This window comes from Schistocerca piceifrons, unplaced genomic scaffold, assembly GCF_021461385.2.
Source record: "Schistocerca piceifrons isolate TAMUIC-IGC-003096 unplaced genomic scaffold, iqSchPice1.1 HiC_scaffold_1806, whole genome shotgun sequence".
In the NCBI taxonomy this organism is placed as follows: domain Eukaryota; kingdom Metazoa; phylum Arthropoda; class Insecta; order Orthoptera; family Acrididae; genus Schistocerca; species Schistocerca piceifrons.
The window spans coordinates 66,766-210,944 of record NW_025727686.1 but is presented as its reverse complement, the minus strand read 5'-3'; the positions used below and the strand labels follow the sequence as shown (position 1 = coordinate 210,944).

The following is a 144,179-nucleotide window of genomic DNA, read 5'->3' as shown; positions in this document are numbered from 1 at the left end:
TTCAAATCAAAGAAAGAGAGAGTGACAGTCCTCTTTTACTTAAGTCGGCATTGTGCCTTTTGAATTTAATTCTGATGCAATTTCTGTGTTTCATCGTCAATAAGAAGGTGCAAGGTATACAGTAAACCTGAAGTGAAGCATCGGAATCCAAAACTGGACTCATTAGAGAGGTTCAAATCATGGAGAGTTAGAGTGTCAGTCCTCTTATACTTAAGTCGGCATTGTGCCATTTGAATTTAATTCCGATGCAATTTCTGTGTTTCATCGTCAATAAGAAGGTGCAAGGTATACAGTAAACCTGAAGTGAAGCATCGGAATCCAAAACTGGACTCACTAGAGAGGTTCAAATCATGGAGAGTTAGAGTGTCAGTCCTCTTATACTTAAGTCGGCATTGTGCCTTTTGAATTTAATTCAAATGCAATTTCTGTGTTTCATCGTCAATAAGACGGTGCAAGGTATACAGTAAACCTGAAGTGAAGAATCGGAATCTAAAACTGGACTCACAGGTGAAGTTCGAATCATAGAAAGTTAAAGTGTCAGTCCTCTTGTACTTAAGTCGGCATTGTGCGTTTTGAATTTAATTCCGATGCAATATCTGTGTTTCATCGTCAATAAGACGGTGCAGGGTATACAGTAAACCTGAAGTGAAGCATCGGAATCTAAAACTGGAATCACAGGAGAGGTTCAGATCATAGAAAGTGAGAGTGTCAGTCCTCTTTTACTTATGTCGGCATTGTGGCTTTTTCATTAAATTCGGATGCAATTTCTGTATTTCATCGTCAATAAGAAGGTCCAAGGGATACAGTAATCCTGAAGTGATGAATCGGATTCTAAAACTGGACTCACAGGAGAGGTTCAAATCATAGAATGTTAGAGTGACAATCCCCTTGTACTTAAGTCGGCATGGTGCCTTTTGAATTTAATTCAAATGCAATTTCTGTGTTTCATCGTCAATAAGACGGTGCAAGGTATACAGTAAACCTGAAGTGAAGCATCGGAATCTAAAACTGGAATCACAGGAGAGGTTCAGGTCATAGAAAGTGAGAGTGTCAGTCCTCTTGTACTTAAGTTGGCATTGTGCCTCTTGTATTAAATTCCGTTGCAATTTCTGTGTTTCATCGTCAATAAGACGGTGCAAGGTATACAGTAAACCTGAAGTGAAGCATCGGAATCTAAAACTGGACTCACAGGAGAGGTTCAAATCATAGAAAGTTAAAGTGTCAGTCCTCTTGTACTTAAGTTGGCATTGTGCTTTTGAATTTAATTCCGATGCAATTTCTGTGTTTCATCGTCAATAAGAAGGTCCAAGGGATACAGTAAACCTGAAGTGAAGCATCTGAAACTAAAAGTGGACTCACAGCAGACTTTCAAATCTTAGAAAGTGAGAGTGTCAGTCCTCTTGTACTTAAGTTGGCATTGTGCCTTTTGTATTACATTCCGATGCAATTTCTGTGTTTCATCGTCAAGAAGAAGGTGCAAGGTATACAGTAAACCTGAAGTGAAGCATCGGAATCTAAAACTGGACTCACAGGAGAGGTTCAAATCATAGAAATGGAGAGTGTCAGTCCTCTTGTACTTAAGTCGGTATTGTGCCTTTGGTATTAAATGCGGATGCAAGTTCTGTATTTCATCGTCAATAAGAAGGTCCAAGGGATACAGTAAACTTGAAGTGAAGAATCGGAATCTAAAACTGGACTCACAGGAGAGGTTCAAAACATAGAAAGTTAGAGTATCAGTCCTCTTGTACTTAAGTTGGCATTGTGCTTTTGAATTTAATGCCGATGCAATTTCTGTGTTTAGTCGTCAATAAGACGGTGCAAGGTATACAGTAAACCTGAAGTGAAGCATCGGAATCTAAAACTGGAATCACAGGTGGGGTTCAGATCATAGAAAGTGAGAGTGTCAGTCTTCTTGTACTTAAGTTGGCATTGTGCCTTTTGAATTAAATTCTGATGCAATTTCTGTGTTTCATCGTCAATAAGAAGGAGCAAGGTGTACAGTAAACCTGAAGTGAAGCATCGGAATATAAAACTGGACTCACAGGAGAGGTTCAAATCATAGAAAGAGAGAATGACAGTCCTCTTTTACTTAAGTTGGCATTGTGCATTTTGTATTAAATTCCGATGAAATTTCTGTGTCTCATCGTCAATAAGAAGGTCTAAGGGGTACAGTATACCTGAAGTGAAGCATCGGAATCTAAAAATGGACTCACAGGAGAGGTTCAAATCATAGAAAGGGAGAATGTCAGTCCTCTTGTACGTAAGTAGGTATTTTGCCTTTTGTATTAAATTCGAATGCAATTTCTGTATTTCATCGTCTATAAGAAGGTCCAAGGGATACAGTAAACCTGACGTGAAGCATCGGAATCTAAAACTGGACTCACAGCAGACTTTCAAATCTTAGAAAGTTAGAGTGTCAGTCCTCTTGTACTTAAGTCGGTATTGTGCCTTTTAAATTTAATTCCGATGCAATTCCTGTGTTTCATCGTCAAGAAGAAGGTGCAAGGTATACAGTAAACCTGAAGTGAAGCATCGGAATCCAAAACTGGACTCACAGGAGAGGTTCAAATCATGGAGAGTTAGAATGTCAGTCCTCTTATACTTAAGTCGGCATTGTTCCATTTGACTTTAACTCCTATGCAATTTCTGTGTATGATCGTCAATAAGAAGGTGCAAGGTATACAGTAAACCTGATGTGAAGCATCGGAATCTAAAACTGGACTGATAGGAGAGGTTAAAATCATTGAAAGTTAGAGAGTCAGTCTTCTTGTACTTAAGTCGGCATTGTGCCTTTTGTATTAAATGCGGATGCAACTTCTGTATTTCATCGTCAATAAGAAGGTCGAAGGGATACAGTAAACCTGAAGTGAAGAATCGGAATCTAAAACTGGACTCACAGGAGAGGTTCGAATCATAGAAAGTTAGAGTGTCAGTCCTCTTGTACTTAAGTCGGCATTGTGCCTTTTGAATTTAATTTCGATGCAATTTCTGTGTTTCATCGTCAATAAGACGGTGCAGGGTATACAGTAAACCTAAAGTGAAGCATCGGAATCTAAAACTGGAATCACAGAAGAGGTTCAGATCATAGAAAGTGAGAGTGTCAGTCCTCTTTTACTTATGTCGGCATTGTGGCTTTTGTATTAAATTCGGATGCAATTTCTGTCTTTCATCGTCAGTAAGAAGGTCCAAGGGATACAGTAATCCTGAAGTGATGAATCGGATTCTAAAACTGGACTCACAGGAGAGGTTCAAATCATAGAATGTTAGAGTGACAATCCTCTTGTACTTAAGTCGGCATGGTGCCTTTTGAATTTATTTCAAATGCAATTTCTGTGTTTCATCGTCAATAAGACGGTGCAAGGTATACAGTAAACCTGAAGTGAAGCATCGGAATCTAAAACTGGAATCACAGGAGAGGATCAGGTCATAGAAAGTGAGAGTGTCAGTCCTCTTGTACTTAAGTTGGCATTGTGCCTTTTGTATTAAATTCCGATGCAAATTCTGTGTTTCATCGTCAATAAGAAGGTGCAAGGTATACAGTAAACCTGAAGTGAAGCATCGGAATCTAAAACTGGACTCACAGGAGAGGTTCAAATCAAAGAAAGAGAGAGTGACAGTCCTCTTTTACTTAAGTCGGCATTGTGCCTTTTGAATTTAATTCTGATGCAATTTCTGTGTTTCATCGTCGATAAGAAGGTGCAAGGTATACAGTAAACCTGAAGTGAAGCATCGGATTCCAAAACTGGACTCACCAGAGAGGTTCAAATCATGGAGAGTTAGAGTGTCCGTCCTCTTATACTTAAGTCGGCATTGTGCCATTTGAATTTAATTCCGATGCAATTTCTATGTTTCATCGTCAATAACAAGGTGCAAGGTATACAGTAAACCTGAAGTGAAGCATCGGAATCTAAAACTGGACTCATAGGAATGGTTAAAATTATTGAAAGTTAGAGTGTCAGTCATCTTGTACTTAAGTCGGCATTGTGCCTTTTGTCTTAAATGCGGATGCAATTTCTGTATTTCATCGTCAATAAGAAGGTCCAAGGTAAACAGTAAACCTGAAGTGAAGAATCGGAATCTAATACTGGACTCACAGGAGAGGTTCAAATCATAGAAAGTTAGAGTGTCAGTCCTCTTGTACTTAAGTGGGCATTGTGCTTTTGAATTTAATTCCGATGCAATTTCTGTGTTTCATCGTCAATAAGCCGGGGCAAGGTATACAGTAAACCTGAAGTGAAGCATCGGAATCTAAAACTGGAATCACAGGAGAGGTTCAGATCATAGAAAGTGAGAGTGTCAGTCCTCTTGTACTTAAGTTGGCATTGTGCCTCTTGTATTAAATTCCGATGCAATTTCTGTGTTTCATCGTCAATAAGAAGGTGCAAGGTATACAGTAAACCTGAAGTGAAGCATCGGAATCTAAAACTGGACTTACAGGAGAGGTTCAAATCATAGAAAGAGAGAGTGACAGTCCTCTTTTACTGAAGTCGGCATTGTGCTTTTTGTATTAAATTCCGATGAAATTTCTGTGTTTCATCGTCAATAAGAAGGTCCAAGAGATACAGTAAACCTGAAGTGAAGCATCGGAATCTAAAACTGGACTCACAGGAGAGGTTCAAATCATAGAAATGGAAAGTGTCAGTCCACTTGTACTTAAGCCGGTATTGTGCCTTTGGTATTAAATGCGGATTCAATTTCTGTATTTCATCGTCAATAAGAAGGTCCAAGGGATACAGTAAACCTGAAGTGATGAATCGGAATCTAAAACTGGACTCACAGGAGAGGTTCAAATCATAGAAAGTTAGAGTATCAGTCCTCTTGTACTTAAGTTGGCATTGTGCTTTTGAATTTAATGCCGATGCAATTTCTGTGTTATGTCGTCAATAATACGGTGCAAGGTATACAGTAAACCTGAAGTGAAGCATCGGAATCTAAAACTGGAATCACAGGAGAGGTTCAGATCATAGAAAGTGAGAGTGTCAGTCTTCTTGTACTTAAGTTGGCATTGTGCCTTTTGAATTAAATTCCGATGCAATTTCTGTGTTTCATCGTCAATAAGAAGGAGCAAGGTATACAGTAAACCTGAAGTGAAGCATCGGTATATAAAACTGGACTCACAGGAGAGGTTCAAATCGTAGAAAGAGAGAGTGACAGTCCTCTTTTACTTAAGTCGGCAATGTGCCTTTTGTATTAAATTCCGATGAAGTTTCTGTGTCTCATCGTCAATAAGAAGGTCTAAGGGATACAGTATACCTGAAGTGAAGCATCGGAATCTAAAACTGGACTCATAGGAGTGGTTAAAATCATTGAAAGTTAGAGTGTCAGTCATCTTGTACTTAAGTCAGCATTGTGCCTTTTGTATTAAATGCGGATGCAACTTCTGTATTTCATCGTCAATAAGAAGGTCCAAGGGATACAGTAAACCTGAAGTGAAGAATCGGAATCTTAAACTGGGCTCACAGGTGAGGTTAGAATCATAGAAATTTAGAGTGACAATCCTCTTGTACTTAAGTCGGCATGGTGCCTTTTGAATTTAATTCAAATGCAATTTCTGTGTTTCATCGTCAATAAGACGGTGCAAGGTATACAGTAAACCTGAAGTGAAGCATCGGAATCTAAAACTGGAATCACAGGAGAGGATCAGGTCATAGAAAGTGAGAGTGTCAGTCCTCTTGTACTTAAGTTGGCATTGTGTCTTTTGTATTAAATTCCGATGCAATTTCTGTGTTTCATCGTCAATAAGAAGGTGCAAGGTATACAGTAAACCTGAAGTATAGCATCGGAATCTAAAAGTGGACTCACAGGAGAGGTTCAAATCAAAGAAAGAGAGAGTGACAGTCCTCTTTTACTTAAGTCGGCATTGTGCCTTTTGAATTTAATTCTGATGCAATTTCTGTGTTTCATCGTCAATAAGAAGGTGCAAGATATACAGTAAACCTGAAGTGAAGCATCGGAATCCAAAACTGGACTCACCAGAGAGGTTCAAATCATGGAGAGTTAAAGTGTCCGTCCTCTTATACTTAAGTCGGCATTGTGCCATTTGAATTTAATTCCGATGCAATTTCTGTGTTTCATCGTCAATAAGAAGGTGCAAGGTATACAGTAAACCTGAAGTGAAGCATCGGAATCTAAAACTGGACTCATAGGAGTGGTTAAAAACATTGAAAGTTAGAGTGTCAGTCATCTTGTACTTAAGTCAGCATTGTGCCTTTTGTATTAAATGCGGATGCAATTTCTGTATTTCATCGTCAATAAGAAGGTCCAAGGGATACAGTAATCCTGAAGTGAAGAATCGGAATCTAAAACTGGACTCACAGGAGAGGTTCAAATCATAGAAAGTTAGAGTGTCAGTCCTCTTGTACTGAAGAGGGCATTGTGCTTTTGAATTTAATTCCGATGCAATTTCTGTGTTTCATCGTCAATAAGCCGGGGCAAGGTATACAGTAAACCTGAAGTGAAGCATCGGAATCTAAAACTGGAATCACAGGAGAGGTTCAGATCATAGAAAGTGAGAGTGTCAGTCCTCTTGTACTTAAGTTGGCATTGTGCCTCTTGTATTAAATTCCGATGCAATTTCTGTGTTTCATCGTCAATAAGAAGGTGCAAGGTATACAGTAAACCTGAAGTGAAGCATCGGAATCTAAAACTGGACTCACAGGAGGGGTTCAAATCATAGAAAGAGAGAGTGACAGTCCTCATTTACTTAAGTCGGCGTTGTGCCTTTTGTATTAAATTCCGATGAAATTTCTGTGTTTCATCGTCAATAAGAAGGTCCAAGAGATACAGTAAACCTGAAGTGAAGCATCGGAATCTAAAACTGGACTCACAGGAGAGGTTCAAATCATAGAAATGGAGAGTGTCAGTCCTCTTGTACTTAAGTTGGTATTGTGCCTTTGGTATTAAATGCGGATGCAATTTCTGTATTTCATCGTCAATAAGAAGGTCCAAGGGATACAGTAAACCTGAAGTGAAGAATCGGAATCTTAAACTGGACTCACAGGAGAGGTTCAAATCATAGAAAGTTAGAGTATCAGTCCTCCTGTACTTAAGTTGGCATGGTGCTTTTGAATTTAAAGCCGATGCAATTTCTGTGTTTAGTCGTCAATAAGACGGTGCAAGGTATACAGTAAACCTGAAGTGAAGCATCGGAATCTAAAACTGGAATCAAAGGAGAGGTTCAGATCATAGAAAGTGAGAGTTTCAGTCTTCTTGTACTGAAGTTGGCATTGTGCCTTTTCAATTAAATTCCGATGCAATTTCTGTGTTTCATCGTCAATAAGAAGGAGCAAGGTATACAGTAAACCTGAAGTGAAGCATCGGAATATAAGACTGGACTCACAGGAGAGGTTCAAATCATAGAAAGAGAGAGTGACAGTCCTCTTTTACTTAAGTCGGCATTGTGCCTTTTGTATTAAATTCCGATGAAATTTCTGTGTCTCATCGGCAATAAGAAGGTCTAAGGGATACAGTATACCTGAAGTGAAGCATCGGAATCTAAAAATGGACTCACAGGAGAGGTTCAAATCATAGAAAGGGAGAGTGTCAGTCCTCTTGTACGTAAGTCGGTATTTTGCCTTTTGTATTAACTTCGAATGCAATTTCTGTATTTCATCGTCTATAAGAAGGTCCAAGGGATACAGTAAACCTGACGTGAAGCATCGGAATCTAAAACTGGACTTACAGCAGACTTTCAAATGTTAAAAGTTAGAGTGTCAGTCCTCTTGTACTTAAGTCGGTATTGTGCCTTTAAAATTTAATTCCGATGCAATTCCTGTGTTTCATCGTCAAGAAGAAGGTGCAAGGTATAGAGTAATCCTGAAGTGAAGCATCGGAATCCAAAACTGGACTCACAGGAGAGGTTCGAATCATAGAAAGTTAGAGTGTCAGTCCTCTTGTACTTAAGTCGGCATTGTGCCTTTTGAATTTAATTCCGATGCAATTTCTGTGTTTCATCGTCAATAAGAAGGTCCAAGGGATACAGTAAACCTGAAGTGAAGAATCGGAATCTAAAACTGGACTCACAGGAGAGGTTCGAATCATAGAAAGTTAGAGTGTCAGTCCTCTTGTACTTAAGTCGGCATTGTGCCTTTTGAATTTAATTCCGATGCAATTTCTGTGTTTCATCGTCAATAAGACGGTGCAGGGTATACAGTAAACCTGAAGTGAAGCATCGGAATCTAAAACTGGAATCACAGGAGAGGTTCAGATCATAGAAAGTGAGAGTGTCAGCCCTCTTTTACTTATGTCGGCATTGTGGCTTTTGTATTAAATTCGGATGCAATTTCTGTATTTCATCGTCAATAAGAAGGTCCAAGGGATACAGTAATCCTGAAGTGAAGAATCGGATTCTAAAACTGGACTCACAGGAGAGGTTCAAATCATAGAAAGTTAGAGTGACAGTCCTCTTGTACTTAAGTCGGCATTGTGCCTTTTGAATTTAATTCAAATGCAATTTCTGTGTTTCATCGTCAATAAGACGGTGCAAGGTATACAGTAAACCTGAAGTGAAGCACCGGAATCTAAAACTGGAATCACAGGAGAGGTTCAGGTCATAGAAAGTGAGAGTGTCAGTCCTCTTGTACTTAAGTTGGTATTGTGCCTTTTGTATTAAATACCGATGCAATTTCTGTGTTTCATCGTCAATAAGAAGGTGCTTCGTATACAGTAAACCTGAAGTGAAGCATCGGAATCTAAAACTGGACTCACTGGAGAGGTTCAAATCAAAGAAAGAGAGAGTGACAGTCCTCTTATACTTAAGTCGGCATTGTGCCTTTTGAATTTAATTCTGATGCAATTTCTGTGTTTCATCGTCAATAAGAAGGTGCAAGGTATACCCTAAACCTGAAGTGAAGCTTCGGAATCCAAAACTGGACTCACCAGAGAGGTTCAAATCATGGAGAGTTAGAGTGTCAGTCCTCTTATACTTAAGTCGGCATTGTGCCATTTGAATTTAATTGCGATGCAATTTCTGTGTTTCATCGTCAATAAGAAGGTGCAAGGTATACAGTAAACCTGAAGTGAAGCATCGGAATCTAAAACTGGACTCATAGGAGTGGTTAAAATCATTGAAAGTTAGAGTGTCAGTCATCTTGTACTTAAGTCAGCATTGTGCCTTTTGTATTAAATGCGGATGCAAATTCTGTATTTCATCGTCAATAAGAAGGTCCAAGGGATACAGTAAACCTGAAGTGAAGAATCGGAATCTAAAACTGGACTCACAGGAGAGGTTCAAATCATAGAAAGTTAGAGTGTCAGTCCTCTTGTACTTAAGTGGGCATTGTGCTTTTGAATTTAATTCCGATGCAATTTCTGTGTTTCATCGTCAATAAGACGGTGCAAGGTATACAGTAAACCTGAAGTGAAGCATCGGAATCTAAAACTGGAATCACAGGAGAGGTTCAGATCATAGAAAGTGAGAGTCAGTCCTCTTGTACTTAAGTTGGCATTGTGCCTCTTGTATTAATTTCCGATGCAATTTCTGTGTTTCATCGTCAATAAGAAGGTGCAAGGTATACAGTAAACCTGAAGTGAAGCATCGGAATCTAAAACGGGACTCACAGGAGGGGTTCAAATCATAGAAAGAGAGAGTGACAGTCTTCATTTACTTAAGTCGGCATTGTGCCTTTTGTATTAAATTCCGATGAAATTTCTGTGTTTCATCGTCAATAAGAAGGTCCAAGGGATTCAGTAAACCTGAAGTGAAGCATCGGAATCTAAAACTGGACTCACAGGAGAGGTTCAAATCATAGAAAGGGAGAGTGTCAGTCCTCTTGTACTTAAGTCGGTATTGTGCCTTTGGTATTAAATTCGGATGCAACATCTGTACTTCATCATCAATAAGAAGGTCCAAGAGATACAGTAAACCTGAAGTGAAGCATCGGAATCTAAATCTGGACTCACAGGAGAGGTTCAAATCATAGAAAGTTAGAGTGTCAGTCCTCATGTACTTAAGTCGGCATTGAGCTTTTGTATTAAATTCCGATGCAATTTCTGTGTCTTTTCGTCAATAAGAAGGTCCAAGGGATACAGTAAACCTGAAGTGAAGAATCGGAATCTAAAACTGGACTCACAGGAGAGGTTCAAATCATAGAAAGTTAGAGTGTCAGTCCTCTTGTACTTAAGTGGGCATTGTGCTTTTGAATTTAATTCCGATGCAATTTCTGTGTTTCATCGTCAATAAGCCGGGGCAAGGTATACAGTAAACCTGAAGTGAAGCATCGGAATCTAAAACTGGAATCACAGGAGAGGTTCAGATCATAGAAAGTGAGAGTGTCAGTCCTCTTGTACTTAAGTTGGCATTGTGCCTCTTGTATTAAATTCCGATGCAATTTCTGTGTTTCATCGTCAATAAGAAGGTGCAAGGTATACAGTAAACCTGAAGTGAAGCATCGGAATCTAAAACTGGACTCACAGGAGGGGTTCAAATCATAGAAAGAGAGAGTGACAGTCCTCATTTACTTAAGTCGGCGTTGTGCCTTTTGTATTAAATTCCGATGAAATTTCTGTGTTTCATCGTCAATAAGAAGGTCCAAGAGATACAGTAAACCTGAAGTGAAGCATCGGAATCTAAAACTGGACTCACAGGAGAGGTTCAAATCATAGAAATGGAGAGTGTCAGTCCTCTTGTACTTAAGTTGGTATTGTGCCTTTGGTATTAAATGCGGATGCAATTTCTGTATTTCATCGTCAATAAGAAGGTCCAAGGGATACAGTAAACCTGAAGTGAAGAATCGGAATCTTAAACTGGACTCACAGGAGAGGTTCAAATCATAGAAAGTTAGAGTATCAGTCCTCCTGTACTTAAGTTGGCATGGTGCTTTTGAATTTAAAGCCGATGCAATTTCTGTGTTTAGTCGTCAATAAGACGGTGCAAGGTATACAGTAAACCTGAAGTGAAGCATCGGAATCTAAAACTGGAATCAAAGGAGAGGTTCAGATCATAGAAAGTGAGAGTTTCAGTCTTCTTGTACTGAAGTTGGCATTGTGCCTTTTCAATTAAATTCCGATGCAATTTCTGTGTTTCATCGTCAATAAGAAGGAGCAAGGTATACAGTAAACCTGAAGTGAAGCATCGGAATATAAGACTGGACTCACAGGAGAGGTTCAAATCATAGAAAGAGAGAGTGACAGTCCTCTTTTACTTAAGTCGGCATTGTGCCTTTTGTATTAAATTCCGATGAAATTTCTGTGTCTCATCGGCAATAAGAAGGTCTAAGGGATACAGTATACCTGAAGTGAAGCATCGGAATCTAAAAATGGACTCACAGGAGAGGTTCAAATCATAGAAAGGGAGAGTGTCAGTCCTCTTGTACGTAAGTCGGTATTTTGCCTTTTGTATTAACTTCGAATGCAATTTCTGTATTTCATCGTCTATAAGAAGGTCCAAGGGATACAGTAAACCTGACGTGAAGCATCGGAATCTAAAACTGGACTTACAGCAGACTTTCAAATGTTAAAAGTTAGAGTGTCAGTCCTCTTGTACTTAAGTCGGTATTGTGCCTTTAAAATTTAATTCCGATGCAATTCCTGTGTTTCATCGTCAAGAAGAAGGTGCAAGGTATAGAGTAATCCTGAAGTGAAGCATCGGAATCCAAAACTGGACTCACAGGAGAGGTTCGAATCATAGAAAGTTAGAGTGTCAGTCCTCTTGTACTTAAGTCGGCATTGTGCCTTTTGAATTTAATTCCGATGCAATTTCTGTGTTTCATCGTCAATAAGAAGGTCCAAGGGATACAGTAAACCTGAAGTGAAGAATCGGAATCTAAAACTGGACTCACAGGAGAGGTTCGAATCATAGAAAGTTAGAGTGTCAGTCCTCTTGTACTTAAGTCGGCATTGTGCCTTTTGAATTTAATTCCGATGCAATTTCTGTGTTTCATCGTCAATAAGACGGTGCAGGGTATACAGTAAACCTGAAGTGAAGCATCGGAATCTAAAACTGGAATCACAGGAGAGGTTCAGATCATAGAAAGTGAGAGTGTCAGCCCTCTTTTACTTATGTCGGCATTGTGGCTTTTGTATTAAATTCGGATGCAATTTCTGTATTTCATCGTCAATAAGAAGGTCCAAGGGATACAGTAATCCTGAAGTGAAGAATCGGATTCTAAAACTGGACTCACAGGAGAGGTTCAAATCATAGAAAGTTAGAGTGACAGTCCTCTTGTACTTAAGTCGGCATTGTGCCTTTTGAATTTAATTCAAATGCAATTTCTGTGTTTCATCGTCAATAAGACGGTGCAAGGTATACAGTAAACCTGAAGTGAAGCACCGGAATCTAAAACTGGAATCACAGGAGAGGTTCAGGTCATAGAAAGTGAGAGTGTCAGTCCTCTTGTACTTAAGTTGGTATTGTGCCTTTTGTATTAAATACCGATGCAATTTCTGTGTTTCATCGTCAATAAGAAGGTGCTTCGTATACAGTAAACCTGAAGTGAAGCATCGGAATCTAAAACTGGACTCACTGGAGAGGTTCAAATCAAAGAAAGAGAGAGTGACAGTCCTCTTATACTTAAGTCGGCATTGTGCCTTTTGAATTTAATTCTGATGCAATTTCTGTGTTTCATCGTCAATAAGAAGGTGCAAGGTATACCCTAAACCTGAAGTGAAGCTTCGGAATCCAAAACTGGACTCACCAGAGAGGTTCAAATCATGGAGAGTTAGAGTGTCAGTCCTCTTATACTTAAGTCGGCATTGTGCCATTTGAATTTAATTGCGATGCAATTTCTGTGTTTCATCGTCAATAAGAAGGTGCAAGGTATACAGTAAACCTGAAGTGAAGCATCGGAATCTAAAACTGGACTCATAGGAGTGGTTAAAATCATTGAAAGTTAGAGTGTCAGTCATCTTGTACTTAAGTCAGCATTGTGCCTTTTGTATTAAATGCGGATGCAAATTCTGTATTTCATCGTCAATAAGAAGGTCCAAGGGATACAGTAAACCTGAAGTGAAGAATCGGAATCTAAAACTGGACTCACAGGAGAGGTTCAAATCATAGAAAGTTAGAGTGTCAGTCCTCTTGTACTTAAGTGGGCATTGTGCTTTTGAATTTAATTCCGATGCAATTTCTGTGTTTCATCGTCAATAAGACGGTGCAAGGTATACAGTAAACCTGAAGTGAAGCATCGGAATCTAAAACTGGAATCACAGGAGAGGTTCAGATCATAGAAAGTGAGAGTCAGTCCTCTTGTACTTAAGTTGGCATTGTGCCTCTTGTATTAATTTCCGATGCAATTTCTGTGTTTCATCGTCAATAAGAAGGTGCAAGGTATACAGTAAACCTGAAGTGAAGCATCGGAATCTAAAACGGGACTCACAGGAGGGGTTCAAATCATAGAAAGAGAGAGTGACAGTCTTCATTTACTTAAGTCGGCATTGTGCCTTTTGTATTAAATTCCGATGAAATTTCTGTGTTTCATCGTCAATAAGAAGGTCCAAGGGATTCAGTAAACCTGAAGTGAAGCATCGGAATCTAAAACTGGACTCACAGGAGAGGTTCAAATCATAGAAAGGGAGAGTGTCAGTCCTCTTGTACTTAAGTCGGTATTGTGCCTTTGGTATTAAATTCGGATGCAACATCTGTACTTCATCATCAATAAGAAGGTCCAAGAGATACAGTAAACCTGAAGTGAAGCATCGGAATCTAAATCTGGACTCACAGGAGAGGTTCAAATCATAGAAAGTTAGAGTGTCAGTCCTCATGTACTTAAGTCGGCATTGAGCTTTTGTATTAAATTCCGATGCAATTTCTGTGTCTTTTCGTCAATAAGAAGGTGCAAGGTATACAGTAAACCTGAAGTGAAGCATCGGAATCCAAAACTGGACTCACAGGAGAGGTTCAAATCATGTAGAGTTAGAATGTCAGTCCTCTTATACTTAAGTCGGCATTGTTCCTTTTGAATTTAACTCCTATGAAATTTCTGTGTATCATCGTCAATAAGAAGGTGCAGGGTATACAGTAAACCTGAAGTGAAGCATCGGAATCTAAAACTGGAATCACAGGAGAGGTTCAGATCATAGAAAGTGAGAGTGTCAGTCCTCTTTTACTTATGTCAGCATTGTGGCTTTTGTATTAAATTCGGATGCAATTTCTGTATTTCATCGTAAATAAGAAGGTCCAAGGGATACAGTAATCCTGAAGTGAAGAATCGGATTCTAAAACTGGACTCACAGGAGAGGTTCAAATCATAGAATGTTAGAGTGACAATCCTCTTGTACTTAAGTCGGCATTGTGCCTTTTGAATTTAATTCAAATGCAATTTCTGTGTTTCATCGTCAATAAGACGTTGCAAGGTATACAGTAAACCTGAAGTGAAGCATCGGAATCTAAAACTGGAATCACAGGAGAGGTTCAGGTCATAGAAAGTGAGAGTGTCAGTCCTCTTGTACTTAAGTTGGCATTGTGCCTTTTGTATTACATTCCGATGCAATTTCTGTGTTTCATCGTCAATAAGAAGGTGCAAGGTATACAGTAAACCTGAAGTGAAGCATCGGAATCTAAAACTGGACTCACAGGAGAGGTTCAAATCAAAGAGAGAGAGGGTGACAGTCCTCTTTTACTTAAGTCGGCATTGTGCCTTTTGAATTTAATTCTGATGCAATTTCTGTGTTTCATCGTCAATAAGAAGGTGCAAGGTATACAGTAAACCTGAAGTGAAGCATCGGAATCCAAACTAAACTCACCAGAGACGTTCAAATCATGGAGTGTTAGAGTGTCAGTCCTCTTATACTTAAGTCGGCATTGTGCCATTTGAATTTAATTCCGATGCAATTTCTGTGTTTCATCGTCAATAAGAAGGTGCAAGGTATACAGTAAACCTGAAGTGAAGCATCGGAATCTAAAATTGGACTCATAGGAGTGGTTAAAATCATTGAAAGTTAGAGTGTCAGTCATCTTGTACTTAAGTCAGCATTGTGCCTTTTGTATTAAATGCGGATGCAATTCCTGTATTTCATCGTCAATAAGAAGGTCCAAGGGATACAGTAAACCTGAAGTGAAGAATCGGAATCTAAAACTGGACTCACAGGTGAGGTTCGAATCATAGAAAGTTAGAGTGTCAGTTCTCTTGTACTTAAGTCGGCATTGTGCGTTTTGAATTTAATTCCGATGCAATTTCTGTGTTTCATCGTCAATAAGACGGTGCAGGGTATACAGTAAACTTGAAGTGAAGCATCGGAATCTAAAACTGGAATCACAGGAGAGGTTCAGATCATAGAAAGTGAGAGCGTCAGTCCTATTTTACTTATGTCGGCATTGTGGCTTTTGTATTTAATTCGGATGCAATTTCTGTATTTAATCGTCAATAAGAAGGTCCATGGGATACAGTAAACCTGAAGTGAAGAATCGGAATCTAAAACTGGACTCACAGGTGAGGTTCGAATCATAGAAAGTTAGAGTGTCAGTTCTCTTGTACTTAAGTCGGCATTGTGCGTTTTGAATTTAATTCCGATGCAATTTCTGTGTTTCATCGTCAATAAGACGGTGCAGGGTATACAGTAAACTTGAAGTGAAGCATCGGAATCTAAAACTGGACTCACAGGAGGGGTTCAAATCATAGAAAGAGTGAGTGACAGTCCTCATTTACTTAAGTCGGCATTGTGCCTTTTGTATTAAATTCCGATGAAATTTCTGTGTTTCATCGTCAATAAGAAGGTCCAAGGGATTCAGTAAACCTGAAGTGAAGCATCGGAATCTAAAACTGGACTCACAGGAGAGGTTCAAATCATAGAAAGGGAGAGTGTCAGTCCTCTTGTACTTAAGTTGGTATTGTGCCTTTGTTATTAAATTCGGATGCAATTTCTGTACTTCATCATAAATAAGAAGGTCCAAGAGATACAGTAAACCTGAAGTGAAGCATCGGAATCTAAAACTGGACTCACAGGAGAGGTTCAAATCATAGAAAGTTAGAGTGTCAGTCCTCATGTACGTAAGTCGGCATTCTGCCTTTTGAATTTATTTCCGATGCAATGTCTGTGTTTCATCGTCATTAAGAAGGTGCAAGGTATACAGTAAACCTGAAGTGAAACATCGGAATCCAAAACTGTACTCACAGGAGAGGTTCAAATCATGGAGAGTTAGAATGTCAGTCCTCTTACACTTAAGTCGGCATTGTTCCTTTTGAATTTAACTCCTATGCAATATCTGTGTATCATCGTCAATAAGAAGGTGCAAGGTATACAGTAAACCTGATGTGAAGCATCAGAATCTAAAACTGGACTCATAGGAGAGGTTAAAATCATTGAAAGTTAGAGAGTCAGTCCTCTTGTACTTAAGTCGGCATTGTGCCTTTTGTATTAAATGCGGATGCAATTTCTGTATTTCATCGTCAATAAGAAGGTCCAAGTGATACAGTAAACCTGAAGTGAGGAATCGGAATCTAAAACTGGACTCACAGGTGAGGTTCGAATCATAGAAAGTTAGAGTGTCAGTCCTCTTGCACTGAAGTCGGCATTAAGCCTTTTGAATTTAATTCCGATGCAATTTCTGTGTTTCATCGTCAATAAGACGGTGCAGGGTATACAGTAAACCTAAAGTGAAGCATCGGAATCTAAAACTGGAATCACAGGAGAGGTTCAGATCATAGAAAGTGAGAGTGTCAGTCCTCTTTCACTTATGTCAGCATTGTGGCTTTTGTATTAAATTCGGATGCAATTTCTGTATTTCATCGTAAATAAGAAGGTCCAAGGGATACAGTTATCCAGAAGTGAAGAATCGGATTCCAAAACTGGACTCACATGAGAGGTTCAAATCATAAAATGTTAGAGTGACAATCCTCTTGTACTTAAGTCGGCATTTTGCCTTTTGAATTTAATTCAAATGCAATTTCTGTGTTTCATCGTCAATAAGACGGTGCAAGGTATACAGTAAACCTGAAGTGAAGCAGCGGAATCTAAAACTGGAATCACAGGAGAGGTTCAGGTCATAGAAAGTGAGAAAGTCAGTCCTCTTGTACTTAAGTTGGCATTGTGCCTTTTGTATTAAATTCCGATGCAATTTCTGTGTTTCATCGTCAATAAGAAGGTGCAAGGTATACAGTAAACCTGAAGAGAAGCATCGGAATCTAAAACTGGACTCACAGGAGAGGTTCAAATCAAAGAAAGAGAGAGTGACAGTCCTCTTTTACTTAAGTCGGCATTGTGCCTTTTGAATTTAATTCTGATGCAATTTCTGTGTTTCATCGTCAATAAGAAGGTGTAAGGTATACAGTAAACCTGAAGTGAAGCATCGGAATCCAAAACTGGACTCACCAGAGAGGTTCAAATCATGGAGAGTTAGAGTGGCAGTCCTCTTATACTTAAGTCGGCATTGTGCCATTCGCATTTAATTCCGATGCAATTTCTGTGTTTCATCGTCAATAAGAAGGTGCAAGGTATACAGTAAAACTGAAGTGAAGCATCGGAATATAAAACTGGACTCACAGGAGACTTACAAATCATAGAAAGTGAGAGTGTCAGTCCTCTTGTACTTAAGTCGGCATTGTGCTTTTTGTCTAAATGCGGATGCAAATTCTGTATTTCATCGTCAATAAGAAGGTCCAAGGGATACAGTAAACCTGAAGTGAAGCATCGGAATCTAAAACTGGACTCACTGGAGAGGTTCAAATCATAGAATGTTAGACTGACAATCCTCTTGTTCTTAAGTCGACATTGTGCCTTTTGAATTTAATTCAAATGCAATTTCTGTGTTTCATCGTCAATAAGACGGTGCAAGGTATACAGTAAACCTGAAGTGAAGCATCGGAATCTAAAACTGGAATCACAGGAGAGGTTCAGGTCATAGAAAGTGAGAGTGTCAGTCCTCTTGTACTTAAGTTGGCATTGTGCCTTTTGTATTAAATTCCGATGCAATTTCTGTGCTTCATCGTCAATAAGAAGGTGCAAGGTATACAGTAAACCTGAAGTGAAGCATCGGAATCTAAAACTGGACTCACAGGAGAGGTTCAAATCAAAGAAAGAGAGAGTGACAGTCCTCTTTTACTTAAGTCGGCATTGTGCCTTTTGAATTTAATTCTGATGCAATTTCTGTGTTTCATCGTCAATAAGAAGGTGTAAGGTATACAGTAAACCTGAAGTGAAGCATCGGAATCCAAAACTGGACTCACCAGAGAGGTTCAAATCATGGAGAGTTAGAGTGTCAGTCCTCTTATACTTAAGTCGGCATTGTGCCATTCGCATTTAATTCCGATGCAATTTCTGTGTTTCATCGTCAATAAGACGGTGCAAGGTATACAGTAAAACTGACGTGAAGCATCGGAATCTAAAACTGGACTCATAGGAGAGGTTAAAATCATTGAAAGTTAGAGTGTCAGCCATCTTGTACTTAAGTCAGCATTGTGCCTTTTGTATTAAATGCAGATGCAATTTCTGTATTTCATCGTCAATAAGAAGGTCCAAGGGATACAGTAAACCTGAAGTGAAGAATCGGAATCTAAAACTGGACTCACAGGTGAAGTTCAAATCATAGAAAGTTAGAGTGTCAGTCCTCTTGTACTTAAGTGGGCATTGTGCCTTATGAATTTAATTCCGATGCAATTTCTGTGTTTCATCGTCAATAAGACGGTGCAAGGTATACAGTAAACCCGAAGTGAAGCATCGGAATCTAAAACTGGAATCACAGGAGAGGTTCAGACCATAGAAAGTGAGAGTGTCAGTCCTCTTGTACTTAAGTTGGCATTGTGCCTTTTGTATTAAATTTCGATGCAATTTCTGTGTTTCATCGTCAATAAGAAGGTGCAAGGTATACAGTAAACCTGAACTGAAGCATCGGAATCTAAAACTGGACTCACAGGAGGGGTTCAAATCATAGAAAGAGATAGTGACAGTCCTCTTTTACTTAAGTCGGCATTGTGCCTTATGTATTAAATTTCGATGAAATTTCTGTGTTTCATCGTCAATAAGAAGGTCCAAGGGATTCAGTAAACCTGAAGTGAATCATCGGAATCTAAAACTGGACTCACAGGAGGGGTTCAAATCATAGAAAGGGAGAGTGTCTGTCCTCTTGTACCTAAGTCGGTATTTTGCCTTTTGTATCAAATTCGAATGCAATTTCTGTATTTCATCGTCTATAAGAAGGTCCAAGAGATACAGCAAACCTGAAGTGAAGCATCGGAATCTAAAACTGGACTCACAGGAGACTTACAAATCATAGAAAGTGAGAGTGTCAGTCCTCTTGTACATAAGTTGGCATTGTGCCTTTTGTATTACATTCCGATGCAATTTCTGTGTTTCATCGTCAATAAGAAGGTGCAAGGTATACAGTAAACCTGAAGTGAAGCATCGGAATCCAAAACTGGACTCACAGGAGAGGTTCAAATCATGGAGAGTTAGAATGTCAGTCCTCTTATACTTACGTCGGCATTGTGCCTTTTGAATTTAATTCCGATGCAATTTCTGTGTATCATCGTCAATAAGAAGGTGCAAGGTATACAGTAAACCTGATGTGAAGCATCGGAATCTAAAACTGGACTCATAGGAGAGGTTAAAATAATTGAAAGTTAGAGTGTCAGTCCTCTTGTACTTAAGTCGGCATTGTGCTTTTTGTATTAAATGCGGATGCAATTTCTGTATCTCATCGTCAATAAGAAGGTCCAAGGGATACAGTAAACCTGAAGTGAAGCATCGGAATCTAAAACTGGACTCACTGGAGAGGTTCAAATCATAGAAAGTTAGAGTGTCAGTCTTCATGTTCTTAAGTCGGCATTGTGCCCTTTGAATTTAATTCCGATGCAATTTCTGTGTTTCATCGTTAATAAGAAGGTGCAAGGTATACTGTAAACCTGAAGTGAAGCATCGGAATCAAAAACTGGACTCACAGGAGAGGTTCAAATCATGGAGAGTTAGAATGTCATTCCTCTTATACTTAGGTCGTCATTGTGCCTTTTGAATTTAATTCCGATGCAATTTCTGTGTATCATCGTCAATAAGAAGGTGCAAGGTATACAGTAAACCTGATGTTAAGCATCGGAATCTAAAACTGGACTCATAGGAGAGGTTAAAATCATTGAAAGTTAGAGAGTCAGTCCTCTTGTACTTAAGTCGGCATTGTGCCTTTTGTATTAAATGCGGATGCAATTTCTGTATTTCATCGTCAATATGAAGGTCCAAGTGATACAGTAAACCTGAAGTGAAGAATCGGAATCTAAAACTGGACTCACAGAAGAGGTTCGAATCATAGAAAGTTAGAGTGTCAGTCCTCTTGTACTTAAGTCGGCATTGTGCCTTTTGAATTTAATTCCGATGCAATTTCTGTGTTTCATCGTCAATAAGACGGTGCAGGGTATACAGTAAACCTAAAGTGAAGCATCGGAATCTAAAACTGGAATCACAGGAGAGGTTCAGATCATAGAAAGTGAGAGTGTCAGTCCTCTTGTTCTTAAGTTGGCATTGTGCCTTTTGTATTAAATTCCGATGAAATTTCTGTGTTTCATCGTCAATAAGAAGGTGCAAGGGATTCAGTAAACCTGAAGTGAAGCATCGGAATCTAAAACTTGACTCACAGGAGGGGTTCAAATCATAGATAGTTAGAGTGTCTGTCCTCTTGTACTTAAGTCGGCATTGTGCCTTTTGAAATTAATACCGATGCTATTTCAGTGTATCATCGTCAATACGAAGGTGCAAGGTATACAGTAATCCAGAAGTGAAGCATCGGAAACTGAAACTGGAGACACAGGAGAGGATCAAATGATAGAAAGAGAGAGTGTCAGTCCTCTTTTACTAATGTCGGAATTGTGGCTTTTGTATTAAATTCGGATGCAATTTCTGTATTTCATCGTCAATAAGAAGGTCCAAGGGATACAGTAAACCTGAAGTGAAGAATCGGATTCTAAAAGTGGACTCACAGGAGAAGTTCAAATCATAGAAAGTCAGAGTGTCAGTCCTCTTATACTTAAGTCGGCATTGTGCCTTTTGAATTTAATTCCGATGCAATTTCTGTGTTTCATCGTCAATAAGAAGGTGCAAGGTATACAGTAAACCTGAAGTGAAGAATCGGAATCTAAAACCGGACTCACAGGAGAGGTTCAAATCATAGAAAGTTAGAGTGTCAGTCCTCTTGTACTTAAGTGCGCAGTATGCCTTTTGAATTTAATTCCGATGTAATTTCTGTGTTTCATCGTCAATAAGTCGGTGCAAGGTATACAGTAAACCTCAAGTGAAACATCGGAATCTAAAACTGGAATCACAGGAGAGGTTCAGATCATAGAAAGTGAGAGTGTCAGTCATCTTGTACTTAAGTTGGCATTGTGCCTTTTGTATTAAATTCCGATGAAATTTCTGTGTTTCATCGTCAATAAGAAGGTGCAAGGGATTCAGTAAACCTGAAGTGAAGCATCGGAATATAAAACTTGACTCACAGGAGGGGTTCAAATCATAGATAGTTAGAGTGTCTGTCCTCTTGTACTTAAGTCGGCATTGTGCCTTTTGAAATTAATACCGATGCTATTTCAGTGTTTCATCGTCAATACGAAGGTGCAAGGTATACAGTAATCCAGAAGTGAAGCATCGGAAACTGAAACTGGACACACAGGAGAGGATCAAATGATAGAAAGAGAGAGTCCTCTTTTACTAATGTCGGAATTGTGGCTTTTGTATTAAATTCGGATGCAATTTCTGTATTTCATCGTCAATAAGAAGGTCCAAGGGATACAGTAAACCTGAAGTGAAGAATCGGATTCTAAAAGTGGACTCACAGGAGAAGTTCAAATCATAGAAAGTATGAGTGTCAGTCCTCTTATACTTAAGTCGGCATTGTGCCTTTTGAATTTAATTCCGATGCAATTTCTGTGTTTCATCGTCAATAAGAAGGTGCAAGGTATACAGTAAACCTGAAGTGAAAAATCGGAATCTAAAACCGGACTCACAGGAGAGGTTCAAATCATAGAAAGTTAGAGTGTCAGTCCTCTTGTACTTAAGTGCGCAGTATGCCTTTTGAATTTAATTCCGATGTAATTTCTGTGTTTCATCGTCAATAAGTCGGTGCAAGGTATACAGTAAACCTCAAGTGAAACATCGGAATCTGAAACTGGAATCACAGGAGAGGTTCAGATCATAGAAAGTGAGAGTGTCAGTCATCTTGTACTTAAGTTCGCATTGTGCCTTTTGTATTAAATTCCGATGCAATTTCTGTGTTTCATCGTCAATAAGAAGGTGCAAGGTATACAGTAAACCGGAAGTGAAGCATCGGAATCTAAAACTGGACTCACAGGAGAGGTTCAAATCATAGAAAGAGAGAGTGACAGTCCTCTTATACTTAAGTCGGCATTGTGAATTTTGAATTTAATTCCGATGCAATATCTGTGTTTCATCGTCAATAAGAAGGTGCAAGGTATACAGTAAACCTGAAGTGAAGCTTCGGAACCTAAAACTGGACTCATAGGAGAGGTTAAAATCATTGAAAGTTAGAGTGTCAGTCATCTTGTACTTAAGTTGGCATTGTGCCTTTTGTATTAAATGCGGATGCAATTTCTGTATTTCATCGTCAATAAGAAGGTCCAAGGGATACAGTAAACCTGAAGTGAAGAACCGGAATCTAAAACTGGACTCACAGGAGAGGTTCAAATCATAGAAAGTTAGAGTGTCAGTCCTCTTGTAGTTAAGTTGGCATTGTGCCTTTTGTATTAAATCCCGATGAAATTTCTGTGTTTCATCGTCAATAAGAAGGTGCAAGGTATACAGTAAACCTGAAGTGAAGCATCGGAATCTAAAACTTGACTCCCAGGAGAGGTTCAAATCATAGAAAGAGAGAGTGACAGTCCTCTTTTACTTAAGTCGGCATTGTGCCTTTTGTATTAAATTCCGATGAAATTTCTGTGTTTCATCGTCAATAAGAAGGTCCATGGGATTCAGTAAACCTGAAGTGAAGCATCGGAATCAAAAACTGGACTCACAGGAGAGGTTCAAATCATAGAAAGGGAGAGTGTCAGTCCTCTTGTACTTAAGTCGGTATTTTGCCTTTTGTATTAAATTCGAATGCAATTTCTGTATTTCATCGTCAATAAGAAGGTCCAAGGGATACAGTAAACCTGAAGTGAAGCATCGGAATCTAAAAATGGACTCACAGGAGACTTTCAAATCATAGAAAGTGAGAGTGTCAGTCCTCTTGTACTTAAGTTGGCATTGTGCCTTTTGTATTATATTCCGATGCAATTTCTGTGTTTCATTGTCAACAAGAAGGTGAAAGGTATACAGTGAACCTGAAGTGAAGCATCGGAATCCAAAACTGGTCTCACAGGAGATGTTCAAATCATGGAGAGTTAGAATGTCAGTCCTCTTATACTTTGGTCGGCATTGTACCTTTTGAATTTAATTCCGATGCAATTTCTGTGTATCATCGTCAATAAGAAGGTGCAAGGAATACAGTAAACCTGATGTGAAGCATCGGAATCTAAAACTGGATTCATAGGAGAGGTTAAAATCATTGAAAGTTAGAGTGTCAGTCCTCTTGTACTTAAGTCAGCATTGTGCCTTTTGTATTAAATGCGGATGCAATTTCTGTATTTCATCGTCAATAAGAAGGTCCAAGGGATACAGTAAACCTGAAGTGAAGCATCGGAATCTAGAACTGGACTCACAGGAGAGGTTCAAATCATAGAAAGTTAGAGTGTCAGTCCTCATGTTCTTAAGTCGGCATTGTGCACTTTGAATTTAATTCCGATGCAATTTCTGTGTTACATCGTCAATAAGAAGGTGCAAGGTATACAGTAAACCTGAAGTGAAGCATCGGAATCCAAAACTGGACTCACAGGAGAGTTTCAAATCTTGGAGAGTTAGAATGTCAGTCCTCTTATACTTAGGTCGGCATTTTCCCTTTTGAATTTAATTCCGATGCAATTTCTGTGTATCATCGTAAATAAGAAGGTGCAAGGTATACAGTAAACCTGATGTGAAGCATCGGAATCTAAAATTGGACTCATAGGAGAGGTTAAAATCATTGAAAGTTAATGTGTCAGTCCTCTTGTACTTAAGTCGGCATTGTGCCTTTTGTATTAAATGCGGATGCAATTTCTGTATTTTATCGTCAATAAGAAGGTCCAAGGGACACAGTAAACCTGAAGTGAAGAGTCGGTATCTAAAACTGGACTCACAGGAGAGGTTCGAATCATAGAAAGTTAGAGTGTCAGTCCTCTTGTACTTAAGTGCGCATTGTGCTTTTTGAATTTAATTCCGATGTAATTTGTGTGTTTCATCGTCAATAAGACGGTGCAAGGTATACAGTAAACCTGAAGTGAAGCATCGGAATCTAAAACTGGAATCACAGGAGAGGTTCATATCATAGAAAGGGAGAGTGTCAGTCCTCTTCTACTTAAGTCGGTATTTTGCCTTTTGTATTAAATTCGAATGCAATTTCTGTATTTCATCGTCTATATGAAGGTCGAAGGGATACAGTAAACCTGAAGTGAAGCATCGGAATCTAAAACTGGACTCACAGGAGAGGTTCAAATCATAGAAAGTGAGAGTGTCAGTCCTCTTGTACATAAGTTGGCATTGTGCCTTTTGTATTACATTCCGATGCAATTTCTGTGTTTCATCGTCAATAAGAAGGTGCAAGGTATACAGTAAACCTGAAGTGAAGCATCGGAATCCAAAACTGGACTCACAGGAGAGGTTCAAATCATGGAGAGTTAGAATGTCAGTCCTCTTATACTTACGTCGGCATTGTGCCTTTTGAATTTAATTCCGATGCAATTTCTGTGTATCATCGTCAATAAGAAGGTGCAAGGTATACAGTAAACCTGATGTGAAGCATCGGAATCTAAAACTGGACTCATAGGAGAGGTTAAAATAATTGAAAGTTAGAGTGTCAGTCCTCTTGTACTTAAGTCGGCATTGTGCTTTTTGTATTAAATGCGGATGCAATTTCTGTATCTCATCGTCAATAAGAAGGTCCAAGGGATACAGTAAACCTGAAGTGAAGCATCGGAATCTAAAACTGGACTCACTGGAGAGGTTCAAATCATAGAAAGTTAGAGTGTCAGTCTTCATGTTCTTAAGTCGGCATTGTGCCCTTTGAATTTAATTCCGATGCAATTTCTGTGTTTCATCGTCAATAAGAAGGTGCAAGGTATACTGTAAACCTGAAGTGAAGCATCGGAATCAAAAACTGGACTCACAGGAGAGGTTCAAATCATGGAGAGTTAGAATGTCAGTCCTCTTATACTTAGGTCGTCATTGTGCCTTTTGAATTTAATTCCGATGCAATTTCTGTGTATCATCGTCAATAAGAAGGTGCAAGGTATACAGTAAACCTGATGTGAAGCATCGGAATCTAAAACTGGACTCATAGGAGAGGTTAAAATCATTGAAAGTTAGAGAGTCAGTCCTCTTGTACTTAAGTCGGCATTGTGCCTTTTGTATTAAATGCGGATGCAATATCTGTATTTCATCGTCAATATGAAGGTCCAAGTGATACAGTAAACCTGAAGTGAAGAATCGGAATCTAAAACTGGACTCACAGAAGAGGTTCGAATCATAGAAAGTTAGAGTGTCAGTCCTCTTGTACTTAAGTCGGCATTGTACCTTTTGAATTTAATTCCGATGCAATTTCTGTGTTTCATCGTCAATAAGACGGTGCAGGGTATACAGTAAACCTAAAGTGAAGCATCGGAATCTAAAACTGGAATCACAGGAGAGGTTCAGATCATAGAAAGTGAGAGTGTCAGTCCTCTTGTACTTAAGTTGGCATTGTGCCTTTTGTATAAAATTCCGATGAAATTTCTGTGTTTCATCGTCAATAAGAAGGTGCAAGGGATTCAGTAAACCTGAAGTGAAGCATCGGAATCCAAAACTTGACTCACAGGAGGGGTTCAAATCATAGATAGTTAGAGTGTCTGTCCTCTTGTACTTAAGTCGGCATTGTGCCTTTTGAAATTAATACCGATGCTATTTCAGTGTTTCATCGTCAATACGAAGGTGCAAGGTATACAGTAATCCAGAAGTGAAGCATCGGAAACTGTAACTGGACACACAGGAGAGGATCAAATGATAGAAAGAGAGAGTGTCAGTCCTCTTTTACTAATGTCGGAATTGTGGCTTTTGTATTAAATTCGGATGCAATTTCTGTATTTCATCGTCAATAAGAAGGTCCAAGGGATACAGTAAACCTGAAGTGAAGAATCGGATTCTAAAAGTGGACTCACAGGAGAAGTTCAAACCATAGAAAGTCAGAGTGTCAGTCCTCTTATACTTAAGTCGGCATTGTGCCTTTTGAATTTAATTCCGATGCAATTTCTGTGTTTCATCGTCAATAAGAAGGTGCAAGGTATACAGTAAACCTGAAGTGAAGCATCGGAATCTAAAACTGGACTCATAGGAGAGGTTAAAATCGTTGAAAGTTAGAGTGTCAATCATCTTGTACTTAAGTCAGCATTGTGCCTTTTGTATTAAATGCGGATGCAATTTCTGCATTTCATCGTCAATAAGAAGGTCCAAGGGATACAGTAAACCTGAAGTGAAGAATCGGAATCTAAAACCGGACTCACAGGAGAGGTTCAAATCATAGAAAGTTAGAGTGTCAGTCCTCTTGTACTTAAGTGCGCAGTATGCCTTTTGAATTTAATTCCGATGTAATTTCTGTGTTTCATCGTCAATAAGTCGGTGCAAGGTATACAGTAAACCTCAAGTGAAACATCGGAATCTAAAACTGGAATCACAGGAGAGGTTCAGATCATAGAAAGTGAGAGTGTCAGTCATCTTGTACTTAAGTTCGCATTGTGCCTTTTGTATTAAATTCCGATGCAATTTCTGTGTTTCATCGTCAATAAGAAGGTGCAAGGTATACAGTAAACCTGAAGTGAAGAATCGGAATCTAAAACTGGACTCACAGGAGAGGTTCAAATCATAGAAAGAGAGAGTGACAGTCCTCTTATACTTAAGTCGGCATTGTGAATTTTGAATTTAATTCCGATGCAATATCTGTGTTTCATCGTCAATAAGAAGGTGCAAGGTATACAGTAAACCTGAAGTGAAGCATCGGAACCTAAAACTGGACTCATAGGAGAGGTTAAAATCATTGAAAGTTAGAGTGTCAGTCATCTTGTACTTAAGTTGGCATTGTGCCTTTTGTATTAAATGCGGATGCAATTTCTGTATTTCATCGTCAATAAGAAGGTCCAAGGGATACAGTAAACCTGAAGTGAAGAATCGGAATCTAAAACTGGACTCACAGGAGAGGTTCAAATCATAGAAAGTTAGAGTGTCAGTCCTCTTGTAGTTAAGTTGGCATTGTGCCTTTTGTATTAAATCCCGATGAAATTTCTGTGTTTCATCGTCAATAAGAAGGTGCAAGGTATACAGTAAACCTGAAGTGAAGCATCGGAATCTAAAACTTGACTCCCAGGAGAGGTTCAAATCATAGAAAGAGAGAGTGACAGTCCTCTTTTACTTAAGTCGGCATTGTGCCTTTTGTATTAAATTCCGATGAAATTTCTGTGTTTCATCGTCAATAAGAAGGTCCATGGGATTCAGTAAACCTGAAGTGAAGCATCGGAATCTAAAACTGGACTCACAGGAGAGGTTCAAATCATAGAAAGGGAGAGTGTCAGTCCTCTTGTACTTAAGTCGGTATTTTGCCTTTTGTATTAAATTCGAATGCAATTTCTGTATTTCATCGTCTATAAGAAGGTCCAAGGGATACAGTAAACCTGAAGTGAAGCATCGGAATCTAAAAATGGACTCACAGGAGACTTTCAAATCATAGAAAGTGAGAGTGTCAGTCCTCTTGTACTTAAGTTAGCATTGTGCCTTTTGTATTATATTCCGATGCAATTTCTGTGTTTCATTGTCAACAAGAAGGTGAAAGGTATACAGTGAACCTGAAGTGAAGCATCGGAATCCAAAACTGGTCTCACAGGAGATGTTCAAATCATGGAGAGTTAGAATGTCAGTCCTCTTATACTTTGGTCGGCATTGTGCCTTTTGAATTTAATTCCGATGCAATTTCTGTGTATCATCGTCAATAAGAAGGTGCAAGGAATACAGTAAACCTGATGTGAAGCATCGGAATCTAAAACTGGACTCATAGGAGAGGTTAAAATCATTGAAAGTTAGAGTGTCAGTCCTCTTGTACTTAAGTCAGCATTGTGCCTTTTGTATTAAATGCGGATGCAATTTCTGTATTTCATCGTCAATAAGAAGTTCCAAGGGATACAGTAAACCTGAAGTGAAGCATCGGAATCTAGAACTGGACTCACAGGAGAGGTTCAAATCATAGAAAGTTAGAGTGTCAGTCCTCATGTTCTTAAGTCGGCATTGTGCCCTTTGAATTTAATTCCGATGCAATTTCTGTGTTACATCGTCAATAAGAAGGTGCAAGGTATACAGTAAACCTGAAGTGAAGCATCGTAATCCAAAACTGGACTCACAGGAGAGTTTCAAATCTTGGAGAGTTAGAATGTCAGTCCTCTTATACTTAGGTCGGCATTTTCCCTTTTGAATTTAATTCCGATGCAATTTCTGTGTATCATCGTAAATAAGAAGGTACAAGGTATACAGTAAACCTGATGTGAAGCATCGGAATCTAAAATTGGACTCATAGGAGAGGTTAAAATCATTGAAAGTTAATGTGTCAGTCCTCTTGTACTTAAGTCGGCATTGTGCCTTTTGTATTAAATGCGGATGCAATTTCTGTATTTTATCGTCAATAAGAAGGTCCAAGGGACACAGTAAACCTGAAGTGAAGAGTCGGTATCTAAAACTGGACTCACAGGAGAGGTTCGAATCATAGAAAGTTAGAGTGTCAGTCCTCTTGTACTTAAGTGCGCATTGTGCTTTTTGAATTTAATTCCGATGTAATTTGTGTGTTTCATCGTCAATAAGACGGTGCAAGGTATACAGTAAACCTGAAGTGAAGCATCGGAATCTAAAACTGGAATCACAGGAGAGGTTCAGATCATAGAAAGTGAGAGTGTCAGTCCTCTTGTACTTAAGTTGGCATTGTGCCTTTTGTATTAAATTCCGATGAAATTTCTGTGTTTCATCGTCAATAAGAAGGTGCAAGGTATACAGTAAACCTGAAGTGAAGCATCGGAATCTAAAACTGGACTCACAGGAGAGGTTCAAATCATAGAAAGAGAGAGTGACAGTCCTCTTTTACTTAAGTCAGCATTGTGCCTTTTGTATTAAATTCCAATGAAATTTCTGTGTTTCATCGCCAATAAGAAGGTCCAAGGGATTCAGTAAACCTGAAGTGAAGCATCGGATTCTAAAACTGGACTCACAGGAGAGGTTCATATCATAGAAAGGGAGAGTGTCAGTCCTCTTCTACTTAAGTCGGTATTTTGCCTTTTGTATTAAATTCGAATGCAATTTCTGTATTTCATCGTCTATATGAAGGTCGAAGGGATACAGTAAACCTGAAGTGAAGCATCGGAATCTAAAACTGGACTCACTGGAGACTCTCAAATCATAGAAAGTGAGGGTGTCAGTCCTCTTGTACTTAAGTTGGCATTGTGCCTTTTGTATTAAATTCCGATGCAATTTCTGTATTTCATCGTCAATAAGAAGGTGCAAGGTATACAGTAAAAATGAATTGAAGCATCGGAATCTAAAACTGGACTCACAGGAGAGGTTCAAACCATAGAAAGGGAGAGTGACAGTCCTCTTTTACCTAAGTCGGCATTGTGCCTTTTATATTAAATTCCGATGACTTTTCAGTGTTTCATCGTCAATAAGAAGATCCAAGGGATACAGCAAACCTGAAGTGAAGCATCGGAATCTAAAACTGGACTCACAGGAGAGGTTCAAATCATAGAAAGCGAGAGTGTCAGTCCTCTTTTACTTAAGTCGGTATATTGCCTTTTGTATTAAATTCCGATGCAATTTCTGTATTTCATCGTCAATAAGAAGGTGCAAGGGATACAGTGAATCTGAGGTGAAGCATCGGAATCTAAAACTGGACTCACAGGAGAGGTTGAAGTCATAGAAAGGGAGAGTGTCTGTCCTCTTGTACTTAAGTCAGTATTGTGCCTTTTGTATTAAATTCGTATGCAATATCTGTATTTCACCATCAATAAGAAGGTCCAAGGGATACAGTAAACCTGAAGTGAAGCATCGGAATCTAAAACTGGACTCACAGGAGAGATTCAAATCATAGAAAGTTAGAGTGTCAGTCCTCTTGTACTTAAGTCGGCACTGTGCCTTTTGAATTTAATTCCGATGCAATTTCTGTGTTTCATCGTCAATAAGAAGGTGCAAGGTATACAGTAAACCTGAAGTGAAGCATCGGAATCCAAAACTGGACTCAACAGAGAGGTTCAAATCATGGAGAGTTAGGGTGTCAGTCCTCTTATACTTAAGTCGGCATTGTGCCTTTTGAATTTAATTCCGATGCAATTTCTGTGTTTCATCGTCAATAAGAAGGTGCAAGGTATACAGTAAACCTGAAGTGAAGCATCGGAATCCAAAACTGGACTCAACAGAGAGGTTCAAATCATGGAGAGTTAGAGTGTCAGTCCTCTTGTAGTTAAGTTGGCATTTTGCCTTTTGTATTAAATTCCGATGAAAAATCTGTGTTTCATCGTCAATAAGAAGGTGCAAGGTATACAGTAAACCTGAAGTGAAGCATCGGAATCTAAAACTTGACTCACAGGAGAAGTTCAAATCACTGAAAGAGAGAGTAACAGTCTTCTTTTACTTAAGTCGGCATTGTGCCTTTTGTATTAAATTCCGATGAAATTTCTGTGTTTCATCGTCAATAAGAAGGTCCAAGGGATTCAGTAAACCTGAAGTGAAGCATCGGAATCTAAAACTGGACTCACAGGAGAGGTTCAAATCATAGAAAGGGAGAGTGTCAGTCCGCTTGTACTTAAGTCGGTATTTTGCCTTTTGTATTAAATTCCAATGCAATTTCTGTATTTCATCGTCTATAAGAAGGTCCAAGGGATACAGTAAACCTGAAGTGAAGCATCGGAATCTAAAACTGGACTCACAATAGAGGTTCAAATCATAGAAAGTTAGAGTGTCAGTCCTCATGTTCTTAAGTCTCATTGTGCCCTTTGAATTTAATTCCGATGCAATTTCTGTGTTTCATCGTCAATAAGAAGGTGCAAGGTATACAGTAAACCTGAAGTGAAGCATCGGAATCCAAAACTGGACTCACAGGAAAGTTTCAAATCATGGAGAGTTAGAATGTCAGTCCTCTTATACTTAGGTCGGCATTGTGCCTTTTGAATTTAATTCCGATGCAATTTCTGTGTATCATCGTAAATAAGAAGGTGCAAGGTATACAGTAAACCTGATGTGAAGCATCGGAATCTAAAATTGGACTCATAGGAGAGGTTAAAATCATTGAAAGTTAGAGTGTCAGTCCTCTTGTACTTATGTCGGCATTGTGCCTTTTGTATTAAATGCGGATGCGATTTCTGTATTTCATCGTCAATAAAAAGGTCCAAGGGACACAGTAAACCTGAAGTGGAGAATCGGAATCTAAAACTGGACTCACAGGAGAGGTTCGAATCATAGAAAATTAGAGTGTCAGTCCTCTTGTACTTAAGTCGGCATTGTGCTTTTGAATTTAATTCCGATGCAATTTCTGTGTTTCATCGTCAATAAGACGGTGCAAGGTATACAGTAAACCGGAAGTGAAGCATCGGAATCTAAAACTGGAATCACAGGAGAGGCTCAGATCATAGAAAGTGAGGGTGTCAGCCCTCTTGTACTTAAGTTGGCATTGTGCCTTTTGTATTAAATTCCGATGCAATTTCTGTATTTCATCGTCAACAAGAAGGTGCAAGGTCTACAGTAAACCTGAAGTGAAGCATCGGAATCTAAAACTGGACTCACAGGAGAGGTTCAAACCATAGAAAGAGAGAGCGACAGTCCTCTTTTACCTAAGTCGGCATTGTGCCTTTTGTATTAAATTCCGATGACATTTCTGTGTTTCATCGTCAACAAGAAGATCCAAGGGATACAGTAAACCTGAAGTGAAGCATCGGAATCTAAAACTGGACTCACAGGAGAGGTTCAAATCGTAGAAAGCGAGAGTGTCAGTCCTCTTTTACGTAAGTCGGTATATTGCCTTTTGTATTAAATTCCGATGCAATTTCTGTATTTCATCGTCAATAAGAAGGTCCAAGTGATACAGTAAACCTGAAGTGAAGCATCGGAATCTAAGACTGGTATCACAGGGGAGGTTCAAATCATAGAAAGTAAGAGTGTCAGTCCTCTTGTACTTAAGTCGGCATTGTGCCTTTTGAACTTAATTCCGATGCAATTTCTGTGTTTCGTCGTCAATAAGAAGGTGCAAGGTACACAGTAAACCTGAAGTGAAGCATCGGAATCTAAAACTGGACTCACAGGAGAGGTTCTAATCATAGAAAGAGAGAGTGACAGTCCTCTATTACTTAAGTCGGCATTGTGCTTTTTGTATTAAATTCCGATGAAATTTCTCTGTTTCATCGTCAATAAGAAGGTCCAAGGGATACAGTAAACCTGAAGTGAAGCATCGGAATCTAAAACTGGACTCTGTGATATTCGCTATTTTTGGCTTAATTAAAACAGCAAATTCAGCCAGAAGGCAAATACTTGTTTATAAAGAATGATTAATATATAATAAGGCGTCGCATGGCGACGGTGGAATTTTCTAGATAATGTAATTTGTCGTCTTTGGGCGGCAATAAAAACAGAAAAATACGGATAGATATACGATCCTTCACTATTTTGTTCGAGGGAGAACAAATGAAGCCTGGAGCGCTAAGAAGACTTTTACTGTTTTTCTGAAGTAAGACGGACGCAGATTTGTGGCAGTCTGATCTAATTTTTACTAAATGTATAAAAACGTGTATGTCTGAGTTGAGTGAAGTGTAAAGAGCTGTTATAACTTACCGTGACGTCGCACGAGCGACTCAAAGAAGACAATGGCTACATAAAAGAGCGCTAAATGGACATGATACGGACATAAAAATCTACCGTCATTGTTGTATTAAGCTTAAGGTACGATATATGTTTTAGTTATAATAAATATTTGTTCTGGGAATACTGAATCATTTAGCAGTGCTCATTTCTATTATCTCCTCAGTATTATTTTCATTTTAATTATGCATTTTGCTAATATTACAGACACCAAGATCAGCAGTCCAATGTGCGTGTTACATTGATAAAAGGAAAACTGTTTTATCGTCTTCTTGCATCAGCTTTAATATCGAATTTCCCTTTTGTGTGATGTTACAGTTGTTTTTGCGACCTTAAGAACTTTCTGGTCCCTTAGGAAATTTTGTTTTGTCATAACAATAACTTCACAACCGGGTATGATCGTATCTACGATCATGAAGTAATTAGAAAGACGATAACGCAATTTCTTAATCAATAGCACGCTAGTTGACACTGCCTCAAGCCACGCGAAACTGCAAGTAAAAACTAATCACATCTCAATATGCAATATTTTATGACAATGGTCAATCCATGATTTTTACGCCAATTGTGATTGATAAAACAGTAAGCTAAATCTTAATTTCCAACTTTCCATTGAATAGCAACATCACTTCTATTTTGTAACATCACACTTGGCGCCCGAACAGGGACTTGACCAAAAATTAGTTCAAATTCTTGGAATATTTTCTATGTGCTTGTGTTAATAAATGTTCTGTCGTTTCATGTACACATCGTCTCTCTGTGAGAATAACGGTCGATAACGCAGTTTAATTACCGAGAGAAAAGAAAAGAAAAGAGACGTGAATTTGCTGAGACAACATAGCGGTATTCAAGCCATCAAAAAGTAAGTCAGAATTTTGCATACGCAGTGTAGTGCTTCAGTAGCAACGTTGCTTTTCCAAGTCGATCCACATCCTTTCTATCTCCTTCCCGCTATAGAAAATCTGCTTTATTTTATCTTTCAAAGTAAAATTATTCGTAGTTTGATAATAGAAATTATTTCTCCCCATTGTTAGTAGAGCTGTATTGCATTTTCAATATGGTGGATAGTGTGTGCAATTTGCAGTGAAGAGCATCTTCATTCATTTGTCTGAAACGTTTAGGTTCCATCTTGTCTTCTCGCAAGATAGAATTTCATTTGTTGCTCACGCGAGAGTGGTGCTCTTAGCGGACTCACCACGTCACTGACAAACGACGAAAGCCTTACGTAGCACGTGATTTACTAACGAAAATGGCAGATAGTAAACAGAGACAGGTGACAACAAGAGACGGGAGTGAAGACGTTAATAGTATTCCATACCCTTTACGATCGCGAACGGTAGGTTCCCGTGTGGAAACTGAACTAACCATGTCTGTAACAGGGGAAAGTGACCCTAAAGTCCAAATTCTTCCCGCTGCAGCTACAAATGACCTCGGTGCGTTAATGGAAATGCTGAAACAACAGTTTGACGCAGTAAATGAGACTATAAAAACACAAAATGAGACTGTTAACGCCCGATTAGATGCTGTAAGCGAATCAGTAAAAACACAAAATGAGACTGTTAACGCCCGATTAGATGCTGTAAGCGAATCAGTAAAAACACAAAATGAGACTATAAAAACACAAAATGAGACTGTTAACGCCCGATTAGATGCTGTAAGCGAATCATTAAAAACACAGCTAGGCACAATCAAAACAGATCTGCATAAAGAAATTACGGCTGAATTAAATACCCATTTGGGTGAGGTGCAAACTAAGATCAGTGATCAAATTCAGAAAATGCAGAAACAGGTGAAAAGTGAAATAGCTGAAGTATCTGGAACATTAAACACAAAAATTCAGGCAGCTACCAAAGAAATAAACTCAGTTAGAAATGCAGTATCTGACATTGAAGGTGTAGTGGAGGATCTGTCGAGGCAGATAGACTCAATCAATATTGAAGAACAGGTTAAGAGCACCGTGAAAGCACACACGGAGGCATTGTCGGAACACTACAGTGAATGGATAAAGGGTAAAGATATTTTTATCGAAAAGAAGGTCTGGGAGGAGCTTAGGGAGACTGTCAAGGATGTAACTTATGAAATCTTAGCTGCTCCTGGTAAGTCTGGAGACACAGTGGTTTCTGAATTGGGACAGATTCGGAGGACACTTACACGGGATCTTCCCGAGTGGAAGCAGCAAGTAGTGGACGAAGTCAGAATGCTGAGAAACTGTGTAGAAAATCCGCACACGCATACGCAAACTATAGGGAACAACTCTTTAGACGGTGATGAATGTCAGTCAACTCCTTATTGTTCACCGCCTGATTACATGCAAAACAACAGTCCTGTTGAGTCCCGAGTAGGGAAAATAAATGATCCGCCCACAATCGTGAGTTTAATGCAAGAGGAATGTGTGATTAAGCATCGCACTTTTCCTGTTTTTCATCCGCAGAAGCGAGAAATACACCCCATCGTGTTCCTAAAGAATTTTTCCGGCATATTTCCCAGGAGCTGGACAGACAGACAGCGTATTCAGTTCGTCACTGGCTTTATTTCTGGTGATGCAGCATTATGGGGAACGGAAATGGTAGACACGTGTAGGAATTATGAAGAGTTTGAGAAAATGTTCTTGGCAAAATTTTGGAGTAATGGGGTACAGCAAAGATTAAGGAAGGAGGTGTACGGTGCGGAAATTTTCAATGAGAAGCATGGAAGTCTCCGGCCATACTTCGAGAAGTATCTAGCAAAAATTAAATTCTGGGATTCTCCGATTTCTTCCAAGGACGTAATTATGATTCTCAAAAGCAAACTCCCTGTGTCTATTAGAGAGAAATTAGTAAATGTGTCCGAAGAAGACACGGATGTATTCCTTTCTGTGCTGGATTCCTTAGATTTAATTAGCGAGGATGTGGGCTCCAAGGTTGGCAGCGCCAAATTCTTCCCTGGCTGCCAGCAGAATGCATCGCACGCGGACAACAATGCGCCCAAGGAGAGAGCGAGCTACTGCGACCGCTGTTACCAACCTGCCAGCGGTTATCAAAACGCAAACGGCAATAACTTTAAACGGAAGCAGAAAACCAATTACAGTAATCAGCAGAGATACCACCCAATTTACAACCACCAGGTACAACATCAGTACGGAAACCCACCGTTTAATTCTGCGCCTGAGCAGTATGGAAATTCTCCACAAACTAGTGGTAATTTTTCAAATGGACCAGTGTACAATCAAAGTTATAGGTCGAAAAATAGCAAGTGGCATGGGCAAGGCGGAGGCCACCCAGCACATCAGAACAACTTTTCACAGAATAGAGGACCGCGGAACAATTTTCAAACGGTACCAAATGCTAACTTTCCTTCACAAGGAAATGATTCTGCCGGCAACCAAAAGATCGGGCGACAGCAGCCGTCTCAAGTATTTTATTCACAAGTGAATGCACCCAGTGGATTTTACCCCTCTACACCGGCATTTGTACCACATAACCAGCACCAATATAAAACGGAACAAACACTTACGGCCATGAATGACAAACAGGTTAAACATCCTGCGGAAAATTAGAGGCAGCGCCTTTCAGCCTCCTAGAGGTCGCTGCGGATTTTGAGTGGGGGTACTAACGAATACTCTGATTCTGAGTATGTTAATGCGATACGGTACGACCATGAGACCGACTTACGAGATGACCTTGCACCTGACCTAGAAGCTCAAGACGTTAATGACATTTATGATGAACAGGTCCAGGCTTCGATTAAGATTTCTATTGCCAACATTCCTGTCACAGCCAATGTTGATACAGGAGCAAACATCAATGTGATGTCATCATGTCTTTTCAGACAGGTGTCTTCTGTTTCAAAAGTTTTATCATTACCGATTCAGGGCTGCTCCATATCGGGAGCGATTGGTCCATTGAAACAAAGAGTTAGTTTACAGACACAGCCTCAACTGCTGATAGAATCTGTTTCGGTTTCCAGCCTCTTGCGTACTGGAAATTTCCTTGTGTGAACTGTTAATAATAAGTATTGTGTTGAACAGCACACTGACTACATGGTAACGGCTATTACATGTAAACTTTAAGTATTAAATGCTATGTATGAAAAAATTGTTTATAGTGATGGACATTGAACCGATATTTCTTCAACAAGCTGAAGCAGGAAACTGGGGTTGCACCAAGAATTTCAATTTAATTTTAAGTTAGTATTAAAAAAAAAAAAAAAAAAAATGCTTGCGAGGCGATTGCCCGGAGCTATATAAATATGTAAAGGTGAGAAATGGAGAAGGATGCGTAAATAAGCACTTCTCTCAAGGTACAAGAATATTTATAGATTTATTTTTAGTAATGTAAGTACTTGAAGTTCTGTAGTAAAAGCCCAAATTACCTGCTTAAAAAAAAAAAAAAAGGGGGTACATGTTCAAACAGTCCAGACAGTGGACAGGAGTAGAAGAAATAGCTTAAAGTTTAGTTAAAGCGTGCTGTTAAATGGAAAAAACAAGTGGTAACCCACACGTGTTCACGCAAGGAGACAATAAGCTGTAGTAAACTAAGTAAGGTGAAATACAGTACAAATGGAGGCAAACCATGAAGCATCAATAATGTAGCGTAAGTACTCAACGAGGCCATTAATTGCTATGAAAGTAAACTATTTCCCTGTGATCTGAGCCCAATGTAAAGAGTATATGAGGAATGTTAGCTGACGAATTGATTTCAGTAGAATCAAGTTACTAAATAACCACACAGCAAGCCCCCTGTATCATAAATAAGTCCAAGTAAAGATCTTCAGAAGATTTGTAGTGTAATCTAGCGACCATTCAATACCCTAATTGAAGGCTAATCTAAAGAACATGCAATGCAGTGATATTTAAACTTAATACTGACTATAACCAGAGTAAGACGTAGAAGTAGCAAAGCATGCTGTAATGAAAGAAGTTGAAATTTATATATGTGCCTATGTTTATTATGATAATTTTATTTACATGCAGATTTTATTGCAAAAATGTCTCCTGAGACACTCCTCTTATGAAATCCATTTTCCTTGTGCCCGTTCCTTTTGATCCTGGTTCATTAACCCAGACCAAGGGTCGACTTGTAAAAGGCACGTGTGCTTCGAAGCAAAGCAGTGCTTATGAGAAATGAGACACGTAGCGTGATGAACTTCGCTAGCTTTGGTAATGTTTGTTATGGACCGGTTGCGTAAACCCAGTGAACTGTCGGTAATTCCATTCATGCGAAAAAAAGTAGACATGCGTTACCCTATTTTTTTTTAACAGAGAACGATTGCTGAGTACATGAAGCGAAGAGGGAGAACTATTGTTATCCAGTCTGCCCTCAAATATAAAAAAAATTTGGCAAGCACAAAGGAAAGCACAAAAAGAAAAAAAAAGATTCAGCGTTAAATGTGTACTCGTTAAGTAGTAGATATGCTGCGTGGCAGTAGAAAATGATCTTGGGTGCACTAAAGAATAAATGCAACGAGTGTTGCGAAACCTGTAGTTTTCATAATGAGGAGATGAGCACTTAAAAGAAAGTTTGAAAGAATATTTTTAGGTTCACTAGTGAAAGTAAACCTTGAGATATAAAGAGTCCATTCATAAAGCAGTTGTTCACTGGACTTAACAAAAGGAGTGACCATTAATTGTAAATATTAGCTCGTAAGTGATCTTTTGTAAATAGTAGAATATAAGTCTTTCTGTACCAAGGGAGGAAACCTGCAAAATTAATTGTTTTGTAAATGAACTCCATCGGCGAAGGAACTAAGCACGAATGCTGTGTGAAGATGCACACTAAAGTGCGACGTGCATAATAAAAATAACTGTTCACTGTATACTAGTGGTAGTGTTGTACTGCAAGTGTAAAAAGAAGTCAAGGCTACGACAACAGGTGCAACGCAAAGTTCAGTGTTGTTCTAAGTGCAGCGACAGCTAAAACATTCGTCGTCACTTACCTGTGAGCCTCATGGGAGGCAGTTGACAGAGAAGTATGGAGGCAGCTTCAGTGTCTGGCTCCTCCGATGGAAAACGCGCGCGAGGTGTTTGTATCGATGCACTCGTGTGATACGAAGTTCATAAAAAAAAAAAAAAATGGAGCACTCGACGACCACCATCTCTGTTACAGCCTGAGCGCGAACGGATACTGAGTGTTGGAGCTCACGCAACACTGTGCAGCCGCTGTGAGTGGCTGACGTGTGGGTGACGAAACAATCCAAACTTTAAACTGCTAACCGCCATGACTTCAATCGTACATACTGGAGGAAAGACATTTGTACACTTGTGTGACTACATCTTCATATGTAAATTAAGCGATTTTCTTGAGTTGAAGTTAAGATGAGTGAGAAGTAGATTGTTAGATTACTCAGACCTTAAAGCCATTAATACCGGCACTCCTGAACACTGCTAAAATGAATTATAATCCAGTCTCTTGATGGACAAAGAAAATGATTGTGCACTATAGGAAGACCCTAAACTCCAGACCAATCCCGATCCTTAACAAATGTATCCAATAGGTTATAAGTTATACTAATAATTTTCCACTTCTGTTTCATATTGTAAATAAAAACCCGGGAAGCCGCATGAATTCCTGGCACCACAGCGGAAAGGACAGATGTACTGCATGATGAACGCCGTAGACAGCTAACACAGAAAGTGAAAGCATCACGAAGTGTAGTGCTACGTTATTAAACTGTAATTGAACCACAATGAGTCAACAGATGCTCGAACATTGACCACTCTAGTTTAGTGCAAATAAGCACTTACTGTACTCATGTATTAGTTGTTAAGCTCAAGAGAAAGTAATTTCTGAATTCTATCCCCTGAAGAGCGAAATGAACGTTCACTTATTGTTATAAGCAAATATGGACCAAACTTAAAAATGCACATAAATGTTAGTCTTGGTATTATGGAATGAAGTGACTGATGAACAAAGAATGAAAAACTTTATTTTGAAAAATGATAAATATCTGATATATGTTTATAAATGTGATTTCAATTTATGTACTTTGTACGCCAGTAACGTTATGTAAATGTCACACCAAAAATCACGAATATCTCATGAGGACATGAGGATCGAGGTAATCCTTCGGCATTCCCTCTCTCCTCATGGGAGGCAATGTGATATTCGCTATTTTTGGCTTAATTAAAACAGCAAATTCAGCCAGAAGGCAAATACTTGTTTATAAAGAATGATTAATATATAATAAGGCGTCGCATGGCGACGGTGGAATTTTCTAGATAATGTAATTTGTCGTCTTTGGGCGGCAATAAAAACAGAAAAATACGGATAGATATACGATCCTTCACTATTTTGTTCGAGGGAGAACAAATGAAGCCTGGAGCGCTAAGAAGACTTTTACTGTTTTTCTGAAGTAAAACGGACGCAGATTTGTGGCAGTCTGATCTAATTTTTACTAAATGTATAAAAACGTGTATGTCTGAGTTGAGTGAAGTGTAAAGAACTGTTATAACTTACCGTGACGACGCACGAGCGACTCAAAGAAGACAATGGCTATATAAAAGAGCGCTAAATGGACATGATACGGACATAAAAATCTACCGTCATTGTTGTATTAAGCTTAAGGTACGATATATGTTTTAATTATAATAAATATTTGTTCTGGGAATACTGAATCATTTAGCAGTGCTCATTTCTATTATCTCCTCAGTATTATTTTCATTTTAATTATGCATTTTGCTAATATTACAGACACCAAGATCAGCAGTCCAATGTGCGTGTTACATTGATAAAAAGAAAACTGTTTTATCGTCTTCTTGCATCAGCTTTAATATCGAATTTCCCTTTTGTGTGATGTTACAGTTGTTTTTGCGCCCTTAAGAACTTTCTGGTCCCTTAGGAAATTTTGTTTTGTCATAACAATAACTTCACAACCGGGTATGATCGTATCTACGATCATGAAGTAATTAGAAAGACGATAACGCAATTTCTTAATCAATAGCACGCTAGTTGAGACTGCCTCAAGCCACGCGAAACTGCAAGTAAAAACTAATCACATCTCAATATGCAATATTTTATGACAATGGTCAATCCATGATTCTTACGCCAATTGTGATTGATAAAACAGTAAGCTAAATCTTAATTTCCAACTTTCCATGGAATAGCAACATCACTTCTATTTTGTAACATCACAACTCACAGGAGAGGTTAAAAACATAGAAAGGGAGAGTGTCAGTCCTCTTGTACTTAAGTCGGCATTGTGCCTTTTGTATTAAATTCCGATGCAATTTCTGTATTTCATCGTCAATAAGAAGGTGCAAGGTATACAGTAAACCTGAAGTGAAGCATCGGAATATAAAACTGGACCCACAGGAGAGGTTCAAATCATAGAAAGAGAGAGTGACAGTCCTCTTTTACTTAAGTCGGCATTGTGCCTTTTGTATTAAATGCGGATGCAATTTCTGTATTTCATCGTCAATAAGAAGGTCCAAGGGATACACTAAACCTGAAGTGAAGAATCGGAATCTAAAACTGGACTCACAGGAGAGGTTCGAATCATAGAAAGTTAGAGTGTCAGTCCTCTTGTACTTAAGTCGGCATTGTGCCTTTTGAATTTAATTCCGATGCAATTTCTGTGTTTCATCGTCAATAAGAAGGTGCAAGGTATACAGTAAACCTGAAGTGAAGCATCGGAATCTAGAACTGGAATCACAGGAGAGGTTCAGATCATAGAAAGTGAGAGTGTCAGTCCTCTTTTACTTATGTCGGCGTTGTGGCTTTTGTATTAAATTCGGATGCAATTTCTGTATTTCATCGTCAATAAGAAGGTCCAAGGGATACAGTAATCCTGAAGTGAAGAATCGGATTCTAAAACTGGACTCACACGAGAGGTTCAAATCATAGAAAGTTAGTGTGTCAGTCCTCTTTTACTTAAGTCGTCATTGTGCCTTTTGAATTTAATTCAAATGCAATTTCTGTGTTTCATCGTCAATAACACGGTGCAAGGTATACAGTAAACCTAAAGTGAAGCATCGGAATCTAAAACTGGAATCACAGGAGAGGTTCAGGTCATAGAAAGTGAGAGTGTCAGTCCTCTTGTACTTAAGTTGGCATTGTGCCTTTTGTATTAAATTCCGATGCAATTTCTGTGTTTCGTCGTCAATAAGAAGGTGCAAGCTATACAGTAAACCTGAAGTGCAGCATCGGAATCTAAAACTGGACTCACAGGAGAGGTTCAAATCAAAGAAAGAGAGAGTGACAGTCCTCTTTTACTTAAGTCGGCATTGTGCCTTTTGTATTAAATTCCGATGAAATTTCTGTGTTTCTTCGTCAATAAAAAGGTCAAGGGATACAGTAAACCTGAAGTGAAGCATCAGAATCTAAAACTGGACTCACAGGAGAGGTTCAAGTCATAGAAAGGGAGAGTGTCTGTCCTCTTGTACTTAAGTCGGTATTGTGCCTTTTGTATTAAATTCGGATGCAATATCTGTATTTCACCATCAATAAGAAGGTCCAAGGGATACAGTTTACCTGAAGTGAAGCATCGGAATCTAAAACTGGACACACGGGAGAGGTTCAAATCATAGAAAGTTAGAGTGTCAGTCCTCTTGTACTTATGTCAGCATTGTGCCTTTTGTATTAAATGCGGATGCAATTTCTGTATTTCATCGTCAATAAGAAGGTCCAAAGGATACAGTAAACCTGAAGTGAAGAATCGGAATCTAAAACTGGACTCACAGGAGAGGTCCAAATCATAGAAAGTTAGAGTGTCAGTCCTCTTGTACTTAAGTGGGCATTGTGCCTTTTGAATTTAATTCCGATGCAATTTCTGTGTTTCATCGTCAATAAGACGGTGCAAGGTATACAGTAAACCTGAAGTGAAGCATCGGAATCTAAAACTGTACTCACAGGAGAGGTTCAAATCGTAGAAAGAGAGAGTGACAGTCCTCATTTACTTAAGTCGGCATTGTGCCTTTTGTATTAAATTCCAATGAAATTTCTGTGTTTCAAGGTCAATAAGATGGTCCAAGGGATTCAGTAAACCTGAAGTGAAGCATCGGAATCTAAAAGTGGACTCACAGGAGAGGTTCAAGTCATAGAAAGGGAGAGTGTCAGCCCTCTTGTACTTAAGTCGGTATTTTGCCTTTTGTATTAAATTCGAATGCAATTTCTGTATTTCATCGTCTATAAGAAGGTCCAAGGGATACAGTAAACCTGAAGTGAAGCATCGGAATCTAAGACTGGACTCACAGGAGACTTTCAAATCATAGGAAGTGAGAGTGTCAGTCCTCTTGTACTTAAGTTGGCATTGTGTCTTTTGTATTACATTCCGATGCAATTTCTGTGTTTCATCGTCAATAAGAAGGTGCAAGGTATACAGTAAACCTGAAGTGAAGCATCGGAATCCAAAACTGGACTCACAGGAGAGGTTCAAATCATGGAGAGTTAGAATGTCAGTCCTCTTATACTTAGGTCGGCATTGTGCTTTTTGAATTTAATTCCGATGCAATTTCTGTGTATCATCGTCAATAAGAAGGTGCAAGGTATACAGTAAACCTGATGTGAAGCATCGGAATCTAAAACTGGACTCATAGGAGAGGTTAAAATCATTGAAAGTTAGAGTGTCAGTCCTCTTGTACTTAAGTCGGCATTGTGCCTTTTGTATTAAATGCGGATGCAATTTCTGTATTTCATCGTCAATAAGAAGGTCCAAGGGATACAGTAAACCTGAAGTGAAGCATCGGAATCTAAAACTGGACTCACAGGAGAGGTTCAGATCATAGAAAGTGAGAGTGTCAGTCCTCATGTTCTTAACTCGGCATTGTGCCCTTTGAATTTAATTCCGATGCAATTTCTGTGTTTCATCGTCAATAAGAAGGTGCAAGGTATACAGTAAACCTGAAGTGAAGCATCGGAATCCAAAACTAGACTCACAGGAGAGGTTCAAATCATGGAGAGTTAGAATGTCATTCCTCTTATACTTAGGTCGGCATTGTGCCTTTTGAATTTAATTCCGATGCAATTTCTGTGTATCATCGTAAAGAAGAAGGTGCAAGGTATACAGTAAACCTGATGTGAAGCATCGGAATCTAAAATTGGACTCATAGGAGAGGTTAAAATCATTGAAAGTTAGAGTGTCAGTCCTCTTGTACTTAAGTCGGCATTGTGCCTTTTGTATTAAATGCGGATGCAATTTCTGTATTTCATCGTCAATAAGAAGGTCCAAGGGACACAGTAAATCTGAAGTGAAGAATCGGAATCTAAAACTGGACTCACAGGAGAGGTTCGAATCATAGAACGTTATTGTGTCATTCCTCTTGTACTTAAGTCGGCATTGTGCTTTTGAATTTAATTCCGATGCAATTTCTGTGTTTCATCGTCAATAAGACGGTGCAAGGTATACAGTAAACCTGAAGTGAAGCATCGGAATCTAAAACTGGAATCACACGAGAGGTTCAGATCATAGAAAGTGAGAGTGTCAATCCTCTTGTACTTAAGTCAGCATTGTGCCTTTTGTATTAAATGCGGATGCAATTTCTGTATTTCATCGTTAATAAGAAAGTGCAAGGTATACAGTAAACCTGAAGTGAAGCATCGGAATCTAAAACTGGACTCACAGGAAAGGTTCAAACCATAGAAAGTGAGAGTGACAGTCCTCTTTTACCTAAGTCGGCATTGTGCCTTTTGTATTAAATTCCGATGAAATTTCAGTGTTTCATCGTCAATAAGAAGATCCAAGGGATACAGTAAACCTGAAGTGAAGCATCGTTATCTAAAACTGGACTCACAGGAGAGGTTCAAATCATAGATAGCGAGAGTGTGAATCCTTTTTACTTAAGTCGGTATATTGCCATTTGTATTAAATTCCGACGCAATTTCTGTATTTCTTCGTCAATAAGAAGGTCCAAGGGATATAGTAAACCTGAAGTGAAGAATCGGAATCTAAAACTGGACTCACAGGAGAGGTTCGAATCATAGAAAGTTAGAGTGTCAGTCCTCTTGTACTTAAGTCGGCATTGTGCCTTCTGAATTTAATTCCGATGCAATTTCTGTGTTTCATCGTCAATAAGACGGTGCAAGGTATACAGTAAACCTGAAGTGAAGCATCGGAATCTAAAACTGGAATCACAGGAGAGGTTCAGATCATAGAAAGTGAGAGTGTCAGTGCTCTTTTACTTATGTCGGCATTGTGGCTTTTGTATTAAATTCGGATGCAATTTCTGTATTTCATCGTCAATAAGAAGGTCCAAATGATACAGTAATCCTGAAGTGAAGAATCGGATACTAAAACTGGACTCACAGGAGAGGTTCAAATCATAGAAAGTTAGAGTGTCAGTCCTCTTGTACTTAAGTCGGCATTGTGCCTTTTGAATTTAATTCAAATGCAATTTCTGTGTTTCTTCGTCAATAAGACGGTTCAAGTTATACTGTAAACCTCAAGTGAAGCATCGGAATCTAAAACTGGAATCACAGGAGAGGTTCAGGTCATAGAAAGTGAGAGTGTCGGTCCTCTTGTACTTAAGTTGGCATTGTGCCTTTTGTATGAAATTCCGATGAAATTTCTGTGTTTCATCGTCAATAAGAAGGTGCAAGGTACACAGTAAACCTGAAGTGAAGCATCCGAATCTAAAACTGGACTCATAGGAGACTTTCAAAACATAGAAAGTGAGAGTGTCAGTCCTCTTGTACTTAAGTTGGCATTGTGCCTTTTGTATTACATGCCGATGCAATTTCTGTGCTTCATCGTCAATAAGAAGGTGCAAGGTATACAGTAAACCTGAAGTGAAGCATCGGAATCCAAAACTGGACTCACAGGAGAGGTTCAAATCATGGAGAGTTAGAGTGTCAGTCCTCTTATACTTAGGTCGGCATTGTGCCTTTTGAATTTAATTCCGATGCAATTTCTGTGTATCATCGTAAATAAGAAAATGCAAGGTATACAGTAAACCTGATGTGAAGCATCGGAATCTAAAATTGGACTCATAGGAGAGGTTAAAATCATTCAAAGTTAGAGTGTCAGTCCTCTTGTACTTAAGTCGGCATTGTGCCTTTTGTATTAAATGCGGATGCAATTTCTGTGTTTCATCGTCAATAAGACGGTGCAAGGTATACAGTAAACCTGAAGTGAAGCATCGGAATCTAAAACTGGAATCACAGGAGAGGTTCAGTCATAGAAAGTGAGAGTGTCAGTCCTCTTATACTTAAGTTGGCATTGTGCCTTTTGTATTAAATTCCGATGCAATATCTGTGTTTCATTGTCAATAAGAAGGTGCAAGGTATACAGTAAACCTGAAGTGAAGCATCGGAATCTAAAACTGGACTCACAGGATAGGTTCATATCAAAGAAAGAGAGAGTGACAGTCCTCTTTTACTTAAGTCGGCATTGTGCCTTTTGTATTAAATTTCGATGAAATTTCTGTGTTTCATCGTCAATAAGAAGGTCCAAGGGATACAGTAATCCTGAAGTGAAGCATCGGAATCTAAAACTGGACTCACAGGAGAGCTTCAAGTCATAAAAAGGGAGAGTGTCCGTCCTCTTATACTTAAGTCGGTATTGTGCCTATTGTATTAAATTCGTATGCAATTTCTGTATTTCACCCATCAATAAGAAGGTCCAAGGGATACAGTAAATTTGAAGTGAAGCATCGGAATCTAAAACTGGACTCACAGGAGAGGTTCAAATCATAGAAAGTTAGAGTGTCAGTCCTCTTGTACTTAAGTCGGCATTGTGCCTTTTGAATTTAATTCCGATGCAATTTCTGTGTTTCATCGTCAATAAGAAGGTGCAACGTATACAGTAAACCTGAAGTGAAGCATCGGAATCCAAAACAGGACTCACCAGGGAGGTTCAAATCATGGAGAGTTAGAGTGTCAGTCCTCTTATACTAAAGTCGGCATTGTGCCTTTTGAATTTAATTCCGATGCAATCTCTGTATTTCATCGTCAATAAGAAGGTGCAAGGTATACAGTAAACCTGAAGTGAAGCATCGGAATCTAAAACTGGACTCATAGGAGAGGTTAAAATCATTGAAAGTTAGAGTGTCAGTCATCTTGTACTTAAGTCAGAATTGTGCCTTTTGTATTAAATGCGGATGCAATTTCTGCAATTCATCGTCAATAAGAAGGTCCAAGGGATACAGTAAACCTGAAGTGAAGAATCGGAATCTAAAACTGGACTCACAGGAGAGGTTCAAATCATAGAAAGTTAGAGTGTCAGTCCTCTTGTACTTAAGTGGGCATTGTGCCTTTTGAATTTAATTCCGATGCAATTTCTGTGTTTCATCGTCAATAAGACGGTGCTAGGTGTACAGTAAACCTGAAGTGAAGCATCGGAATCTAAAACTGGAATCACAGGAGAGGTTCAGATCATAGAAAGTGAGAGTGTCAGTCCTCTTGTACTTAAGTTGGCTTTGTGCCTTTTGTATTAAATTCCGATGCAATTTCTGTGTTTCATCGTCAATAAGAAGGTGCAAGGTATACAGTAAACCTGAAGTGAAGCATCGGAATCTAAAACTGGACTCACAGGAGAGGTTCAAATCATAGAAAGAGAGAGTGACAGTCCTCTTTTACTTAAGTCGGCACATTGCCTTTTGTATTAAATTCGAATGCAATATCTGTATTTCATCGTCTATAAGATGGTCCAAGGGATACAGTAAACCTGAAGTGAAGCATCAGAATCTAAAACTGGACTCACAGGAGACTTTGAAATCATAGAAAGTGAGAGTGTCAGTCCTCTTGTACTTAAGTTGGCATTGTGCCTTTTGTATTACATTCCGATGCAATTTCTGTGCTTCATCGTCAATAAGAAGGTGCAAGGTATACAGTAAACCTGAAGTGAAGCATCGGAATCCAAAACTGGACTCACAGGAGAGGTACATATCATGGAGAGTTAGAATGTCAGTCCTCTTATACTTACGTCGGCATTGTGCCTTTTGAATTTAATTCCGATGCAATTTCTGTGTATCATCGTCAATAAGAAGGTGCAAGGTATACAGTAAACCTGTTGTGAAGCATCGGAATCTAAAACTGGACTCATAGGAGAGGTTAAAATCATTGAAAGTTAGAGTGTCAGTCCTCTTGTACTTAAGTCGGCATTGTGCCTTTTGTATTAAATGCGGATGCAATTTCTGTATTTCATCGTCAATAAGAAGGTTCAAGGGACACAGTAAACCTGAAGTGAAGAATCGGAATCTAAAACTGGACTCACAGGAGAGGTTGAAATCATAGAAAGTTAGTGTGTCATTCCTCTTGTACTTAAGTCGGCATTGTGATTTTGAATTTAATTCCGATGCAATTTCTGTGTTTCATCGTCAATAAGAAGGTGCAAGGTATACAGTAAACCTGAAGTGAAGCATCGGAATCTAAAACTGGAATCACAGGAGAGGTTCAAACCATAGAAAGTGAGAGTGACAGTCCTCTTTTACCTAAGTCGGCATTGTGCCTTTTGTATTGAATTCCGATGAAATTTCAGAGTTTCATCGTCAATAAGAAGATCCAAGGGATACAGTAAACCTGAAGTGAAGCATCGGAATCTAAAACTGGACTCACAGGAGAGGTTCAAATCATAGATAGCGTGAGTGTGAATCCTCTTTTACTTAAGTCAGTATATTGCCTTTTGTATTAAATTCCGATGCAATTTCTGTAATTCGTCGTTAATAAGAAGGTGCAAGGTATACAGTAAACCTGAAGTGAAGCATCAGAATCTAAAACTGGACTCACAGGAGAGATTCAAATCATAGAAAGTTAGAGTGTCAGTCCTCTTGTACTTAAGTCGGCATTGTGCCTTTTGAATTTAATTCAAATGCAATTTCTGTGTTTCTTCGTCAATAAGACGGTTCAAGTTATACAGTAAACCTCAAGTGAAGCATCGGAATCTAAAACTGGAATCACAGGAGAGGTTCAGGTCATAGAAAGTGAGAGTGTCGGTCCTCTTGTACTTAAGTTGGCATTGTGCCTTTTGTATTAAATTCCGATGAAATTTCTGTGTCTCATCGTCAATAAGAAGGTGCAAGGTACACAGTAAACCTGAAGTGAAGCATCCGAATCTAAAGCTGGACTCATAGGAGACTTTCAAATCATAGAAAGTGAGAGTGTCAGTTCTCTTGTACTTAAGTTGGCATTGTGCCTTTTGTATTACATGCCGATGCAATTTCTGTGCTTCATCGTCAATAAGAAGGTGCAAGGTATACAGTAAACCTGAAGTGAAGCATCGGAATCCAAAACTGGACTCACAGGAGAGGTTCAAATCATGGAGAGTTAGAGTGTCAGTCCTCTTATACTTAGGTCGGCATTGTGCCTTTTGAATTTAATTCCGATGCAATTTCTGTGTATCATCGTAAATAAGAAAATGCAAGGTATACAGTAAACCTGATGTGAAGCATCGGAATCTAAAATTGGACTCATAGGAGAGGTTAAAATCATTCAAAGTTAGAGTGTCAGTCCTCTTGCACTTAAGTCGACATTGTGCCTTTTGTATTAAATGCGGATGCAATTTCTGTGTTTCATCGTCAATAAGACGGTGCAAGGTATACAGTATACCTGAAGTGAAGCATCGGAATCAAAAACTGGAATCGCAGGAGAGGTTCAGTCATAGAAAGTGAGAGTGTCAGTCCTCTTGTACTTAAGTTGGCATTGTGCCTTTTGTATTAAATTCCGATGCAATATCTGTGTTTCATTGTCAATAAGAAGGTGCAAGGTATACAGTAAACCTGAAGTGAAGCATCGGAATCTAAAACTGGACTCACAGGATAGGTTCATATCAAAGAAAGAGAGTGTGACAGTCCTCTTTTACTTAAGTCGGCATTGTGCCTTTTGTATTAAATTTCGATGAAATTTCTGTGTTTCATCGTCAATAAGAAGGTCCAAGGGATACAGTAATCCTGAAGTGAAGCATCGAAATCTAAATCTGGACTCACAGGAGAGCTTCAAGTCATAAAAAGGGAGAGTGTCTGTCCTCTTATACTTAAGTCGGTATTGTGCCTTTTGTATTAAATTCGTATGCAATTTCTGTATTTCACCCATCAATAAGAAGGTCCAAGGGATACAGTAAATTTGAAGTGAAGCATCGGAATCTAAAACTGGACTCACAGGAGAGGTTCAAATCATAGAAAGTTAGAGTGTCAGTCCTCTTGTACTTAAGTCGGCATTGTGCCTTTTGAATTTAATTCCGATGCAATTTCTGTGTTTCATCGTCAATAAGAAGGTGCAACGTATACAGTAAACCTGAAGTGAAGCATCGGAATCCAAAACAGGACTCACCAGGGAGGTTCAAATCATGGAGAGTTAGAGTGTCAGTCCTCTTATACTAAAGTCGGCATTGTGCCTTTTGAATTTAATTCCGATGCAATTTCTGTGTTTCATCGTCAATAAGAAGGTGCAAGGTATACAGTAAACCTGAAGTGAAGCATCGGAATCTAAAACTGGACTCATAGGAGAGGTTAAAATCATTGAAAGTTAGAGTGTCAGTCATCTTGTACTTAAGTCAGCATTGTGCCTTTTGTATTAAATGCGGATGCAATTTCTGCAATTCATCGTCAATAAGAAGGTCCAAGGGATACAGTAAACCTGAAGTGAAGAATCGGAATCTAAAACTGGACTCACAGGAGTGGTTCAAATCATAGAAAGTTAGAGTGTCAGTCCTCTTGTACTTAAGTGGGCATTGTGCCTTTTGAATTTAATTCCGATGCAATTTCTGTGTTTCATCGTCAATAAGACGGTGCTAGGTGTACAGTAAACCTGAAGTGAAGCATCGGAATCTAAAACTGGAATCACAGGAGAGGTTCAGATCATTGAAAGTGAGAGTGTCAGTCCTCTTGTACTTAAGTTGGCTTTGTGCCTTTTGTATTAAATTCCGATGCAATTTCTGTGTTTCATCGTCAATAAGAAGGTGCAAGGTATACAGTAAACCTGAAGTGAAGCATCGGAAACTAAAACTGGACTCACAGGAGAGGTTCAAATCATAGAAAGAGAGAGTGACAGTCCTCTTTTACTTAAGTCGGCACTGTGCCTTTTGTATTAAATTCGAATGCAATTTCTGTATCTCATCGTCTATAAGATGGTCCAAGGGATACAGTAAACCTGAAGTGAAGCATCAGAATCTAAAACTGGACTCACAGGAGACTTTGAAATCATAGAAAGTGAGAGTGTCAGTCCTCTTGTACTTAAGTTGGCATTGTGCCATTTGTATTACATTCCGATGCAATTTCTGTGCTTCATCGTCAATAAGGAGGTGCAAGGTATACAGTAAACCTGAAGTGAAGCATCGGAATCCAAAACTGGACTCACAGGAGAGGTTCATATCATGGAGAGTTAGAATGTCAGTCCTCTTATACTTACGTCGGCATTCTGCCTTTTGAATTTAATTCCGATGCAATTTCTGTGTATCATCGTCAATAAGAAGGTGCAAGGTATACAGTAAACCTGTTGTGAAGCATCGGAATCTAAAACTGGACTCATAGGAGAGGTTAAAATCATTGAAAGTTAGAGTGTCAGTCCTCTTGTACTTAAGTCGGCATTGTGCCTTTTGTATTAAATGCGGATGCAATTTCTGTATTTCATCGTCAATAAGAAGATTCAAGGGACACAGTAAACCTGAAGTGAAGAATCGGAATCTAAAAGTGGACTCACAGAAAAGGTTCAAATCATAGAAAGTTAGTGTGTCATTCCTCTTGTACTTAAGTCGGCATTGTGATTTTGAATTTAATTCCGATGCAATTTCTGTGTTTCATCGTCAATAAGACGGTGCAAGGTATACAGTAAACCTGAAGTGAAGCATCGGAATCTAAAACTGGAATCACAGGGGAGGTTCAGATCATAGAAAGTGAGAGTGTCAGTCCTCTTGTACTTAAGTTGGCATTGTGCCTTTTGTATTAAATTCCGATGCAATTTCTGTATTTCATCGTTAATAAGAAGGTGCAAGGTATACAGTAAACCTGAAGTGAAGCATCGGAATCTAAAACTGGACTCACAGGAGAGGTTCAAACCATAGAAAATGAGAGTGACAGTCCTCTTTTACCTAAGTCGGCATTGTGCCTTTTGTATTGAATTCCGATGAAATTTCAGAGTTTCATCGTCAATAAGAAGATCCAAGGTATACAGTAAACCTGAAGTGAAGCATCGGAATCTACAACTGGACTCACAGGAGAGGTTCAAATCATAGATAGCGAGAGTGTGAATCCTCTTTTAGTTAAGTCGGTATATTGCCTTTTGTATTAAATTCCGATGCAATTTCTGTAATTCATCGTCAATAAGAAGGTCCAAGGGATACAGTAAACCTGAAGTGAAGCATCGGAATCTAAGACTGGACTCACAGGGGAGGTTCAAATCATAGAAAGTTAGCTTGTCAGTCCTCTTGTACTTAAGACGGCATTGTGCCATTTGAATTTTATTCCGATGCAATTACTGTGTTTCGTCGTCAATAAGAAGGTGAAAGGTATACAGTAAACCTGAAGTGAAGCATCGGAATCTAAAACTGGAATCACAGGAGAGGTTCAGGTCATAGAAAGTGAGAGTGTCTGTCCTCTTGTACTTAAGTTGGCATTGTGCCTTTTGTATTAAATTGCGATGCAATTTCTGTGTTTCATTGTCAATAGGAAGGTGCAAGGTATACAGTAAACCTGAAGTGAAGCATCGGAATCTAAAACTGGACTCACAGGAGAGGTTCAAATCAAAGAAAGAGAGAGTGACAGACCTCTTTTACTTAAGTCGGCATTGTGCCTTTTGTATTAAATTCCGATGAAATTTCTGCGTTTCATCGTCAATAAGAAGGTCCAAGGGATACAGTAAACCTGAAGTGAAGCATCGGAATCTAAAACTGGACTCACAGGAGAGCTTCAAGTCATAAAAAGGGAGAGTGTCTGTCCACTTATAATTAAGTCGGTATTGTGCCTTTTGTATTAAATTCGGATGCAATTTCTGTATTTCACCCATCAATAAGAAGGTCCAAGGGATACAGTAAATTTGAAGTGAAGCATCGGAATCTAAAACTGGACTCACAGGAGAGGTTCAGATCATGGAAAGTGAGAGTGTCAGTCCTATTTTACTTATGTCGGCATTGTGGCTTTTGTATTAAATTCGGATTCAATATCTGTATTTCATCGTCAATAAGAAGGTCCTAATGATACAGTAATCCTGAAGTGAAGAATCGGATTCTAAAACTGGACACTCAGGAGAGGTTCAAATCATAGAAAGTTAGAGTGTCAGTCCTCTTGTACTTAAGTCAGCATTGTGCCTTTTGAATTTAATTCAAATGCAATTTCTGTGTTTCATCGTCAATAAGACGGTGCAAGGTATACAGTAAACCTCAAGTGAAGCATCGGAATCTAAAACTGGAATCACAGGAGAGGTTCAGGTCATAGAAAGCGAGAGTGTCAGTCCTCTTGTACTTAAGTTGGCATTGTGCCTTTTGTATTAAATTCCGATGCAATTTCTGTGTTTCATTGTCAATAAGAAGGTGCAAGGTATACTGTAAACCTGAAGTGAAGCATTGGAATCTAAAACTGGACTCACAGGAGAGGTTCAAATCAAAGAAAGAGAGAGTGACAGTCCTCTTTTACTTAAGTCGGCATTGTGCCTCTTGTATTAAATTCCGATGAAATTTCTGTGTTTCATCGTCAATAAGAAGGTGCAAGGTATACAGTAAACCTGAAGTGAAGCATCGGAATCTAAAACTGGACTCATAGGAGAGGTTAAAATCATTGAAGGTTGGAGTGTCAGTCATCTTGTACTTAAGTCAGCATTGTGCCTTTTGTATTAAATGCGGATGCAATTTCTGTATTTCATCGTCAATAAGAAGGTCCAAGGGATACAGTAAACCTGAAGTGAAGAATCGGAATCTAAAACTGGACTCACAGGAGAGGTTCAGATCATAGAAAGTAAGAGTGTCAGTCCTCTTGTACTTAAGTGGGCATTGTGCCTTTTGAATTTAATTCCGATGCAATTTCTGTGTTTCATCGTCAATAAGACGGTGCAAGGTAAACAGTAAACCTGAAGTGAAGCATCGGAATCTAAAACTGGAATCACAGGAGAGGTTCAGATCATAGAAAGGGAAAGTGACAGTCCTCTTTTACTTAAGTCGGCATTGTGCCTTTTGTATTAAATTCGAATGCAATTTCTGTATTTCATCGTCTATAAGATGGTCCAAGGGATACAGTAAACCTGAAGTGAAGCATCAGAATCTAAAACTGGACTCACAGGAGACTTTGAAATCATAGAAAGTGAGAGTGTCAGTCCTCTTGTACTTAAGTTGGCATTGTGCCTTTTGTATTACATTCCGATGCAATTTCTGTGCTTCATCGTCAATAAGGAGGTGCAAGGTATACAGTAAACCTGAAGTGAAGCATCGGAATCCAAAACTGGACTCACAGGAGAGGTTCATATCATGGAGAGTTAGAATGTCAGTCCTCTTATACTTACGTCGGCATTCTGCCTTTTGAATTTAATTCCGATGCAATTTCTGTGTATCATCGTCAATAAGAAGGTGCAAGGTATACAGTAAACCTGTTGTGAAGCATCGGAATCTAAAACTGGACTCATAGGAGAGGTTAAAATCATTGAAAGTTAGAGTGTCAGTCCTCTTGTACTTAAGTCGGCATTGTGGCTTTTGTATTAAATTCGGATGCAATTTCTGTATTTCATAGTCAATAAGAAGGTCCAAATGATACAGTAATCCTGAAGTGAAGAATCGGATTCTAAAACTGGACTCACAGGAGAGGTTCAAATCATAGAAAGTTAGAGTGTCAGTCCTCTTGTACTTAAGTCGGCATTGTGCCTTTTGAATTTAATTCAAATGCAATTTCTGTGTTTCTTCGTCAATAAGACGGTTCAAGTTATACAGTAAACCTCAAGTGAAGCATCGGAATCTAAAACTGGAATCACAGGAGAGGTTCAGGTCATAGAAAGTGAGAGTGTCAGTCCTCTTATACGTAAGTTGGCATTGTGCCTTTTGTATTAAATTCCGATGCAATATCTGTGTTTCATTGTCAATAAGAAGGTGCAAGGTATACAGTAAACCTGAAGTGAAGCATCGGAATCTAAAACTGGTCTCACAGGATAGGTTCATATCAAAGAAAGAGAGAGTGACAGTCCTCTTTTACTTAAGTCGGCATTGTGCCTTTTGTATTAAATTTCGATGAAATTTCTGTGTTTCATCGTCAATAAGAAGGTCCAAGGGATACAGTAATCCTGAAGTGAAGCATCGGAATCTAAAACTGGACTCACAGGAGAGCTTCAAGTCATAAAAAGGGAGAGTGTCCGTCCTCTTATACTTAAGTCGGTATTGTGCCTTTTGTATTAAATTCGTATGCAATTTCTGTATTTCACCCATCAATAAGAAGGTCCAAGGGATACAGTAAATTTGAAGTGAAGCATCGGAATCTAAAACTGGACTCACAGGAGAGGTTCAAATCATAGAAAGTTAGAGTGTCGGTCCTCTTGTACTTAAGTTGGCATTGTGCCTTTTGTATGAAATTCCGATGAAATTTCTGTGTTTCATCGTCAATAAGAAGGTGCAAGGTACACAGTAAACCTGAAGTGAAGCATCCGAATCTAAAACTGGACTCATAGGAGACTTTCAAAACATAGAAAGTGAGAGTGTCAGTCCTCTTGTACTTAAGTTGGCATTGTGCCTTTTGTATTACATGCCGATGCAATTTCTGTGCTTCATCGTCAATAAGAAGGTGCAAGGTATACAGTAAACCTGTTGTGAAGCATCGGAATCTAAAACTGGACTCATAGGAGAGGTTAAAATCATTGAAAGTTAGAGTGTCGGTCCTCTTGTACTTAAGTTGGCATTGTGCCTTTTGTATGAAATTCCGATGAAATTTCTGTGTTTCATCGTCAATAAGAAGGTGCAAGGTACACAGTAAACCTGAAGTGAAGCATCCGAATCTAAAACTGGACTCATAGGAGACTTTCAAAACATAGAAAGTGAGAGTGTCAGTCCTCTTGTACTTAAGTTGGCATTGGTCCTTTTGTATTACATGCCGATGCAATTTCTGTGCTTCATCGTCAATAAGAAGGTGCAAGGTATACAGTAAACCTGAAGTGAAGCATCGGAATCCAAAACTGGACTCACAGGAGAGGTTCAAATCATGGAGAGTTAGAGTGTCAGTCCTCTTATACTTAGGTCGGCATTGTGCCTTTTGAATTTAATTCCGATGCAATTTCTGTGTATCATCGTAAATAAGAAAATGCAAGGTATACAGTAAACCTGATGTGAAGCATCGGAATCTAAAATTGGACTCATAGGAGAGGTTAAAATCATTCAAAGTTAGAGTGTCAGTCCTCTTGTACTTAAGTCGGCATTGTGCCTTTTGTATTAAATGCGGATGCAATTTCTGTGTTTCATCGTCAATAAGACGGTGCAAGGTATACAGTAAACCTGAAGTGAAGCATCGGAATCTAAAACTGGAATCACAGGAGAGGTTCAGTCATAGAAAGTGAGAGTGTCAGTCCTCTTATACTTAAGTTGGCATTGTGCCTTTTGTATTAAATTCCGATGCAATATCTGTGTTTCATTGTCAATAAGAAGGTGCAAGGTATACAGTAAACCTGAAGTGAAGCATCGGAATCTAAAACTGGTCTCACAGGATAGGTTCATATCAAAGAAAGAGAGAGTGACAGTCCTCTTTTACTTAAGTCGGCATTGTGCCTTTTGTATTAAATTTCGATGAAATTTCTGTGTTTCATCGTCAATGAGAAGGTCCAAGGGATACAGTAATCCTGAAGTGAAGCATCGGAATCTAAAACTGGACTCACAGGAGAGCTTCAAGTCATAAAAAGGGAGAGTGTCCGTCCTCTTATACTTAAGTCGGTATTGTGCCTTTTGTATTAAATTCGTATGCAATTTCTGTATTTCACCCATCAATAAGAAGGTCCAAGGGATACAGTAAATTTGAAGTGAAGCATCGGAATCTAAAACTGGACTCACAGGAGAGGTTCAAATCATAGAAAGTTAGAGTGTCAGTCCTCTTGTACTTAAGTCGGCATTGTGCCTTTTGAATTTAATTCCGATGCAATTTCTGTGTTTCATCGTCAATAAGAAGGTGCAACGTATACAGTAAACCTGAAGTGAAGCATCGGAATCCAAAACAGGACTCACCAGGGAGGTTCAAATCATGGAGAGTTAGAGTGTCAGTCCTCTTATACTAAAGTCGGCATTGTGCCTTTTGAATTTAATTCCGATGCAATTTCTGTATTTCATCGTCAATAAGAAGGTGCAAGGTATACAGTAAACCTGAAGTGAAGCATCGGAATCTAAAACTGGACTCATAGGAGAGGTTAAAATCATTGAAAGTTAGAGTGTCAGTCATCTTGTACTTAAGTCAGCATTGTGCCTCTTGTATTAAATGCGGATGCAATTTCTGCAATTCATCGTCAATAAGAAGGTCCAAGGGATACAGTAAACCTGAAGTGAAGAATCGGAATCTAAAACTGGACTCACAGGAGAGGTTCAAATCATAGAAAGTTAGAGTGTCAGTCCTCTTGTACTTAAGTGGGCATTGTGCCTTTTGAATTTAATTCCGATGCAATTTCTGTGTTTCATCGTCAATAAGACGGTGCTAGGTGTACAGTAAACCTGAAGTGAAGCATCGGAATCTAAAACTGGAATCACAGGAGAGGTTCAGATCATAGAAAGTGAGAGTGTCAGTCCTCTTGTACTTAAGTTGGCTTTGTGCCTTTTGTATTAAATTCCGATGCAATTTCTGTGTTTCATCGTCAATAAGAAGGTGCAAGGTATACAGTAAACCTGAAGTGAAGCATCGGAATCTAAAACTGGACTCACAGGAGAGGTTCAAATCATAGAAAGAGAGAGTGACAGTCCTCTTTTACTTAAGTCGGCACATTGCCTTTTGTATTAAATTCGAATGCAATTTCTGTATTTCATCGTCTATAAGATGGTCCAAGGGATACAGTAAACCTGAAGTGAAGCATCAGAATCTAAAACTGGACTCACAGGAGACTTTGAAATCATAGAAAGTGAGAGTGTCAGTCCTCTTGTACTTAAGTTGGCATTGTGCCTTTTGTATTACATTCCGATGCAATTTCTGTGCTTCATCGTCAATAAGAAGGTGCAAGGTATACAGTAAACCTGAAGTGAAGCATCGGAATCCAAAACTGGACTCACAGGAGAGGTTCATATCATGGAGAGTTAGAATGTCAGTCCTCTTATACTTACGTCGGCATTGTGCCTTTTGAATTTAATTCCGATGCAATTTCTGTGTATCATCGTCAATAAGAAGGTGCAAGGTATACAGTAAACCTGTTGTGAAGCATCGGAATCTAAAACTGGACTCATAGGAGAGGTTAAAATCATTGAAAGTTAGAGTGTCAGTCCTCTTGTACTTAAGTCGGCATTGTGCCTTTTGTATTAAATGCGGATGCAATTTCTGTATTTCATCGTCAATAAGAAGGTTCAAGGGACACAGTAAACCTGAAGTGAAGCATCGGAATCTAAAACTGGAATCACAGGAGAGGTTCAGGTCATAGAAAGTGAGAGTGTCAGTCCTCTTGTACTTAAGTTGGCATTGTGTCTTTTGTATTAAATTCCGATTCAATTTCTGTGTTTCATTGTCAATAAGAAGGTGCAAGGTATACAGTAAACCTGAAGTGAAGCATCGGAATCTAAAACTGGACTCATAGGAGAGGTTCAAATCAAAGAAAGAGAGAGTGACAGTCCTCTTTTACTTAAGTCGGCATTGTGCCTTTTGTATTAAATTCGGATGAAATTTCTGTGTTCCATCGTCAATGAGAAGGTCCAAGGGATACAGTAAACCTGAAGTGAAGCATCGGAATCTAAAACTGGACTCACAGGAGAGGTTCAAATCATAGATAGCGTGAGTGTGAATCCTCTTTTACTTAAGTCAGTATATTGCCTTTTGTATTAAATTCCGATGCAATTTCTGTAATTCATCGTTAATAAGAAGGTGCAAGGTATACAGTAAACCTGAAGTGAAGCATCGGAATCTAAAACTGGACTCACAGGAGAGATTCAAATCATAGAAAGTGAGAGTGACAGTCCTCTTTTACCTAAGTCGGCATTGTGCCTTTTGTATTGAATTCCGATGAAATTTCAGAGTTTCATCGTCAATAAGAAGATCCAAGGGATACAGTAAACCTGAAGTGAAGCATCGGAATCTAAAACTGGACTCACAGGAGAGGTTCAAATCATAGATAGCGTGAGTGTGAATCCTCTTTTACTTAAGTCAGTATATTGCCTTTTGTATTAAATTCCGATGCAATTTCTGTAATTCATCGTCAATAAGAAGGTGCAAGGTACACAGTAAACCTGAAGTGAAGCATCCGAATCTAAAACTGGACTCATAGGAGACTTTCAAATCATAGAAAGTGAGAGTGTCAGTCCTCTTGTACTTAAGTTGGCATTGTGCCTTTTGTATTACATGCCGATGCAATTTCTGTGCTTCATCGTCAATAAGAAGGTGCAAGGTATACAGTAAACCTGAAGTGAAGCATCGGAATCCAAAACTGGACTCACAGGAGAGGTTCAAATCATGGAGAGTTAGAGTGTCAGTCCTCTTATACTTAGGTCGGCATTGTGCCTTTTGAATTTAATTCCGATGCAATTTCTGTGTATCATCGTAAATAAGAAAATGCAAGGTATACAGTAAACCTGATGTGAAGCATCGGAATCTAAAATTGGACTCATAGGAGAGGTTAAAATCATTCAAAGTTAGAGTGTCAGTCCTCTTGCACTTAAGTCGACATTGTGCCTTTTGTATTAAATGCGGATGCAATTTCTGTGTTTCATCGTCAATAAGACGGTGCAAGGTATACAGTATACCTGAAGTGAAGCATCGGAATCAAAAACTGGAATCGCAGGAGAGGTTCAGTCATAGAAAGTGAGAGTGTCAGTCCTCTTGTACTTAAGTTGGCATTGTGCCTTTTGTATTAAATTCCGATGCAATATCTGTGTTTCATTGTCAATAAGAAGGTGCAAGGTATACAGTAAACCTGAAGTGAAGCATCGGAATCTAAAACTGGACTCACAAGATAGGTTCATATCAAAGAAAGAGAGAGTGACAGTCCTCTTTTACTTAAGTCGGCATTGTGCCTTTTGTATTAAAATCCGATGAAATTTCTGCGTTTCATCGTCAATAAGAAGGTCCAAGGGATACAGTAAACCTGAAGTGAAGCATCGGAATCTAAAACTGGACTCACAGGAGAGCTTCAAGTCATAAAAAGGGAGAGTGTCTGTCCTCTTATACTTAAGTCGGTATTGTGCCTTTTGTATTAAATTCGGATGCAATTTCTGTATTTCACCCATCAATAAGAAGGTCCAAGGGATACAGTAAATTTGAAGTGAAGCATCGGAATCTAAAACTGGACTCACAGGAGAGGTTCAGATCATGGAAAGTGAGAGTGTCAGTCCTATTTTACTTATGTCGGCATTGTGGCTTTTGTATTAAATTCGGATTCAATATCTGTATTTCATCGTCAATAAGAAGGTCCTAATGATACAGTAATCCTGAAGTGAAGAATCGGATTCTAAAACTGGACACTCAGGAGAGGTTCAAATCATAGAAAGTTAGAGTGTCAGTCCTCTTGTACTTAAGTCAGCATTGTGCCTTTTGAATTTAATTCAAATGCAATTTCTGTGTTTCATCGTCAATAAGACGGTGCAAGGTATACAGTAAACCTCAAGTGAAGCATCGGAATCTAAAACTGGAATCACAGGAGAGGTTCAGGTCATAGAAAGCGAGAGTGTCAGTCCTCTTGTACTTAAGTTGGCATTGTGCCTTTTGTATTAAATTCCGATGCAATTTCTGTGTTTCATTGTCAATAAGAAGGTGCAAGGTATACTGTAAACCTGAAGTGAAGCATTGGAATCTAAAACTGGACTCACAGGAGAGGTTCAAATCAAAGAAAGAGAGAGTGACAGTCCTCTTTTACTTAAGTCGGCATTGTGCCTCTTGTATTAAATTCCGATGAAATTTCTGTGTTTCATCGTCAATAAGAAGGTGCAAGGTATACAGTAAACCTGAAGTGAAGCATCGGAATCTAAAACTGGACTCATAGGAGAGGTTAAAATCATTGAAGGTTGGAGTGTCAGTCATCTTGTACTTAAGTCAGCATTGTGCCTTTTGTATTAAATGCGGATGCAATTTCTGTATTTCATCGTCAATAAGAAGGTCCAAGGGATACAGTAAACCTGAAGTGAAGAATCGGAATCTAAAACTGGACTCACAGGAGAGGTTCAAATCATAGAAAGTAAGAGTGTCAGTCCGCTTGTACTTAAGTGGGCATTGGGCCTTTTGAATTTAATTCCGATGCAATTTCTGTGTTTCATCGTCAATAAGACGGTGCAAGGTAAACAGTAAACCTGAAGTGAAGCATCGGAATCTAAAACTGGAATCACAGGAGAGGTTCAGATCATAGAAAGGGAAAGTGACAGTCCTCTTTTACTTAAGTCGGCATTGTGCCTTTTGTATTAAATTCGAATGCAATTTCTGTATTTCATCGTCTATAAGATGGTCCAAGGGATACAGTAAACCTGAAGTGAAGCATCAGAATCTAAAACTGGACTCACAGGAGACTTTGAAATCATAGAAAGTGAGAGTGTCAGTCCTCTTGTACTTAAGTTGGCATTGTGCCTTTTGTATTACATTCCGATGCAATTTCTGTGCTTCATCGTCAATAAGGAGGTGCAAGGTATACAGTAAACCTGAAGTGAAGCATCGGAATCCAAAACTGGACTCACAGGAGAGGTTCATATCATGGAGAGTTAGAATGTCAGTCCTCTTATACTTACGTCGGCATTCTGCCTTTTGAATTTAATTCCGATGCAATTTCTGTGTATCATCGTCAATAAGAAGGTGCAAGGTATACAGTAAACCTGTTGTGAAGCATCGGAATCTAAAACTGGACTCATAGGAGAGGTTAAAATCATTGAAAGTTAGAGTGTCAGTCCTCTTGTACTTAAGTCGGCATTGTGCCTTTTGTATTAAATTCCGATGCAATTTCTGTATTTCATCGTTAATAGGAATTTGCAAGGTATACAGTAAACCTGAAGTGAAGCATCGGAATCTAAAACTGGACTCACAGGAGAGGTTCAAACCATAGAAAGTGAGAGTGACAGTCCTCTTTTACCTAAGTCGGCATTGTGCCTTTTGTATTGAATTCCGATGAAATTTCAGAGTTTCATCGTCAATAAGAAGATCCAAGGGATACAGTAAACCTGAAGTGAAGCATCGGAATCTAAAACTGGACTCACAGGAGAGGTTCAAATCATAGATAGCGAGAGTGTGAATCCTCTTTTAGTTAAGTCGGTATATTGCCTTTTGTATTAAATTCCGATGCAATTTCTGTAATTCATCGTCAATAAGAAGGTCCAAGGGATACAGTAAACCTGAAGTGAAGCATCGGAATCTAAGACTGGACTCACAGGGGAGGTTCAAATCATAGAAAGTTAGCTTGTCAGTCCTCTTGTACTTAAGACGGCATTGTGCCATTTGAATTTTATTCCGATGCAATTACTGTGTTTCGTCGTCAATAAGAAGGTGAAAGGTATACAGTAAACCTGAAGTGAAGCATCGGAATCTAAAACTGGAATCACAGGAGAGGATCAGGTCATAGAATGTGAGAGTGTCTGTCCTCTTGTACTTAAGTTGGCATTGTGCCTTTTGTATTAAATTGCGATGCAATTTCTGTGTTTCATTGTCAATAGGAAGGTGCAAGGTATACAGTAAACCTGAAGTGAAGCATCGGAATCTAAAACTGGACTCACAGGAGAGGTTCAAATCAAAGAAAGAGAGAGTGACAGTCCTCTTTTACTTAAGTCGGCATTGTGCCTTTTGTATTAAATTCCGATGAAATTTCTGCGTTTCATCGTCAATAAGAAGGTCCAAGGGATACAGTAAACCTGAAGTGAAGCATCGGAATCTAAAACTGGACTCACAGGAGAGCTTCAAGTCATAAAAAGGGAGAGTGTCTGTCCTCTTATACTTAAGTCGGTATTGTGCCTTTTGTATTAAATTCGGATGCAATTTCTGTATTTCACCCATCAATAAGAAGGTCCAAGGGATACAGTAAATTTGAAGTGAAGCATCGGAATCTAAAACTGGACTCACAGGAGAGGTTCAGATCATGGAAAGTGAGAGTGTCAGTCCTATTTTACTTATGTCGGCATTGTGGCTTTTGTATTAAATTCGGATGCAATATCTGTATTTCATCGTCAATAAGAAGGTCCTAATGATACAGTAATCCTGAAGTGAAGAATCGGATTCTAAAACTGGATACTCAGGAGAGGTTCAAATCATAGAAAGTTAGAGTGTCAGTCCTCTTGTACTTAAGTCAGCATTGTGCCTTTTGAATTTAATTCAAATGCAATTTCTGTGTTTCATCGTCAATAAGACGGTGCAAGGTATACAGTAAACCTCAAGTGAAGCATCGGAATCTAAAACTGGAATCACAGGAGAGGTTCAGGTCATAGAAAGCGAGAGTGTCAGTCCTCTTGTACTTAAGTTGGCTTTGTGCCTTTTGTATTAAATTCCGATGCAATTTCTGTGTTTCATTGTCAATAAGAAGGTGCAAGGTATACTGTAAACCTGAAGTGAAGCATTGGAATCTAAAACTGGACTCACAGGAGAGGTTCAAATCAAAGAAAGAGAGAGTGACAGTCCTCTTTTACTTAAGTCGGCATTGTGCCTCTTGTATTAAATTCCGATGAAATTTCTGTGTTTCATCGTCAATAAGAAGGTGCAAGGTATACAGTAAACCTGAAGTGAAGCATCGGAATCTAAAACTGGACTCATAGGAGAGGTTAAAATCATTGAAGGTTGGAGTGTCAGTCATCTTGTACTTAAGTCAGCATTGTGCCTTTTGTATTAAATGCGGATGCAATTTCTGTATTTCATCGTCAATAAGAAGGTCCAAGGGATACAGTAAACCTGAAGTGAAGAATCGGAATCTAAAACTGGACTCACAGGAGAGGTTCAGATCATAGAAAGTAAGAGTGTCAGTCCTCTTGTACTTAAGTGGGCATTGTGCCTTTTGAATTTAATTCCGATGCAATTTCTGTGTTTCATCGTCAATAAGACGGTGCAAGGTAAACAGTAAACCTGAAGTGAAGCATCGGAATCTAAAACTGGAATCACAGGAGAGGTTCAGATCATAGAAAGGGAAAGTGACAGTCCTCTTTTACTTAAGTCGGCATTGTGCCTTTTGTATTAAATTCGAATGCAATTTCTGTATTTCATCGTCTATAAGAAGCCCCAAGGGATACAGTAAATCTGAAGTGAAGCATCGGAATCTAAAACTGGACTCACAGGAGACTTTCAAATCATAGAAAGTGAGAGTGTCAGTCCTCTTGTTCTTAAGTTGGCATTGTGCCTTTTGTATTACATGCCGATGCAATTTCTGTGCTTCATCGTCAATAAGAAGGTGCAAGGTATACAGTAAACCTGAAGTGAAGCACCGGAATCCAAAACTGGACTCACAGGAGAGGTTCAAATCATGGAGAGTCAGAATGTCAGTCCTCTTATACTTAGGTCAGCATTGTGGCTTTTGAATTTAATTCCGATGCAATTTCTGTGTATCATCGTAAATATGAAGGTGCAAGGTATACAGTAAACCTGATGTGATGCATCGGAATCTAAAATTGGACTCATAGGAGAGGTTAAAATCGTGGAAAGTTAGAGTGTCAGTCCTCTTGTACTTAAGTCGGCATTGTGCCTTTTGTATTAAATGCGGATGCAATTTCTGTATTTCATCGTCAATAAGAAGGTCCAAGGGACACAGTAAACCTGAAGTGAAGCATCGGAATCTAAAACTGGACTCACAGGAGAGGTTCGAATCATAGAAAGTTAGAGTGTCATTCTTCTTGTACTTAAGTCGGCATTGTGCTTCTGAATTTAATTCCGATGCAATTTCTGTGTTTCATCGTCAATAAGACGGTGCAAGGTATACAGTAAACCTGAAGTGAAGCATCGGAATCTAAAACTGGAATCACAGGAGAGGTTCAGGTCATAGAAAGTGAGAGTGTCAGTCCTCTTGTACTTAAGTTGGCATTGTGTCTTTTGTATTAAATTCCGATTCAATTTCTGTGTTTCATTGTCAATAAGAAGGTGCAAGGTATACAGTAAACCTGAAGTGAAGCATCGGAATCTAAAACTGGACTCATAGGAGAGGTTCAAATCAAAGAAAGAGAGAGTGACAAGCCTCTTTTACTTAAGTCGGCATTGTGCCTTTTGTATTAAATTCGGATGAAATTTCTGTGTTCCATCGTCAATGAGAAGGTCCAAGGGATACAGTAAACCTGAAGTGAAGCATCGGAATCTAAAACTGGACTCACAGGAGAGCTTCAAGTCATAAAAAGGGAGAGTGTCTGTCCTCTTATACTTAAGTCGGTATTGTGCCTTTTGTATTAAATTCGGATGCAATTTCTGTATTTCACTCATCAATAAGAAGGTCCAAGGGATACAGTAAATTTGAAGTGAAGCATCGGAATCTAAAACTGGAGTCACAGGAGAGGTTCAAATCATAGAAAGTTAGAGTGTCAGTCCTCTTGTGCTTAAGTCGGCATTGTGCCTTCTGAATTTAATTCCGATGCAATTTCTGTGTTTCATCGTCAATATGAAGGTGCAAGGTATACAGTAAACCGGAAGTGAAGCATCGGAATCCAAAACTGGACTCACCAGGGAGGTTCAAATCATGGAGAGTTAGAGTGTCAGTCCTCTTATACTTAAGTCGGCATTGTGCCTTTTGAATTTAATTCCGATGCAATTTCTGTGTTTCATCGTCAATAAGAAGGTGCAAGGTATACAGTAAACCTGAAGTGAAGCATCGGAATCTAAAACTGGACTCATAGGAGAGTTTAAAATCATCGAAAGTTAGAGTGTCAGTCATCTTGTACTTAAGTCAGCATTGTGCCTTTTGTATTTAATGCGGATGCAATTTCTGTAATTCATCGTCAATAAGAAGGTCCAAGGGATACAGTAAACCTGAAGTGAAGAATCGGAATCTAAAACTGGACTCACAGGAGAGGTTCAAATCATAGAAAGTTAGAGTGTCAGTCCTCTTGTACTGAAGTGGGCATTGTGCCTTCTGAATTTAATTCCGATGCAATTTCTGTGTTTCATCGTCAATAAGAAGGTGCAAGGTATACAGTAAACCTGAAGTGAAGCATCGGAATCTAAAACTGGAATCACAGGAGAGGTTCAGATCATAGAAAGTGAGAGTGTCAGTCCTCTTGTACTTAAGTTGGCTTTGTGCCTTTTGTATTAAATTCCGATGCAATTTCTGTGTTTCATCGTCAATAAGAGGGTGCAAAGTATGAAGTAAACCTGAAGTGAAGCATCGGAATCTAAAACTGGACTCACAGGAGAGGTTCAAATCATAGAAAGAGAGAGTGACAGTCCTCTTTTACTTAAGTCGGCATTGTGCCTTTTGTATTAAATTCGAATGCAATTTCTGTATTTCATCGTCTATAAGACGGTCCAAGGGATACAGTAAACCTGAAGTGAAGCATCGGAATCTAAAACTGGACTCACAGGAGAGGTTCAAATCATAGAAAGTTAGAGTGTCAGTCCTCATGTTCCTAAGTCGGCATTGTGCCCTTTGAATTTAATTCCGATGCAATTTCTGTGTTTCATCGTCAATAAGAAGGTGCAAGGTATCCAGTAAACCTGAAGTGAAGCATCGGAATCCAAAACTGGACTCACAGGAGAGGTTCAAATCATGGAGAGTTAGAATGTCAGTCCTCTTATACTTAGGTCGGCATTGTGCCATTTGAATTTAATTCCGATGCAATTTCTGTGTATCATCGTAAATAAGAAGGTGCAAGGAATACAGTAAACCTGATGTGAAACATCGGAATCTAAAATTGGACTCATAGGAGAGGTTAAAATCATTGGAAATTAGAGTGTCAGTCCTCTTGTACTTAAGTCGGCATTGTGCCTTTTGTATTAAATGCGGATGCAATTTCTGTATTTCATCGTCAATAAGAAGGTCCAAGGGACACAGTAAACCTGAAGTGAAGCATCGGAATCTAAGACTGGACTCACAGGGGAGGTTCAAATCATAGAAAGTTAGAGTGTCATTCTTCTTGTACTTAAGTCGGCATTGTGCTTCTGAATTTAATTCCGATGCAATTTCTGTGTTTCATCGTCAATAAGGCGGTGCAAGGTATACTGTAAACCTGAAGTGAAGCATCGGAATCTAAAACTGGAATCACAGGAGAGGTTCAGATCATAGAGAGTGTCAGTCCTCATGTACTTAAGTTGGCATTGTGCAATTTGTCTTAAATTCCGATGCAATTTCTGTATTTCATCGTCAATAAGAAGGTGCAAGGTATACAGTAAACCTGAAGTGAAGCATCGGAATCTAAAACTGGACTCACAGGAGAGGTTCAAATCATAGAAAGCGAGAGTGTCAGTCCTCTTTTACTTAAGTCGGTATATTGCTTTTTGTATTAAATGCCGATGCAATTTCTGTATTTCATCGTCAATAAGAAGGTCCAAGGGATACAGTAAACCTGAAGTGAAGCATCGGAATCTAAGACTGGACTCACAGGGGAGGTTCAAATCATAGAAAGTTAAAGTGTCAGTCCTCTTGTACTTAAGTCGGCATTGTGTCTTTTGAATTTAATTCCGATGCAATTTCTGTGTTTCGTCGTCAATAAGAAGGTGCAAGGTATACAGTAAACCTGAAGTGAAGCATCGGAATCTAAAACTGGACTCACAGGAGAGGTTCAAATCATAGAAAGAGAGAGTGACAGTCCTCTTTTACTTAAGTCGGCATTGTGCTTTCTGTATTAAATTCCGATGAAATTTCTCTGTTTCATCGTCAATAAGAAGGTCCAAGGGATACAGTAAACCTGAAGTGAAGCATCGGAATCTAAAACTGGACTTACAGGAGAGGTTAAAAGCATAGAAAGGGAGAGTGTCAGTCCTCTTGTACTAAAGTCGGCATTGTGAATTTTGTACTAAATCTTATGCAATTTCTGTATTTCATCGTCAATAAGAAGGTCCAAGGGACACAGTAAACCTGAAGTGAAGAATCGGAATCTAAAACTGGACTCACAGGAGAGGTTCGAATCATAGAAATTTAGAGTGTCATTCCTCTTGTACTTAAGTCGGCATTGTGCTTTTGAATTTAATTCCGATGCAATTTCTGTGTTTCATCGTCAATAAGGCGGTGCAAGGTATACAGTAAACCTGAAGTGAAGCATCGGAATCTAAAACTGGAATCACAGGAGAGGTTCAGATCATAGAGAGTGTCAGTCCTCATGTACTTAAGTTGGCATTGTGCATTTTGTCTTAAATTCCGATGCAATTTCTGTATTTCATCGTCAATAAGAAGGTGCAAGGTATACAGTAAACCTGAAGTGAAGCATCGGAATCTAAAACTGGACTCACAGGAGAGGTTCAGATCATAGAAAGTGAGAGTGTCAGTCCTCTTTTACTTATGTCGGCATTGTGGCTTTTGTATTAAAGTCGGATGCAATTTCTGTAATTCATCGTCAATAAGAAGGTCCAAGGGATACAGTAAACCTGAAGTGAAGAATCGGAATCTAAAATTGGACTCACAGGAGAGGTTCAAATCATAGAAAGTTGGAGTGTCAGTCCTCTTGTACTGAAGTGGGCATTGTGCCTTTTGAATTTACTTCCGATGCAATTTCTGTGTTTCACCGTCAATAAGACGGTGCAAGGTATACAGTAAACCTGAAGTGAAGCATTGGAATCTAAAACTGGACTCACAGGAGAGGTTCAAATCAAAGAAAGAGAGAGTGACAGTCCTCTTTTACTTAAGTCGGCATTGTGCCTCTTGTATTAAATTCCGATGAAATTTCTGTGTTTCTTCGTCAATAAGAAGGTGCAAGGTATACAGTAAACCTGAAGTGAAGCATCGGAATCTAAAACTGGACTCATAGGAGAGGTTAAAATCATTGAAGGTTGGAGTGTCAGTCATCTTGTACTTAAGTCAGCATTGTGCCTTTTGTATTAAATGCGGATGCAATTTCTGTATTTCATCGTCAATAAGAAGGTCCAAGGGATACAGTAAACCTGAAGTGAAGAATCGGAATCTAAAACTGGACTCACAGGAGAGGTTCAGATCATAGAAAGTAAGAGTGTCAGTCCTCTTGTACTTAAGTGGGCATTGTGCCTTTTGAATTTAATTCCGATGCAATTTCTGTGTTTCATCGTCAATAAGACGGTGCAAGGTAAACAGTAAACCTGAAGTGAAGCATCGGAATCTAAAACTGGAATCACAGGAGAGGTTCAGATCATAGAAAGAGAAAGTGACAGTCCTCTTTTACTTAAGTCGGCATTGTGCCTTTTGTATTAAATTCGAATGCAATTTCTGTATTTCATCGTCTATAAGAAGCCCCAAGGGATACAGTAAATCTGAAGTGAAGCATCGGAATCTAAAACTGGACTCACAGGAGACTTTCAAATCATAGAAAGTGAGAGTGTCAGTCCTCTTGTACTTAAGTTGGCATTGTGCCTTTTGTATTACATGCCGATGCAATTTCTGTGCTTCATCGTCAATAAGAAGGTGCAAGGTATACAGTAAACCTGAAGTGAAGCACCGGAATCCAAAACTGGACTCACAGGAGAGGTTCAAATCATGGAGAGTTAGAATGTCAGTCCTCTTATACTTAGGTCAGCATTGTGCCTTTTGAATTTAATTTCGATGCAATTTCTGTGTATCATTGTAAATATGAAGGTGCAAGGTATACAGTAAACCTGATGTGATGCATCGGAATCTAAAATTGGACTCATAGGAGAGGTTAAAATCGTGGATAATTAGAGTGTCAGTCCTCTTGTACTTAAGTCGGCATTGTGCCTTTTGTATTAAATGCGGATGCAATTTCTGTATTTCATCGTCAATAAGAAGGTCCAAGGGACACAGTAAACCTGAAGTGAAGCATCGGAATCTAAAACTGGACTCACAGGAGAGGTTCGAATCATAGAAAGTTAGAGTGTCATTCTTCTTGTACTTAAGTCGGCATTGTGCTTCTGAATTTAATTCCGATGCAATTTCTGTGTTTCATCGTCAATAAGACGGTGCAAGGTATACAGTAAACCTGAAGTGAAGCATCGGAATCTAAAACTGGAATCACAGGAGAGGTTCAGGTCATAGAAAGTGAGAGTGTCAGTCCTCTTGTACTTAAGTTGGCATTGTGCCTTTTGTATTAAATTCCGATTCAATTTCTGTGTTTCATTGTCAATAAGAAGGTGCAAGGTATACAGTAAACCTGAAGTGAAGCATCGGAATCTAAAACTGGACTCATAGGAGAGGTTCAAATCAAAGAAAGAGAGAGTGACAGTCCTCTTTTACTTAAGTCGGCATTGTGCCTTTTGTATTAAATTCGGATGAAATTTCTGTGTTCCATCGTCAATGAGAAGGTCCAAGGGATACAGTAAACCTGAAGTGAAGCATCGGAATCTAAAACTGGACTCACAGGAGAGCTTCAAGTCATAAAAAGGGAGAGTGTCTGTCCTCTTATACTTAAGTCGGTATTGTGCCTTTTGTATTAAATTCGGATGCAATTTCTGTATTTCACTCATCAATAAGAAGGTCCAAGGGATACAGTAAATTTGAAGTGAAGCATCGGAATCTAAAACTGGAGTCACAGGAGAGGTTCAAATCATAGAAAGTTAGAGTGTCAGTCCTCTTGTGCTTAAGTCGGCATTGTGCCTTCTGAATTTAATTCCGATGCAATTTCTGTGTTTCATCGTCATTATGAAGGTGCAAGGTATACAGTAAACCTGAAGTGAAGCATCGGAATCCAAAACTGGACTCACCAGGGAGGTTCAAATCATGGAGAGTTAGAGTGTCAGTCCTCTTATACTTAAGTCGGCATTGTGCCTTTTGAATTTAATTCGGATGCAATTTCTGTGTTTCATCGTCAATAAGAAGGTGCAAGGTATACAGTAAACCTGAAGTGAAGCATCGGAATCTAAAACTGGACTCATAGGAGAGTTTAAAATCATTGAAAGTTAGAGTGTCAGTCATCTTGTACTTAAGTCAGCATTGTGCCTTTTGTATTTAATGCGGATGCAATTTCTGTAATTCATCGTCAATAAGAAGGTCCAAGGGATACAGTAAACCTGAAGTGAAGAATCGGAATCTAAAACTGGACTCACAGGAGAGGTTCAAATCATAGAAAGTTAGAGTGTCAGTCCTCTTGTACTGAAGTGGGCATTGTGCCTTCTGAATTTAATTCCGATGCAATTTCTGTGTTTCATCGTCAATAAGACGGTGCAAGGTATACAGTAAACCTGAAGTGAAGCATCGGAATCTAAAACTGGAATCACAGGAGAGGTTCAGATCATAGAAAGTGAGAGTGTCAGTCCTCTTGTACTTAAGTTGGCTTTGTGCCTTTTGTATTAAATTCCGATGCAATTTCTGTGTTTCATCGTCAATAAGAGGGTGCAAGGTATAAAGTAAACCTGAAGTGAAGCATCGGAATCTAAAACTGGACTCACAGGAGAGGTTCAAATCATAGAAAGAGAGAGTGACAGTCCTCTTTTACTTAAGTCGGCATTGTGCCTTTTGTATTAAATTCGAATGCAATTTCTGTATTTCATCGTCTATAAGACGGTCCAAGGGATACAGTAAACCTGAAGTGAAGCATCGGAATCTAAAACTGGACTAACAGGAGAGGTTCAAATCATAGAAAGTTAGAGTGTCAGTCCTCATGTTCCTAAGTCGGCATTGTGCCCTTTGAATTTAATTCCGATGCAATTTCTGTGTTTCATCGTCAATAAGAAGGTGCAAGGTATACAGTAAACCTGAAGTGAAGCATCGGAATCCAAAACTGGACTCACAGGAGAGGTTCAAATCATGGAGAGTTAGAATGTCAGTCCTCTTATACTTAGGTCGGCATTGTGCAATTTGAATTTAATTCCGATGCAATTTCTGTGTATCATCGTAAATAAGAAGGTGCAAGGAATACAGTAAACCTGATGTGAAACATCGGAATCTAAAATTGGACTCATAGGAGAGGTTAAAATCATTGGAAATTAGAGTGTCAGTCCTCTTGTACTTAAGTCGGCATTGTGCCTTTTGTATTAAATGCGGATGCAATTTCTGTATTTCATCGACAATAAGAAGGTCCAAGGGACACAGTAAACCTGAAGTGAAGAATCGGAATCTAAAACTGGACTCACAGGAGAGGTTCGAATCATTGAAATTTAGAGTGTCATTCCTCTTGTACTTAAGTCGGCATTGTGCTTTTGAATTTAATTCCGATGCAATTTCTGTGTTTCATCGTCAATAAGGCGGTGCAAGGTATACAGTAAACCTGAAGTGAAGCATCGGAATCTAAAACTGGAATCACAGGAGAGGTTCAGATCATAGAGAGTGTCAGTCCTCATGTACTTAAGTTGGCATTGTGCATTTTGTCTTAAATTCCGATGCAATTTCTGTATTTCATCGTCAATAAGAAGGTGCAAGGTATACAGTAAACCTGAAGTGAAGCATCGGAATCTAAAACTGGACTCACAGGAGAGGTTCAAATCATAGAAAGCGAGAGTGTCAGTCCTCTTTTACTTGAGTCGGTATATTGCTTTTTGTATTAAATGCCGATGCAATTTCTGTATTTCATCGTCAATAAGAAGGTCCAAGGTATACAGTAAACCTGAAGTGAAGCATCGGAATCTAAGACTGGACTCACAGGGGAGGTTCAAATCATAGAAAGTTAGAGTGTCAGTCCTCTTGTACTTAAGTCGGCATTGTGTCTTTTGAATTTAATTCCTATGCAATTTCTGTGTTTCGTCGTCAATAAGAAGGTGCAAGGTATACAGTAAACCTGAAGTGAAGCATCGGAATCTAAAACTGGACTCACAGGAGAGGTTCAAATCATAGAAAGAGAGAGTGACAGTCCTCTTTTACTTTAGTCGGCATTGTGCTTTCTGTATTAAATTCCGATGAAATTTCTCTGTTTCATCGTCAATAAGAAGGTCCAAGGGATACAGTAAACCTGAAGTGAAGCATCGGAATCTAAAACTGGACTTACAGGAGAGGTTAAAAGCATAGAAAGGGAGAGTGTCAGTCCTCTTGTACTAAAGTCGGCATTGTGAATTTTGTACTAAATCTTATGCAATTTCTGTATTTCATCATCAATAAGAAGGTCCAAGGGATACAGTAAATCTGAAGTGAAGCATCGGAATCTAAAACTGGACTCACAGGAGAGGTTCAAATCATAGAAAGTTTGAGTGTCAGTCCACGTGCACTTAAGTCGGCATTGTGCCTTTTGTATTAAATGCGGATGCAATTTCTGTATTTCATCGTCAATAAGAAGGTCCAAGGGATACAGTAAACCTGAAGTGAAGAATCGGATACTAAAACTCGACTCACAGGAGAGGTTCACATCATTGAAAGTTAGAGCGCCTGTCCTCTTGTACTTAAGTCGGCATTGTGCCTTCTGAATTTAATTCCGATGCAATTTCTGTGTTTCATCGTCAATAAGACGGTGCAACGTTTACAGTAAACCTGAAGTGAAGCATCGGAATCTAAAACTGGAATCACAGGAGAGGTTCAGATCATAGAAAGTGAGAGTGTCAGTCCTCTTTTACTTATGTCGGCATTGTGGCTTTTGTATTAAAGTCGGATGCAATTTCTGTATTTCATCGTCAATAAGAAGGTCCAAGGGATACAGTAATCATGAAGTGAAGAATCGGATTCTAAAACTGGACTCACAGGAGAGGTTCAAATCATAGAAAGTTAGAACGTCAGTCCTCTTGTACTTAAGTCGGATTTGTGCCTTTTGAATTCAATTCAAATGCAATTTCATTGTTTCAACGTCAATAAGACGGTGCAAGGTATACAGTAAACCTGAAGTGAACCATCGGAATCTAAAACTGGATTCACATAAGAGGTTCAGGTCATAGAAAGTGAGAGTGTCAGTACTCTTGTACTTAAGTTGGCATTGTGCCTTTTGTAATAAATTCCGATGCAATTTCTGTATTTCATCGTCTATAAGAAGGTGCAAGGTATACAGTAAACCTGAAGTGAAGCATCGGAATCTAAAACTGGACTCATAGGAGAGTTTAAAATCATTGAAAGTTAGAGTGTCAGTCATCTTGTACTTAAGTCAGCATTGTGCCTTTTGTATTAAATGCGGATGCAATTTCTGTAATTCATCGTCAATAAGAAGGTCCAAGGGATACAGTAAACCTGAAGTGAAGAATCGGAATCTAAAACTGGACTCACAGGAGAGGTTCAAATCATAGAAAGTTAGAGTGTCAGTCCTCATGTTCTTAAGTCGGCATTGTGCCCTTTGAATTTAATTCCGATGCAATTTCTGTGTTTCATCGTCAATAAGAAGGTGCAAGGTATACAGTAAACCTGAAGTGAAGCATCGGAATCCAAAACTGGACTCACAGGAGAGGTTCAAATCATGGAGAGTTAGAATGTCAGTCCTCTTATACTTAGGTCGGCATTGTGCCTTTTGAATTTAATTCCGATGCAATTTCTGTGTATCATCGTAAATAAGAAGGTGCAAGGTATACAGTAAACCTGAAGTGAAACATCGGAATCTAAAATTGGACTCATAGGAGAGGTTAAAATCATTAAAAATTAGAGTGTCAGTCCTCTTGTACTTAAGTCGGCATTGTGCCTTTTGTATTAAATGCGGATGCAATTTCTGTATTTCATCGTCAATAAGAAGGTCCAAGGGACACAGTAAACCTGAAGTGAAGAATCGGAATCTAAAACTGGACTCACAGGAGAGGTTCGAATCATAGAAATTTAGACTGTCATTCCTCTTGTACTTAAGTCGGCATTGTGCTTTTGAATTTAATTCCGATGCAATTTCTGTGTTTCATCGTCAATAAGGCGGTGCAAGGTATACAGTAAACCTGAAGTGAAGCATCGGAATCTAAAACTGGAATCACAGGAGAGGTTCAGATCATAGAGAGTGTCAGTCCTATTGTACTTAAGTTGGCATTGTGCATTTTGTCTTAAATTCCGATGCAATTTCTGTATTTCATCGTCAATAAGATGGTGCAAGGTATACAGTAAACCTGAAGTGAAGCATCGGAATCTAAAACTGGACTCACAGGAGAGGTTCAAATCATAGAAAGCGAGAGTGTCAGTCCTCTTTTACTTAAGTCGGTATATTGCTTTTTGTATTAAATTCCGATGCAATTTCTGTATTTCATCGTCAATAAGAAGGTCCAAGGGATACAGTAAACCTGAAGTGAAGCATCGGAATCTAAGACTGGACTCACAGGGGAGGTTCAAATCATAGAAAGTTAGAGTGTCAGTCCTCTTGTACTTAAGTCGGCATTGTGTCTTTTGAATTTAATTCCGATGCAATTTCTGTGTTTCGTCGTCAATAAGAAGGTGCAAGGTATACAGTAAACCTGAAGTGAAGCATCAGAATCTAAAACTGGACTCACAGGAGAGGTTCAAATCATAGAAAGAGAGAGTGACAGTCCTCTTTTACTTAAGTCGGCATTGTGCTTTCTGTATTAAATTCCGATGAAATTTCTCTGTTTCATCGTCAATAAGAAGGTCCAAGGGATACAGTAAATCTGAAGTGAAGCATCGGAATCTAAAACTGGACTCACAGGAGAGGTTCAAATCATAGAAAGTTAGAGCGTCAGTCCTCTTGTACTTAAGTCGGCATTGTGCCTTTTGAATTCAATTCAAATGCAATTTCATTGTTTCAACGTCAATAAGACGGTGCAAGGTATACAGTAAACCTGAAGTGAACCATCGGAATCTAAAACTGGATTCACATAAGAGGTTCAGGTAATAGAAAGTGAGAGTGTCAGTCCTCTTGTACTTAAGTTGGCATTGTGCCTTTTGTAATAAATTCCGATGCAATTTCTGTATTTCATCGTCTATAAGAAGCTCCAAGGGATACAGTAAACCTGAAGTGAAGCATCGGAATCTAAAACTGGACTCACAGGAGACTTTCAAATCATAGAAAGTGAGAGTGTCTGTTCTCTTGTACTTAAGTTGGCATTGTGCCTTTTGTATTACATGCCGATGCAATTTCTGTGCTTCATCGTCAATAAGAAGGGGCAAGGTATACTGTAAACCTGAAGTGAAGCACCGGAATCCAAAACTGGACTCACAGGAGAGGTTCAAATCAAAGAAAGGGAGAGTGACAGTCCTCTTTTACTTAAGTCGGCATTGTGCCTTTTGTATTTAATTCCGATGAAATTTCTGTGTTTCATCGTCAATAAGAAGGTCCAAGGGATACAGTAAACCTGAAGTGAAGCATCGGAATCTAAAACTGGACTCACAGGAGAGCTTCAAGTCATAAAAAGGGAGAGTGTCTGTCCTCTTATACTTAAGTCGGTATTGTGCCTTTTGAATTTAATTCCGATGCAATTTCTGTGTTTCATCGTCAATATGAAGGTGCAAGGTATACAGTAAACCTGAAGTGAAGCATCGGAATCCAAAACTGGACTCACCAGGGAGGTTCAAATCATGGAGAGTTAGAGTGTCAGTCCTCTTATACTTAAGTCGGCATTGTGCCTTTTGAATTTAATTCCGATGCAATTTCTGTGTTTCATCGTCAATAGGAAGGTCCAAGGGATACAGTAAACCTGAAGTGAAGCATCGGAATCTAAAACTGGACTCATAGGAGAGTTTAAAATCATTGAAAGTTAGAGTGTCAGTCATCTTGTACTTAAGTCAGCATTGTGCCTTTTGTATTAAATGCGGATGCAATTTCTGTAATTCATCGTCAATAAGAAGGTTTAAGGGATACAGTAAACCTGAAGTGAAGAATCGGAATCTAAAACTGGACTCACAGGAGAGGTTCAAATCATAGAAAGTTAGAGTGTCAGTCCTCTTGTACTTAAGTGGGCATTGTGCCTTTTGAATTTAAATCCGATGCAATTTCTGTGTTTCATCGTCAATAAGACGGTGCAAGGTATACAGTAAACCTGAAGTGAAGCATCGGAATCTAAAACTGGAATCACAGGAGAGGTTCAGATCATAGAAAGTGAGAGTGTCAGTCCTCTTGTACTTAAGTCGGCTTGGTGCCTTTTGTATTAAATTCCGATGCAATTTCTGTGTTTCATCGTCAATAAGAGGGTGCAAGGTATAAAGTAAACCTGAAGTGAAGCATCGGAATCTAAAACCGGACTTACAGGAGAGGTTCAAATCATAGAAAGAGAGTGTGACAGTCCTCTTTTACTTAAGTCGGCATTGTGCCTTTTGTATTAAATTCGAATGCAATTTCTGTATTTCATCGTCTATAAGAAGGTCCAAGGGATACAGTAAACATGAAGTGAAGCATCGGAATCCAAAACTGGACTCACAGGAGATGTTCAAATCATGGAGAGTTAGAATGTCAGTCCTCTTATACTTAGGGCGGCATTGTGCCTTTTGAATTTAATTCCGATGCAATTTCTGTGTATCATCGTAAATAAGAAGGTGCAAGGTATACAGTAAACCTGATGTGAAGCATCGGAATCTAAAATTGGACTCATAGGAGAGGTTAAAATCATTGAAAGTTAGAGTGTCAGTCCTCTTGTACTTAAGTCGGCATTGTGCCTTTTGTATTAAATGCGGATGCAATTTCTGTATTTGATCGTCAATAAGAAGGTCCAAGGGACACAGTAAACCTGAAGTGAAGAATCGGAATCTAAAACTGGACTCACAGGAGAGGTTCGAATCATAGAAATTTAGAGTGTCATTCCTCTTGTACTTAAGTCGGAATTGTGCTTTTTAATTTAATTCCGATGCAATTTCTGTGTTTCATCGTCAATAAGACGGTGCAAGCTATACAGTAAACCTGAAGTGAAGCATCGGAATCTAAAACTGGAATCACAGGAGAGGTTCCGATCATAGAGAGTGTCAGTCCTCTTGTACTTAAGTTGGCATTGTGCATTGTGTCTTAAAATCCGATGCAATTTCTGTATTTCATCGTCAATAAGAAGGTGCAAGGTATACAGTAAACCTGAAGTGAAGCATCGGAATCTAAAATTGGACTCACAGGAGAGGTTCAAATCATAGAAAGCGAGAGTGTCAGTCCTCTTTTACTTAAGTCGGTATATTACTTTTTGTATTAAATTCCGATGCAATTTCTGTATTTCATCGTCAATAAGAAGGTCCAAGGTATACAGTAAACCTGAAGTGAAGCATCGGAATCTAAAACTGGACTCACAGGAGAGGTTAAAAACATAGAAAGGGAGAGTGTCAGTCCTCTTGTACTAAAGTCGGCATTGTGCCTTGTGAATTTTATTCCGATGCAATTTCTGTGTTTCATCGTCAATAAGACGGTGCAAGGTATACAGTAAACCTGAGGTGAACCATCGGAATCTAAAACTGGAATCACAGGAGAGGTTCAGATCATAGAAAGAGAGAGTGTCAGTCCTCTTTTACTTATGTCGGCATTGTGGCTTTTGTATTAATTTCGGATGCAACATCTGTATGTCATCGTCAATAAGAAGGTCCAAATGATACAGTAATCCTGAAGTGAAGAATCGGATTCTAAAACTGGACTCACAGGAGAGGTTCAAATCATAGAAAGTTAGAGTGTCAGTCCTCTTGTACTTAAGTTGGCATTGTGCCTTTTGAATTTAATTCAAATGCAATTTCTGTGTTTCGTCGTCAATAAGACGGTGCAAGGTATACAGTAAACCTCAAGTGAAGCATCGGAATCTAAAACTGGAATCACAGGAGAGGTTCAGGTCATAGAAAGTGAGAGTGTCAGTCCTCTTGTACTTAAGTGGGCATTGTGCCTTTTGTATTAAATTCCGATGCAATATCTGTGTTTCATCGTCAATAAGGTGGTGCAAGGTATACAGTAAACCTGAAGTGAAGCGTCGGAATCTAAAACTGGAATCACAGGAGAGGTTCAGATCATAGAAAGAGAAAGTGACAGTCCTCTTTTACTTAAGTCGGCGTTGTGCCTTTTGTATTAAATTCGAATGCAATTTCTGTATTTCATCGTCTATAAGAAGCTCCAAGGGATACAGTAAACCTGAAGTGAAGCATCGGAATCTAAAACTGGACTCACAGGAGACTTTCAAAACATAGAAAGTGAGAGTGTCAGTCCTCTTGTACTTAAGTTGGCATTGTGCCTTTTGTATTTAATTCCGATGCAATTTCGGTGCTTCATCGTCAATAAGATTGTCCAAGAGATACAGCAAACGTGAAGTGAGGCATCGGAATGTAAAACTGGTCTCGCAGGAAAGGCTCCAAACATATACAGGAAGAAGACTCAGTATTCTTGTACTTACATCGGCATTGTGCATTTTGTATTTAATTCCAATGCAATTTCTGTGTTTCATAGTCAATATGAACGTGCAAGGAATACAGTAAATCTGAAGTGAAGCACTGAATCTAAAACTGGTCTCATAGAAAAGGCTGAAAGCATAGACAGTTAGAAGAGTCATTCTTCTTGTACTTAAGTCGGCATTGTCCCTTTTGTGTTTAATTACGATGCAATTTCTGTGGTTTATCGTCAATACGAAGGTCCAAGGGATACAGTAAACCTGAAGTACAGCATCGGAATCTAACACTATTCTCACAGGAAAGGTTCAAAACATAGACAATAAGAAGAGTCAGTTTTCTTATTCTTAAGTCGGCATTAGGACTTTTGTAATTAATTCCGATGTAATTATGTGTTTCATCGTCAATAAGATGGGCCAAGGGATACAGGAAACCTGAAGTGAAGCACCTGGTCTCACCGGAGAGGTTCAGAGCATAGACAGTAAAAAGAGTCAGTCTTCTTGTACTTAAGTCGGCATTGTGCCATTTGTATTTAATTCCGATGCAATTTCCATGTTTCATCATCAATAAGAAGATCCAAGGGATACAGTAAACCTGAAGTGAAGCTTCAAAATCTAATAGTGGTCTAACAGGAAAGGTTCGAAACATTGAAAGTAAGAAGAGTCAGTCTTTTTGTACTTAAGTGGGCATTGTGCCTTTTGCATTTAATTCCGATGCAAATTCAGTATTTCATCTTCAATAAGATTGTCCAAGGGATACAATAAAGCTGAAGTGAAGCATCGCAATGTAAAACTGGTCTCACAGGAAAGGCTTAAATCATAGAATGTAAGAAGAGTCAGTCCTCTTGCACTTAATTATTCACTGTGCATTTTGTATTTAATTCCGATGCAATTTCTGTGTTTCATCGTTAGTAAGAAGGTCCAGGGACTCAGTAAAACTGAGGTGCAGCATCGGAATCTAAATCTGGTCTTACAGGAAAGGCTCAATTCATAGACTGAAAATAGAGTCAGTCGTCTTGTACTTAAGTCGGCATTGTGCCCTTTGTATTTAATTCCGATGCAATTTCTGTATTTCATCGTCATTAAGAAGGTCCAAGTGATACAGTACACCTGAAGTGAAGCATCGGAATCTAAAACTGGTCTCACAGGAAACGTTCTAAACATAGACAATAAGAAGAGTCAGTCTCCTTGTACTTATGTCGGCATTGTGCCTTTTGTATATAATTCCGATGCTATTTCTGTGTTTCATCGTTAGTAAGGAGGTCCAAGGGATACAGTAAACCTGAAGTGAAGCATCGGAATCCAAAACTGGACTCACAGGATAGGTTCAAAACACAGACAGTAAGAAGAGTCAGACTTCTTGTAATTAAGTCGGCATTGTGCCTTTTGTATTTAATTCCGATGCAATGTCTGTGTTTCATAGTCAATAAACAGGTCCAAGGGATACGCTAAACCTGAAGTGAAGCATCGGAATCTAAAGCTGATGTAACAAGAAAGGTTCAAAACATGGACTTTAAGAAGGGTCAATCTTCTTGTACTTAAGCCAGCATTGTGCCTTTTGTAAATGTTTCCGATGCAATTTCTGTGTTTCATCGTCAATTAGAAGGTCCAAGGGATACAGTAAACCTTAAGTGAAGCATCGGAATCTAAAACTGGTCTCACAGGAATGGCTCAAATCATAGAATGTATGAAGGGTCTGTCCTCTTCTACTTAAGTCGCCACTGTGCCTTTTGTATTTAATTCCGATGCAATTTCTGTGCTTCATCGTCAATAAGATTGTCCAAGAGATACAGTAATCGTGAAGTGAGGCATCGGAATGTAAAACTGGTCTCACAGGAAAGGCCCAAGCATAGAATGTAAGAAGAGTCAGACCTCTTGTAATTACTCGGCATTGTACCTTTTGTATTTAATTCCGATGACATTTCTGTGTTTCATCATCAGTATGAAGGTCCAAGGGATACAGTAAACCTGAAGTGAAGCATCGGAATCAAAAACTGGTCTCGCAGGAAAGGCTCCAAACATACACAGGAAGAAGACTCAGTATTCTTGTACTTACATCGGCATTGTGCATTTTGTATTTAATTCCAATGCAATTTCTGTGTTTCATAGTCAATATGAACGTGCAAGGAATACAGTAAATCTGAAGTGAAGCATCTGAATCTAAAACTCGTCTCATAGAAAAGGCTGTAAGCATAGACAGTTAGAAGAGTCATTCTTCTTGTACTTAAGTCGGCATTGTCCCTTTTGTGTTAAATTCCGTTGCAATTTCTGTGGTTTATCGTCAATAAGAAGGTCCAAGGGTACAGTAAACCTGAAGTAAAGCATCGGAATCCAAAACTGGTCTCACAGGAAATGTTCAAAACATAGACAATAAGAAGAGTCAGTTTTCTTGTTCTTAAGTCGACATTAGGACTTTTGTATTTAATTCCGATGCAATTATGTGTTTCATCGTCAATAAGAAGGGCCAAGGGATACAGGAAACCTGAAGTGAAGCACCTGGTCTCACCGGAGAGGTTCAGAACATAGAAAGCAAGAAGAGTCAGTCTTCTTGTACTTAAGTCGGCATTGTGCCTGTTGTATTTAATTCCGATGCAATTTCTATGTTTCATCATCAATAAGAAGATCCAAGGGATACAGCAAACCTGAAGTGAAGCATCAAAATCTAATAGTGGTCTAACAGGAAAGGCTCGAAACATTGAAAGTAAGAAGAGTCAGTCTTGTTGTACTTAAGTGGGCATTGTGCCTTTTGTATTTAATTCCGATGCAAATTCAGTATTTCATCTTCAATAAGATTGTCCAAGGGATACAATAAAGCTGAAGTGAAGCATCGCAATGTAAAACTGGTCTCACAGGAAAGGCTTAAATCATAGAATGTAAGAAGAGTCAGTCCCCTTGTATTTATGTCGGCATTGTGTCTTTTGTATTTAATTCCGATGCAAATTCAGTATTTCATCTTCAATAAGATTGTCCAAGGGTTACAGTAAACCTGAAGTAAAGCTTCGTAATCTAAAACTGGTCCCACAGGAATGGTTTAAACATAGACAATAAGAACAGTCAGTTTTCTTGCACTTAAGTCGGCATTGTACATTTGGAATTAATTCCGATGCAATTTCTGTATTTCATTGTCAATAAGAAGGTCCAAGTGACACAGTACACCTGAAGTGAAGCATCGGAATCTAAAACTGGTCTCACAGGAAACGTTCTAAACATAGACAGTAAAAAGAGTCAGTCTCCTTGTACTTAGTCGGCATTGTGCCTTTTGTATTTAATTCCGATGCAATTTCTGTGTTTCATCGGCAATAAGAAGGTACAAGGGATACAGTAAACCTGAAGTGAAGCATCAGAATCTAAAACTGTTCTCACAGGAAAGACTAAAAACATAGAATGTATGAAGGGTCAGTCCTCTTGCACTTAATTAGGCACTGTGCATTTTGTATTTAATTCCGATGCAATTTCTGTGTTTCATCGTCAGTAAGAATGTCCAGGGACTCAGTAAAACTGAGGTGCAGCATCGAAATCTCAAACTGATCTCACAGGAAAGGCCCAAGCATAGAATGTAAGAAGAGTCAGACCTCTTGTACTTAGTCGGCATTGTGCCTTTTGTATTTAATTCCGATGCAGTTTCTGTGTTTCATCGTCAATAAGAATGTCCAAGGGATACAGTAAACTCGAAGTGAAGCATCGGAATCAAAAACTGGTCTCGCAGGAAAGGCTCCAAACACATGCAGGAAGAAGACTCAGTCTTCTTGGACTTACATCGGCATTGTGCATTTTGTATTTAATTCCGATGCAATTTCTGTGTGTCATAGTCAATATGAACGTACAAGGAATACAGTAAGCCTAAAGTGAAGCATCTGAATCTAAAACTGATCTCATAGGAAAGGCTGAAACCATAGACAGTTAGAAGAGTTATTCTTCTTGTACATAAGTCGGCATTGTGTCTTTTGGGTTCAATTCCGATGCAATTTCTGTGTTTCATCGTCAATAAGAAGGTCCAAGGGATACAGTAAACCTAAAGTGAAGCATCGGAATCTAAAAGTGGTCTCACTGGAAAGGCTCAAATCATAGAATGTATGAAGGGTCTGTCCTCTTCTACTGAAGTCGGCACTGTGCCTTTTGTATTTAATTCCGATGCAATTTCTATGCTTCATCGTCAATAAGATAGTCCAAGAGATACAGTAAACGTGAAGTGAGGCATCGGAATGTAAAACTGGTCTCACAGGATAGGCTCAAATCATATAATGTAAGAAGAGTCAGCCCGCTTGTACTTAAGTCGGCAAAGTGCCTTTTCTGTTTAATTCCGATGCAATTTCTGTGTTTCATCGTCAATAATAAGGTCCAAGGGATACAGTAAACCTGAAGCAAAGCATCGGAATCTAAAACTAGTCTCACAGGAAAGGATCAAAACATAGACAATAAGAAGAGTCAGTTTTATCGTACTTAAGTAGATATTGTGCCTTTTGTATTTAATTCCGATGCATATTCTGTGTTTCATCGTCAATAAGAAGGTCCAAGGGATACAGTAAAGCTGAAGTGACGCACCGGAATCTATAACTGGTATCACAGGAAAGGCTCAAACCATATACAGTAAGAAGAATCAGTCTTCTTGTACTTCAGTCGGCATTGTGCCTTTTGTATTTAATTACGATGCAATTTCTGTGTTTCATCGTCAATAGGCAGGTCCAGGGGATACAGGAATCTAAAACTGATGTAACAGTAAAGGTTCAAGACATATACAGTAAGATGAGTCAGTCTTCTTGTACTTAAGTCGGCATTGTGACTTTTGTATCTATTCCGATGTAATTTCTTTGTTTCATCGGCAATAAGAAGGTACAAGTGATACAGTAAACCTGAAGAGAAGCATCGGAGTCTAAAACTGGTCTCATAGGAAAGGCTTAAATCATATAATGTAAGAAGAGTCAGTCCCCTTGTATTTATGTCGGCATTGTGCCTTTGTATTTAATTCCGATGCAATTTCTGTGTTTCATCGTCAATTCGAAGGTCCTAGGGATACAGTAAAACTGAAGGGAAGCATCGAAATCTAAAACAGGTCTCACAGGAAAGGTTTAAAACAGAGACAGTAAGGAGAGCCAGTGTTCTTGTACTTTAGTCGACATTGTGCCATTTGTATTTGTTTCCGATGGAATTTCTGTGTTTCATCGTTAGTAAGAAGGTCCAAGGGATACAGTAAACCTGAAGTGAAGCATCGGAATCCAAAACTGGACTCACAGGATAGGTTCAAAATATAGACAGTAAGAAGAGTCAGACTTCTTGTACTTAAGTCGGCATTGTGCCTTTTGTATTTAATTCCGATGCAATATCTGTGTTTCATCGTCAATAAGCAGGTCCAAGGGATACGGTAAACCTGAAGTGAAGCATCGGAATCTAAAGCTGATCTAACACGAAAGGTTCAAAACATAGACAGTAAGAAGAGTCAGTCTTCTTGTACTTAAGCCAGCATTGTGCCTTTTGTAAATGTTTCCGATGCAATTCCTGTGTTTCATCGTCAAGAAGAAGGTCCAAGGAATACAGTAAACGTTAAGTGAAGCATCGGAATCTAAAACTGGTCTCACAGGAAAGGCTATAATCACAGAAAGTATGAAGGGTCAGTCCTCTTGTACTTAAGTCGGCACTGTGCCTTTTGTATTTAATTCCGATGCAATTTCTGAGCTTCATTGTCAATAAGAATGTCCAAGGGATACAGTAAACTTGAAGTGAAACATCGGTATCAAAAACTGGTCTCGCAGGAAAGGCTCCAAACACATACAGGAAGAAGACTCAGTCTTCTTGGACTTACATCGGCATTTTGCATTTTGTACTTAATTCCGATGCAATTTCTCTGTGCATTAGTCAATAAGAACGTACAAGGAATACAGTAAGCCTGAAGTGAAGCATCTGAATCTAAAACTGGTCTCATAGGAAAGGCTGAAAGCATAGACAGTTAGAAGAGTTATTCTTCTTGTACTTAAGTCGGCATTGTGACTTTTATATTTAATTCCGATGCAATTTCTGTGTTTCATCGTCAATAAGAAGGTCCAAGGGATACAGTAAACCTAAAGTGAAGCATCGGAATCTAAATGTGGTCTCACTGGAAAGGCTCAAATCATAGAATGTATGAATGTTCTGTCCGCTTGTACATAAGTCGGCAGTGTGCCTTTTGTATTTAATTCCGATGCAATTTCTATGCTTCATCGTCAATAAGATATTCCAAGAGATACAGTAAACCTGAAGTAAAGCATCGGAATCTAAAACTGGTCTCACAGGAAAGGTTCAAAACATAGACAATAAGAAGAGTCAGTTTTCTCGTACCTAAGTAGATATTGTGCCTTTTGTATTTAATTCCGATGCATATTCTGTGTTTCATCGCCAATAAGAAGGTTCAAGGCATACAGGAAACCTGAAGTGAAGCATCGGATTCTAAAACTGGTCTCACCGGAAAGCTCAAATCATAGACAGTAAGAAGAGTCAGTCTCCTTGTACTTAAGTCGGCATTGTGCCTTTTGTATTTAATTCCAATGCAATTTCTGTGTTTCATCGTTAGTAAGAAGGTCCAAGGGATACAGTAAACCTTAATTGAAGCATCGGAATCTAAAACTGGTCTCATAGGATAGGTTCAAAACATAGACATTAAGAAGAGTCAGCCGTCTTGTTCTTAAGTCGGCATTGTGCCTTTTGTATTTAATTTCGATGCAATTTCTGTGTTTCATCGTCAATAAGAAGATCCAAGGGATACAGTAAACCTGACGTAAAGCATCGGAATCTAAAACTGGTCTCACAGGAAAGGTTCAAAACATAGACAGTAACAAGAGTGAGTCTTCCTATACTTAAGTCGACATTGTGCCCTTTGTTATTTAATTCCGATGCAATTTCTGTGTTTCATCGTCAATAAGAAGGTCCAAGGGATACGATAAACCTGATGTGAAGTGTCGGAATCTAAAACTGGTCTCACGGGAAAGGTTCGCAACATAGACAGTAAGAAGATTCAGTGTCCTTGTACGTAAGTCGGCATTGTGCCTTTTGTATTTAATTCCGATGCAATTTCGGTGTTTCATCGTCAATATCAAGGTCCAAGGGATGCAGTAAACCTGAAGTAAAGCATCGGAATCAAAAACTGGTGTCACAGGAAAGGTTCAAATCACGGACATTAAGAAGAGTCTGTCCTCTTGTATGTATGTCGGCATTTTGCCTTTTGTATTCCCTTCCGATGCAATTTCTGTGTTTCATCGTCAATAAGAAGGTCCAAGGGATACAGTAAACCTGAAGTGAAGCATCGGAATGTGAAACTGGTCTCACCGGATAGGTTCAAATCTTAGACATTTAGAGGATTCAGACTTCTTGTACTTATGTCGGCATTGTGCCTTTTGTATTTGATTCCGACGCAATTTCTATGTTACATCGTCAATAAGAAGATCCAAGTGATACAGTAAACCTGTAGTGAAGCATCGGAATCTAAATCTGGTCTCATTGGAAAGGCTGAAAACATAAACAGTAAGAAGAGCCGGTCTTCTTGTACTTAAGTCGACAATGTACGTTTTGTATTTAATTCTGCTGCATTTTCTGTGTTTCATCGACAATATGAAGGTCTAAAGGATACAGTAAACCTGAAGAGAAGCATCGGAATCTAAAACTGGTCTCACAGGAAACGTTCAAAACATAGAGAGTGAGAGGAGTCAGTCTCCTTGTACTTAAGTCGGCATTGTGCCTTTTGTACTTAATTCCGATGCAATTTCTGTGTTTCATCGTTAGTAAGAATGTCCAAGGGATACAGTAGACCTTAATTTAAGCATCGGAATCTAAAACTGGTCTCACAGGATAGGTTCAAAACATAGACATTAAGAAGAGTCAGCTGTCTTGTACTTAATTCGGCATTGTGCCTTTTGTATTTAATTTCGATGCAATTTCTGTGTTTCATCGTCAATAAGTAGATCCAAGGGATACAGTAAACCTGACGCAAAGCATCGGAATCTAAAACTCTTCTCACAGGAAAGGTTCAAAGCATAGACAGTAACAAGAGTCAGTCTTCCTATACTTAAGTCGACATTGTGCCCTTTGTTATTTAATTCCGATGCAATTTCTGTGTTTCATCGTCCATAAGAAGGTCCAAGGGAAACAGTAAACCTGATGTGAAGTGTCGGAATCTAAAACTGGTCTCACGGGAAAGGTTCAACACATAGACAGTAAGAAGATTCAGTGTCCTTGTACGTAAGTCGGCATTGTGCCTTTTGTATTTAATTCCGATGCAATTTCGGTGTTTCATCGTCAATATCAAGGTCCAAGGGATGCAGTAAAACTGAAGTAAAGCATCGGAATCAAAAACTGGTGTCACAGGAAATGTTCAAATCATAGACATTAAGAAGAGTCAGTCCTCTTGTATGCATGTCGGCATTGTGCCTTTTGCATTTACTTCCCATGCAATTTCTGTGTTTCATCGTCAATAAGAAGGTCCAAGGGATACAGTAAACCTACAGTGAAGCATCGGAATCTGAAACTGGTCTCGCAGGATAGGCTAATATCATAGAATGTAAGAAGATTCAGTCCTCTTGTACTTAAGTCGGCATTATGCCTTTTGTATTTCATTACGATCCAATATCTGTGTTTCATCGTCAATATGAAGATCCAAGGGATACAGTAAACCTGAGGTGAACATCGGAATCTAAAACTGGTCTCACGGGAAAGGTTCAACACATAGACAGTAAGAAGATTCAGTGTCCTTGTACGTAAGTCGGCATTGTGCCTGTTGTATTTAATTCCGATGCAATTTCGGTGTTTCATCGTCAATATCAAAGTCCAAGGGATGCAGTAAACCTGAAGTAAAGCATCGGAATCAAGAACTGGTGTCACAGGAAAAGCTCAAATCATAGAATGTAAATAGAGTCTTTCCTCTTGTACTTAAGTCGGCATTGTGCCTTTCGTGTTTAATTCCTATGCAATATCTGTGTTTCATCGTCAATAAGAAGGTCCAAGGGATACAGTAAACATGAAGTAAAGCATCGGAATCTAAAACTGGTCCCACAGGAAAGGTTCAAACATAGACAATAAGAAGGGTCAGATTTCTTGTACTTAAGTCGACATTGTGCGTTTTGTATTTAATTCCGATGCTATTTCTGTGTTTCATCGTCAATATGACGGTCTAAGGGATACAGTAAACCTGAAGTGAAGAATCGGAATCTAAAACTGGTCTCACAGGAAAGGTTCTAAACATAGACTGTAAGAAGAGCACGTGTTCTTGTACTTTAGTCGACATTGTGGCACTTGTATTTAATTCCGACGCAATTTCTGTGTTTCATCGTCAATAACAAGGTCCAAGGAATAGAGTAAACCTGAAGTGAAGGATCGGAATCAATAACTGGTCTAACAGGATAGGTTCAAAACAATAGACAGTAAGAAGTGTCAGTCTGCTTGTTCTTAAGTCAGAATTGTGCCTTTTGTATTTAATTCCGATTTAATATCTGTGTATCATCGTCAATAAGAAGGTCCAAGGCATACAGTAAACCTGAGGTGAGGCATCGGAATAGGAGACTGGTCTCACAGGAAATGTTCAAAATATTGACAGTAAGAAGAGCCAGTGTTCTTCTACTATGGTCGACATTGTGCCATTTGTATTTAATTCCGATGCAATTTCTGTGTTTCATCGTCAATAAGAATGTCCAAGGGACACAGTAAACCTGAAGTGAAGCATCGGAATCTAAAACTGGTCTCACAGGAGAAGCTCAAATCATGGAATGTAAGAAGAGTCAGTCCTCTTGTACTTAAGTCGGCAATATGTCTTTTGTATTTAGTTCCGTTGCAATTTCTGTGTTTCATCGTCAATATGAAGATCCAAGGGATACAGTAAACCTGAGGCGAAGCATCGGAATCTAAAACTGGTCTCACGGGAAAGGTTCAGAACATAGTCAATAAGAGGAGCCAGTGTTCTTGTACTTTAGTCGACATTGTGCCATTTGTATTTAATTCCGATGTAATTTCTGTGTTTCATCGTCAATAAGAAGGTCCAAGGGATACAGTAAACCTGAACTGAAGCATCGGAATCTAAATCTGGTCTCATAGGAAAGGCTGAAATCATAGACATTAAGAAGAGCCGGTCTTCTTGTACTTAAGTCGACATTGTGCGTTTTGTATTTAATTCCGAGGCAATTTCTGTGTTTCATCGTCAATATGAAGGTCTACGGGATACAGTAAACCTGAAGTAAGGCATCGGAATTTAAAACTAATCTCACAGGAATGTTTCAAAACATAGACAGTAAGAAGAGCCAGTGTTCTTGTACTTTTGTCGACATTGTGCTACTTGTATTTAATTCCGATGCAATTTCTGTGTTTCACCGTCAATAAGAAGGTCCAAGGGATACAGTAAACCTGATGTGAAGTGTCGGAATCTAAAACTGGTGTCACGGGAAAGGTTCAACACATAGACAGTAAGAAGATTCAGTGTTCTTGTACTTAAGTCGGTGTTGTGCCTTTTGTATTTAATTCCGATGCAATTTCTGTGTTTCTACGTCAATAAGAAGATCCAAGGGATACAGTAAACCTGAATTGAAGCATCGGAATCTAAAACTGGTCTAACGGGAAAGGTTCAAAACATAGACAGTAAGAGGAGTCGGTCTTGTTGTACTTAAGTCGGCATAGTGCCTTTTGTATTTAATTCCGATGCAATTTCTGTTCCCAGAGATGTGGCCCCTCCACGCCCGCACCAACGTGGTGACCAAACCAAAAGTTCTACTATTACCTCCGTAAACATGTTAGTTGTCTAGTAAGTGGATCAGAGGATGCTGGGCTGTGATGTTGTCCGTGTGTCTGGGTAAGACTACGCATTGACACGGTCCATCAGGTGATAGATAGTGGATGAAACGCGAGTGAGGGTAGCGATTTGAAGAGCAGAGGGAGAAAAGTGCCATGGCTGGTGCCGTGGGAAAAAAAACCTCTGCGACAGTGGGATGGGTAGTAAGAGCAGTAGTGGCTTACTAGCTGCGATAGCTCATGCAAGGTTGGATTAGTTAGTATAGGTATCATGCATCGTTACCATGACAAGCGATGGCGATGTGTCCCAGTTGCTGCTGCATCCCTGGTACAATCAAGATCTTTATACAGTAGTGGGAGATCGGCCATAGATCTTCTCACTGTGTGGGGGATGTGTGGAGCTTGTTTGCATGCAGTGTACGGTACGGCTTCCCTGTGTGGTGCCAGTTATTCGGCAGTGTATTCCAGCTGGATATCTAATAATGGCGTCTGATTAACAGGGGCCGCCTGTGCCGTTATGTTTGCGTATGCTTGGCCATAGATGTTACGTCCTTACAAGTATGTCTTTTGGTCTTTTATGTTTCCATCTATGGTTGTGGTCGTAGTTCCCCAGATTCAGAATAAACGGGTTCTGGGAATGTCTGGAGTTTCTGTATAGTCTTGTGGTGAGTTTGTGGATTACCTCCGTGAGAGTCTCAAGTCGGTATTCCCGGTGAAGGTCCGCGATGCGTGTGTATCGTGGAGCATTGCTTATGATTTTGAGTACTTTGTTTTGTATGATCTGCAGACGGCGCAGGCGTGTAGGCGCACCGTATCCCCAGACAGGAGCTGCGTACATCATCAGGGGTCGGATAAGTGTCATGTACATGGACCTCGACACCCTTCTGTTCAGTGTGCTACGACTGTTGAGCATAGGATAGAGCTGTTTGAGCCTCGCGCTAGCTCGGTTGGTCATGTGTTGTATGTGGTCCCCCCAGAGTAATTTCCGATCCAGCCAGACACCGAGGTATTTGACTCTCTCGCGGAAACGTATTGGACGTGCATGTAGAGTTATTGGTCTGCAGCAGCGGTGTTTGCGCAGTTGCTTCGGTCTTCTAGTGAACAGAACGGCTTCGCACTTGTCGACGTTTACTCTAACACGCCATTTCTCCAACCAAGGCTCGGCCACTCTGAGTGCAGTCTGTAGGCGTGACGTAATGTTTGATGGTTTCCAAACTTGCGCAAGGATGGCTGTGTCATCCGCGTAGATTGCCATCATTGTGTTGTGTGTGGTTGGGAGATCGTTTATGTAGAGGTTAAACAGTAGGGGCCCTAGGATGCTTCCCTGGGGTACTCCCGCGTGTATACCGTGTCGTGTTGATTGTTTTCCCTGCACGTCAGTGTTGAAACTCCTGTCTGTGAGGTATGAGTGTATTAGACGCAGCAGCCCGTCAGGGAATCCCGCGTCGCTGAGTTTGCGGATGAGGCCGTTGTGCCATAGACGGTCGAAAGCCTTTTCGATGTCCAGGAACACTGCCCCTGTGGCTTTGTTTATGTTGAAGCCATGTGTTATATGTTAAACGACCCGTAGGAGTTGTTGTGTTGTGAAGTGGTGATTCCTGAAGCCGAATTGCTCCGGTCTCAGGATGTAATTTGTTATGCAGTGCCTAGTGATGCGTTTGAGAATCACCTTCTCAACAATCTTACTGAGCGAACTCAGATGGCTGATGGGTCGGCAATTTTGTGGGAGGCTGTGGTCTTTCCCCGGCTTCCTGAACATCAGGACCTTGGCCGTCTTCCAAAAGGCGGGGAAGTGTTGGTGTTTTAGTATGGCATTCGTTATGTGTGTTAGGTAATCAGTTGCTTTATCCGTGAACTCCTGTAGGACACGGTTTTGAATGCCTTCATGACCAGGGGCTTTCCTAGCAGCGGAATGCATTATAGCCCAGGAGACTTCGGCCTTTCCTGTAAGACCAGTTTTAGATTCCGATGCTTCATTTCAGGTTTACTGTATCGCTTGGACCTTCTTATTTACGATGAAACACAGAAATTGCATCGGAATTAAATACAAATGGCAAAATGTCGCCTAAAGTACAAGTACACTGGCTCTTCTTACTGTCTATGATTTGAACCTTTCCTGTGAGACCAGTTTTAGATTCCGATGCTTCACCTCAGGTTTACTGTACCCCTTGTCGAATGTCGTCACGCGATGGTTGGGCTAGAATGCGTGTAACCTCTTGGTCAGTAGCAAGTGTGAACACTGGATCTGATGGTACCAGGTTCGGTGTGAATGACGCTGCGAGTGTTCGAGCCATTTGTTCTGCTTTCTCTTCCGCTGAGTATGCAGGTCCGTCAGGCCCTTGAAGCGTTGGGGTGTATATTTTCTCCCTGGTGAAGTGTCGGGCTAGCTGCCACACGCCAGGTCGTGCGGTGTCCAGCCCTTCGAGTTTTTGATTCCACTGTTGTGTTCTATGTGTTTGTATTTTATCGTGTATGATGCCCTGTAGTCTGTTAATGTGCCGTTTGAAGTACGGACGCCTGGTGGGCTGCCATTGTCTCCTGAGGGGTTTCCTCATTGAGATTAGGCCCAGGATTCCTGGGGCAGGGCCGCACTGCGTTGTTGTGAGGTGCGATCAGGTATGGTGCCTGCCATTGCGTCCCGGACGGCGTTAGTGAGGGTTTCTACTGCCTCGTCAATTTGTCCTGTTTCGTTAATTTCGTGTATAGGTGGGATGTTGCTTTCAAGCGTTTGCTTGAATAATGTCCAATTCGCACGCCTGTAGTCCAACATCTTGCGTTGTTCCGTGTGCTGCAGTGTTTCCTCCATGTATAGTATTACAGGTTGGTGGTTTGAGGGCAGATCGTTTTCAATGGCAACGTTGAGTGTCGCTGTAATGCCCTTGATGAGGGCCATGTCTATCACGTCTGGCCTGTGTCCCCTATGATAGGGAATGTGCGTCGGTTCAGTCGGCGCTAGTATGATGTAGTTTCTACCTAGCGAATGTTCGTACAGTTTTTTGCCGTTGGGATTTCGTATGCGTGAATTCCATTCTGGGTGTTTTGCGTTCAGAACTCCAGCGACTATTACTCGCGGTGAAATGTTGAGTAATGTGCTGATATCACGTGTTGAGATGCTTACAGGGCTGTTGTATACCGATATCAGTGTGGTGTAGGCTCCGTTGAACTTGACTCTGACGGCCGTAGCCTCGATTTTTTCCAGTTCAGGGAGCTCTATGTTTGTGTGCTCAATGTCTTTGTGTATGACGATTGCAGTTCCACCTGCCACGGCGTCGCCCGGTCGGTCGGTACGATAGACACTGTAGCCAGGAAAGTTTAATTGTTTGTGCGGTTTAAGTTTAGTCTCGCTCAGTAGCGCGACAAGGATTCCCTTGCGATCCATGAACGCGGCAAATTCTGCCCTTTTGTTGTGGATCGAGTCTGCATTCCAGAACAGGTTCCGTGATAGTGTATGCGGGTCTGCGTTATGGGCCGGGTGTGGTGTATTATTCATGTAAGAGTGTGAAAGAGTGTTGTGATGGCAGTGTGTATGACAGCCCAGTATTGCCCGGGTTCGGCGCTCATGAGCTGGGTGATGAGTGTAGCGACGGCCGTCAGCACCTTGGTAAGGATTTGAGCGGTCGTGTGTCGGGGGAATAGTGTTTCCAGTATTCCGCCAGGTGGTGTGTTGGTGTTGGGTGTGGCAGCCTGAGGTGCTGTTGTGGAGTTAGCGGCCGCTTGTGCGGGTATTGGTGTGTTGTTAGGAGCGGCATTTGTGCTTTGTGACAGAGGTTGTGGCGCCTGTGTTACTTCTGTGGTGAGGGGGATGGAAGTGTGAGTTACAGTCTCAGTGTCTTGTTCACTATTTTCCTGTGTGTTGCTGTTCTGTTGTTGCTGTGTGGCCTGTTGTGGTGATTTCGTGTTCCCCGCCCTGTGTTTGCGTGTACGTCTATTCCTCCTCTGGGCTTGGGGTTCGGGGGGTTCTTGTGTGGGTGTGTTTTCCTGTAAATGGTGCGTTTGTTCGCAGCACGTGATTTCCGGGAGTGGGGTCGTGTTGTTTGGGGGCATAGGTGTTGGTACCAATGCTTGTTGGGTTTCAGGTGTTGCCTGTGATTGTTGTGTGGCTGTTGCAGCGGTTGTTTCACGTGTGTGTGTAGGGCGCTGAGGTTCCGCAGCCTGTGCCGTTCCGCCAGGGCGTGCAACCGTGGCAAACGTTACGCCGTTCCTTACTGGGTTCGGCGCTGGCCTTGGGCGTGGTATGTCGTACAGTACCCTGCTTTTGTCTTGTTTTCGCTTCAGCGTCTGTTTGTATGAGTTGCACTGTCTGAAGTTTGCCGCATGGGGCCCACCGCAGTTGGCACAGCGTCGATGGTTTGGTTGTATTTGTGTGCAGGTGTGATTGCCAGCGCATCCGCGGCAGCGAGTTGCCAGGCCGCAGCGGAGGGCCGAGTGGCCGAACCGCTGGCAGTTGTCGCATTGTGGGGGACGTTGGGTGGTTCGTAGAGTTCTACACGTACGTCCATCCGCAGAAAGCTCTTTATCTGCAGGATGGCGCGGGAATCAGCCGTGTCGGCTAACTCAACCATGTAGTGTGGTAGCGGTGCGTGTGTACGGAACCCTGTCATCCGGGAGGCACTTTTACAGTCGAATCCCAGATAACAAAGGGCCGCATGTACAGTCTCGTTGGGGGTGCTGGGGTCCACTCCCTGATCACGTACGTCTGGGTTCTCTCGTTCAGCGTTCTGTACGTGTAATGTTCGATCTTCCGATCTTTGAGGAAGGTCAGAAGATCTTTATATTCGTTGTCTGTGGCAACGTACAGTGAGGCCCTGTCCCCCGAGTACTTTGCATGTAATGTGCTGTTTATGTGCCTCTCCGCGAATGCAGTGTTAAGGGCACTAAGGTTCCCGTAGTTTTGTGTAACAACTGGGGGGAAACCAGTCTTGTGTTGTGTGGGCACTGCTGTGGCTTTGTGTGCTTTGCTGTTGTTCGCCACAGCTGTGTTTGCGTTTTGTTTTGTGCTAATGTTGCTAGCCTGAGATGAAGTGGGTGTAGGCAACAGCGCCTTTCGGTTGCCTAGCGAGTTTGGTTGCTCGCTTGTTTGTGCTGGTGTTTTTTTGGGTCTGCGTTTTGGGCCCTCCACCTGCCAGGGCTCTGTGTAGTGGTTTTCCGTATCCACATCCGCCGCCGCTGCCTCGGTTTCTTGAGGCTGCGACGCCGGTGGGGGAATGGTACATGACTATCCAGTGACAGGTGAGTGTAAGGTAATGTTTAGTGTAGTTGTCTTGTTGGGACAGACTCCGCCCCGAAAAGTTCGGTGATTAGCCGGCGCGACTAGAGCTGCTTTTGCGATTTCGTGCCAAGCTGTCGAGCGTCGCCAGCCGCTCCCTTGCCTTCGGTAGCGGGCGGGGCGCGAATTTCGGCGGGTGCAGTCGAACCTCGCGCCTCTTGTGTTGCAGTCTTGCTGCGGGTGATAGCAGGGGAAGTGCTAGTAGCGTCAGCCATCTCGCACTTAGGATTATTTATTGGGTAGGAAGGGGGAAACGACAATTTTACTTTTCTCGAAAGGCGAGAGAAGTGTTACTTGTTCGCTATGGAAGTGGGTGGTCCCTACTTTATGCTAACATGCGCTGTTCGTGCAAGCGCGGCACCTAAAGGAGGTGCGGGAGAAGAATGGCCTGCAGCGTGCGGGCTTGCTCCCGTGAAGGAGCCCTGCTACTGCTCAGAGTCCCTAAAAGAACGTGAGAATCACGTTGGGGGCGTTGGGTAACCGGAGGCTACCGTGAGCTGCGAGCCGAAGCTCTTTCGCGGCAGTCCGCGACTGGTTGCGCGGCTTTGCGTCGAAGGGGAGCAGGCTCAACCCTTCGGCACTCGGCCGGTTGCCGCTGGGCGGCTGCGCCAAGAGCGGCTGATGCGCACTCCGGGGGCGCTGCCGCGCGACTGGCTGCGGAGCGCTGGTAGCGGCCGGCTGGAGTGGGTAGCGGGCGAGCTACGGCTGCTGGTGGTCGGCGACTGCGCTGCGAGGTCCTCTCCGCTCGGCGTCCAAACGACGAATTGCAATTTCTGTGTTTCATCGTCAATAAGAAGCTCCAAGGGATACAGGAAAACTAAAGTGAAGCATCGGAATCTAAAACTGGTCTCACCGGAAAAGTTCAAAACGTAGACAGTAAGAAGAGTCAGTCATCTTGTACTTAATTCGGCATTGTGCCTTTTGTATTTAATTCCGATGCAATATCTGTGTTTCATCGTCAACAGGAAGGTCCAAGGGATACAGTAAACCTGAAGTGAAGCATCAGAAACTAAAACCGGTCTCACAGGATAGGTTCAAAACATAGACATTAAGAAGAGGCAGAATTCTTGTACTTAAGTCGGCATTGTGCCTTTTGTATTTAAATCCCGAGGCAATTTCTGTGTTTCATCGTCAATAAGAAGGTCCAAGAAATACAGTAAACCTGAAGTGAAGCATCGGAATCTAAAACTGGACTCACAGGAGAGGTTCAAATCATAGAAAGTGAGAGTGTCAGTCCTCTTGTACTTAAGTCGGCATTGTGCCTTTTGTATTAAATTTGGATGCTATTTCTGTGTTTCATCGTCAGTAAGAAGGTCCAAGGGATACAGTAAACCTTATGTGAAGCATCGGAATCTAAAACTGGACTCACAGGAGACGTTCAAATCATAGAAAGTGGGAGTGTCAGTTCTCTTGTACTTAAGTCGGCATTGTGCCTTTTGTATTAAATTCGGATGCAATTTCTGTGTTTCATCGTCAATAAGAAGGTGCAAGGTATACAGTAAACCTGAAGTGAAGCATCGGAATCTAAAACTGGACTCACAGGAGAGGATCAAATCATAGAAAGTTATAGTGTCAGTCCTCTCGTACTTAAGTCGGCATTGTGCTTTTTGAATTTAATTCCGCTGCAATGTCTGTGTTTCATCGTCAATAAGAAGGTGCAAGGTATACAGTAAACCTGAAGTGAAGCATCGTAATCTAAAACTGGACCCACAGGAGAGGTTCAAATCACAGAAAGTGAGAGTGTCAGTCCTCTTTTACTTCAGTCGGCATTGTGCCTTTTGTATTAAATTCGGATGCAATTTCTGTGTTTCATCGTCAGTAAGAAGGTGCAAGGTATACCGTTAACCTGAAGTGAAGCATCGGAATCTAAAACAGGACTCACAGGAGAGGTTCAAATCATAGAAAGAGAGAGTGTCAGTCCTCGTTTACTTTAGTCGGCATTGTGCCTTTTGTATTGAATTCGGATGCAATTTCTGTGTTTCATCGTGAATAAGAAGGTCCAAGGGATACAGTAAACCTGAAGTGAAGCATCCGAATCTAAAACTGGACTCACAGGAGAGGTTCAAATCATAGAAAGAGAGAGTGTCATGCCGTCTTTTACTTAAGTCGGCATTGTGCCTTTTGTATTAAATTCGGATGCAGTTTCAGTGTTTCATCGTCAATAAGAAGGTCCAAGAGATTCAGCAAACGTGAAGTGAAGCATCGGAATCTAAATTTGGACTCACAGGAGAGGTTCAAATCATAGAAAGAGAGAGTGTCAGTCCGCTTGTACTTAAGTCGTCATTGTGCCTTTTGTATTAAATTCGGATCAATTTCTGTATTTCATCGTCAATGAGAAGGTCCAAGGGATACAGTAAACCTGAAGTGAAGCATCGGAAACTAAAACTGGACTCACAGGAGAGGGTCAAATCATAGAAAGTGAGAGTGTCAGTTCTCTTTTACTAAAGTCGGCATTGTGCCTTTTGAATTTAATTCCGAGGCAATTTCTGTGTTTCATCGTCAATAAGAAGGTACAAGGTATACAGTAAACCTGAAGTGAAGCATCGGAATCTAAAACTGGACTCACAGGAGAGGTTCAAATCACAGAAGGTGATAGTGTCAGTCCTCTTTTACTTAAGTCGGCATTGTGCCTTTTGTATTAAATTCGGATGCAATTTCTGTGTTTCATTGCCAATATGAAGGTCCAAGGGATACAGTAAAGCTGAAGTGAAGCATCGGAATCTGAAACTGGATTCACAGGAGAGGTTCAAATCATAGAATGTTAGAGTGCCAGTCCTCTTGTACTTAAGTCGGCATTGTGCCTTTTGTATTAAATTCGGATGCAAAGTCTGTGTTTCTTCGTCAATAAGAAGGTCCAAGGGATACAGTAAACCTGAAGTGAAGCATCGGAATCTAAAACTGGACTCACAGGAGAGCTTCAAATCATAAAAAGTGACAGTGTCAGTCCTCTTGTAGTTAAGTCTGCATTGTGCCTTTTGTATTAAATTCGGACGCAGTTTCTGTGCTTCATCGTCAATAATAATGTGCAAGGTATACTGTAAACCTGAAGTGGAGCATCGGAATCTAAAACTGGACTCACAGGAAAAGTTCAAATCGTAGAAACTGAGAGTGTCAGTCCTCTTGTACTTTAGTCGGCATTGTGCCTTTTGTATTAAATTCGGATGCAATTACAGTGTTTCATCGTCAATAAGAAGGTGCAATGTATACAGTAAACCTGAAGTGAAGCATTGGAATCTAAAACTGGACTCACAGGAGAGGTTCAGATCATAGAAAGTTAGAGTGTCAGTCCTCTTGTACTTAAGTCGGCATTGTGCCCTTTGTATTAAATTCGGATGCAATATCTGTGTTTCATCGTCAATAAGAAGGTGCAAGGTATACAGTAAACCTGAAGTGAAGCATCGTAATCTAAAACTGGACACACAGGAGAGGTTCAAATCGCAGAAAGTGAGAGTGTCAGTCCACTTGTACTTACGTCGGCATTGTGCCTTTTGTATTAAATTCCGATGCAATTTCTGTGTTTCATCGTCAGTAAGAAGGTGCAAGGTATACAGTAAACTCGAGGTGAAGCATTGGAATCTAAAGCTGGACCCACAGGAGAGGTTCAAATCGTAGAAAGTGAGAGTGTCAGTCCTCTTGTACTTAAGTCGGCATTGTGCCTTTTGTATAAAATTCGGATGCAATTACCGTGTTTCATCGTCAATAAGAAGGTGAAAGGTATACAGTAAACCTGAAGTCAAGCATCGGAATCTAAAACTGGACTCACTGGAGAGGTTCAAATCATAGAAATTTAGAGTGTCAGTCCTCTTGTACTTAAGTCGGCATTGTGCCTTTTGTATTAAATTCGGATGTAAACTCTGTGTTTCATCGTAAATAAGAAGGTCCAAGGGATACAGTATTCCTGAAGTGAAGCATCGGAATCTAAAACAGGACTCACAGGAGAGGTTCAAATCATAGAAAGAGAGAGTGTCAGTCGTCTTCTACATAAGTCGGCATTGTACCTTCTGTATTAAATTCGGATGCGATTTCTGTGTTTCATCGTCAATGTGAAGGTCCAAGGTATACGGTAAACCTGAAGTAAAGCATCGGAATCTATAACTGGACTCACAGGAGAGGATCAAATCATAGAAAATTAGAGTGTCAGTCCTCTTTTACTTAAGTCGGCATTGTGCCTTTTGCATTAAATTCGGATGCAATTTCTGTGTTTCATCGTCAATAAGAAGGTCCAAGGGATACAGTAAACCTGAAGTGAAGCAGCGGAATCTAAAATTGGACTCACAGGAGAGGTTGAAATCATAGAAAGTGAGAGTGTCAGTCCTCTTGTACTTCAGTCGGCATTGTGCCTTTTCTATTAAATTCGGATGCAATTTCTATGTTTCATCGTCATTATGAAGGTCCAAGGGATACAGTGAACCTGAAGTAAAGCATCGGAATCTAAAACTGGACTCACAGGAGAGGTTGAAATCATAGAAAGTGAGAGTGTCAGTCCTCTTGTACTTCAGTCGGCATTGTGCCTTTTCTATTAAATTCGGATGCAATTTCTATGTTTCATCGTCATTATGAAGGTCCAAGGGATACAGTGAACCTGAAGTAAAGCATCGGAATCTAAAACTGGACTCACAGGAGAAGTTCAAATCATAGATAGTTAGACTGTCAGTCCTCTTGTACTTAGGTCGGCATTGTGCCTTTTGTATTAAATTCGGATGCAATTTCGGTGTTTCATCGTCAATAAGAAGGTCCAAGGTATACAGTAAACCTGAAGTGAAGCATCGGAATCTAAAACTGGACTCACAGGAGAGGTTCAAATCTTAGAAAGTTAGAGATTCAGTCCTCATGTACTTAAGTCGGCATTGTGCCTTTTGAATTCAATTGCGATGTAATTTCTGTGTTTCATCGTCAATAAGAAGGTGCAAGGTATACAGTAAACCTGAAGTGAAGCATCGGAATCTAGAAGTGGACTTTCAGGAGAGGTTCAAATAATAGAAAGTGAGAGTGACAGTCCTCTTGTACTTAAGTCGGCATTGTGCGTTTTGTATTAAATTCGGATGCAATATCTGTGTTTCATCGTCAATACGAAGGTCCAAGGTATACAGTAAATCTTAAGTGAAGCATCGGAATCTAAAACTGGACTCACAGGAGAGGTTCAAAACATAGACAGTTACAGTGTCAGTCCTCATGTACTTAAGTCAGCATTGTGCCTTTTGTATTAAATTCGGATGCAATTTCTGTGTCTCATCGTCAATAAGAAGGTCCAAGGGATACAGTAAACGTGATGTGAAGCATCGGAATCTAAAAGTGGACTCACAGGGGAGGTTCAAATCATAGAAAGTTAGACTGTCAGTCCTCTTGTACTTAAGAAGGAATTGTGTCTTTTGAATTTAATTCCGATGCAATTTCTGTGTTTCATCGTCAATAAAAAGGTCCAAAGAATACAGTAAACCTGAAGAGAAGCATCGGAATCTAAAACTGGACTCACAGGAGAGATCCAAATCATAGAAAGTTAGAGTGTCACTCCTCTTGTACATACGTCGGCATTGTGCCTTTTGAATTTAATTCCGAAGCTTTTTTTATGTTTCATCGTCAATAAGACGGTGCAAGATATACAGCAAACCTGAAGTGAAGCATCGGAATCTAAAACTGGACTCACAGGGGAGGTTCAACTCATAGAAAGTGAGAGTGTCAGTCCTCTTGTACTTAAGTCGGCATTGAGCTTTTTTTATTAAATTCCGATGCAATTTCTGTGTTTTATCGTCAATAAGAAGGTGCAAGGTATACAGTAAACCTGAAGTGAAGCATCGGAATCTAAAACTGGACTCACAGGAGAGGTTCAAATCATAGAGAGTTAGAGTGTCAGTCCTCTTGTACTTAAGTCGGCATTGTGTCTTTTGAATTTAATACCGATGCTATTTCTGTGTTTTATCGTCAATACGAAAGTGCAAGGTGTACAGTAAACCTGAAGTGAAGCATCGGAATCTAAAAGTGGACTCACAGGCCAGGTTCAAATCAAAGAAAGAGAGAGTGTCAGTCCTCTTTTACTTAAGTCGGCATTGTGCGTTTTGTATTAATTTCGGATTCAATTTCTGTATTTCATCGTCAATAAGAAGGTCCAAGGGATACAGTAAACCTGAAGTGAAGCATCGGAATCTAAAACTGGACTCATAGGAGAGGTTCAAATCATAGAAAGTTAGAGTGTCAGTCCTCTTGTACTTAAGAAGGCATTGTGCCTTTTGAATTTAATTCCGATGCAATATCTGTGTTTCATCGTCAATAAGTAGGTCCAAAGGATACAGTAAACCTGAAGTGAAGCATGGGAATCTAAAACTGGACTCACAGGAGAGGTTCAAATCAAAGATAGTTAGAGTGTGAGTCCTCTTGTAGTTAAGTCGGCATTGTGCCTGTTGAATTTAATTCCGATGCAATTTCTGTGTTTCATCGGCAATGACAAGGTGCAAGGTATACAGTTAACCTGAAGTGAAGCATCGGAATCTAAAACTGGACTCACAGGAGAGGTTCAAATCATTGAGAGTTAGAGTGTTAGTCCTCTTGTACTTAAGTCGGCATTGTGCCTTTTGAATTCAATACCGATGCTATTTCTGTATTTCATCGTCAATACCAATGTGCAAGGTATACAGTAAACCTGAAGTGAAGCATCGGAATCTAAAACTGGACTCACAGGAGAGGTTCAAATCACAGAAAGTGAGAGTGTCAGTCCTCTTTTACTTAAGTAGGCATTGTGCCATTTCTATTAAATTCGGATGCAATTTCTATGTTTCATCGTCATTATGAAGGTTTAAGTGATACAGTGAACCTGAAGTAAAGCATCGGAATCTAAAACTGGACTCACAGGAGAGGTTGAAATCATAGAAAGTGAGAGTGTCAGTCCTCTTGTACTTCAGTCGGCATTGTGCCTTTTCTATTAAATTCGGATGCAATTTCTATGTTTCATCGTCATTATGAAGGTCCAAGGGATACAGTGAACCTGAAGTAAAGCATCGGAATCTAAAACTGGACTCACAGGAGAAGTTCAAATCATAGATAGTTAGACTGTCAGTCCTCTTGTACTTAGGTCGGCATTGTGCCTTTTGTATTAAATTCGGATGCAATTTCGGTGTTTCATCGTCAATAAGAAGGTCCAAGGTATACAGTAAACCTGAAGTGAAGCATCGGAATCTAAAACTGGACTCACAGGAGAGGTTCAAATCTTAGAAAGTTAGAGATTCAGTCCTCATGTACTTAAGTCGGCATTGTGCCTTTTGAATTCAATTGCGATGTAATTTCTGTGTTTCATCGTCAATAAGAAGGTGCAAGGTATACAGTAAACCTGAAGTGAAGCATCGGAATCTAGAAGTGGACTTTCAGGAGAGGTTCAAATAATAGAAAGTGAGAGTGACAGTCCTCTTGTACTTAAGTCGGCATTGTGCGTTTTGTATTAAATTCGGATGCAATATCTGTGTTTCATCGTCAATACGAAGGTCCAAGGTATACAGTAAATCTTAAGTGAAGCATCGGAATCTAAAACTGGACTCACAGGAGAGGTTCAAAACATAGACAGTTACAGTGTCAGTCCTCATGTACTTAAGTCAGCATTGTGCCTTTTGTATTAAATTCGGATGCAATTTCTGTGTCTCATCGTCAATAAGAAGGTCCAAGGGATACAGTAAACGTGATGTGAAGCATCGGAATCTAAAAGTGGACTCACAGGGGAAGTTCAAATCATAGAAAGTTAGACGGTCAGTCCTCTTGTACTTAAGAAGGAATTGTGTCTTTTGAATTTAATTCCGATGCAATTTCTGTGTTTCATCGTCAATAAAAAGGTCCAAAGAATACAGTAAACCTGAAGAGAAGCATCGGAATCTAAAACTGGACTCACAGGAGAGATCCAAATCATAGAAAGTTAGAGTGTCACTCCTCTTGTACATACGTCGGCATTGTGCCTTTTGAATTTAATTCCGAAGCTTTTTTTATGTTTCATCGTCAATAAGACGGTGCAAGATATACAGCAAACCTGAAGTGAAGCATCGGAATCTAAAACTGGACTCACAGGGGAGGTTCAACTCATAGAAAGTGAGAGTGTCAGTCCTCTTGTACTTAAGTCGGCATTGAGCTTTTTTTATTAAATTCCGATGCAATTTCTGTGTTTTATCGTCAATAAGAAGGTGCAAGGTATACAGTAAACCTGAAGTGAAGCATCGGAATCTAAAACTGGACTCACAGGACAGGTTCAAATCATAGAGAGTTAGAGTGTCAGTCCTCTTGTACTTAAGTCGGCATTGTGTCTTTTGAATTTAATACCGATGCTATTTCTGTGTTTTATCGTCAATACGAAAGTGCAAGGTGTACAGTAAACCTGAAGTGAAGCATCGGAATCTAAAAGTGGACTCACAGGCCAGGTTCAAATCAAAGAAAGAGAGAGTGTCAGTCCTCTTTTACTTAAGTCGGCATTGTGCGTTTTGTATTAATTTCGGATTCAATTTCTGTATTTCATCGTCAATAAGAAGGTCCAAGGGATACAGTAAACCTGAAGTGAAGCATCGGAATCTAAAACTGGACTCATAGGAGAGGTTCAAATCATAGAAAGTTAGAGTGTCAGTCCTCTTGTACTTAAGAAGGCATTGTGCCTTTTGAATTTAATTCCGATGCAATATCTGTGTTTCATCGTCAATAAGTAGGTCCAAAGGATACAGTAAACCTGAAGTGAAGCATGGGAATCTAAAACTGGACTCACAGGAGAGGTTCAAATCAAAGATAGTTAGAGTGTGAGTCCTCTTGTAGTTAAGTCGGCATTGTGCCTGTTGAATTTAATTCCGATGCAATTTCTGTGTTTCATCGGCAATGACAAGGTGCAAGGTATACAGTAAACCTGAAGTGAAGCATCGGAATCTAAAACTGGACTCACAGGAGAGGTTCAAATCATTGAGAGTTAGAGTGTTAGTCCTCTTGTACTTAAGTCGGCATTGTGCCTTTTGAATTCAATACCGATGCTATTTCTGTATTTCATCGTCAATACGAATGTGCAAGGTATACAGTAAACCTGAAGTGAAGCATCGGAATCTAAAACTGGACTCACAGGAGAGGTTCAAATCACAGAAAGTGAGAGTGTCAGTCCTCTTTTACTTAAGTAGGCATTGTGCCTTTTGTATTAAATTCGGATGCAATTTCTGTGTTTCATCGTCAATAAGAAGGTCCAAGGGATGCAGCGAACCTGAAGTGAAGCATGGGAATCTGAAACTGGACTCACAGGAGTAGTTCAAATCGTAGAATGTGAGAGTGTCAGTCCTCTTGTACTTTAGTCGGCATTGTGCCTTTTGTATTAAATTCGGATGCAATTACAGTGTTTCATCGTCAATAAGAAGGTGCAATGTATACAGTAAACCTGAAGTGAAGCATCGGAATCTAAAACTGGACTCACAGGAGAGGTTCAAATCATAGAAAGTTAGAGTGTCAGTCCTCTTGTACTTAAGTCTGCATTGTGCCCTTTGTATTAAATTCCGATGCAATTTCTGTGTTTCATCGTCAATACGAAGGTCCAAGGGATACAGTAAACCAGAAGGGAAGCATCGGAATCTGAAACTGGACTCACTGGAGAGGTTCAAATCTTAGAAAGTTAGAGTGTCAGTCCTCTTGCACTTAAGTCGGCATTGTGCGTTTTGAATTTAATTCCGATGCGATTTCTGTGTTTCATCGTCAATAAGAAGGTGCAAGGTATTCAGTAAACGTGAAGTGAAGCATCGGAAACTAAAACTGGACTCACAGGAGAGGTCCAAATCACAGAAAGTGAGAGTGTTAGTCTTCTTTTACTTAAGTCGGCATTGGGCCTTTTGTATTAAATTCGGATGCAATTTCTGTGTTTCATCGTCAATACGAAGGTCCAAGTGATACAGAAAACCAGAAGGGGAGCATCGGAATCTGAAACTGGACTCACAGGAGAGGTTCAAATCATAGAAAGTTAGAGTGTCAGTCCTCTTATACTTAAGTCGGCATTGTGCCTTTTGAATTTAATTCCGATGCAATTTCTGTGTTTCATCGTCAATAAGTACGTCCAAAGGATACAGTAAACCTGAAGTGAAGCATGGGAATCTAAAACTGGACTCACAGGAGAGGTTCAAATCAAAGATAGTTAGAGTGTCAGTCCTCTTGTACTTAAGTTGGCATTGTATCTTTTGAATTTAATTCCGATGCAATTTATGTGTTTCATCGTCAATAAGAAGGTCCAAGGATTATAGTAAACCTGAAGTGAAGCATCAGAATCTAAAAGTGGACTCACAGGAGAGGTTCAAATCATTGAAAGAGAGAGTGTCAGTCGTCTTTTACTTAAGTCGGCATTGTGCCTTTTGTATTAAATTCGGATGCAATATCTGTGTTTCATCGTCAATAAGAAGGTCCAAGAGATTCAGCAAACCTGAAGTGAAGCATCGGAATCTAAAACTGGACTCACAGGAGAGGTTCAAATCATAAAAAGTGACAGTGTCAGTCCTCTTGTAAGTCTGCATTATGCCTTTTGTATTAAATTCGGACGCAGTTTCTGTGCTTCATCGTCAATAATAAGGTGCAAGGTATACAGTAAACCTGAAGTGAAGCATCGGAATCTGAAACTGGACTCACAGGAGAGGTTCAAATCATAGAAAGTTAGAGTGTCAGTCCTCTTGTACTTTAGTCGGCATTGTGCCTTTTGTATTAAATTCGGATGCAGTTTCCGTGTTTTATCGTCAATAAGAAGGCGCAAGGTTATACAGTAAACCTGAAGTGAAGCATCGGAATCTAAAACTGGACACACAGGAGAGGTACAAATCGTAGAAAAAGAGAGTGTCATTCCTCTTGTACTTAAGTCGACATTGTGCCTTTTGTATTAAATTCCGATGCAATTTCTGTGTTTCATCGTCAATACGAAGGTCCAAGGTATGCAGTGAACCAGAAGGGAAGGATCGGAATCTGAAACTGGACTCACTGGAGAGGTTCAAATCTTAGAAAGTTAGAGTGTAAGTCCTCTTGCACTTAAGTCGGCATTGTGCCTTTTGAAATTAAATCCGATGCGATTTCTGTGTTTCATCGTCAATAAGAAGGTGCAAGGTATTCAGTAAACGTGAAGTGAAGCATCGGAATCTGAAACTGGACTCACAGGAGAGGTTCAAATCACAGAAAGTGAGAGTGTCAGTCCTCTTTTACTTAAGTCGGCATTGTGCCTTTTGTATTAAATTCGGATGCAATTTCTGTGTTTCATCGTCAATACGAAGGTCCAATGGATACAGTAAACCTGAAGGGAAGCATCGGAATCTGAAACTGGACTCACAGGAGAGGTTCAAATCATAGAAAGTTAGACTGTCAGTACTCTTGTACTTAAGTCAGCATTGTGCCTTTTGTATTAAATTCGGATGCAATTTCCGTGTTTCATCGTCAATAAGAAGGTCCAAAGTATACAGTAAACCTGAAGTGAAGCATCGGAATCTAAAACTGGACTCACAGGAGAGGTTCAAATCTTAGAAAGTTAGAGTGTCAGTCCCCTTGTACTTGTCGGCATTGTGCCTTTTGAATTTAATTGGATGCAATTTCTGTGTTTCATCGTCAATAAGACCGTGCAAGGTATACAGTAAACCTGAAGTGAAGCATCAGAATGTAATACTGGACTCACAGGAGAGGTTCTAATCATAGAAAGTTAGGGTGTCAGTCCTCATGTACTTAAGTCGGCATTATGCTTTTTGAATTTAATTCCGATGTAATTTCTGTGTTTCATCGTCAATAAGAAGGTGCAAGGTATACTGTAAACCTGAAGTGAAGCATCGGAATCTAAAACTGGACTGACAGGAGGGCTTCAAATCACAGAAAGTGAGAGTGTCTGTCCTCTTTTACTTAAGTCGGCATTGTGCCTTTTGTATTAAATTCGGATGCAATTTCTGTGTTTCATCGTCAATAAGAAGTTCCAAGGTATACAGTAAACCTGAAGTGAAGCATCGGAATCTAAAAGAGGACTCACAGGAGCGGTTCAAATCATAGAAAGTTAGAGTGTCAGTCCTCTTGTACTTAAGAAGGCATTGTGTCATTTGAATTTAAATCTGATGCAATTTCTATGTTTCATCGTCAATAAGAAGGTCCAAAGGATACAGTAAACCTGAAGAGAAGCATCGGAATCTAAAACTGGACTCACAGGAGAGGTCCAAATCGTAGAAAGTTTTAGTGGCAGTCCTCTTGTACTTGTCGGCATTGTGCCTTTTGAATTTAATTTGGATGCAATTTCTGTGTTTCATCGTCAATAAGACGGTGCAAGGTATACAGTAAACCTGAAATGAAGCATCAGAATCTAATACTGGACTCACAGGAGAGGTTCTGATCATAGAAAGTTAGAGTGTCAGTCCTCTTGTACTTACGTCGGCATTGTGCCTTTTGAATTTAATTCCGATGCAATTTTTATGTTTCATCGTCAATAACACGGTGCAAGGTATACAGTAAACGTGAAGTGAAGCATCGGGATCTAAAACTTGACTCACAGGAGAGGTTAAAATCATAGAAAGGGAGAGTGTCTTTCCTCTTGTACTTAAGTCGGTATTGTGCCTTTTGTATTAAATTCGGATGCAATTTCTGTATTTCATCGTCAATAAGAAGGTCCAAGGGGTACAGTAAACCTGAAGTGAAGCATCGGAATCTAAAACTGGACTCACAGGAGAGGTTCAAATCATAGAAAGGGAGAGTGTCTGTCCACTTGTACTTAAGTCTGCATTGTGCCTTTTGAATTTAATTCCGATTCAATTTCTCTGTTTCATCGGCAATAAGAAGGTGCAAGGTATACAGTAAACCTGAAGTGAAGCATCGGAATCCAAAACTGGACACACGGGAGTGGTTCAAATAATAGAGAGTTAGAGTGTCAGTCCTGTTGTACTTAAGTCGGCATTGTGCCTTTTGAATTTAATTCCGATGCAATTTCTGTGTTTCATTGTCAATAAGAAGGTGCAAGGTATACAGTAAGCCTGAAGTGAAGCATCGGAATCGAAAACTGGCCCCATAGGTGAGGTTTAAATCATAGAAAGTTAGAGTGTCAGTCCTCTTGTACTTAAGTCGGCATTGTGCCATTTGTATTAAATGCGGATGCAATTTCTGTATTTCATCGTCAGTAAGAAGGTCCAAGGGATACAGTATACCTGAAGTGAAGCATCGGAATCTAAAACTGGACTCACAGGAGAGGTTCAAATCATAGAAAGGGAGAGTGTCTGTCCACTTGTACTTAAGTCTGCATTGTGCCTTTTGAATTTAATTCCGATTCAATTTCTCTGTTTCATCGGCAAATAAGAAGGTGCAAGGTATACAGTAAACCTGAAGTGAAGCATCGGAATCCAAAACTGGACACACGGGAGTGGTTCAAATCATAGAGAGTTAGAGTGTCAGTCCTGTTGTACTTAAGTCGGCATTGTGCCTTTTGAATTTAATTTCGATGCAATTTCTGTGTTCATTGTCAATAAGAAGGTGCAAGGTATACAGTAAGCCTGAAGTGAAGCATCGGAATCGAAAACTGGCCCCATAGGTGAGGTTTAAATCATAGAAAGTTAGAGTGTCAGTCCTCTTGTACTTAAGTCGGCATTGTCCCATTTGTATTAAATGCGGATGCAATTTCTGTATTTCATCGTCAGTAAGAAGGTCCAAGGGATACAGTATACCTGAAGTGAATAATCGGAATTTAAAACTGGACTCACAGGAGAGGTTCAAATCATAGAAAGGGAGAGTGTCTGTCCTCTTGTACTTAAGTCTGCATTGTGCCTTTTGAATTTAATTCCGATGCAATTTCTCTGTTTCATCGGCAATAAGAAGGTGCAAGGTATACAGTAAACCTGAAGTGAAGCATCGGAATCCAAAACTGGACACACGGGAGTGGTTCAAATCATAGAGAGTTAGAGTGTCATTCCTCTTGTACTTAAGTCGGCATTGTGCCTTTTGAATTTAATTCCGATGCAATTTCTGTGTTTCATTGTCAATAAGAAGGTGCAAGGTATACAGTAAGCTGAAGTGAAGCATCGGAATCGAAAACTGGCCCCATTGGTGAGGTTTAAATCATAGAAAGTTAGAGTGTCAGTCCTCTTGTTCTTAAGTCGGCATTGTGCCATTTGTATTAAATGCGGATGCAATTTCTGTATTTCATCATCAGTAAGAAGGTCCAAGGATACAGTAAACCTGAAGTGAAAATCCGGAATTTAAAACTGGACTCACAGGAGAGGTTCAAATCATAGAAAGTTAGAGTGTCAGTCCTCTTGTACTTAAGTCGGCATTGTGCCTTTTAAATTTAATTCCGATGCAATATCTCTGTTTCATCGGCAATAAGAAGGTGCAAGGTATACAGTAAACCTGAAGTGAAGCATCGGAATCCTAAACTGGACACACGGGAGAGGTTCAAATCATAGAGAGTTAGGGTGTCAGTCCTCTTGTACTTAAGTCGGCATTGTGCCTTTTGAATTTAATTCCGATGCAATTTCTGTGTTTCATTGTCAATAAGAAGGTGCAAGGTATACAGTAAACCTGAAGTGAAGCATCGGGAACTAAAACTGGACTCACAGGAGAGGTTCAAATCATAGTAAGAGAGAGTGTCAGTCCTCTAGTACTTAAATCGGTTTTGTGCCTTTTGTCTTAAATTCGGATGCAATTTCTGTATTTCATCGTCAATAAGAAGGTCCAACGGATACAGTTAGCCTGAAGTGAAGCATCGAAAACTAAAACTGGACTCACAGGAGAGGTTCAAATCATAGAAAGTGAGAGTGTCAGTCCTCTTGTACTTAAGTCGGCATTGTGCCTTTTGAATTTAATTCCGATGCAATTTCTATGTTTCATCGTCAATAAGAAGGTGCAAGGTATACAGTAAAAATGAAGTGAAGCATCGGAATCTAAAACTGGACTCACAGGAGAGGTTCAAATCATAGAAAGAGAGAGTGACAGTCCTCTTTTACTTAATTTGGCATTGTGCCTTTTGTATTAAATTCCGATGAAATTTGTCTGTTTCATCGTCAATAAGTAGGTGCAAGGTATACAGTAAACCTGAAGTGAAGCATCGGGAACTAAAACTGGACTCACAGGAGACTTTAAAATCATAGAAAGGGAGAGTGTCAGTCCTCTTGTACTTAAGTCGGAATTGTGCCTTTTGTATTAAATTCGGATGCAATTTCTGTGTTTCATCGTCAATAAGAAGGTCCAAGGGATACAGTAAACCTGAAGTGAAGCATCGGAATCTAAAACTGTACTCACAGGAGAGGTTCAAATCATAGAAAGGGAGAGTGTCAGTCCTCTTGTACCTAAGTCTGCATTGTGCCTTTTGAATTTAATTACGATGCAATTTCTCTGTTTCATCGGCAATAAGAAAGTGCAAGATATACAGTAAACCTGAAGTGAAGCATCGGGGAATCCAAAAACTGGACACATGGGAGAGGTTCAAATCATAGAGAGTTAGAGTGCCAGTCCTCTTGTACTTAAGCCGGCATTGTGCCTTTTGAATTTAATTCGGATGCAATTTCTGTGTTTCATTGTCAATAAGAAGGTGCAAGGTATACAGTAAGCCTGAAGTGAAGCATCGGAATCGAAAACTGGCCTCATAGGTGAGGTTCAAATCATAGAAAGTTAGAGTGTCAGTCCTCTTGTACTTAAGTCGGCATTGTGCCATTTGTATTAAATGCGGATGCAATTTCTGTATTTCATCGTCAGTAAGACGGTCCAAGGGATACAGTAAACCTGAAGTGAAAAATCGGAATTTAAAACTGGACTCTCAGGAGAGGTTCAAATCATAGAAAGATAGAGTGTCAGTCCTCTTGTACTTAAGTCGGCATTGTGCCTTTTAAATTTAATTCCGATGCAATTTCTCTGTTTCATCGGCAATAAGAAGGTGCAAGGTATACAGTAAACCTGAAGTGAAGCATAGGAATCCAAAACTGGACACACGGGAGAGGTTCAAATAATAGAGAGTTAAGAGTGTCATTCCTCTTGTACTTAAGTCGGCATTGTGCCTTTTGAATTTAATTCCGATGCAATTTCTGTGTTTCATTGTCAGTAAGAAGGTGCAAGGTATACAGTAAACCTGAAGTGAAGCATCGGGAACTAAAACTAGACTTACAGGAGAGGTTCAAATCATACTAAGCGAGAGTGTCAGTCCTCTTGTACTTAAGTCGGTTTTGTGCCTTTTGTATTAAATTCGGATGCAATTTCTGTATTTCATCGTCAATAAGAAGGTCCAAGATATACAGTTAACCTGAAGTGAAGCATCGGAATCTAAAACTGGACTCACAGGAGAGGTTCAAATCATAGAAAGTTAGAGTGTCAGTCCTCTTGTACTTAAGTCGGCTTTATGCCTTTTGAATTTAATTCCGATGCAATTTCTATGTTTCATCGTCAATAAGAAGGTGCAAGGTATACAGTTAAAATGAAGTGAAGCATCGGAATCTAAAACTGGACTCACAGGAGAGGTTCAAATCATAGTAAAGGAGAGTGTCAGTCCTCTCGTACTTAAGTCGGTTTTGTGCCTTTTGTATTAAATTCGGATGCAATTTCTGTATTTCATCGTCAATAAGAACCTCCAAGGGATACAGTAAACCTGAAGTGAAGCACCGGAATATAAAATTGGACTCACAGAAGGGGCTCAAATCATAGAAAGTGAGAGTGTGAGTCCTCATGTACTTCAGTCGGCATTGTGCCTTTGAATTTAATTCCGATGCAATTTCTATGTTTCATCGTCAATATGAAGGTGCAAGGTATACAGTAAACCTGAAGCATAGGAATCTAAAACTGGACTCACAGGAGAGGTTCAAAACATAAAAAGAGAGAGTGACAGTCCTCTTTTACTTTAGTCGGCATTGTGCTTTTTGTATTAAATTCCGATGAAATTTCTCTGTTTCATCGTCAACATGATGGTCCAAGGGATACAGTAAACCTGAAGTGAAGCATCGGAATCTAAAACTGGACTGACAGGAGAGGTTCAAATCATAGAAAGTTAGAGTGTCAGTCCTCTTGTACTTAAGTCCTCATTGTGCCTTTTGTATTAAATTCGGATGCAAACTCTGTTTCATCGTCAATAAGAAGGTCCAAGGGATACAGTAAACCTCAAGTGAAGCATCGGAATCTAAAACTGGACTCACAGGAGAGGTTCAAATCATAGAAAGTGAGAGTGTCAGTCCTCTTGTACTTAAGTCGGCATTGTGCCATTTGAATATAATTCCGATGCAATTTCTGTGTTTCATTGTCAATAAGAAGGTGCAAGGTATACAGTAATCCTTAAGTGAAGCATCGGAATCGAAAACTGGCCTCATAGGTGAGGTTCAAATCATAGATAGTTAGAGTGTCAGTCCTTTTGTACTCAAGTCGGCATTGTGCCATTTGTATTAAATGTGGATGCAATTTCCTGTATTTCATCGTCAGTAAGAAGTTCCAAGGGATACAGTAAACCTGAAGTGAAAAATCGGAATCTAAAACTGGACTCACAGGAGAGGTTCAAATCATAGAAAGTTAGAATGTCAGTCCTCTTGTACTTAAGTCGGCATTGTGCCTTTTAAATTTTATTCCGATGCAACTTATTTGTTTCGTCGGCAATAAGAAGGTGCAAGGTATACAGTAAACCTGAAGTGAAGCATCGGAATCCAAAACTGGACACACGGGAGAGGTTCAAATCATAGAAAGTTAGAGTGTCAGTCCTCTTGTACTTAAGTCGGCATTGTGAATTTTGATTTTAATTCCGATGCAATTTCTATGTTTCATCGTCAATAAGAATGTGCAAGGTATACAGTAAAAATGAAGTAAAGCATCGGAATCTAAAACTGGACTCACAGGAGAGTTTCAAATCTTAGAAAGAGAGAGTGACAGTCCTCTTTTACTTAATTTGGCATTGAGCCTTTTGTATTAAATTCCGATGAAATTTCTCTGTTTCATCGTCAATAAGAAGGTCCAAGGGATACAGTAAACCTGAAGTGAAGCATCGGAATCTAAAACTGGACTCACAGGAGAGGTACAAATCATAGAAAATGGGAGTGTCAGTCCTCTATTACGTAAGTCGGCATTGTGCCTTTTGTATTAAATTCGGATGCAATTTCTGTGTTTCATCGACAATAAGAAGGTCCAAGGGATACAGTATACCTGAAGTGAAGCACCGGAATCTAAAACTGGACTCACAGGAGAAGTTCAAATCATAGAAAGTTAGAGTGTCACTCCTCTTGTACTCAAGTCGGCATTGTGCCTTTTGTATTAAATTCGGATACAATTTCTGTGTCTCATCGTTAATAAGAAGGTCCAAGGTATTCAGTAAACCCGAAGTGAAGCATCGGAATCTAAAACTGGACTGACAGGAGAGGTTCAAATCACAGAAAGTGAGAGTGTCAGTCCACTTTTACTTAAGTCGGCATTGGGCCTTTTGTATTAAATTCGGATGCAATTTCTCTGTTTCCACGTCAATAAGAAAGTCCAAGGTATACAGTAAACCTGAAGTGAAGCATCGGAATCTGTAACAGGACTTACAGGAGAGGTTCAAATAATAGAAAAAAAGAGTGTCAGTCCTCTAGTTCTTAAGTCATCATTCTGCCTTTTGTATTAAATTCGGGTGCAATTTCTGTGTTCCATCGTTACTGAGATGGTACAAGGGATACAGTAAACCTGAAGTGAAGCATCGGAATCTAAAAGTGGACCAACAGTAGCGGTTCAAATCATAGAAAGTTAGAGTGTCAGTCCTCTTGTACTTAAGAAGGCATTGTGCCTTTTGAATTGAATTCCGATGCAATTTATGTGTTTCATCGTCAATAAGAAGGTCCAAAGGATACAGTAAACTTGAAGAGAAGCATCGAAATCTAAATCTGGACTCACAGGAGAGGTTCAAATCATAGAAAGTTAAAGTGTCAGTCCTCTTGTACTTGTCGGCATTGTGTCTTTTGAATTTAATTAGGATGCAATTTCTATGTTTCATCGTCAATAAGAGGGTGCAAGGTATACAGTAAACCTGAAATGTAGCATCAGGATCTAAAACTGGACTCACAGGAGAGGTTCAAATCATAGAAAGTTAGAGTGTCAGTCCTCTTGTACTTACGTCGGCATTGTCCCCTTTGAATTTAATTCCGGTGCAAATTTTAAGTTTCATCGTCTATAAGGCGGTGCAAGGTATACAGTAAACCCGAAGTGAAGCATCGGAATCTAAAACTGGACTCACAGGAGAGGTTCAAATCATAGAAACTGAGAGTGTCAGTCCTCTTGTACTTAAGTCGGCATTCTGCCTTTTGTATTAAATTCGGATGCAAACTCTGTTTCATCGTCAATAAGAAGGTCCAAGGGATACAGTAAAGCTGAAGTGAAGCATCGAAATCTAAAACTGGACTCACAGGAGAGGTTCAAATCATAGAAAGTAAGAGTGTCAGTCCTCTTGTACTTAAGTCGGCATTGTGCCTTTTGAATATAATTCCGATGCAATTTCTGTGTTTCATTGTCAATAAGAAGGTGCAAGGTATACAGTAATCCTTAAGTGAAGCATCGGAATCGAAAACTGGCCTCATAGGTGAGGTTCAAATCATAGATACTTAGAGTGTTAGTCCTCTTGTACTCAAGTCGGCATTGTGCCATTTGTATTAAATGCGGATGCAATTTCTGTTTTTATCGTCAGTATAAAAGGTCCAAGGGATACAGTAAACCTGAAGTGAAAAATCGGAATCTAAAACTGGACTCACAGGAGAAGTTCAAATCATAGAAAGTTAGAATGTCAGTCCTCTTGTACTTAAGTCGGCATTGTGCCTTTTAAATTTTATTCCGATGCAACTTCTTTGTTTCATCGGCAACAAGAAGGTGCAAGGTATACAGTAAACCTGAAGTGAAGCATCGGAATCCAAAACTGGACACGCGGGAGAGGTTCAAATCATAGCAAGTTAGAGTGTCAGTCCTCTTTTACTTAATTTGGCATTGAGCTTTTGTATTAAATTCCGATGAAATTTCTTTGTTTCATCGTCAATAAGAAGGTCCAAGTGATATAGTAAACCTGAAGTGAAGCATCGGATCTAAAACTGGACTCACAGGAGAGGTTCAAATCATAGAAATTGAGAGTGTCAGTCCTCTTTTACTTAAGTCGGCATTCTGCCTTTTGTATTAAATTCGATGCAATTTCTGTGTTTCATCGTCAATAAGAAGGTCCAAGGGATACAGTAAACCTTAAGTGAAGCACCGGAATATAAAACTTGACTCACAGATGAGGTTCAAATCATAGAAAGTGAGAGTGTCAGTCCTCATGTACTTTAGTCGGCATTGTGCCTTTTGAATTTAATTCCGATGCAATTTCTATGTTTCATCGTCAATATGAAGGTGCAAGGTATACAGTAAACCTGAAGTGAAGCATCGGAATCTAAAACTGGACTCACAGGACAGGTTCAAAACATAAAAAAGAGAGTGACAGTCCTCTTTTACTTAAGTCGGCATTGTGCCTTTTGTATTAAATTCTGATGAAATTTCTCTGTTTCATCGTCAATAAGAAGGTCCAAGGGATACAGTAAACTGAAGTGAAGCATCGGAATCTAAAACTGGACTCACAGGAGAGGTTCAAATCATAGAAAATGGGAGTGTCAGTCCTCTTTTACTTAAGTCGGCATTGTGCCTTTTGTATTAAATTCGGATGCAATTTCTGTGTTTCATCGACAATAAGAAGGTCCAAGGGATACAGTATACCTGAAGTGAAGCACCGGAATCTAAAACTGGACTCACAGGAGAAGTTCAAATCATAGAAAGTTAGAGTGTCACTCCTCTTGTACTCAAGACGGCATTGTGCCTTTTGTATTAAATTCGGATACAATTTCTGTGTTTCATCGTCAATAAGAGGTCCAAGGTATACAGTAAACCCGAAGTGAAGCATCGGAATCGAAAACTGGACTGACAGGAGAGGTTCAAATCACAGAAGGTGAGAGTGTCAGTCCACTTTTATTTAAGTCGGCATTGGGCCTTTTGTATTAAATTCGGATGCAATTTCTCTGTTTCCACGTCAATAAGAAGGTCCAAGGTATACAGTAAACCTGAAGTGAAGCATCGGAATCTGAAACAGGACCTACAGGAGAGGTTCAAATAATAGAAAAAGAGAGTGTCAGTCCTCTAGTACTTAAGTCGGCATTCTGCCTTTTGTATTAAATTCGGGTGCAATTTCTGTGTTCCATCGTTACTGAGATGGTACAAGGGATACAGTAAACCTGAAGTGAAGCATCGGAATCTAAAAGTGGACCAACAGGAGCGGTTCAACTCATAGAAAGTTAGAGTGTCAGTCCTCTTGTACTTAGGAAGGCATTGTGCCTTTTGAATTGAATTCCGATGCAATTTATGTGTTTCATCGTCAATAAGAAGGTCCAAAGGAAACAGTAAACCTGAAGAGAAGCATCGAAATCTAAATCTGGACTCACAGGAGAGGTTCAAATCATAGAAAGTTAAAGTGTCAGCCCTCTTGTACTTGTCGGCATTGTGTCTTTTGAATTTAATTCGGATGCAATTTCTATGTTTCATCGTCAATAAGACGGTGCAAGGTATACAGTATACCTGAAGTGTAGCATCGGGATCTAAAACTGGACTCACAGGGGAGCTTCAAATCATAGAAAGTTAGAGTGTCAGTCCTCTTGTACTTACGTCGGCATTGTCCCCCTTTGAATTTAATCCGGGGCAAATTTTAAGTTTCATCGTCTATAAGACGGTGCAAGGTATACAGTAACCCCGAAGTGAAGCATCGGAACCTAAAACTGGACTCACAGGAGAGGTTCAAATCATAGAAAGTGTGAGTGTCAGTCATCTTGTACTTAAGTCGGCATTGTGCCTTTTGTATTAAATTCCGATGCAATTTCTGTGTTTCATCGTCAATAAGAAGGTCCAAGGGATACAGTAAACCTGAAGTGAAGCATCGGAATCTAAAACTGGACTCACAGGAGGGGTTCAAATCATAGATAGTTAGAGTGTCAGTCCTCATATACCTAAGTCGGCATTGTGTCGTTTGATTTTAATTCCGATGCAATTTCTGTGTTTCATCGTCAATATGAAGGTGCAAGGGATACAGTAAACCTGAAGTGAAGCATCGGAATCTAAAACTGGACTCACAGGAGAGGTTCAAATCATAGAAAATGGGAGTGTCAGTCCTCTTTTACTTAAGTCGGCATTGTGCCTTTTGTATTAAATTCGGATGCAATTTCTGTGTTTCATCGTCAAAAAGAAGGTCCAAGGGATACAGTATACCTGAAGTGAAGCACCGGAATCTAAAACTGGACTCACAGGAGAAGTTCAAATCATAGAAAGTTAGAGTGTCACTCCTCTTGTACTCAAGTCGGCATTGTGCCTTTTGTATTAAATTCGGATACAATTTCTGTGTTTCTTGGTCAATAAGAAGGTCCAAGGTATACAGTAAACCTGAAGTGAAGCATCGGAATCTAAAACTGGACTGACAGGAGAGGTTCAAATCACAGAAAGTGAGAGTGTCAGTCCACTTTTACTTATGTCGGCATTGGGCCTTTTGTATTAAATTCGGATGCAATTTCTCTGTTTCAACGTCAATAAGAAGGTCCATGGTATACAGTAAACCTGAAGTGAAGCATCGGAATCTAAAACAGGACTTACAGGAGAGGTTCAAATAATAGAAAAAGAGAGTGTCAGTCCTCTAGTACTTAAGTCGGCATTCTGCCTTTTGTATTAAATTCGGGTGCAATTTCTGTGTTCCATCGTTACTGAGATGGTTCAAGGGATACAGTAAACCTGAAGTGAAGCATCGGAATCTAAAAGTGGACCAACAGGAGCGGTTCAAACCATAGAAAGTTAGAGTGTCAGTCCTCTTGTACTTAAGAAGGCATTGTGCCTTTTAAATTGAATTCCGATGCAATTTATGTGTTTCATCGTCAATAAGAAGGTCCAAAGAATACAGTAAACCTGAAGAGAAGCATCGAAATCTGTATCTGGACTCACAGGAGAGGTTCAAATCATAGAAAGTTAAAGTGTCAGTCCTCTTGTACTTACGTCGGCATTGTCCCCTTTGAATTTAATTCCGGTGCAAATTTTAAGTTTCATCGTCTATAAGACGGTGCAAGGTATACAGTAACCCCGAAGTGAAGCATCGGAATCTAAAACTGGACTCACAGGAGAGGTTCAAATCATAGAAAGTGAGAGTGTCAGTCCTCTTGTACTTAAGTCGGCATTGTGCCTTTTGTATTAAATTCCGATGCAATTTCTGTGTTTCATCGTCAATAAGAAGGTCCAAGGGATACAGTAAACCTGAAGTGAAGCATCGGAATCTAAAACTGGACTCACAGGAGGGGTTCAAATCATAGCTAGTTAGAGTGTCAGTCCTCATATACCTAAGTCGGCATTGTGTCATTTGATTTTAATTCCGATGCAATTTCTGGGTTTCATCGTCAATAAGAAGGTGCAAGGTATACCATAAACCTGAAGTGAAGCATCGGAATCTAAAACTGGACTCACAGGAGAGGTTCAAATCATAGAGAGTTAGAGTGTCAGTCCTCTTGTACTTAAGGTGGCATTGTGCATTTTGAATTTAATTCCGATGCAATTTCTCTGATTCATCGGCAATAAGAAGGTGCAAGGTATTCAGCAAACCTGAAGTGAAGCATCGGAATCCAAAACTGGACACACGGGAGAGGTTCAAATCAAGGAGAGTTAGAGTGTCAGTCCTCTTGTACTTAAGTCAGCATTGTGCATTTTGAATATAATTCCGATGCAATTTCTGTGTTTCATTGTCAATAAGAAGGTGCAAGGTATACAGTAATCCTTAAGTGGAGCATCGGAATCGAAAACTGGCCTCATAGGTGAGGTTCAAATCATAGATAGTTAGAGTGTCAGTCCTCTTGTACTTAAGTCGGCATTGTGCCATTTGTATTAAATGCGGATGCAATTTCTGTATTTCATCGTCAGTAAGAAGGTCCAAGGGATACAGTAAACCTGAAGTGAAAAATCGGAATCTAAAACTGGACTCACAGGAGAGGTTCAAATCATAGAAAGTTAGAGTGTCAGTCCTCTTGTACTTAAGTCGGCATTGTGCCTTTTAAATTTAATTCCGATGCAATTTCTTTGTTTCATCGGCAATAAGAAGGTGCAAGGTATACAGTAAACCTGAAGTGAAGCATCGGAATCCAAAACTGGACACACGGGAGAGGTTCAAATCATAGAGAGTTAGAGTGTCAGTCCTCTTGTACTTAAGTCGGCATTCTGCCTTTTGAATCTAATTCCGATGCAATTTCTGTGTTTCATTGTCAATAAGAAGGTGCAAGGTATACAGTAAACCTGAAGTGAAGCATTGGGAACTAAAACTGGACTCACAGGAGAGGTTCAAATCATAGTAAGGGAGAGTGTCAGTCCTCTTTTACTTCAGTCGGTATTGTGCGTTTTGTATTAAATTCGGATGCAATTTCTGTATTTCTACGTCAATAAGAAAGTCCAAGGGATACAGTTAACCTGAAGTGAAGCATCGGAATCTAAAACTGGACTCACAGGAGAGGTTCAAATCATAGAAAGTGAGAGTGTCAGTCCTCATGTACTTTAGTCGGCATTGTGCCTTTTGAATTTAATTCCGATGCAATTTCTATGCTTCATCGTCAATATGAAGGTGCAAGGTATACAGTAAACCTGAAGTGAAGCATCGGAATCTAAAACTGGACTCACAGGACAGGTTCAAAACATAAAAAGAGAGAGTGACAGCCCTCTTTTACTTAAGTCGGCATTGTGCCTTTTGTATTAAATTCCGATGAAATTTCTCTGTTTCATCGTCAATAAGAAGGTCCAAGGGATACAGTAACCTGAAGTGAAGCATCGGAATCTAAAACTGGACTCACAGGAGAGGTTCAAATCATAGAAAATGGGAGTGTCAGTTCTCTTTTACTTAAGTCGGCATTGTGCCTTTTGTATTAAATTCGGATGCAATTTCTGTGTTTCATCGTCAATAAGAAGGTCCAAGGGATACAGTATACCTGAAGTGAAGCACCGGAATCTAAAACTGGACTCACAGGAGAAGTTCAAATCATAGAAAGTTAGAGTGTCACTCCTCTTGTACTCAAGTCGGTATTGTGCCTTTTGTATTAAATTCGGATACAATTTCTGTGTTTCATCGTCAATACGAAGGTACAAGGTATACAGTAAACCTGAAGTGAAGCATCGGAATCTAAAACTGGACTGACAGGAGAGGTTCAAATCACAGAAAGTGAGAGTGTCAGTCCACTTTTACTTAAGTCGGCATTGGGCCTTTTGTATTAAATTCGGATGCAATTTCTCTGTTTCAACGTCAATAAGAAGGTCCATGGTATACAGTAAACCTGAAGTGAAGCATCGGAATCTAAAAAAGGACTTACAGGAGAGGTTCAAATAATAGAAAAAAGAGAGTGTCAGTCCTCTAGTACTTAAGTCGGCATTCTGCCTTTTGTATTAAATTCGGGTGCAATTTCTGTGTTCCATCGTTACTGAGATGGTTCAAGGGATACAGTAAACCTGAAGTGAAGCATCGGAATCTAAAAGTGGACCAACAGGAGCGGTTCAAACCATAGAAAGTTAGAGTGTCAGTCCTCTTGTACTTAAGAAGGCATTGTGCCTTTTAAATTGAATTCCGATGCAATTTATGTGTTTCATCGTCAATAAGAAGGTCCAAAGAATACAGTAAACCTGAAGAGAAGCATCGAAATCTGTATCTGGACTCACAGGAGAGGTTCAAATCATAGAAAGTTAAAGTGTCAGTCCTCTTGTACTTACGTCGGCATTGTCCCCTTTGAATTTAATTCCGGTGCAAATTTTAAGTTTCATCGTCTATAAGACGGTGCAAGGTATACAGTAACCCCGAAGTGAAGCATCGGAATCTAAAACTGGACTCACAGGAGAGGTTCAAATCATAGAAAGTGAGAGTGTCAGTCCTCTTGTACTTAAGTCGGCATTGTGCCTTTTGTATTAAATTCCGATGCAATTTCTGTGTTTCATCGTCAATAAGAAGGTCCAAGGGATACAGTAAACCTGAAGTGAAGCATCGGAATCTAAAACTGGACTCACAGGAGGGGTTCAAATCATAGCTAGTTAGAGTGTCAGTCCTCATCATATACCTAAGTCGGCATTGTGTCATTTGATTTTAATTCCGATGCAATTTCTGGGTTTCATCGTCAATAAGAAGGTGCAAGGTATACCATAAACCTGAAGTGAAGCATCGGAATCTAAAACTGGACTCACAGGAGAGGTTCAAATCATAGAGAGTTAGAGTGTCAGTCCTCTTGTACTTAAGGTGGCATTGTGCATTTTGAATTTAATTCCGATGCAATTTCTCTGATTCATCGGCAATAAGAAGGTGCAAGGTATTCAGCAAACCTGAAGTGAAGCATCGGAATCCAAAACTGGACACACGGGAGAGGTTCAAATCAAGGAGAGTTAGAGTGTCAGTCCTCTTGTACTTAAGTCAGCATTGTGCATTTTGAATATAATTCCGATGCAATTTCTGTGTTTCATTGTCAATAAGAAGGTGCAAGGTATACAGTAATCCTTAAGTGGAGCATCGGAATCGAAAACTGGCCTCATAGGTGAGGTTCAAATCATAGATAGTTAGAGTGTCAGTCCTCTTGTACTTAAGTCGGCATTGTGCCATTTGTATTAAATGCGGATGCAATTTCTGTATTTCATCGTCAGTAAGAAGGTCCAAGGGATACAGTAAACCTGAAGTGAAAAATCGGAATCTAAAACTGGACTCACAGGAGAGGTTCAAATCATAGAAAGTTAGAGTGTCAGTCCTCTTGTACTTAAGTCGGCATTGTGCCTTTTAAATTTAATTCCGATGCAATTTCTTTGTTTCATCGGCAATAAGAAGGTGCAAGGTATACAGTAAACCTGAAGTGAAGCATCGGAATCCAAAACTGGACACACGGGAGAGGTTCAAATCATAGAGAGTTAGAGTGTCAGTCCTCTTGTACTTAAGTCGGCATTCTGCCTTTTGAATCTAATTCCGATGCAATTTCTGTGTTTCATTGTCAATAAGAAGGTGCAAGGTATACAGTAAACCTGAAGTGAAGCATTGGGAACTAAAACTGGACTCACAGGAGAGGTTCAAATCATAGTAAGGGAGAGTGTCAGTCCTCTTTTACTTCAGTCGGTATTGTGCGTTTTGTATTAAATTCGGATGCAATTTCTGTATTTCTACGTCAATAAGAAAGTCCAAGGGATACAGTTAACCTGAAGTGAAGCATCGGAATCTAAAACTGGACTCACAGGAGAGGTTCAAATCATAGAAAGTGAGAGTGTCAGTCCTCATGTACTTTAGTCGGCATTGTGCCTTTTGAATTTAATTCCGATGCAATTTCTATGCTTCATCGTCAATATGAAGGTGCAAGGTATACAGTAAACCTGAAGTGAAGCATCGGAATCTAAAACTGGACTCACAGGACAGGTTCAAAACATAAAAAGAGAGAGTGACAGCCCTCTTTTACTTAAGTCGGCATTGTGCCTTTTGTATTAAATTCCGATGAAATTTCTCTGTTTCATCGTCAATAAGAAGGTCCAAGGGATACAGTAACCTGAAGTGAAGCATCGGAATCTAAAACTGGACTCACAGGAGAGGTTCAAATCATAGAAAATGGGAGTGTCAGTTCTCTTTTACTTAAGTCGGCATTGTGCCTTTTGTATTAAATTCGGATGCAATTTCTGTGTTTCATCGTCAATAAGAAGGTCCAAGGGATACAGTATACCTGAAGTGAAGCACCGGAATCTAAAACTGGACTCACAGGAGAAGTTCAAATCATAGAAAGTTAGAGTGTCACTCCTCTTGTACTCAAGTCGGTATTGTGCCTTTTGTATTAAATTCGGATACAATTTCTGTGTTTCATCGTCAATACGAAGGTACAAGGTATACAGTAAACCTGAAGTGAAGCATCGGAATCTAAAACTGGACTGACAGGAGAGGTTCAAATCACAGAAAGTGAGAGTGTCAGTCCACTTTTACTTAAGTCGGCATTGGGCCTTTTGTATTAAATTCGGATGCAATTTCTCTGTTTCAACGTCAATAAGAAGGTCCATGGTATACAGTAAACCTGAAGTGAAGCATCGGAATCTAAAAAAGGACTTACAGGAGAGGTTCAAATAATAGAAAAAAGAGAGTGTCAGTCCTCTAGTACTTAAGTCGGCATTCTGCCTTTTGTATTAAATTCGGGTGCAATTTCTGTGTTCCATCGTTACTGAGATGGTTCAAGGGATACAGTAAACCTGAAGTGAAGCATCGGAATCTAATAGTGGACCAACAGGAGCGGTTGAAATCATAGAAAGTTAGAGTGTCAGTCCTCTTGTACTTAAGAAGGCATTGTGCCTTTTGAATTGAATTCCGATGCAATTTATGTGTTTCATCGTCAATAAGAAGGTCCAAAGGATACAGTAAACCAGAAGAGAAGCATCGAAATCTAAATCTGGACTCACAGGAGAGGTTCAAATCATAGAAAGTTAAAGTGTCAGTCCTCTTGTACTTGTCGGCATTGTGTCTTTTGAATTTAATTAGGATGCAATTTCTATGTTTCATCGTCAATAAGAGGGTGCAAGGTATACAGTAAACCTGAATTGTAGCATCAGGATCTAAAACTGGACTCACAGGAGAGGTTCAAATCATAGAAAGTTAGAGTGTCAGTCCTCTTGTACTTACGTCGGCATTGTCCCCTTTGAATTTAATTCCGGTGCAAATTTTATGTTTCATCGTCTATAAGGCGGTGCAAGGTATACAGTAAACCCGAAGTGAAGCATCGGAATCTAAAACTGGACTCACAGGAGAGGTTCAAATCATAGAAAGTGAGAGTGTCAGTCCTCTTGTACTTAAGTCGGCATTGTGCCTTTTGTATTAAATTCCAATGCAATTTCTGTGTTTCATCGTCAAAAAGAAGGTCCAAGGGATACAGTAAACCTGAAGTGAAGCATCGGAATCTAAAACTGGACTTACAGGAGAGGTTCAAATAATAGAAAGTTAGAGTGTCAGTCCTCTTGTACTTAAGTCAGCATTCTGCCTTTTGTATTAAATTCGGATGCAAACTCTGTTTCATCGTCAATAAGAAGGTCCAAGGGATACAGTAAACCTGAAGTGAAGCATCGAAATCTAAAACTGGACTCACAGGAGAGGTTCAAATCATAGAAAGTGAGAGTGTCAGTCCTCTTGTACTTAAGTCGGCATTGTGCCTTTTGAATATAATTCCGATGCAATTTCTGTGTTTCATTGTCAATAAGAAGGTGCAAGGTATACAGTAATCCTTAAGTGAAGCATCGGAATCGAAAACTGGCCTCATAGGTGAGGTTCAAATCATAGATAGTTAGAGTGTTAGTCCTCTTGTACTCAAGTCGGCATTGTGCCATTTGTATTAAATGCGGATGCAATTTCTGTATTTCATCGTCAGTATAAAAGGTCCAAGGGATACAGTAAACCTGAAGTGAAAAATCGGAATCTAAAACTGGACTCACAGGAGAAGTTCAAATCATAGAAAGTTAGAATGTCAGTCCTCTTGTACTTAAGTCGGCATTGTGCCTTTTAAATTTTATTCCGATGCAACTTCTTTGTTTCATCGGCAATAAGAAGGTGCAAGGTATACAGTAAACCTGAAGTGAAGCATCGGAATCCAAAACTGGACACACGGGAGAGGTTCCAATCATAGCAAGTTAGTGTGTCAGTCCTCTTTTACTTAATTTGGCATTGAGCTTTTGTATTAAATTCCGATGAAATTTCTGTGTTTCATCGTCAATAAGAAGGTCCAAGTGATATAGTAAACCTGAAGTGAAGCATCGGATCTAAAACTGGACTCACAGGAGAGGTTCAAATCATAGAAATTGAGAGTGTCAGTCCTCTTTTACTTAAGTCGGCATTCTGCCTTTTGTATTAAATTCGGATGCAATTTCTGTGTTTCATCGTCAATAAGAAGGTCCATGGTATACAGTAAACCTGAAGTGAAGCTTCGGAATCTAAAAAAGGACTTACAGGAGAGGTTCAAATAATAGAAAAAAGAGAGTGTCAGTCCTCTAGTACTTAAGTCGGCATTCTGCCTTTTGTATTAAATTCGGGTGCAATTTCTGTGTTCCATCGTTACTGAGATGGTTCAAGGGATACAGTAAACCTGAAGTGAAGCATCGGAATCTAAAAGTGGACCAACAGGAGCGGTTGAAATCATAGAAAGTTAGAGTGTCAGTCCTCTTGTACTTAAGAAGGCATTGTGCCTTTTGAATTGAATTCCGATGCAATTTATGTGTTTCATCGTCAATAAGAATGTCCAAAGGATACAGTAAACCTGAAGAGAAGCATCGAAATCTAAATCTGGACTCACAGGAGAGGTTCAAATAATAGAAAAAGAGAGTGTCAGTCCTCTAGTACTTAAGTCGGCATTCTGCCTTTTGTATTAAATTCCGATGCAATTTCTGTGTTTCATCGTTAATAAGAAGGTCCAAGGGATACAGTAAACCTGAAGTGAAGCATCGGATTCTAAAACTGGACTCACAGGAGGGGTTCAAATCATAGATAGTTAGATTGTCAGTCCTCTTGTACGTAAGTCGGCATTGTGCCTTTTGAATTTAATGCCGATGCTATTTCTGTGTTTCATCGTCAATACGAACGTGCAAGGTATACAGTAAACCTGAACTGAAGCATCGGAATCTAAACCTGGACTCACAGGAGAGGTTCAAATCATAGAAAGAGAGAGTGTTAGTCCTCTTTACTTAAGTCCGCATTGTGCGTTTTGTATTAAATTGGGATGCAGTTTCTGTATTTCATCGTCAATAAGAAGGTCCAAGGGATACAGTAAACCTGAAGATTCGGAATCTGAAAACGGTCTCACAGGGAGGTTCAAATCATAGATTGTTAGAGTGTCAGTCCTCTTGTACTTAAGAAGGCATTGTGCCTTTTGAATTTAATTCCGATACAATATCTGTGTTTCATCTTCAATAAGACGGTGCAAGGTATACAGTAAACCTGAAGTGACGCATCGGAATCCAAAACTGGACTCACAGGACAGGTTCAAATCATAGAGAGTTAGATTGTCTGTCCTCTTGTACTTAAGTCGGCATTGTGCCTTTTGAATTTAATGCCGATGCTATATCTGTGTTTCATCGTCAATACGAACGTGCAAGGTATACAGTAAACCTGAACTGAAGCATCGGAATCTAAAACTGGACTCACAGGAGAGGTTCAAATCATAGAAAGTTAGAGTGGCCGTCCTCTTGTACTTCTCGGCATTGTGCCTTTTCAATTTAATTCGGATGCAATTTCTGTATTTCATCTTCAATAAGATGGTGCAAGGTATACAGTAAACCTGAAGTGACGCATCGGAATCCAAAACTGGACTCACAGGACAGGTTCAAATCATAGAAAGTTAGAGTGTCAGACCTCTTGTACTTACATCGGCATTGTGCCTTTTGAATTTAATTCCGATGCAATTTTTATGTTTCATCGTCAAGAAGACGGTGCAACGTATACAGTAAACCTGAAGTGAAGCATCGGAATCTAAAACTGGACTCACAGGAGAGGTTCAAATCATAGAAAGTGAGAGTGTCAGTCCTCTTGTACTTAAGTCGGCATTGCGCCTTTTGTAATAATTTCAGATTAAATTCTGTGTTTCATCATCAATAAGAAGGTCCAAGGGATTCAGTAAACCTGAAGTGAAGCATCGCAATCTAAAACTGGACTCACAGGAGTGTTTCAAATCATAGATAGTTAGAGTGTCAGTCCTCTTGTACTTAAGTCGGCATTGTGCCTTTTGTATTAACTTCCGATGAAATTTCTGTGTTTCATCGTCAATAAGAAGGTCCAAGGGATACAGTAAACCTGAAGTGAAGCATGGAAATCTAAAACTGGACTCACAGGAGAGGTTCAAATCATAGAAAGGGAGAGTGTCTGTCCTCTTGTACTTAAGTCGGTATTGTGCCTTTTGTATCAAATTCAGATGCGATTTCTGTATTACATCATTAATAAGAAGGCCCAAGGGATACAGTAAATCTGAAGTGAAGCATCGGAATCTAAAACTGGACTCAAAGGAGAGGTTCAAATCATAGAAAGTTAGAGTGTCAGTCCTCTTGTACTTAAGTCGGCATTGTGCCTTTTGAATTTAATTCCGATGCAATTTCTGTGTTTCATCGTCAATAAGAAGGTGCAAGGTATACAGTAAAAATTAAGTGAAGCATCGGAATCTAAAACTGGACTCACAGGAGAGGTTCAAATCATAGTAAGGGAGAGTGTCAGTCCTCTTGTACTTAAGTCGGTATTGTGCCTTTTGTATTAAATTCGGATGCAATTTCTGTATTTCATCGTCAATAAGAAGGTCCAAGGTATACAGTAAACCTAAAGTGAAGCATCTGAATCTAAAACTGGACTCACAGGAGAGGTTCAAATCATAGAAAATGAGAGTGTCAGTCCTCTTTTACTTAAGTCGGCATTGTGCATTTTGTATTAAATTCGGATGCAATTTCTGTGTTTCATCGACAATAAGAAGGTCCAAGGGATACAGTAATCCTGAAATGAAGCACCGGAATATAAAACTGGACTCACAGAAAAGGTTCAAATCATAGAAAGTCAGAGTGTCAGTCCTCATGTACTTCAGTCGGCATTGTGCCTTTTAAATTTTATTCCGATGCAACTTCTTTGTTTCATCGGCAATAAGAAGGTGCAAGGTATACAGTAAACCTGAAGTGAAGCATCGGAATCCAAAACTGGACACACGGGAGAGGTTCAAATCATAGCAAGTTAGAGTGTCAGTCCTCTTTTACTTAATTTGGCATTGAGCTTTTGTATTAAATTCCGATGAAATTTCTTTGTTTCATCGTCAATAAGAAGGTCCAAGTGATATAGTAAACCTGAAGTGAAGCATCGGATCTAAAACTGGACTCACAGGAGAGGTTCAAATCATAGAAATTGAGAGTGTCAGTCCTCTTTTACTTAAGTCGGCATTCTGCCTTTTGTATTAAATTCGGATGCAATTTCTGTGTTTCATCGTCAATAAGAAGGTCCAAGGGATACAGTAAACCTTAAGTGAAGCACCGGAATATAAAACTTGACTCACAGATGAGATTCAAATCATAGAAAGTGAGAGTGTCAGTCCTCATGTACTTTAGTCGGCATTGTGCCTTTTGAATTTAATTCCGATGCAATTTCTATGTTTCATCGTCAATATGAAGGTGCAAGGTATACAGTAATCCTTAAGTGGAGCATCGGAATCGAAAACTGGCCTCATAGGTGAGGTTCAAATCATAGATAGTTAGAGTGTCAGTCCTCTTGTACTTAAGTCGGCATTGTGCCATTTGTATTAAATGCGGATGCAATTTCTGTATTTCATCGTCAGTAAGAAGGTCCAAGGGATACAGTAAACCTGAAGTGAAAAATCGGAATCTAAAACTGGACTCACAGGAGAGGTTCAAATCATAGAAAGTTAAAGTGTCAGTCCTCTTGTACTTAAGTCGGCATTGTGCCTATTAAATTTAATTCCGATGCAATTTCTTTGTTTCATCGGCAATAAGAAGGTGCAAGGTATACAGTAAACCTGAAGTGAAGCATCGGAATCCAAAACTGGACACACGGGAGAGGTTCAAATCATAGAGAGTTAGAGTGTCAGTCCTCTTGTACTTAAGTCGGCATTGTGCCTTTTGAATCTAATTCCGATGCAATTTCTGTGTTTCATTGTCAATAAGAAGGTGCAAGGTATACAGTAAACCTGAAGTGAAGCATTGGGAACTAAAACTGGACTCACAGGAGAGGTTCAAATCATAGTAAGGGAGAGTGTCAGTCCTCTTTTACTTCAGTCGGTATTGTGCGTTTTGTATTAAATTCGGATGCAATTTCTGTATTTCTACGTCAATAAGAAAGTCCAAGGGATACAGTTAACCTGAAGTGAAGCATCGGAATCTAAAACTGGACTCACAGGAGAGGTTCAAATCATAGAAAGTGAGAGTGTCAGTCCTCATGTACTTTAGTCGGCATTGTGCCTTTTGAATTTAATTCCGATGCAATTTCTATGCTTCATCGTCAATATGAAGGTGCAAGGTATACAGTAAACCTGAAGTGAAGCATCGGAATCTAAAACTGGACTCACAGGACAGGTTCAAAACATAAAAAGAGAGAGTGACAGCCCTCTTTTACTTAAGTCGGCATTGTGCCTTTTGAATTAAATTCCGATGAAATTTCTCTGTTTCATCGTCAATAAGAAGGTCCAAGGGATACAGTAACCTGAAGTGAAGCATCGGAATCTAAAACTGGACTCACAGGAGAGGTTCAAATCATAGAAAATGGGAGTGTCAGTCCTCTTTTACTTAAGTCGGCATTGTGCCTTTTGTATTAAATTCGGATGCAATTTCTGTGTTTCATCGTCAATAAGAAGGTCCAAGGGATACAGTATACCTGAAGTGAAGCACCGGAATCTAAAACTGGACTCACAGGAGAAGTTCAAATCATAGAAAGGTAGAGTGTCACTCCTCTTGTACTCAATTCGGCATTGTGCCTTTTGTATTAAATTCGGATACAATTTCTGTGTTTCATCGTCAATACGAAGGTCCAAGGTATACAGTAAACCTGAAGTGAAGCATCGGAATCTAAAACTGGACTGACAGGAGAGGTTCAAAACACAGAAAGTGAGAGTGTCAGTCCACTTTTACTTAAGTCGGCATTGGGCCTTTTGTATTAAATTCGGATGCATTTTCTCTGTTTCAACGTCAATAAGAAGGTCCATGGTATACAGTAAACCTGAAGTGAAGCATCGGAATCTAAAAAAGGACTTACAGGAGAGGTTCAAATAATAGAAAAAAGAGAGTGTCAGTCCTCTAGTACTTAAGTCGGCATTCTGCCTTTTGTATTAAATTCGGGTGCAATTTCTGTGTTCCATCGTTACTGAGATGTTTCAAGGGATACAGTAAACCTGAAGTGAAGCATCGGAATCTAAAAGTGGACCAACAGGAGCGGTTGAAATCATAGAAAGTTAGAGTGTCAGTCCTCTTGTACTTAAGAAGGCATTGTGCCTTTTGAATTGAATTCCGATGCAATTTATGTGTTTCATCGTCAATAAGAATGTCCAAAGGATACAGTAAACCTGAAGAGAAGCATCGAAATCTAAATCTGGACTCACAGGAGAGGTTCAAATAATAGAAAAAGAGAGTGTCAGTCCTCTAGTACTTAAGTCGGCATTCTGCCTTTTGTATTAAATTCCGATGAAATTTCTTTGTTTCATCGTCAATAAGAAGGTCCAAGTGATATAGTAAACCTGAAGTGAAGCATCGGATCTAAAACTGGACTCACAGGAGAGGTTCAAATCATAGAAATTGAGAGTGTCAGTCCTCTTTTACTTAAGTCGGCATTCTGCCTTTTGTATTAAATTCGGATGCAATTTCTGTGTTTCATCGTCAATAAGAAGGTCCAAGGGATACAGTAAACCTTAAGTGAAGCACCGGAATATAAAACTTGACTCACAGATGAGATTCAAATCATAGAAAGTGAGAGTGTCAGTCCTCATGTACTTTAGTCGGCATTGTGCCTTTTGAATTTAATTCCGATGCAATTTCTATGTTTCATCGTCAATATGAAGGTGCAAGGTATACAGTAATCCTTAAGTGGAGCATCGGAATCGAAAACTGGCCTCATAGGTGAGGTTCAAATCATAGATAGTTAGAGTGTCAGTCCTCTTGTACTTAAGTCGGCATTGTGCCATTTGTATTAAATGCGGATGCAATTTCTGTATTTCATCGTCAGTAAGAAGGTCCAAGGGATACAGTAAACCTGATGTGAAAAATCGGAATCTAAAACTGGACTCACAGGAGAGGTTCAAATCATAGAAAGTTAAAGTGTCAGTCCTCTTGTACTTAAGTCGGCATTGTGCCTTTTAAATTTAATTCCGATGCAATTTCTTTGTTTCATCGGCAATAAGAAGGTGCAAGGTATACAGTAAACCTGAAGTGAAGCATCGGAATCCAAAACTGGACACACGGGAGAGGTTCAAATCATAGAGAGTTAGAGTGTCAGTCCTCTTGTACTTAAGTCGGCATTGTGCCTTTTGAATCTAATTCCGATGCAATTTCTGTGTTTCATTGTCAATAAGAAGGTGCAAGGTATACAGTAAACCTGAAGTGAAGCATTGGGAACTAAAACTGGACTCACAGGAGAGGTTCAAATCATAGTAAGGGAGAGTGTCAGTCCTCTTTTACTTCAGTCGGTATTGTGCGTTTTGTATTAAATTCGGATGCAATTTCTGTATTTCTACGTCAATAAGAAAGTCCAAGGGATACAGTTAACCTGAAGTGAAGCATCGGAATCTAAAACTGGACTCACAGGAGAGGTTCAAATCATAGAAAGTGAGAGTGTCAGTCCTCATGTACTTTAGTCGGCATTGTGCCTTTTGAATTTAATTCCGATGCAATTTCTATGCTTCATCGTCAATATGAAGGTGCAAGGTATACAGTAAACCTGAAGTGAAGCATCGGAATCTAAAACTGGACTCACAGGACAGGTTCAAAACATAAAAAGAGAGAGTGACAGCCCTCTTTTACTTAAGTCGGCATTGTGCCTTTTGAATTAAATTCCGATGAAATTTCTCTGTTTCATCGTCAATAAGAAGGTCCAAGGGATACAGTAACCTGAAGTGAAGCATCGGAATCTAAAACTGGACTCACAGGAGAGGTTCAAATCATAGAAAATGGGAGTGTCAGTCCTCTTTTACTTAAGTCGGCATTGTGCCTTTTGTATTAAATTCGGATGCAATTTCTGTGTTTCATCGTCAATAAGAAGGTCCAAGGGATACAGTATACCTGAAGTGAAGCACCGGAATCTAAAACTGGACTCACAGGAGAAGTTCAAATCATAGAAAGTTAGAGTGTCACTCCTCTTGTACTCAATTCGGCATTGTGCCTTTTGTATTAAATTCGGATACAATTTCTGTGTTTCATCGTCAATACGAAGGTCCAAGGTATACAGTAAACCTGAAGTGAAGCATCGGAATCTAAAACTGGACTGACAGGAGAGGTTCAAAACACAGAAAGTGAGAGTGTCAGTCCACTTTTACTTAAGTCGGCATTGGGCCTTTTGTATTAAATTCGGATGCAATTTCTCTGTTTCAACGTCAATAAGAAGGTCCATGGTATACAGTAAACCTGAAGTGAAGCTTCGGAATCTAAAAAAGGACTTACAGGAGAGGTTCAAATAATAGAAAAAAGAGAGTGTCAGTCCTCTAGTACTTAAGTCGGCATTGCGCCCTTTTGAATTGAATTCCGATGCAATTTATGTGTTTCATCGTCAATAAGAATGTCCAAAGGATACAGTAAACCTGAAGAGAAGCATCGAAATCTAAATCTGGACTCACAGGAGAGGTTCAAATAATAGAAAAAAGAGAGTGTCAGTCCTCTAGTACTTAAGTCGGCATTCTGCCTTTTGTATTAAATTCCGATGCAATTTCTGTGTTTCATCGTTACTAAGAAGGTCCAAGGGATACAGTAAACCTGAAGTGAAGCATCGGATTCTAAAACTGGACTCACAGGAGGGGTTCAAATCATAGATAGTTAGATTGTCAGTCCTCTTGTACGTAAGTCGGCATTGTGCCTTTTGAATTTAATGCCGATGCTATTTCTGTGTTTCATCGTCAATACGAACGTGCAAGGTATACAGTAAACCTGAACTGAAGCATTGGAATCTAAACCTGGACTCACAGGAGAGGTTCAAATCATAGAAAGAGAGAGTGTTAGTCCTCTTTACTTAAGTCCGCATTGTGCGTTTTGTATTAAATTGGGATGCAGTTTCTGTATTTCATCGTCAATAAGAAGGTCCAAGGGATACAGTAAACCTGAAGATTCGGAATCTGAAAACGGTCTCACAGGGAGGTTCAAATCATAGATTGTTAGAGTGTCAGTCCTCTTGTACTTAAGAAGGCATTGTGCCTTTTGAATTTAATTCCGATACAATATCTGTGTTTCATCTTCAATAAGACGGTGCAAGGTATACAGTAAACCTGAAGTGACGCATCGGAATCCAAAACTGGACTCACAGGACAGGTTCAAATCATAGAGAGTTAGATTGTCTGTCCTCTTGTACTTAAGTCGGCATTGTGCCTTTTGAATTTAATGCCGATGCTATATCTGTGTTTCATCGTCAATACGAACGTGCAAGGTATACAGTAAACCTGAATTGAAGCATCGGAATCTAAAACTGGACTCACAGGAGAGGTTCAAATCATAGAAAGTTAGAGTGGCAGTCCTCTTGTACTTCTCGGCATTGTGCCTTTTCAATTTAATTCGGATGCAATTTCTGTATTTCATCTTCAATAAGATGGTGCAAGGTATACAGTAAACCTGAAGTGACGCATCGGAATCCAAAACTGGACTCACAGGACAGGTTCAAATCATAGAAAGTTAGAGTGTCAGACCTCTTGTACTTACATCGGCATTGTGCCTTTTGAATTTAATTCCGATGCAATTTTTATGTTTCATCGTCAAGAAGACGGTGCAACGTATACAGTAAACCTGAAGTGAAGCATCGGAATCTAAAACTGGACTCACAGGAGAGGTTCAAATCATAGAAAGTGAGAGTGTCAGTCCTCTTGTACTTAAGTCGGCATTGCGCCTTTTGTAATAATTTCAGATTAAATTCTGTGTTTCATCATCAATAAGAAGGTCCAAGGGATTCAGTAAACCTGAAGTGAAGCATCGCAATCTAAAACTGGACTCACAGGAGTGTTTCAAATCATAGATAGTTAGAGTGTCAGTCCTCTTGTACTTAAGTCGGCATTGTGCCTTTTGTATTAACTTCCGATGAAATTTCTGTGTTTCATCGTCAATAAGAAGGTCCAAGGGATACAGTAAACCTGAAGTGAAGCATCGAAATCTAAAACTGGACTCACAGGAGAGGTTCAAATCATAGAAAGGGAGAGTGTCTGTCCTCTTGTACTTAAGTCGGTATTGTGCCTTTTGTATCAAATTCAGATGCGATTTCTGTATTACATCATTAATAAGAAGGCCCAAGGGATACAGTAAATCTGAAGTGAAGCATCGGAATCTAAAACTGGACTCAAAGGAGAGGTTCATATCATAGAAAGTTAGAGTGTCAGTCCTCTTGTACTTAAGTCGGCATTGTGCCTTTTGAATATAATTCCGATGCAATTTCTGTGTTTCATCGTCAATAAGAAGGTGCAAGGTATACAGTAAAAATTAAGTGAAGCATCGGAATCTAAAACTGGACTCACAGGAGAGGTTCAAATCATAGTAAGGGAGAGTGTCAGTCCTCTTGTACTTAAGTCGGTATTGTGCCTTTTGTATTAAATTCGGATGCAATTTCTGTATTTCATCGTCAATAAGAAGGTCCAAGGGATACAGTAAACCTAAAGTGAAGCATCTGAATCTAAAACTGGACTCACAGGAGAGGTTCAAATCATAGAAAATGAGAGTGTCAGTCCTCTTTTACTTAAGTCGGCATTGTGCATTTTGTATTAAATTCGGATGCAATTTCTGTGTTTCATCGACAATAAGAAGGTCCAAGGGATACAGTAATCCTGAAATGAAGCACCGGAATATAAAACTGGACTCACAGAAAAGGTTCAAATCATAGAAAGTGAGAGTGTCAGTCCTCATGTACTTCAGTCGGCATTGTGCCTTTTGAATTTAATTCCGATGCAATTTCTATGTTTCATCGTCAATATGAAGGTGCAAGGTATTCAGTAAACTTGAAGTGAAGCATCGGAATCTAAAACTGGACTCACAGGAGAGGTTCAAAACATAAGAAGAGAGAGTGACAGTCCTCTTTTACTTAAGTCGGCATTGTGCCTTTTGTATTAAATTCCGATGAAATTACTCTGTTTCATCGTCAATAAGAAGGTCCAAGGGATACAGTAAACCTGAAGTGAAGCATCGAAATCTAAAACTGGACTCACAGGAGAGGTTCAAATCATAGAAAATGGAGTGTCAGTCCTCTTTTACTTAAGTCGGCATTGTGCCTTTTGTATTAAATTCGGATGCAATTTCTGTGTTTGATCGTCAATAAGAAGGTCCAAGGGATACAGTATACCTGAAATGAAGCACCGGAATCTAAAACTGGACTCACAGGAGAAGTTCAAATCATAGAAAGTTAGAGTGTCACTCCTCTTGTACTCAAGTCGGCATTGTGCATTTTGTATTAAATTCGGATACAATTTCTGTGTTTTATCGTCAATAAGAAGGTCCAAGGTATACAGTAAACCTGAAGTGAAGCATCGGAATCTAAAAACTGGACTGACAGGAGAGGTTCAAAATCACAGAAAGTGAGAGTGTCAGTCCACTTTTACTTAAGTCGGCATTGGGCTTTTTGTATTAAATTCGGGTGCAATTTCTGTGTTTCAACGTCAATAAGAAGAAGGTCCAAGGTATACAGTAAACCTGAAGTGAAGCATCGGAATCTAAAACTGGACTTACAGGAGAGGTTCAAATAATAGAAAGTGAGAGTGTCAGTCCTCTTGTACTTAAGTCGGCATTCTGCCTTTTGTATTAAATTCGGGTGCAATTTCTGTGTTTCATCGTTACTGAGATGGTCCAAGGGATACAGTAAACCTGAAGTGAAGCATCGGAATCGAAAACTGGACTCACAGAAGAGGTTCAAATCATAGAAAGTTAGAGTGTCAGTCCTCTTGTACTTAAGTCGTCATTGTGCCTTTTGTATTAAATTCGGATGCAATTTCTGTGTCTCATCGTCAATAAGAAGGTCCAAGGTATACAGTAAACCTGAAGTGAAGCATCGGAATCTGAAACTGGACTCACAGGAGATTTTCAAATCACAGAAAGTGAGAGTGTCAGTACTCCTTTACTTAATTCGGCATTGTGCCTTTTGTATTAAACTCGGATGCAATTTCTGTGTTTCATCGTCAATAAGAAGGTCCAAGGGATACAGTAAAGCTGAAGTGAAGCATCGAAATCTATAACTGGACTCACAGGAGAGGTTCAAATCATAGATAGTTAAAGTGTCAGTCCTCTTGTACTTGTCGGCAATGTGTCTTTTGAATTTAATTCGGATGCAATTTCTATGTTTCATCGTCAATAAGACGGTGCAAGGTATACAGTAAACCTGAAGTGTAGCATCGGGATCTAAAACTGGACTCACAGGAGAGGTTCAAATCATAGAAAGTTAGAGTGTCAGTCCTCTTGTACTTACGTCGGCATTGTCCCCTTTGAATTTAATTCCGGTGCAAATTTTAAGTTTCACCGTCTATAAGACGGTGGAAGGTATACAGTAAACCCGAAGTGAGGCATCGGAATCTAAAACTGGACTCACAGGAGAGGTTCAAATCGTAGAAAGTGAGAGTGTCAGTCCTCTTGTACTTAAGTCGGCATTGTGCCTTTGGTATTAAATTCCGATGCAATTTCTGTGTTTCATCGTCAATAAGAAGGTCCAAGGCATACAGTAAACCTGAAGTGAAGCATCGGAATCTAAAACTGGACCCACAGGAGGGGTTCAAAACATAGATAGTTAGAGTGTCAGTCCTCTTATACCTAAGTCGGCATTGTGTCGTTTGATTTTAATTCCGATGCAATTTCTGTGTTTCATCGTCAATAAGAAGGTCCAAGGGATACAGTAAACCTGAAATGAAGATTCGAAATCTGAAACAGGTCTCACAGGGAGGTTCAAATCATAGATAGTTAAAGTGTCAGTCCTCTTGTACTTAAGAAGGCATTGTGCCTTTTGAATTTAATTCCGATGCAATATCTGTGTTTCATCGTCAATGAGAAGGTCCAAAGAATACAATAAACCTGCAGAGAAGCTTCGGAATCTAAAACTGGACTCACAGGAGAGGTTCAAATTATAGAAAGTTAGAGTGGCAGTCCTCTTGTACTTCTCGGCATTGTGCCTTTTCAATTTAATTCGGATGCAATTTCTGTGTTTCATCTTCAATAAGACGGTGCAAGGTATACAGTAAACCTGAAGTGACGCATCGTAATCCAAAACTGGACTCACAGGACAGGTTCAAATCATAGAAAGTTAGAGTGTCAGTCCTCTTGTACTTACGTCGGCATTGTCCCCTTTGAATTTAATTCCGGTGCAAATTTTAAGTTTCATCGTCTATAAGACTGTGCAAGGTATACAGTAAACCCGAAGTGAAGCATCGGAATCTAAAACTGGACTCACAGGAGAGGTTCAAATCATAGAAAGAGAGAGTGTTAGTCCTCTTTTACTTAAGTCCGCATTGTGCGTTTTGTATTAAATTCGGATGCAGTTTCTGTATTTCATCGTCAATAAGAAGGTCCAAGGGATACAGTAAACCTGAAGATTCGGAATCTGAAAACGGTCTCACAGGGAGGTTCAAATCATAGATAGTAAGAGTGTCAGTCCTCTTGTACCTAAGAAGGCATTGTGCCTTTTGAATTTAATTCCGATGCAATATCTGTGTTTCATCTTCAATAAGACGGTGCAAGGTATACAGTAAACCTGAAGTGACGCATCGGAATCCAAAACTGGACTCACAGGACAGGTTCAAATCATAGAGAGATAGATTGTCAGTCCTCTTGTACTTAAGTCGGCATTGTGCCTTTTGAATTTAATGCCGATGCTATATCTGTGTTTCATCGTCAATACGAACGTGCAAGGTATACAGTAAACCTGAACTGAAGCATCGGAATCTAAAATTGGACTCACAGGAGAGGTTCAAATCATAGAAAGAGAGAGTTTTAGTCCTCTTTTACTTAAGTCCGCATTGTGCGTTTTGTATTAAATTCGGATGCAGTTTCTGTATTTCATCATCAATGAGAAAGTCCAAAGGATACAGTAAACCTGCAGAGAAGCATCGGAATCTAAAACTGGACTCACAGGAGAGGTTCAAATCATAGAAAGTTAGAGTGGCAGTCCTCTTGTACTTCTCGGCATTGTGCCTTTTCAATTTAATTCGGATGCAATTTCTGTGTTTCATCTTCAATAAGATGGTGCAAGGTATACAGTTAACGTGAAGTGACGCATCGGAATCCAAAACTGGACTCACAGGACAGGTTCAAATCATAGAAAGTTAGAGTGTCAGACCTCTTGTACTTACATCAGCATTGTGCCTTTTGAATTTAATTCCGATGCAATTTTTATGTTTCATCGTCAAGAAGACGGTGCAACGTATACAGTAAACCTGAAATGAAGCATCGGAATCTAAAACTGGACTCACAGGAGAGGTTCAAATCATAGAAAGTAAGAGTGTCAGTCCGATTGTACTTAAGTCGGCATTGCGCCTTTTGTAATAATTTCAGATTAAATTCTGTGGTTAATCATCAATAAGAAGGTCCAAGGGATTCAGTAAACCTGAAGTGAAGCATCGCAATATAAAACTGGACTCACAGGAGGGGTTCAAATCATAGATAGTTAGAGTGTCAGTCCTCTTGTACTTAAGTCGGAATTGTGCCTTTTGTATTAACTTCCGATGAAATTTCTGTGTTTCATCGTCAATAAGAAGGTCCAAGGGATACAGTAAACCTGAAGTGAAGCATCGGAATCTAAAACTGGACTCACAGGAGAGGTTCAAATCATAGTAAGGGAGAGTGTCAGTCCTCTTGTACTTAAGTCTGTATTGTGCCTTTTGTATTAAATTCGGATGCAATTTCTGTATTTCATCGTCAATAAGAAGGTCCAAGGGATACAGTTAACCTGAAGTGAAGCATCGGAATCTAAAACTGGACTCACAGGAGAGGTTCAAATCATAGAATGTTAGAGTGTCATTCCTCTTGTACTTAAGTCGGCATTGTGCCTTTTGAATTTAATTCCGATGCAATTTCTATGTTTCATCGTCAATAGGAAGGTGCAAGGTATACAGTAAAAATGAAGTGAAGCATCGGAATCTAAAACTGGACTCACAGGAGTGGTTCAAATCATAGAAAGAGAGAGTGACAGTCCTCTTTTACTTAATTTGGCATTGTGCCTTTTGTATTAAATTCCGATGAAATTTCTCTGTTTCATCTTCAATAAGAAGGTCGAAGGGATACAGTAAACCTGAAGTGAAGCATCGGAATCTAAAACTGGACTCACAGGAGAGGTTCAAATCATAGAAAATGAGAGTGTCAGTCCTCTTTTACTTAAGTCGGCATTGTGCATTTTGTATTAAATTCGGATGCAATTTCTGTGTTTCATCGACAATAAGAAGGTCCAAGGGATACAGTAATCCTGAAATGAAGCACCGGAATATAAAACTGGACTCACAGAAAAGGTTCAAATCATAGAAAGTGAGAGTGTCAGTCCTCATTTACTTCAGTCGGCATTGTGCCTTTTGAATTTAATTCCGATGCAATTTCTATGTTTCATCGTCAATATGAAGGTGCAAGGTATTCAGTAAACCTGAAGTGAAGCATCGGAATCTAAAACTGGACTCACAGGAGAGGTTCAAAACATAAAAAGAGAGAGCGACAGTCCTCTTTTACTTAAGTCGGCATTGTGCCTTTTGTATTAAATTCCGATGAAATTACTCTGTTTCATCGTCAATAAGAAGGTCCAAGGGATACAGTAAACCTGAAGTGAAGCATCGAAATCTAAAACTGGACTCACAGGAGAGGTTCAAATCATAGAAAATGGAGTGTCAGTCCTCTTTTACTTAAGTCGGCATTGTGCCTTTTGTATTAAATTCGGATGCAATTTCTGTGTTTGATCGTCAATAAGAAGGTCCAAGGGATACAGTATACCTGAAGTGAAGCACCGGAATCAAAAACTGGACTCACAGGAGAAGTTCAAATCATAGAAAGTTAGAGTGTCACTCCTCTTGTACTCAAGTCGGCATTGTGCCTTTTGTATTAAATTCGGATACAATTTCTGTGTTTTATCGTCAATAAGAAGGTCCAAGGTATACAGTAAACCTGAAGTGAAGCATCGGAATCTAAAACTGGACTGACAGGAGAGGATCAAATCACAGAAAGTGAGAGTGTCAGTCCACTTTTACTTAAGTCGGCATTGGGCTTTTTGTATTAAATTCGGGTGCAATTTCTGTGTTTCAACGTCAATAAGAAGGTCCAAGGTATACAGTAAACCTGAAGTGAAGCATCGGAATCTAAAACTGGACTTACAGGAGAGGTTCAAATAATGGAAAGTGAGAGTGTCAGTCCTCTTGTACTTACGTCGGCATTGTCCCCTTTGAATTTAATTCCGGTGCAAATTTTAAGTTTCACCGTCTATAAGACGGTGGAAGGTATACAGTAAACCCGAAGTGAGGCATCGGAGTCTAAAACTGGACTCACAGGAGAGGTTCAAATCATAGAAAGTGAGAGTGTCAGTCCTCTTGTACTTAAGTCGGCATTGTGCCTTTGGTATTAAATTCCGATGCAATTTCTGTGTTTCATCGTCAATAAGAAGGTCCAAGGCATACAGTAAACCTGATGTGAAGCATCGGAATCTAAAACTGGACCCACAGGAGGGGTTCAAAACATAGATAGTTAGAGTGTCAGTCCTCTTATACCTAAGTCGGCATTGTGTCGTTTGATTTTAATTCCGATGCAATTTCTGTGTTTCATCGTCAATAAGTAGGTCCAAGGGATACAGTAAACCTGAAATGAAGATTCGGAATCTGAAACAGGTCTCACAGGGAGGTTCAAATCATAGATAGTTAAAGTGTCAGTCCTCTTCTACTTAAGAAGGCATTGTGCCTTTTGAATTTAATTCCGATGCAATATCTGTGTTTCATCGTCAATGAGAAGGTCCAAAGGATACAGTAAACCTGCAGAGAAGCTTCGGAATCTAAAACTGGACTCACAGGAGAGGTTCAAATTATAGAAAGTTAGAGTGGCAGTCCTCTTGTACTTCTCGGCATTGTGCCTTTTCAATTTTATTCGGATGCAATTTCTGTGTTTTATCTTCAATAAGACGGTGCAAGGTATACAGTAAACCTGAAGTGACGCATCGGAATCCAAAACTGGACTCACAGGACAGGTTCAAATCATAGAAAGTTAGAGTGTCAGTCCTCTTGTACTTACGTCGGCATTGTCCCCTTTGAATTTAATTCCGGTGCAAATTTTACGTTTCATCGTCTATAAGACTGTGCAAGGTATACAGTAAACCCGAAGTGAAGCATCGGAATCTAAAACTGGACTCACAGGAGAGGTTCAAATCATAGAAAGAGAGAGTGTTAGTCCTCCTTTACTTAAGTCCGCATTGTGCGTTTTGCATTAAATTCGGATGCAGTTTCTGTATTTCATCGTCAATAAGAAGGTCCAAGGGATACAGTAAACCTAAAGATACGGAATCTGAAAACGGTCTCACAGGGAGGTTCAAATCATAGATAGTAAGAGTGTCAGTCCTCTTGTACTTATGTCGGCATTGTGCCTTTTGAATTTAATGCCGATGCTATATCTGTGTTTCATCGTCAATACGAACGTGCAAGGTATACAGTAAACCTGAACTGAAGCATCGGAATCTAAAATTGGACTCACAGGAGAGGTTCAAATCATAGAAAGAGAGAGTTTTAGTCCTCTTTTACTTAAGTCCGCATTGTGCGTTTTGTATTAACACTCTAAGCGCCAAGCCCGTAAAATTTACGGGCCTGGGATCGCGCGAAAATCACCAAGCCCGTAAAATTTACGGGCCGCTACATTTAATTTCATTCAAAACACTGCAACGTTATTTCTACGGGTTTGGCCAGCGCTATACGTTTTTCAGATGTTTATTAACAAAATGCGTCCATAGATGTCACGGCAGCGCTGTAATTCATGTTAAAACTTATCTTTGCGTTCTCAGTCTGTATATCATTCAGTTGTTTGTCATCATGTTTCGGCGCGGTTTATCAGACGCAGAAATTGCGGATTTGATCAATCATAGCGACACTCTGGATAATGTAGAGAGTGATTCAGACGATTCTGAATGCAATGGTGTGTTTGAAGGTACGTATTTCCGAATTTTCCACGTAATTGTGCAGTACGCACATATCTGTTGAACATGTGTAAACGATGTATGTAGTTACACATAATGTGATATTCTTTTTAGAAGACGAGATTGATGACAGTTTGTCTTCAGATGAAGACGAGAATGATGTTGAAGGTGTTGCTTCAAATCCAGCAGCTGTGCCGTATCCGAAAGACAGTGAGTGGACTGCAGTTGACACCTACCGACCTCTGCCTGTCAACACGACACCCAGGCAGATACTAGTGGATATTGATGAGTCGAGTTCTGTACTGGATTGCAGTAAAGTGTTCCTTACTGACAGTGACGTAAATGAACTCAAGAGACAGACAAATTTGTATGCATCACAGACAATACAGAAGAAAAGAAGAGGAAATAATCTGAAGCCCCATTCAGTTTTGAGTTCGTGGAAGCCAGTGACTATAAGTGAGATGAGGCGTTTCTTGGGTATTATTTTCCACATGTGTGTTTCGAAAAAGCCCAAAATTGCGGACCATTGGAGCACTAATCCTGTTCTTAGTTGTAACTTTTGTCCCCATGTCATGAGCCGTTTGCGTTTCACTCAGATACTGTCATGCTTGCATCTTGTTGACAATTCAAATCAGAAAAAACCAGGCGAAGATGGATTTCATCCACTTTACAAAGTTTTGCCATATTATAATAATTTGAAGGAGCGATGTATCCAGGCATATCGTCCCTCAGAAAAAGTGACAATTGATGAAGGAATTTGCCCATTTCGAGGTCGTGTGAGTTTCCGTGTTTACATGCAAAATAAGCCTCATAAGTATGGACTGAAAGTATATGCTGTTGCTGAAGCCAGTAGTGGCTATGTTGTAAATTTTGAAGTTTATGCTGGTAAGCATATTGTTGACAATTCTTCGTCTGCGGTTATTTTGCGATTGTTGTCTGACAGCAGCTTGCTGAACAAAGGCCACACTGTGTATTTAGATCGATTTTATTCCAGTCCAGAGCTATTTCAGCAACTGGCAGAGAAAGGCACTGGAGCTGTTGGTACTGTGAACAAATCCAGGAAAGGATTGCCTAAAGATTTAGTATCTGCTAAGCTGAAAAAGGGCGAAATGTCTTTTCGGCGTAAAGATAATGTATTGGCAATGAAGTGGAAAGATAAGAGAGATGTGTATACATTGTCTACAAGGCATCAAGCAACATTTGGTACGCATACTAAGAGAAATGGGTCTGTAGTATTGAAACCACTTCAGGTACTTGATTACAACCTCAATAAAATTGGAGTGGATATTGGAGACCAACGCCTGCAGTACAATCCGTTCCAGCACAGAACTGTGAAATGGTGGCGAAAATTATATTTCCATTTGCTGCTTATGGGAGTATCAAATGCATTTTGGCTGTACAATGCAGTGCACAGGAAGAAAATTACAATAACAGACTTTATAACAGTGCTTGCAGTTCAGCTTGTTGAAGACGACACACTTGAATTCATTCCAAGAAATGAAGGAACTGTAGGTCGGCTAACAAAGAGACATTTTTTGCAGCACATACCTGCAACTACTAAGAAGTATGCTGCTCGTGTGTGTCACGTGTGCAGTTCCAGGAGCAAGAAACAGAGTGGCAAGGCTTCTCGCAAAGAGACACGATACGAATGTGAACAGTGTGGCGTTGCACTCTGCCTGGAACCTTGCTTTAAAATTTTCCACACTAAAAAACAATATGATTCTGTGTGAAATTTATATGTAATACTGTATACTATCAGAAACATGTAATGTAGTGCCACAATTTTGGTTAAAAATAAATCACAATTGTATTCCCTTATTCGTATGACTTTTTCTAAATTCTTAAAACATCTAAGTGATTTCTATAACTGTACCTTAAAGCTGTGCATTGTAAAGTAGTTTCTTTCACTCAGAATTAAAGTAGAAATGTGCAGCTTCAAGATGGTACCAAATTTGCCACAATCCAAACAGTAGATTTGATGCAGTAATTTTTTTAATATTGGTAAAATTGCCCGGTTTCTAGGGACGGGTGCATAAAATAGGCCTGGTACAGAGAGTGTTAAATTCGGATGCAGTTTCTGTATTTCATCATCAATGAGAAAGTCCAAAGGATACAGTAAACCTGCAGAGAAGCATCGGAATCTAAAACTGGACTCACAGGAGAAGTTCAAATCATAGAAAGTTAGAGTGGCAGTCCTCTTGTACTTCTCGGCATTGTGCCTTTTCAATTTAATTCGGATGCAATTTCTGTGTTTCATCTTCAATAAGATGGTGCAAGGTATACAGTAAACCTGAAGTGACGCATCGGAATCCAAAACTGGACTCACAGGACAGGTTAAAATCATAGAGAGATAGATTGTCAGTCCTCTTGTACTTATGTCGGCATTGTGCCTTTTGAATTTAATGCCGATGCTATATCTGTGTTTCATCGTCAATACGAACGTGCAAGGTATACAGTAAACCTGAACTGAAGCATCGGAATCTAAAATTGGACTCACAGGAGAGGTTCAAATCATAGAAAGAGAGAGTTTTAGTCCTCTTTTACTTAAG

General features: G+C 39.7%; 1 protein-coding gene across 1 annotated transcript; it reads left to right on the top strand.

The window, feature by feature from the left end:
- The first annotated feature begins 39,032 nt into the window (after window positions 1-39,032).
- On the top strand, window positions 39,033-143,360 carry LOC124740720 (piggyBac transposable element-derived protein 4-like). The gene is made up of 3 exons (XM_047248630.1): window positions 39,033-39,124; window positions 141,448-141,641; window positions 141,745-143,360. Exons 1-3 carry the CDS (start codon window positions 39,033-39,035, stop codon window positions 143,358-143,360), a joined length of 1,902 nt encoding a protein of 633 aa, XP_047104586.1.
- Window positions 143,361-144,179: the final 819 nt, after the last annotated feature.

Coding starts and splice junctions, on each gene's coding strand:
- LOC124740720 (XM_047248630.1), top strand. CDS start 39,033: ATGACTTCAATCGTACATACTGGAGGAAAGACATTTGTACACTTGTGT. Junction 39,125..141,447: donor AGCGATTTTCTTGAGTTGAA/GTTAAGATGAGT, acceptor ATGCGTCCATAG/ATGTCACGGCAGCGCTGTAA. Junction 141,642..141,744: donor ATGCAATGGTGTGTTTGAAG/GTACGTATTTCC, acceptor TATTCTTTTTAG/AAGACGAGATTGATGACAGT.